Here is a 114654-nt window from a genome sequence, read left to right on the forward strand (position 1 = left end):
AAATATGTTTTTGCCTGAGAAGTAAAAGAAGAGAAAATAAAGGTTAAAAAATGAAAAAAAATGAAATAGAAGCAAAGAAAATAAAAAGATACACTAAAATATGTAGACAAAGAAATGAAAAAGCAAAAATAAATTTAACAGGTGTATACATATCTCTATATCTATCTCTATCTCTATCTATCTATCTATCTATCTATCTATCTATCTATCTATCTATGTAAAAGGTTAATATGCGAAGTGTCCCCTCTGGAGTTTGACAGAGAGACCGGGAGTTCGATCACTTGCTATGACATGTGCTGACCACCAGGGGGTGGTGTGGAACATGGCAGGTGACCAGAGGCGGCGGGGTGCTGAGGGAGTGAGAGAAGGAGGAGTTGGGGAGTTGAGGACCCTGATCGCTGGCCAGGCCTAGGCACCCTACCCATGCATGAATTTCGTGCACAGGGCCTCTAGTATGTAATAAATGACCAACTATTTATTTCACATTTTCAATATTTGATGAAAACTGTTCATTAAATATTTTAAAGTCATATTATTTGTAAGGTACTCTATTTTAGGCACAGAAAGTAGTGAGAAAAATAAGGATCTTGCCCACAAATTCTCTTACACAATAGTAAGGATCGTTTACTTACTAATGAGTAAAGGGTCTTGCTTTTAGGATTCATTTACAGAGATTTGTCAAGTGCATAAGTGACAATAATATACAGAAGACAATAATATATGGTGCCAGAGGTGAGGAGAAGGAGAGATTATTTTCAACAGGAATGACAGAAAGATGATGGCATTGGATTGTAGAGTGTCCAGGTGGTTAATTAAAGTCCTTTTTGGGGTAATCCCATCTTTGGCATGGGGATGTTGAGGTTGAAGAATGTAGCGATAAGAAAAAAGGGAAACACCTGACAATCCATAAAAGAAAAATTTACCATTAAATATTCTTATGATGACCTCCCATTAAAAAGAAAAGGTCATTCTAATTATGTTTAGAATAAAATACTATTTTGTTTAAAGTGTTTAAGTTTGAGATAATTTTGTAGCTTAACATAACATTTTATTTAAAAATATTATAAACTCTATTTACCTAAGTAATTATGAAATAGTGAAACTAGTATTAATAAGATTCAACTCCTCTGAAAGGGTTTGAAAAGGAAATAAACTAATGAAGGAGGATGCCAACTTCTGACTGAGGAACGGTCATGGGGAAAGGTCAAAACTTCTCTGAATGGAGCTAGAGGTAGGAGGAAGACTGAGATGCCTGTGCTCCGATCATATCCAGTCTTTTCAAAGATGCCTGGAGACCCAATCCTATTTTTCCAACATTCTCCTAGTGGTCGGCAAACTCATTAGTCAACAGAGCCAAATATCAACAGTACAACGATTGAAATTTCTTTTGAGAGCCAAATTTTTTAAACTTAAACTTCTTCTAATGCCACTTCTTCAAAATAGACTCGCCCAGCCTGTGGTATTTTGTGGAAGAGCCACACTCAAGGGGCCAAAGAGCCGCATGTGGCTCGCGGGATGCAGTTTGCCGACCATGGTACCTAGACAAAGGCCACAGCAACTGGCCCAGCAAAGTCATCTTCTGGCCCAGGGAAGGTCATTACTCAACAGCTACTGAGGAAAAAATTGTCAGACAACCGTAGTTTGCTCTGGAAACAGGATGGTAGGTGGAGAGATATATAGTTGGTGGCATGCACATCTTTGTTCACAATACCCAATTGTTAGTATATTTTAAAAATGTTTTCAATATGCTTTACACTGGGTACCCAATTTGACTGAACTAAGTGATTAGACTAAGAAAAACACCTGTACCAATTAAGCCTTGTAAATAAGCTTCAGCAAAGAGTGAATTTGGGGGGAAGAGGAAATAGATGTAATAAGCATAGGTTATCTTTAAAAGAGCAGTGTTAAAAAAAATAAAGAAAATAGGTGGGAATAATTTTTGTAAAGGATTCTAAGTTTCAAGCCTGTTTATAGGCCAAGGAATAAGACACAGGGAGAAATTCAAGACTCAAGAGGAAGAGAAGTGGGTATAACTGTTGAAACAAAATGCTCGGGAACAGGAAGAAAATGAGACTAAGAGCACAGGAAAAGGTTAAAGTTGGATAGAGGGTAGCTGCTGCTTCTGAAGTAGAAGAAAAACAACTATGAATAAAAGATACAGTTAAGTGTAAAGGTACAAAAGTAGACGGCTGGTGGGATACATTCACCTGGCACCGATCACTAGGCTACCTGCTGAGTTGGGCTTTGGATTTGAGGATGGACATGGGGACATAAGAAAAGTAATAAAGATTTTTAAACATGTTTGAGGAAGGAAAATGACTAACTGGAAACTGATAAGAGGATTGCCATGCAGTATTAGAACTGGCTGAAATGGAGATAATAAATGCAGAACTAACGATTTACTACAGCGATTTTCAACCTTTTTTTATCTCATTACTAAAATTCTGTGGCAAAAATGTTTGCCCATGTGACAATAAATAAATAAATAAATAAATAAATAAATAGGTATACTTTTGAGTTGTTCACACCAGATGGCTATTATTGTGTTGGCTGTTGTCATTTCTTTTATTTGACAAGCTAAGGGAAAAGAGGTTAGCGCCCCCGATTAAATAGTCAGGTATTGCAAGTTTTAAAAATACTTGCGGCACACCAGTTGCAAATCGCTGATTTAATAAATATGTGCAATATATGAGACTAAGTTCTGTTACATTTATTCTTTGGCATGTAAAAGGAAAATATCTGAATATTTAAAAATTTGAAGGATTCAAAAAGCTTTAAAATGTTCTGGTCCAGTGTAACCCAAATAAAGCTGGTCCTCTCTCAGCAAGAAGTTGTATCTAGAAGAAATCTAACATCAACACCCAAATTAATTAAAAAGTCATTTAAATATTTCTGATATGCAAAAGTCCAAATGTATATTGCATATTATACAAGTAATTTAAAATCTTTTTGAAGTCTTATTTTCCCAAAGAGTTATTCATGATACTTGAGAAATACTTCACCACTTCTTTTTCCTTTCCCAAATCCTTAACATTACCTTCCTAAAATCATCCTGTGTTCCTTTCTGCCTTTTCTACTCTTTCCCCAGTCTCTTTCTTTTATAATGTAAGTCAGTATGCTATTACTGTGTCCTTTCTTTTTCTCACTGTCCCTTTTCTTAGTCTTGATAAATGCCCAAACCACAAATGGCTTTTCCACCTTAGAAAGGTACATTGGGAAGTGGGGAATTTTTGTCAATATTCACACTAACATTTTTAGTCCCTGGAGTGCCAGTTAGCAATTTATTGCCTTTCATCTTCAAATTCAACCTTTTTATTTGCTCCTAAATGTGCATCGGGGCCCTTTAAATATTTTGGCTTTGCCAGCTGGCATGACATTAAACTTTGTCTGTAGAAGGTGCTGGAGAGACTGCAGGAAAGAAAGGTTTTGCTTCCTGGTTCTGATGGGCCTGCTTGGCAAGCCTCTGCAGTGCGGGTGGTTTCTCTGGCGCCCGGTCCCTGTAGGACATGTGGTTTCTCCAGCACCAAGGCCTTGCATGGCAGCCAGCAGTGCGCAGTGAGCACAGCAACTGCATCTTCTCAGGCAGTTTTAGGTAGCTTGTCTCCAAGGAGACAGCTCCCCACGAACAGCTTTCATAGCTCCCAAAGGGCATGCTTCCAGCAACTCCAGAAAGCGGACATCCAGCAGGTTCTGGGGGCACCAGGGCAGCTCCTGTGCTGTCAGTACCTATGATTGTCCTGTCCCATATTGCCTGAATCTCAGCCTTGGGTGCGCTATCTCAGCCACCAGGGAAGTGGCTGCTTCGTACCCCTGCTGTTTCTATACTCTTTAGAGCTCTTTTTACTTCTTATTAGCTACTCCTCTGTTATTGTAATCCCTTTATACTTAATAATCGCTTATATTAAAGTTTACCTGTTCAAATTACTCTGTGGTTTCCCCAACCAGAATTAACCAAGGCTCATACACTATCTCTAAAGAAATATGAGAATTTGTTCATAAGAAGTTATCATTTTCAAATAGCCAAAGACTCTTATATGTAAACATTGTATTTCACACAGGAAATGACTCAAATGCATCTGACCAATTCTCTAACCAGAGAATTAGAAACAGGACAGAATGTACTCTGCTTTCTGAATCCAAATAACCACTTTTATAATACAGTAGTGAAACCAAAGTTCCTGCCTTGCGTGAAAGACCATGTAATGAATTGCTTAAAGGATTAAATGAGAAAATATGTGTATTCCCAATTACTTAAAATTGGGAACATACCTCTCAAGGAGAAAAAGAACTGCCTCTGTTTTAGAACCCCCGCCCCAAACAGGGGTGTTTAGTTTTGAAGGCCTTCTTATGGCACCCTGGGTAATTAATCAAAGAGATAGATGAATTGTTTTGCATGAAACAGGATGAGTTAGGAGGCACTGGAGAGGAAGGGGGAAATGTGGAAGAGAACAGGCATCCCAGGAGCAAAGCAGGAGGCTGCAGCCCACATAGAAATTATCTGTGGAAATTCCACCATCATTGTCCCCAAACACCAGTAAATCTGCTACTTACCTACTTAAGTTGGTTGCTATTTGGCACCAGGCCTCAGGGCCACTGGCAGGGCGATATGGAAATGCTGAGCACACACAGGAAAAGTGGATACAGAAAATTCCAGATAACAATTGGTAAATGCATTGTGCAGTGATGGACGAAAAGAAATCATTCAATGAATATTAGTTTCCCTTTTTTTTGATTTGGGGTATAAGTTACAACCTCTGACCTTGGGGAATTAACAAATTCATTTTGAGTTCAATGATTATAGGCACAAAATTATCAGAAAAAAGATGAGAATACAACAGTTGTATAAATTATAGGTATTGTAGAGTTCAGAAATTCAGGGATCAACTGAGAAAAGCTTCTGAATTAGAGTGAATAAGGTATTTGTTCAATTCTTATTTCTTTAAAATAATTTTAAAAGGGAAGAAGAGTACCAAGTGCATTCTAAATGGAGGTAATGAGGAAGAAGGAGAAAAAAACATATTTTGCATATTTATTGGAATGTCACACTGAGTCTGAGCTTGATTGGGTAATCAAAAATGAAGTCATTTTAACTTTTGAGCAGTGGAGTGACATATTTTGGAAAGATGATCTATAAAGAGTTAGCAAGCTAAGTCAAAATAAAGAGAGAAACATTGGAAGGAAAAAGACCTAAGGACGGAGCTGGTTGCGGTCATTCAGGCTGAAGTGATGAAAATGTGGACTTGGTTATTGGCAGTGAGAATGGAAGGAATGAATGGTTCTGAATGACGCTGAAGAAAACCATACTATGGGAAGACATGGCTGGCATGGAATTGATGCCAATAAACAAAATAAATACAAACATACAGAACAGTTGGTGATAGAAACAAATACAAGAAATTTCTTTACATTAACTCATTTTTGGTCTCACTATGACTCAGTTCTGCTTGTTGGCATCTAGCGCCACATGTGGTGGTCATAGTCCTGGCACATGGAGTAACTATGTTATTGCGCCCAAGAACTTGCTCACTGAGCTCCAGCTGTTTCCTATTGCACCCAATGGATTACTGAGCTTTGGTGGATACAATTTCCTTGTCCTGAGGACAAAGTTTCACATGAGTCAGAAGCTCCTGCTTTTTGAATAAAGCAAACCCGTTACTTCCCAAAGGCTCTGGGTCCTAAGAAGAATAGCAAAGGGAATCTTGTCTATTTCCTACTTCCATTCTTACTCTACCAATGGGGGGCAAACAGATTGTATGACCCACGTGCTATCTTGGTCTCTCAAGAATTAAGTATGGTGCTTTTGGGTTACCATTCCAGTAAGGCAGGGAAGTAAGTTTCTGGAAAGACGGTTTCTTCACTCCCTATTCTGTGTTCCCTTCCAGTGCTGCTCCGTCTCAGGCTGTAGCCTGAGATGATACCTTTGTCAGACTTTATGATTATTCTAGACTAGCTCTGCCCAATAAAACTATAGTGTGATACACATCACTAATGTACAGTTTTCCAATAGCTACATTTAAAAAGCAAAAAAAGGATGAGATTAATGTTAATAACTTATTTAACTCAATATAATAAAAATATCATATTGGCATATTATCAATATAAAATTATTAATAAGATATTTTACATTATTTTTTCTTCAGTGCCTAAACATTTAGTATGTATTTTTCATGGCTAGCACATCTCAATTTGAACTTGCCAAATTTCAAATGCTCAATAGACACATTTGGCTAGTGGCTACTATAGTGAATAGTGCAATTCTAGACATTCTATTTTTTTTTTAAGAAATCATAGAAAAATTCAGCTTAAACATGAGGTTCCAATTGTTTTCTTGCAAGTTATTACCTAACTTTGGACTCTCTTATTTTCTCTTAACTTTCTGGTTGTTCATATCTTTATATCTGATAAGACAATTACTTGAGAATACATAATGGACACCATGGTTCTCTGACCAGACCCTTCCTTCAGGGCCAAGACACCCCCTCCCCCGCTCCCCAGGGTGGGAGTATGGCTGCTGAAGGCTCACAGCTGCCCATCTCTCTGGGTATCACCTTAGGCTCTGGGGAACTGCCACCCCTAATGGTATGCCCTCCTGAGAGCGGCCGAAGCCAAATGACTGATGAAGAAACACAAGCCGGCCCCCCTTTACTCCATTTAGGAAAACTCCGAAGGGCCATCACACTCCTGAGGGCCCTGTAGGGTGAACTGAGACCACTTTGCCATTCTAGTGCGTCTCAGTGTCTCCCTCTGCCCCATCCTGCCTTCTTCACTTCCCTACAGGTGTATCTCTTAAGAACAACTTCTCAAACCCCCACCCACTTTCCATCTCCCCCAAAACCATGCTTGCATCTCTCCATCTCAAAGGTCTGTTTCCAGGGAACCCAGTTTAAGAGAGACTATGAAGTAGATTATAATCATTGTTTGAATTGAGGAGGAGGAAAAGCAGGAGTCAGGTTTGATTCATTTCTCTGTATTGTAATTATATCTCCTCACATGTGAACTCTCTCTGACCCTCCCTCTGTTCACTCTCCTCTTTCTTTTTTGCATACAGAGTCTTTCCCAAAGGCCAAACTGACAACTGAGTAAAGGGGGTGAGCAAAACTGGTGTTCACCAACAGCACCGCATTGAAGCATGAGAAATTATCCCCAAACAAAAAGGTGTCAGCTGCATGATACAGCAGCCCAAACATTTCCTGACACTGACAGAGTACTATGATCTTCCTTTTGCTGGCTCTCCAGAGCCTACCTGATCGCTCAGAGATGCAGAGCAGTGTGCAGGTTATGGTAACATGATCTTCTAAAGCCTCCACTTCTCTCTTCTTCCTCCTGGAAGTCCCACCTTTCTGGCCTTTATATTTACATCCCTATGTTGGTCTGTGGGTCCTGCTGACCAATGGAGAGAGGAACCGGGAAGGCAGCTGGCTAAGAAAATTGAGCCTGAGTTTGGTGGCAGCAGCCCAGTGACCTCTCAGGGTTCATCCACCAATGGGATGATCAACTCCATTAAGAAGGAGCGTGAAGCCAATAAAGTCATGCTGGGCTTATAAAAAGAAAAAGTCCCATAATTCTGGCACATGAATGGCACAAAGAGTTTTCTAGATCTCTAGCATTCCTAGAATGTAATCAAATGGTTGCTTTTGTAATTAAGTATAATATACTGGTACTATTGTTTTATACAGTATAGTTTAAACTACAAGTTGCCAGAAAAAGTATCATAGTGAAACACAGCAATAAATTAGATTATGTATTCATTGAAATTTTGGTAATTAGAATGTCAAAAGGAAGTAGACAGGGAGTTCAACTAATTCTCACTTTACTAATCCATAAACAGATACTTCTCATAAATAGCTGGTAATCTTTCCTTAGTTCTCAGGAAAAACTAAATGAATAGCTGCAGTAAAGTCTCCTATTACTAATTCTCCATGCTATAATGAACAAAACTGCAATTCATGTTGAAAAACACCCTGAAGCAGTAGCACAAGGATTAAATGACGATTGTTAGGTAACAATGGTTAATATATAATGTATATTGTTTAATAATAATAAGCTTGACAGTTTAATGGTCACACCTGGAGATGCTCTCCTTGAGTGTTATCTAACTTGGGCCTATAGTAAGCAGGGGGTGAGCTCCATTTCCTCTATTTCCCTCCTTCCTTCCTTCCTTCCTTCCTTCCTTCCTTCCTTCCTTCCTTCCTTCCTTCCTTCCTTCCCTCATTTATTCATTTAGTCAGCAGTATTTATTAAGCACCTATTTTATGCCAATCATTGGTCCTATATCCTTGGGACATATGAATGAAATAAGCCAAAATTGGAGCTATATGTGGGGCAAAGAGGAATAAGCAGTAAAAAAACATGTACATACATATATACATAAATACATATTACAGGATATTGAGAAGTGGTAAAATCTGTAGGGGAAAAAGAGGAAGCTAAGAAAAACTGCAATTTGAGAGCGGTCAATTTTAAATGAATGATTCAGCCTCCTTGAAAAGGTGATATTTGAGTGAGAACTATAGCCCTTGTTGTAATGTCTTTCCTATTTTCTGATCCAAAAATCTTACTTTGTTGTCATTATCTTCCCTGATGTTGTCTCTTAGGCACATAAGAAAATTATTTATGTAAAGGCTTAAGATGTTAATCCATACATGTTAGGTCAGTGCCAGTTTATTATTATTTTTTTATGAAAGCACATGATTTATCTCTTGAAAGCTAAGTGGCCTGACCTTATGATATGACATGAGATGTGCTACCAAAAGTTGTCTCTCCTGCTCTCCCAGTTCCTTTACTATTTTATAATGGACTTCTTAAATAGGTTGCATAATTTTCCCATCAGTCAGCCAAACTGTCTGAACTTAACATCATTAAGATATTCATTATGCTATCGTATTATTAGAAATTCTATTTTAAAATTAAAATTTGCCATGGGAATAAGACTCAAGGAGGGGGAAGCACATTCACGAAGGGAAAAGGCTATGTCTGTGGCATAGATTTGCAGGTTTATAGACAGAGGATTCCTAGCTTATACTGGTAGACCAGGGGTCACATGGAGTGTGGGGGGCAAGACATACAGATAGAGACCAGGCAAGAATTGTAAGGCCTTAAACTTGGCTTTACACACTTTGTATAATAAACACACAGGGATATTTGTTACTCCCACAAAGAAATTTTCCTGACCATCAGGCCCTCTGACCTACCTTTATTTTCTCACAGGGATACTACTTTTTGACCTTTGATGGAGTGGCATACAAGTTGGGGTATGGTGGGAATGGAGTAGTCTGCTTCAGCAGTAAGGAGTATTTATCACTATAATTCTTTAGAATTGCTGGACAGGGTGATAATAAAAAGCAGATTGATTTTAGTGGGTTTTATTATTGTTCCTAAGTATGCTATAGACCAAGTACTCCCTTTATTTTCTGCTTCCAGGGAAGACTACGTCCACCACACACTCCCTTGGTACCCAAAGCTCTGAGGAATGTCTTTCCAGAGTTTCTACTATTTGTACACCTACATAAACATTTTCTTCCTCCCTCCACAAAAAATGAGATCATACTATATATACTAAGCAATAAATTGTAGATGTTTTCTATGTCAGTACATTTAGACCTATGTCATTCATTTACATATCTATAATAATAAAAGCATAATATGCTAATTAGACCAGACATCCTTCCAGGTGACCTTCAGGATGAAGCTAGGGCTGCGAGGGAAGCCTGGTCCTGGGTGCCTGCAGCAGCGGGAGGGAAGCCCGGGTCCCAGGTGCCAGAGGGAAGCCAGTGCTGGCAGCCGGGGGAAGGAAGACCTACTCTTGCACGAATTTCGTGCATCGGACCTCTGTCATTCTAAAATGGATTTGCCTAATTCTCTTTGGATGATTTTCCATTTCTAGATATTGTAAGCTGAATTTCAACAACACTCTTCTGGTTGCATATTTGTACACTTATCCAATATCATCCTTAAAGTACATTTGTAGAGATAGAATTGCTGTCCCAAAAGGAGATGCATGTTTTTGACATTTACTCCTAAATCACCTACAGAAAGTTTGTAGTACTTTCCTCTATCAACGTGAGAGTGCTTGTTTCTCTGCACCCTTTCATCCATTTGTAAATCTGTTAATCCAATAAGTGAAAATTATCCCATTTTGGTATTTTATTTTGCATTCCTTTGTTTTCAAGCAATATTTAACATTGTTATGGTTATATTTTTATAATTATTCTATCTAATAAAATAGTAATATGCAAATTGACCATCACTCCAAGACACAAGATGGCTGCCCCCATGTGGCCAAAGATGGCTGCCCCCATGTGGACACAAGATGGCCACCACAAGATGGCTGGCAGTGGAGGGCAGTTGTGGGCTGTTGGAGTTGACCAGGCCGACAGAGGAGGGCAGTTGGGGGAAACCAGGCCAGCAAGGAAGGGCAGTTAGGGGGGACCAGGCCTGCAGGAGAGGGCAGTTGGGGGGGGGGACCAGGCCTGCAGTGGAGGGCAGTTGGGAAGGACCAGGCCTGCAGGAGAGGGCAGTTAGGAATGACCAGGCCAGCAGAGGAGGGTAGTTGGGGGGGGCCAGGCCTGCAGGGGAGGGCAGTTGAGGGGAACCAGGCCTGCAGGGGAGGACAGTTGGGGGTGATCAGGCCAGCAGGGAGGGCAGTTAGGGGTGACTGGGCCAGCAGAGGAGGGCAGTTGGGGGAGACCAGGCCAGCAGGGGAGGCAGTTGTGGGGGGACAAGGCCTGCAAGGGAGGCAGTTGTGGGGGAACCAGGCCTGCAGGGGAGGGCAGTTGGGGTGGACCAGGCCTGCAGGGGAGGGAAGTTGTGGGTGACCAGGCCAGCAGGGAGGGCAGTTAGGGGTTACCGGGCCAGCAGAGGAGGGCAGTTGGGGGAGACCAGGCCAGCAGGGGAGGCAGATGTGGGGGGACCAGTCCTGCAGGGGAGGACAGTTGAGGGGGGACCCAGGCCTTCAAGGGAGGGCAGTTGGGGGGAACCAGGACTGCAGGGAGGGCAGTTGTGGGGGACCAGGCCAGCAGGGGAGGACAGTTAGGGGTGACCGGGCCAGCAGGGGAGGGCAGTTGGGGGCAACCAGGCCTGCAGGGGAGGGCAGTTAGGGGCAATCAGGCTGGCTGGGGAGCAGTTAGGCATTTATCAAGCTGGCAGTGGAGTGGTTAGGGGTGATCAGGCTGGCAGGCAAGTGGCTGGGAACCAGTAGTCCTGGATTGTGAGAGGGAGGTCCGACCGCCCGTTTAGGCTCTATCCCAGTGAGGCGGTCAGACATCCCTCAAGGGGTCCCAGATTGGAGAGGGTGCAGGCTGGGCTGAGGGACACCCCCCACCCCGTGCATGAATTTTGTGCACTGGGCCTCTAGTATTTTTATAATTTGTGTACTATGTAACTAATGCTTCTGAACTAATTAGTTGGATAGAATTACATTTCTTTCTCTGTGGGTTCAGTAGTTTTTCTCATGCTTCTCAGTAGAGAATATTCTTAAGATTTTACTTTTATATCCCATCAGTTATGTGACTCTTGAGACTCTTTTTACAAGTAACGTGAAAATAACCCAAACTTAGAATCAGTTACTCAAAAAAGTAGATCTGATTGAAGATCTAAGGTGGCAGTGGAATAGGTGGAAGTTAGCCTCACCTCCTCTCAGGAACAAACTTGAATTACAACTAAATTATAGAAAAATCTAGCTGAATAACCAACTGAAGACTAGGTGAACAGAAGTCTGAAAACCAAGGATTTACAGAAGAAGCCACATCAAAACTGGTAGGAAGGGTGGAAATACTAAAAGGCCTGGCCCCCCACACACACCTGAGGTAGCTAAATATTCAGAGGAGATGCTTAGGTGCAAAGATTTCCCCTGAGGAGTGTGGGGTCCCAGCCCCATGCCTGGCTTCCAGACCCAGAGTGTCAGAGCAAGGAAGAGGAGTCCACATATTATCAGGCTGTAAAAATGATTGGGGATTCTGTTCACAGGGAGAGAGAGAAGTCTGCTAGAAACACAGGCACCCTCTTAAAGGGCCAATTCACAAAATCTTATTTACAGTCACTCACTCTGGTCTCTGGCAGAGGGAGGGCAGCACAGACTAGAGTTGTATGAGGAGAGACTGAGGTGTGGCTCCAGGAAGAGCTGAAGAGACAGTGGCCAGGTTCCCTGTGATGAGTCCCTCTCTCATACCACATACAGATGCCATCATTCTTGGGCAAGCACTCCCCACCGTAGGACATTAGCCTGGAGGAATGTATTAGCCCCACCCTCAGGGAGCTCATGCCCTGCAAGAGAAGTCAGCTGCTTGGGCTCAGGGTGTAGAGGTCCAGAGAGCCTCAAGGGGTGACAGACACAGTCTACTGTGACTCTGGGAGGGGGCCAATCCTTGCATGCCTGACAGATGCAAAACCCTCCATTTGCACAGCCAAAGCTTTGTCTGTTTGGGCCTGATAAAGTCTACTGGCCTCCCCTTGATGACTCCAGGAGAAACGGTTCCCTTACTTATCACTTATTCTTAAGTAATCTGTCTTAGCTTTAGGTAAATAAACGCATCCCTTTTTCTTTCTCTCCCTACCCACGAATAAAAAGACAACATCCTGATTATGCTTGCAGCATGGTCTTACCTTAACACTTTAGGAACATATAGCTGAGTGTATTTTCTGGGAAAACAACTAAACCAAATAATTTTTGGCAGACCTACAATGGCTATTACTAAATAGTTCTAGAGAACTCTCTTAGAAAGTTAAGGATTTATGTTCTAGTTAATTTCTCCAGAATGTAGTCATATTCCAAATTAAGTCTTATAAGGTCCATCTCTGGGAAAAACTCAGTTGAGCATCAATTATCCTAATTCTTGCTCTTAATTTTTACCGGTCAGAGTCATACTTTCCACTTCTGTAGCATTCTATTAGATACACAGTTGATTTTTGAGAAAAGTTCCAGTCTGACAAAATTAGACTTGAGTTAAGGATTTTACAAATATGTGCTGTGTGTACATTCTGCCCTCTTCCTGGGTCCATGCAGAAACCCACAACCAGCCAGGGGGCTCTTTCCTGCTAAGCACAATCCCAGCTTTAGGCTCACTCTCAGCAGAGCTCCAAGAAGGGAAAAGAAAGCGTATGTAAGAACTCACCTGCCACGATTGTCCTAGAATGTAAGCTTTCTGGGGACATAGGCTGAGAATTTTTCATATTTCACCTCTTTCTCCCCTCCCCCCCCCCCAAAAAAAGTCTACTGGGTGCTAAGTGTGTAAAATAAGAATAAAGGTCAGTTTCTTTAATGTTTGTTTAAAAAAGTATTAGCATTAGCATTTTCATTTTGACTTTAAAAGGAGAAAAAGCCAGTAAAGACATTCTAATGTAAAAGAATCCAAATTTTTGTAGTATTCCCCAGCTGGAGAAAAATTGGAACTCTTACACATTATCTCAAAAGGGTGGAGATGTGTCACTCTGTTATAAGTAATATATTATTAATCCATAAAATCAACTAGGAAAAGAAAAAAACCTCTTTCCATTTTAATTTCTGTAGTCAGTTTCATTTTTCTTAAAACAGCTTATAACAGTAAGTTGCAGTTTAAATCACCCAAAATTCCAAAAACAAAAAAAAATCACCAAAATAACCCCCACAAACCCAAACAAAACAAACTAAACATGTTTTAGACTCATAATTTCCCCCCTCACAGTTTCAACTTAAAGTTGTCCCTCTTAAAGCACCCTGATTTCTTCATGGGACCTGTTAAATGAGTCGCCTGTGGATGCCCACACTTGGCTGCAATCCTAAGCGGTACACGGGCTAGTCTCATGTCAGTGCATTTTTGATTGTTAGACCAAATAGTATCCATTTTAATGACACCTTAATCATTCATTACAGTCAGTTTTTCTTCAGAGCATACAGTCTTAGAAATAACGCACTAAAAAGTACTGTGGGCTGTGGGGCTTTGGCAGGCTGGGACAGAACTTCTGAGAACATGCTGTGTGGATTTTCCAAAGAGGGCGGTCAACTTGAGCGGTCCCACATGGGAGCAGTTCATTGGGACGTGACTGGTGGCTTTTCCCTTAGATTTGAGGATCTCACCATCACATGGAGATACCTACTGGCGTATAGCATAACTTGGATATTGCTCTTAGTGACTGCTTAATGACTGCTTCAGTTTGTAAAGAGCTGGCCCCATCAGCTGCAAAGGAGGGGCCTCATGTAGAAGCAGGGTGGCTACAGCTCTCTGCCAATAAGTGCTTAATGACTCATTTTCCTCAACAGAATTTTCATGAGACTGGAATTCAGGGAGGGCTGTCTAGAGAATGTCTGAGAGGAAGTTCACAAGCCACCGTCCTGCTGTTTGCTGGAGAAAGCCTCCCATGATAGCCACACCAGTGGACAAAAGCAAACAGCAACAGATCTCAGTAACGTTTCCTCACGATCTTCCATAAACAGTCCCTGAAAGGTCACCCTGAAGTTTGTTTTAGTGAGGTTGAGAACATTATAAACTTCCAAAGAAGAAAACTATTAGTGGAAAAACTAAAGATACAGAAGGCTAATAACTAACCGTTTGTGTGGAATACAGGCTCTATCCATGGGAATTGCATTGAACCAGCCAGAGTACTCCTAGACCCTGTTGTATGTATGCTTTCAATTCACTCACCCATTTTACTGATCTGTCATATTGAGCAATTGCTTTGCAATTAGGTGGATTTAGACAAAATGAAATGGTACATATGGCTTCCTTCTCTTTTCAAATGTTTTTGTGTTTATTTTAAAGGCTTTATAATTGCTAAATGTTCTCCTCTCTCAGAAGACATTCTGAAATGGAAGCAAAAATATCACTTTTGCAAAGCCATTTCCATTCTTTCAAAGGTCTGCTGGTAAATTATTCTTCCTGATCTTTCCATCTTTCTGGCCTGTGCATACACACCTAACCCATACTAAATTTCACCAGATGGCATTTTATTTCTTTAAAGGAAAGCAGCCGTGGGTTTAGACAGTTGAATTTTTAAACTTCTGTATTTACTGGAAGTGCATATGGTGCTATATGGACAAAGAACTTGTGCTGAAAGGAAAACATTTCTGTCTGCAGTACCTCACAGTGTCTTAGAGGAAGAAAAGTACAGTTACATGGCATATTTCTCACAAAATCTTTCGTGGCTGTGATTTTCTTTCTCTCCTCAAAATTAGAATATGTATACTGTACATACCTGAAAGTTGGTGTTATTTTAATTCTTCTTTTGGTTGCAAATAGAAAGGTTACATGAAACTCAATAAATTGCCAAAGTAATCGGTGAGAGATTTCTAGAAGAAAATGAAACATAAAACTAAACTTGTTAAAAAAAAAAAAGGTTTAAAAACCTCTGTATGTCAACGTAAGCAGATGTTGGTGTAGAATTTACAAGGATGAGAAGGCTATAAAACCTCCCTTAAGCCATTCACAGTTCATTTCAAGGCCAAGAACGCCCCCAAAATCTGTTTCTAATTTTACAGAAATCTTTTGAAATTTGGCACGGTTTTGAAAAGTCCGTGGAAAGAAAAAACCTTGTCCTAGCTTCGGCTTCCAACTCCAAAGACAGACTTGCTTCCTTTCAACGGTTTTCACAGATGCAGTGACCCACACTCCGAAGTCAGAATTAGCTGACTTTCACAAACATCTGGAAAAATGAAGGTTAGTATATGCAAACTCAGGTGTTGCTAAAGAATGAGTGCTGGCAGAATTAGAATTAAGTGTGAACAATGTTTTATATTGTTTAGAAGGTGAGGATTTGTCCATAAGTATGTACTTCCTGGAGTGGGTTGAGATTGGGAGATTATTCTAAATATACTGTAGAAACATTTGTCTGTGTGGAGCTGGAAAAATTCCAGCAATTATAGCCAGACCAGTGGAAGACAATCAAAAGTTTGTGTTAAGGAGAACTAAGATTTAACGGCAAACAAAATCTTGCCTTTTCTACTACTTAGCAAAAACTGTATGTATATCTAATTCATTTTTATTTTATGTAGACATGGTTAAAAATCGTATTCGGAATTGCCACTTCTGCTGTGCTTGCTTTATTGGTGATGTGCATTGTCTTACGTCCTTTGAGAGGTAAGAATTTTTCTCTAATTTGCTCTGTCAGCCTTGGAAAATGCACTAACACATGGTCACGAGTGACTGAACATTTCCAAAGTGCTTATTTTCCAAAGTAAGTCTGTTATTTCCATGAAGATTTATAAGCTCACAGATACGTTCTTGTGCAACCAGAAATCATGAGGAATTTAAGGCAGGAGTAGAAAGAGATTTTCAATATTATTTCAGCAATAGAAAAACCTAAGCACTTTCTGTATCATTCCCACACCTCCCCAAATATATACTAAATTACAAGCTTTGACAGACCTTTAGAGGCAATGTTTTTGACTAACGTTGCTTTCACGGATTGCCTCATGGAAGGTAAAACTGAGTATGAATTGAAAAGTTAAAACAGAAACGATGGCTTTGTGTTTGTTTGCTTTATTATGCGTCTTTTCAAAAATTTAGATGCAGTAGCAATGAACAATTAAATTAGAAAATGAAATACTATTAAGCAAGCATTATGTTTAGTGACAAATGAATTCTTTTAAAAAGGGTTTAGATTAACATCAACCTCCCTTTGCTGAAAGTTGGAAGATAATATGGAGTGATAGGGGGTAGTTTAAATTTAAATTAAGACTCTATTTACACATTATCCAGCAATATTAAAGGTATGTTTCTGTAAAAGTTATGAAGAGAAGCTCAAATTCTGAACCAAGGGAAAAACACAACAATAACAGGTCTTGTGCTTTGAGGGAAAAGTGTGTAGCAACAATTATTAAAAGCTTATAATAGCTAAGGTGGGGAATACCTTTGGTTAAAAGTTAACTGTCAGTAAAGGAAACTCAATGACAAATCTTTAGCTAAAGAATGTAGGAGTCCTAAATGATCCATTGCTTTAAAAATTAAAATACAGAAAATACTTTGAAAAATTCAAAATGCTCATGGGATTTTCACAGAATTACAAAATGAAGAGGTTAACCAATATGATGAAGGCATTGTACTTGTATTTTCAGTGTTAATCTTCAATCCATTTCCTGCTCTCTGCCAGCACACAATTGTTCTTGGGCTGTTGAGAGGTATTGTGTGCATCCATATTTTTTATATTTTTTCAAGTTAAAATTGTTTCCAGATCAGTGTTTTACCTCAGTAGCTTGGGAGCCATATTTCCCTCATGCTAGCAATTGTCAGGTGACATATTAGGTCCCATTGACCCGTTGAATGTCAATCTGTTCAGAATTACCTCCTGATTTTAAAAGGAACTCCCAGGACTTGAAATCAGCATGTTGCTCCCCCAGAAACGAATATTCTGAGGACAAAAGTGTATGGACTAAATTGTGAGCTGCTTCCATGTTCACAGGCAAGGATGGGTTTCCTTTCCACTTTGCACTTTGGAATTTGAGCCATAATTTCTAATAGGAAATATACTATAGTTACACATTTACAAATAATATGTAAGTATACACCCACATAGATATTTGTGTAACCCTATATAATAAAACCCTAATAGGCAAATCAACCGAATGGTGGAATGACCAGTCGCTATGATGTGCACTGACCACCTTGGGGCAGATGCTCAACACAGGAACTTCCCCTGACTGGGAGGGAGGTGACCTGCGGCAGCGATTGGTGGGTGGTGCCAGGCTGCCAGCCAAGGTGGGTGCCAGTGGGGGCCCCCCAATCACCCCGCCTGCCAGTCGCCCCACAGATGGCCCTGATCACCAACCAGGCCTAGGGACCCTACCCTATATATTGGGAACAGTCTCTTAGATTTAAAAATTAAAACCTGGCAAAGCTACTCTAACACTGAAAAAACAGGATGATGCAGCGATGACATGCATCGACTCTGGCTTGCACATTTTGTGGTCAGCCCTGATTCTGACACTTATAACTGTATGTCAAAGCCAATTACTTAACTTCTCTCTGCTTCAGTTTTCCCACCCATAAGATGGGAAAACGGTACTACTGCCTCAGAAGGATCATGTTATGTACTACGTTTTATAATCAGGGCAAAAAAATGTAGCTGCCCATACAACAGCGAGATGTCTTCCACCTGTATGAAAAGTATGGTCACTGTTGCATGCAGTGTCCTGGATTAGGAGAGGGATGTCTGACTGCCAGTTTAGACCTGACATCTCCCAAGGGGTCCTGGATTGCAAGAGGATGCAGGCTGGGGTTGAGAAACACCCCCCCCCCCATGCATGAATTTTGTGCACCAGGCCTCTCGTTATTTATATACCCAATCCTTACCTTCTCTCCAAGTTTAGACATGTATAACATGTACATAAATGTATGTTATAAATTACATCTATACTAATAAAAGGGTAATATGCTAATTAGGGTGGACATCTTCCAGACATCCATCTGGGCAAAGCCACAGCTGCTGTGAGGCATGGGGATCAGGCAGCCATGGGCTCAGGCAGCTGAGAGGCCTGGGGCTCAGGTAGCCGTGAACCCCGGCGGCAGGCAGTGGCAGCAGCAGCAGGGTGATGGGGCGGCGCCTTCCCCTGATCAGCCCAGTCGACTCCCGCAGATGGAGGCCAGACTGTGGCTTATGCCATCAGTAGGACATCCCCTGAGGGACCCCAGACTGTGAGAGGGGGCAGGCCAGGCTAAGGGGACCCCCCCTCCCCCAGTGCACAAATTTTTGTGCACCAGGCTTCTAGTATATTATAAAAATCGATGTCATTTAAAACCTAGTTTTTTGTTTCAACTAATGGGATAATTTTCAGAGCAAATTAATTTCCTTGTAGAGTGAAGTAATCAAATTACACTTTAGGAGGAATTTTATTACTCATTCAGAAACAGAAAAATTATTAAAAAGTTGAGAATTATATTTTTTGCCCATAATACCATTCTCTTTCTATTCTAAATTGGCTGAAAAACTGCTCAGAATGTCACTTAAAGACTTGTACTGGAACCATTCACTCTGCAAATTTGCAGAGTAGACCAGGAGAAGCCCTCCTCCCTCCAGGCAGTGGATAGACAGCCCTGATGTGAAGTGGATCCTCTGACCTCCCTCCTTCTTCACACACCCCACTCCTCAATCACCCTTAGTCTAGAGCTTTGGGTCCAGTTCTCACTCTCACAACTGCCCAATGCCTGGTGAGATAGGATCTAAGGTGGCAAAGCAGGAGAAGGGAAAGAAGAAGGAAGAGAAGGAACAGAGAATTCGAAGCGAAGGAAGCTTCTAGTTGGCCTTTTTAAGCTTTCTCAGAAATTCCATTACCTCACATTTACCTTAGATGCCCTTGTATTCTTAGCCTAGTATTATGTGCTAACATAACATAAGAACAGTCTTCTTTGGAGAAAGTTAAAAACCCACTTCAGAAACATTCATTTATTTATTTATATATTGAGGAATTAAGTCCCATTGACCACCTGCCCATCATTGTGCCAAGTGCTGGGGAAACAAAGATGTAGCAGTCTAGATTTCCCTCTGAAAGTCAGGGCAAGAATCCAGAGTGGATGCATGGCCTTCACCACCAACAGGAGATCAGGGTTTCTGTTGTTCCCCACCAGGTCTAGGTCAAAGAAGAAATGACAGGGGCTTTTCTGTGGAGAGAGGGGCCCAGGGAACACCAGCCTCAGGATGCAAAGAGCTGTGGAGAATTCAGGCAGAATTTTATGAACAAATAGGAAAATGCGGTGGTGAAATGAGAAAAATCCATTTAGATCACTCACATAGTAATAAAAATAAGGGACAACTTAAAAAAAAAAAACTTTCAAAATTTCCCATTTTTATTTTCACCAAATGGAAAACACATATGGGTTTCTACCTCTTAGTCCCAGGCTGTCCTCCTTGGCCTTAGCCTATTCCCCTTCAACTGATTTCTCCTCCTGCCTTGATTTACTTTCTCTCGCCTTCCCAAGCACCACCCTTTTTCCTGTGTGAAGATGCAACCAGGCTGAGAGTGGAAACTGAGCTCCACACCTTCCCCTCAATTTTGTCAACCCCCGAAAGAAACACACGGGCCTTGTTTCAAGAGATTTACTGAGGTGACAATAACAAAAACCAAAGAAACAGAAAACAAAAATTGGAAAGTGACAGAGGCTCCAGAATTTCCAAAGTAAATTCTATATGGCCTTGCTTCATGATTTACAGTTTCTGAATTCCTGGACCTGCCTTTGTGAAATTCATTTGTGAAACAAAATGTAGGAGTCATCTACTCTCTCGTGGAATTCTACCGAGTATTGAGTTTCTTATATGGTGATGAGCAAACACTCAATAAATGCCAGCAATTATTTTTCTATAATTTCTAACATGCAGTAGCGACTTAATAAGCGACAGCTAGAATTTTACTGTATTCTTCATCCTCATATACATATGCACACAAAGATGATGACTAGGCCCCTCTGTGCGATATCCTTCAATTTCAACAATGTTCTTAATTCTGAGTGTGTGTGTGTGTGTGTTGGCGGGGGGGTGGGGGTATGTCTTTATCCTTGGGTATCATTCCTGTTCCTATTCCCCATCTCCTTAGATCAAAAATAACAAATATTTTTTAGAAACGTTTGTGTACAAGGAACTCATAGGAGACATCAGAAGTTCTGAGGCAAAAGAAGAAAAGAAGAGAAAAGATAAAGGGAGTTGGGGGAGGGGTGAAATGGAGAATGAAGTGGAGTGAAAGAAACAAAGGAGGGGAGGTGCCTTTTAGATCTCCCTGCAATCCTCTTGTCTACCTTTAAACACTTTTCCTCTTACTGTTGTTGTTTTGGGCCTGCTGTGTTTTATAAAACTTTGTAATAGTCACTAATTTTTAAAAATCAGAGGGTTTCATATAAAAATGTGTATTTTTGGCTTCTCTTTAAATATTAAATCTGGCAGCATTGGGCCCATGGTAATAGCTAGCTAAGAAGCAGGTGCCTTCAGATGGGCAATGCTTCCTCCAGTTTCCCACAACTTTCTATTTAATTATGTACAAGATGCCATATTCATCACAGTATCAGCCTGACGTCGATAAACATTGAATGTTTAACCCTTGGACTGAAAAAAACACACACCAGAAACGTATATGATGCCTCCTGGGATTAAAAATAACTACTAAATATGAAAAACCTGAGATTAGTATCGCATAGTCATCCATTATCCACAATGTCCAGTCCACTGTGGCCCCTGGACACTTTGATTATTTGTCCAGCATTATTTATTAAGTACTTTCCAGATATCAGCCTGTTGTCTAAAGCATGCATGACAAAGTCTTTACCTTTAAGAAAGAACAGTTTGATAGTAAATAGGTAAACAAATTAACAGAATATTTCAAATTCTTAAAAGTGCTATCAAGACAAACTGGAGTGGCCCAGCCAGTGTTGCCCAGTAGCTGAACATCAACCTATAAACAGAGGTTTGATTTATTTCAGAAGATATGTGAAATTTAGATAGAAAACAATATTTTGTAAAAAGAAATATAATTTAGAATGTCCGTGTTTTAGTCAGAAATCCATTGTTATTATTATTGTTACTATTACTATAACCTCAACAACTACTTTTTAGAATATAAGATATATGTGAGATGAAACCATCTTCACAGGAGATGAGAATATGTTTTTAAGGCTTGAAATGTTCCCAGTATCAACATTTAGAACTGTGAAACAGACTTCCTCAAACATCCTAAGAGTTTTAAGCTTATTTATTCACTGTTCTTTTGGAGGAAATATGGAGAAGTCTAAAGGGTTTAGAAAGTTCACAAACATAAAAGAGCTTTTGAGGTGAGGGTAAATAAATCAACTTTGCAGATTATATTTCTCTAATTTGCCCTTGGATTTTAAAATCACAGAAGATGAATCTTGGCAAACTTTCTTTGAGTTCTGCCAAATTTTAAATAATTTGGAAAATAATCCAAGTCTTTGGATGATTTCCATAAAGCAGAGGAGGTTACCTGTCTCCTATTCCCAAAGCAAATTGTGTTACAACTTATACAAGAATGGCTAGTCATAAATATACCTTGAGAAACACGTGTTCTAAAGCTCAAATCAAGGATGTGGAATCAGAGCTCAAAGTTCTTAAGAAAGAGAGACAGTCATGCAGAGCTTTAAAATACAGCAATAATTAACATAGTAGGCACAATTGAAATGATATTTTCATATAATATTCAAATACTAATTAACCTTTTTCAAATTTATTGCCTTTTTTTGTTGTTAATCCTCACCGGATGATATTTTTCTATTCACTTTTAGAGAGAGTGGAAGGGAAGGGGAAAGACAGAAAGAGAGAAAGATTGATGTGAGAAAGACACATTGGTTGGTTGCCTCCCACACGTGCACAAACCAGGGCTGAGGATTGAGCCTGCAACTGAGGTATGAGCCCTTCACTGGAATTGAACCTGGGACTCTTCAGTATGAGGGCCAATGCTCTATCTACTGTGCCAAACTGGCTAGGGCTTACTGCCTATTTTAAGTAGAGAAAAGAAGTTATTGTTCATTTTAGTATCCTGGTGAACTTACAAAAATTATGTAGTATAAACAGAATAACAAAATCCTTTTAAACCTTTATTCCTATCCTATATAATAAGGAGGAGATATGCTAATTCACTGCCCCACCCTCAAAGATGGCGGCGCCCACAGCCAATAAAGAGGGGATATGCTAATTGACTGTCACGCCCTCAAAGATCGCGGTGCCCACAGCCACAAGATGTCAGCACCCAGTCCCCTCAGCTCCCCAGCCGCCCAGGGCCGCCCGAGGCTCAGGTAACCAGAGCCAGCCAAGGCTTGCGCTGCCGGCAGTGGCAGCAGCAGAGGTGTGATGGGGAGTCGCCTTCCCCTTATCGCCAGGTAGCCTCCCGCCCCTGAGGGCTCCCGGACTGTGAGAGGGGGCAGGCCGGGCTGAGGGACCCCCCCTCCAGTGCATGCATTTTCATACACCGGGCCTCTAGTGAATAATAAAAAGCAATTCTTAGTGTCTAAATTAAAATTTTTAATACAGATTATGATTTTATAGTTGGTAGAAACACTGATGTGATAGGATTCTTTAAAAAAACAGAATATGCCTGGCCGGAGTGGCTCAGTTGGTTGAGCAACGCCCTGTGCACCGAAAGGCTGCCAGTTCAGTTCCTGGTCAGGGCACATATAGAAGGCAGCCAAGTAGAGGTGACAAGGAAGAACTTTAATATACAGGTCTGGAATTCAGAGGAGAAATCCAGTGGGGGTCAGGTCAGGTGATGGGGTGAGTCAGCCTAGAGCAGTGGTCGGCAAACTGTGGCTCGCGAGCCACATGTGGCTCTTTGGCCCCTTGAGTGTGGCTCTTCCACAAAATACCACATGTGGGCGCGCAAGTACAGTGCAATTGAAACTTCGTGGCCCATGCGCAGAAGTCGGGTTTTCGGCTCTCAAAAGAAATTTCAATCGTTGTACTGTTGATATTTGGCTCTGTTGACTAATGAGTTTGCCAACCACTGGCCTAGAGATATGTGATGGATACCCCAGGAGAATGAAATGGCCAAGAACAAGGGCTCTTCCTCAGACCCCACATAACACCAATATGAGCCATACCACAATGTAAGGTAGAGATTAGAGGAAGATGAGCTGGCAAAGGAGACTCAATGGTCCTACATTTCCAGGAATAATTATTCTACCTCCCTTGTGTGTTGCTTGCTTTTTGATCTAATTTTTGTTTGGTTTGTGTTGCTGTTACTGTTATTTTATTACACATGTTCTTTCGCTTTAAATCATAGTATAGTGATAAAGTGCCCAGCCTCTAAAATCAGATGGAGCTGGATGTAAACCTCGGCTCTGTCATGTATTAAGCAAGTTACTTTGCCTCTAATTCCCATGCCCTAATCTGTAAAATGAAGTTGATAACAGTCCATCTCAGAGAGGTGAGTGAGGATTTCAAGGACCATGCATTTAGAGTGCTTGGTACTTACGAAAACTTCATCAATTACAACACTTCCTATTATTAGTTTAAAGCTACCTCAGATCCATTTGTTCCCAGTTGTCAGCTTTTGCCCAAATATATTAGTTTTTAAAGAGTAGTTTCTACACTCTAAAGTTTCCTACATTTGCCCCTGTGGTGCTTACTCCAGAAAAACAATAAACAAACAAACATGACTTAAAGCAATGGCTAGAGATGATGCCTCCTTACCAGTATAGATAGTTTCTCTGCAGACCCAACCCACGTCATTTTCCTTGGTGTGGCTTATTTAGCATCAGTTCAGAATCAAATACGGAAATGCGAACAAAGGGACCCTGCCATTTGTGTGCCCACTTTAATAAACCATATTTTCTCATTTAGTTTGTGATAAATATTAGAGCTAATATTGAGTGCTTCTGCTCTGGCACTTATTCCCAATTTTTCAGGACTAGAAAATTAAATGGCAGAAATAGAAACAGAATCTTAATAAAGTCTCATTTTCGGTTCTTATAAGTGTATTTCTAGTATCACATGATCTCACTCATCTAGGGGAAATAAACTGATGAACAAAAACAGACCCCGAGACAGGGAAGCATCGATCAGACTGTCAAACCTCAGAGGGAAGGTAGGGGAGGGTAGGGGTGAGGGGGAGAGATCAATCAAAGGACTTGTATGCATGCATATAAGCCTAACCAGTGGTCACGGACAACAGGGGGGTGGGGGCATGCGTGGGGAGGGGTTTGGGATGGGAATGGGGGGATGAGGACAAATATGTGATACCTTAATCAATAAAGAAAAAGAGAAAAAAAGAATAAGCAGGAAGTTTTAAGAAAGAATTAGAATAGTGAATCATTATTTGTGAATCATTTCTGTGAATTGTAATTTCTTGGATTCATAATTGAAGTAGTTTTCAGCTTTGCTTTAATAAGTGCAAATGCAAATATATAGTTAATTAGATTGTTTAAGCGGTGTATGAGGAACTGAGCTAAAAAGATGGACCAAGTTAACTCTAAGGACACTGTGAGTAATTCAGTGTTAATCAAGGAAGTGTCAGTTACATATAAAAGAGAGATGTTTTCAGAAGTCATTCCTACTCCAGCTCAAATATTTAGAGTTTAAAAATTACACATGTCAAAACTAAGCTTTCAAAACAATCAAAGGGTTATATTTCAATGTTAAAACATTATTTGGGAAGGGGCATGAAAATCCAGTTATTCATTCAATAATTATTAGTGGCATCTTTTTCAGGTGACTGGAACTTGTTTAGTCATGGGGATACATTTTATACTGATTTACATACACACACACATTCACGACACTAGAAAATAAAACCCCAGTGCTTTCCCGGCAATCTTGTTTAAATCTAATCTGGGCCAGAATCAGACCCTTTGCCCTTTTACATTCTTCAAGGATCGGCAGAGGAAATGTACTTAAGAAGAATCCAACTGAGTGTAGCTTGAAAAGATAGTGGGCAGGAGGACTGAATAAGGGTATAAACATTATAGATCATTAACATTCCTTGAAGGCCACGATCAACACTTAGTTGTGGGGAATCTATATCCATGAGGTATGGGTTGCTAGTCAGGCCATGCCCATCCACATACAAGAGTTTATAGGCAAAGGACATCCCAATTTTAGGCACAGGGTGCAATAAAGTACAATTCACTGAATAGATTCAGTGGAATCACTAAGTTTGGATTCTTTGCAGAAGAATATCCTGGGGGTATAGGTAAAAATGAAAGTTAGCAGGACCTCATCCCCAGAGATTCTGAACCATTAGGTTTGAGATAAGGACTAGGAATCTATTTTTCAAATTGCATCCAAGTGACTCCAGGGACTAAATTTGGATACATTTTTTAATTAGGGCATATCCAGGTTGAAATTTACCAATGGACAGGAGGGTAGAGAATAAGGTGAGGTATATCTTTGGGGGGAAATTAGTGAAAATAAGTTAACATAAAATCTGTCAAGTTAATTTATTTTTTTCATTCAAAAATATTTATCATGCCCCCACTATATGTGAAGCATTATCCTAGCTACTGGGCATATGATAGTGAGAAAAATCAAATACAGACTCTGTTCTCATGGATAAAGACCTATCCCTTATACAATTCACATAAATATAGAGACAAAATGTTTATACTCAATAAATTGAGCTAAGTGTTGAGATAGCAATAAGCCAATAGCATTTTCATAGAGCCCATTTCTGCTGATGGCTGGTGGTAGCAGTCAGCATTAATAATGCAATGAAACATTACTATATTTATAATCTTTCTAAGTATACAAAGAACCAGAGCTAAGATTGGAAATTCCAAGTAAACTTTATGTTTTATACCTCTGAATATGTGACCTAATGCAACATCTCAGAGCAGACACATTACTTCATTACATCTATGAACAGAAAGAGCAGAATGACTAAATTAGAGTCTTCCCATTTGATTTGGTATCATTCTGAGCCCCACCTGACTCCAGCATAATCAATCACACCTCTGAGCCTCTCCTGCACCACATGAGAGGTTCGTACTCACCAAACCCAAATCTGTGCATGAGCCCTATTTCTGAATAGATATAGCTGGCTCCTCTGAATATATTTTCTGTACATCTACTCATTGCTTCTTGGGTGGTGGTGTGGCTTATTATCATCATGGTAATTAGTAGTATAATTAATGCATGATTAAAATTGCTATATAGGTAACTTGAGTCATAACATGACATATGCTAAGTTCTCTATATAGATTATTGGCATTTATAGCTACTATGAACACATCCAATATACTAAAAGGCTAATATGCAAATCAACTGAACGGCAGAACAACTGGTGCTATGATGTGCACTGACCACCAGGGGGCAGATGCTCAACTCAAGCGCAGCCCCCTGGTGGTCAGTGTGCTCCTACAGGGGGAGCACCACTCAGCCAGAAGCCCTGAGTCGGGCTCAGAGCTGGCGAGCACAGCTGTGGTGGTGGGAGCCTCTCCTGCCCCTGTGGCAGTGCTAAGGATGTCCGACTGATAACTCCCAGACTGTGAGAGGGCGCAAGCCAGGCTGAGGGGCCCCCCCACCCTGAGTGCACTAATTTTGTGCACCGGGCCTCTAGTTTAAAATAAACGGCTCACTAGGAACTAATATAAAATATACTCTCTTGTAAATTTCCTGGATAATCTAAATAAGAGGTTATAAAAGAGTAAATAACTAATCCTTGACAATTTTTGAAAAATTTGATAAGGATCAGCACAATTATTAATTATAAGAAAAGAAAAATGTGTAGAAGTGGTATTTGAAAACTACTGTTTTTATAAATTTTACTTATCCATATATGTGATATTAGTACTAACTGTATTTATTATCATAATTATGATATTTCAGTTAGAAGACTGCAGGATGACCAAAATGTTCCAAGTACAACTGTTAAGTTTCATCCTATCTAATAAAGACAGAATATGCAAATTGACTACAACTCTGTGACAAAGTAGGCGGTGCCCACAGCCAATAAGGAGGGAATATGCAAATTGAAACAACAAGGCAAGAGGCGGAAGGCGGCTCTGGCCTGAGTGAAGGCAGTGCTGGCAGCCAGGGGAAGGAAGGCCTATTCTTGCACGAATCTTCGTGCATCAGGCCTCTAGTATTAGAATAAAAGTAAATATTAACCTTTTGCACTCGGATGTCGAGTGTGACTCGACACGGTTAGCATTAGAATAAAGGAATCAAGAAAAAAGCAAGTGAGTGCAAAGGGTTAATATACTAAAGGCCCGTTGCAGGAAGATTCCTGCAAGAATAGGGCTTCCTTGGGCCTATTCCTGCAAGAATAGGGCTTCCTGCAGCTGGAGCGAAATAGGGCGAATAGGGCTTCCTCCACTGCCTCGCTCCTTCCCGTGTCCACTGCCTCACACCCTCCCATGTCTGCTGCCTCTCTCCCTTCCGTGTCCACTGCCTTGCTCCCTCCCTTCTCCACTGCCTCACTCCCACCTTTCTCCGCTGCCTCGCTCTCTCCTTTCTCTGCTGTCTTGCTCCCTTCTCCACCGCTTTGCTCCCTTCTGCAGCGCTTGGCTTCCTTCCACACTGTCTTCAGTCTTCGCCCAGTGATTGCGTATGCAAATTAACCACCATGTTTGTTGGGTTAATTTGCATACTTGCTCCTGATTAGCTGGTGGGTGTAGTGGAGGTATGGTCAATTTACATGTTTGTCTATTATTAGTTAAGACTAGAGGCCTGGTGCACGAAATTCATGCATGGGGGTGTGTGTCCCTCAGCCCAGCCTGCACCCTCTCCAATCTGGGACCCCTCGAGGGATGTATGACTGCCCGTTTAGGTGTGATCCTACCTCTCAAAATCCAGGACTGCTGGCTCCCAACTGCTCGCCTGCCTGCCTTCCTGATTGCCCCTAACCAATTCTGCCTGCCAGCTTGATCACCCCCTAACCACTCCCCTGCCAGCCTGATTGATGCCTAACTGCTCCCCTGCCAGCCTGATTGCCCCTAACTGCCCTCCCCTGCAGGCCTGGTCCCCCCCCCCAACTGCTCTCCCCTGCAGGCCTGAGTACCCCTAACTGCCCTTCCCTGCAGTCCTGGTTACCCCCAACTTCCCTCCTCTGCCAGCCTGGTCACTCCTAACTGCCCTCCCTTGCAGGCCTGCTCCCTCCCAACTGCCCTCCCCTGCTGGCCATCTTGTGACAGCCATCTTGTGTCCACATGAGGGCAGCCATCTTGTGTGTTGGAGTGATGGTCAATGTGCATATTATTCTTTTATTAGATAGGATAGAGGCCTGGTGCACAGGTGGGGGCCAGCTGGTTTGCCCTGAAGGGTGTCTCAGATCAGGGTGGGGGTTCACTTGGGGCATGGGGCAGCCTGGGAAAGGGTCCTGTGGTGGTTTGCAGGCTGGCCACGGCCCCTGGTGACCCAAGCAGAGGTCCTGGTATCTGAGATTTATTTATCTTCTATAATTGAAACTTTGTAGCCTTGAGCAGAGCCAAGCCTCCTGCTTGCTCTGTGGCCACAGCCATTTTTGTTGGGATTTATTTATCTTCTATAATTGAAACTTTGTAGCCTTGAGTGGAGACCAAGGCAGGCCAGGGCTGTGGGAGCTTGGCTTCCTCCATCACTGGGGGCAACTCAAACCTCCTGCTCTCTCTAGCTCCATGGCTGCCGCCATTTTTGTTGGGATTTATTTATCTCCTATAATTGAAACTTTGTACCCTTAAGTGGAGGCCTGGGCTGACCAGGGTGTGCGGAAAGCTTGGCTTCCTCCATTGCCGGGGAAACCCAAGCCTCCTGCTTGCTCCGTGGCCTCAGCCATTTTAGTTGGGTTGATTTGCATACTCACTCCTGATTGGCTGGTGGGCGTGGCTTGTGGGTGTAGTGGAGTGATGGTTAATTTGCATATTACTATTTTATTAGATAGGATATACTAATAGCCTAACATGAAACTGCTTTTTCCCTAGACTGTGATCTTAGTAGATATACAAAAACAAAAACAAAAAGTCCTATTAATCAAATTACTTTGTGAAACACTGATCAAAACTATTTATTTGAAAAATATTGCCAAAACCGGTTTGGCTCAGTGGATAGAGCTTCAGCCTGCGGACTGAAAGGTCCCAGGTTCGATTCCGGTCAAGGGCATGTACGTTGGTTGTGGGCACATCCCCAGTAGGGGGTGTGCAGGAGGCAGCTCATCGATGTTTCTCTCTCATAGATGTTTCTAACTCTCTATCACCCTTCCTCTCTGTAATAAAATCAATAAAATAAAAAAATAAAAATATTCATAAGCTATGATAAAGCAAAATCCAACATGTATTGACAGCTTGCCATGTGCCAAGCAGAGAGCTAAATGTTTCATTTGAATAAGCTCATTCATTGTAACTTCTATAAAAATAAAGATTAGCTCAGCTAAGAATTTCTCAATTACTCATAATTGCAAGTAAGTAAAATTATATGCAAGTATACTTAAATAGGAAAATCTATTATGTAAGTCATTAACCATAATAAAAGCATTATTTATGCTAGACAAAAAGGCATCTCCACAGTTATATTTATTTATTGAATCAATTTAAACAATTTTAAATAAAATAATTATCTAGATTTTTGGGTATTCACAATAAAGGCATTCACTACATTTTATATCTATATTTTCAGGATGTGTAGATACAAATTAAATTATGTCAAAAGAAAAACAATTTTTGCCTTGTCCAGATGGCCCAGTTGATTGGAACGTTGTCCCATATGCCAACAGGTTGTGGGTCTTATCTCTGGTCAAGGAACACTCTGAGCTTGGGGATTCGATCCCTGATCTGGTAGGCTGTGAAAAGAAGCAACCAATCAATGTTTCTCTCTCACATGAATGTCTCTCTCTCTCCCCCTCCCTTCCTCTCTCTCTAAAAATTAATAAAAAAACAATAATTTTCACTGCAAATAACAGAGCTAGAAATTCCCCTTGACAACATTAGATACAGATTGCAATGTGCTCTTAGGAGAGCTAAATAAAATCTAATTAAAATGCTTATTCTAATGATATTATAGTAAAATGGTCTTTTATTCATTTATTGGAAATTATAAAATCAGTGATATGAATTTTGCACAAGATTATTTAATTAAATAGAAAAACTTTCACTATAAGTAATCATATGGCATGTATAACCTCACTTAGGATGCAAAAAGAATGTAAGAAGATGATTATTTAAAATTTAGAATAAGCTAATGTTATTAAGCATTTATTGTCTGGCTACAAATGGGCTCATCAATCACTTGTGTTCTTATAGCCACCAGAGTAATTTTTAGTAAATTAAGAAAATAATTCATGATCCTAATCAATTGTGCAGGGCATGCATGCCCTAGTGTTAATCAGTTAAAATAGCTGGAGATCTATTATCCAATTGGTCAATTGGCTCTTATCACCATGGCAGTACATTTATGTAACTGCAAAGCTAATAGAACATGTTGAGTCTCAAATTTCAAAATTTAGTATAGTAGAACTGAAAGGTATTATCAACATTTTCTAGTCCAGTCCTTTATATTTCAGCTAAGAAAGCTGTGATGCCAGTGATGGATTTACCAAAGTCATTCAGGAAATTAGCAGTAGAAGCAGTCTGTAAAGAAGAGGGCACAAACTCCATCCATCTATCCCTCCGTTCACCCATCTTTTCATCCTTCATTTCATGCATCCATTTATTCAACAAGTATCTATTAAATGCCTATTATGTGCTAGACACTAGGGATGTGATGATGAGCAAAACTAGACATACACAATCTTCAGACTTATAGTGACTGTTTCAAAAATACAGATGGAGGTGAAAATATTAATAAGATAATCACTCAAATACACACATGATTACAAAGCAAGACAAGTGCTCTTTTAAAAAGCAACATAGCCCATGATAATGTATAACAAGGGATCCAGACCTAAACCAAGGCTCAGAAAGGGATTCCCAAGAGAAAGTGGCCCTTATATTGAGTACTAAAGGCTGGATAGAAGTCATGAGAAGAAGGGAGAGGGTAGAAAGAGGTGCTGAAGCCCTGGAGAAAGAAATGAATATTTGAGGAACAGAAAGCCCAGTATGTTTGGAGTCTGGAAAGTAATGAGAGAGGGGCAAAAGGGGGCTGGAAGGATAGGCCATCTAGACCAGCAACAGACTATAGTCCAGACTAACATTTTGGATCTTTATTCTAAGAGTCATGGAAAGCTCTGGGAAAGTTAAGCAGGAAGATAAAACTCTCATCTTCAGCAGTGTTGTTTTTTTTTTGTTTTACATGGGCAAATACCAGATTCATAAATGCTATTCAAGGTATAGGACATTTTCCTAAGTTTTGGTTCTGTAAACAATGGCCTGGAGAAGGGATGAAGAATGGCAATAGTGCATGAAGGAGACTGGAAGTTGGTTGCCATACTATCCATTTGGGCAGATCTGTTTCAGGGCTCTGAGAATAGTCATGTCTGAATAAACGCAATTGTTTGGACAACTTAAATATAAGTGAAATTTGTTTATGGTTATAAGCTAACTTAGGTTAACTTTTATATGGAAAATCTTTACTCTTGAAATTTCTAAGATTATTTGTCCAGATGATGTGGTTTTCTTTTCTTCTGGTTCACTTTCTGTTTGTAACAGTCTGTAGTCAGGATAAGCAATTATCTCTCTTCATTAATGCCTCTCTTGATATATCTGAAGGTAAGGATTCTGGCTGATCTCATCTGGGCTCTAAAAATACATTTTCAATAAGTCAGTAGAAATCCATGCATATGTGAGGAAATGCAGTCAAATGCTTAAGAGTCTAGTTTTAGTTAAACTCACATGGTCTTCAATCCCAGTTTTGCAAGGCTTAGATATGTTGGAACCTCACTTCACTCTCCTTCTTAAAAAATCTCTGACAATTATTCACAAACTGAACAATAACGTCCCCACTGCTCGGCACCATCCCCCTCCATACCCTTCATATTCCCCAATTTTTTCCCACCAGTTTTCCCTTCCAGGTAATCAAACCACCTGTCTAAGCCTCAGTTACCCTGTATATAAAAGTGGAAATAATACTTATATTTACTAAGACAGGAGTTAAACAAGTGTTTTGTAAATGGCATTTTTTTTATATGAGAAAGAACAGATGAGAGAGAACTTTAAACTTTATTTGAGTTATTAATCTTCTTTTTAGTAATAATATATTTCATCTTCCCCCAAAGATCATAACTCTGAAGGAAATAATACAACAAGAGCACTCACACTGAAAGATATTTTAAATGGGACATTTTCTTATTGGACATATTTTCCAACTTGGATTTCAGGTAGGTGAACTTTTTTTTACTTTTGGGTTTTTTTAAAAAAATGTCAAACTACAGTGGGGAAAGCAGGGGAGGGTTGGGGGGTAAGAGATCAACAGAAGGACTTGTATGCATGCATATAAACATAACCAATGGACACAGACACGGGGGAGGAGGGTGGGGAGGGCAAGTGCCAGGGGGTAGGGGAAGCCGGGGGGGGGGGGGTGTCAATGAGGGAAAACAGGAGACATATGTACTAGTATTTGTAATACTTTAAACAATAAAAAATAAAAATAATAAAAAGGAAAAAATATCAGAAAACATAATGAAAAAAAAAGTATGTTTTTTGGTTTTGCTTTTAGTGCCAATGTATTCTATGGTAACAAAAGCCACATCAATTTACATGGGGAAAAAAGAGCAATTATTTAGATAAGTCAAGTGACAAGCAAAGCACTTTTGACAGAACCTTTTAGACCAGATTTCCCCCCAATAATGAGGCCAATAGGAATTTAGCAGAAAAGTAAAAGCTGAGAATTGTTACAAAAATCTGAGCATATGGTATAGCTATTCAGAATGGAAGAGAAACACCTATTTAGGAGAAGTTATGAGAATTTTACCAAAAGAGAAATCCTTGTTAATCTGGATAATCACAGAAATGGACAAATCTTATCCTAAAAACAAATCCTTTAAAGACCATAAAATTGATATTTTGTAAAATAGGATGTTGTCAAATAAAGCTAATCAAAAATAATAAAGTCAACTAAATTATTTATGACATTATAGTTTGTCTAAAGTGCCACTAAACAAAATAAAATATTTTTATTTTTTTCTTTAGAAAATAAAATGCACATAAAAAAGGTTTTAAATTCAACCATGCATAACCCAAATTAAATGAATTTTTACTGCAAAAGAAACTTACCATTTAAAACTAGTTTATCCTCTTTGTAATACAGATAAAATACAATTTTATTCCACCACACTGAACTGGTTAGGATAGGGCTGCTATTAACAAATAGGGCATCTTTGTGGAAAGTAGAAAAAAGTATTCTTTTCTCCCTTTACAATTAACTTATTTTAAATCTGACCAAGTAATATATACTGAACAAAGAGGAAAAACAAAATAAGTCTGTGAAATAAGAGAGGTTTCTCTTTGTTATAAATGTAGTTCCTCTTAAGGGAGATTATTTCAAGTTTTGTTTTCCTTCTTGTTTAAAGGACAAGAGTATCTCCATCAATCTACAGATAATAACATAGTATTTTATAATATTGAAACAGGAGAATCATATACCATTTTGAGTAATACCACCATGGTATGTATACAACATCATCTTCTTCCTCAAAAGACTTTGCCAGCTCTTCACTGATCAAGAAAGAGCCTAAACTTTTAGCACCTGATCTGGACCCAACCTGCCTTCTCAGCTCCATCGCACTATACTTCTCCTTTAATTCTCCCTTCTCCTCACACTAGACTCCTGCCCTTCCCTCCTCTAAATCACCCAGCATCTTTCTTCCTCTGTGGAAATAATATGGTTTGAGATAAGAGTTAAGATCTCAATCCTATAGTCAGGCATACTGAGGCTGAAATCCTGGCTCTGTCACTTACAACATGTGGAAAATTTGGTGAGGTTCCACACTATACTAACACTACCAAGCTTTAGTTTCTTCTGTAAAGTAGGAGTAATAATACCTCCTTGGGTTAATGTAAGAATTAAGTGAAGTGCCAAAACCGGTTTGGCTCAGTGGGTAGAGCGTCGGCCTGCGGACTCAAGGGTCCCAGGTTCGATTCCGGTCAAGGGCATGTACCTTGGTTGCGGGCACATCCCCAGCAGGGGGTGTGCAAGAGGCAGCTGATCGATGTTTCTCATCGATGTTTCTAACTCTCTATCCCTCTCTCTTCCTCTCTGTAAAAAATCAATAAAATATATATATATAAAAAAAAGAATTAAGTGAAGTGACATTTGAAAGTGCTTTGGACAGTGCCTGACATAGAATAAATAGGCACATGCTACTCGGTCCTCTTAGACTCTCAACCCTCCTACTTTCTCTCCCCTCAAGAGCCCACTAATCTTTTAAAGCCACAGTCAGATGACACTCTCCTCCTCTCGTCTATGCAAGCAATTACTCTCATTTTGGATACAAGCACTTCTTCCTTAATGCTTTTGTAAAGTTATATTTATATCTCTTTTATAGAACTAATTTGTAATTTAAGTTACTTATTTACAAGTTTAACATTATAAACTTCTTGAAATCACAAAGTATATCTTTATTATATTGTCCTCCCATAATATCTAGTAAGTTTCTTCTTATACAGTAGGTACTGCATAAATGTTTTAAAATTGCACTGAAGATAAATGCAAGTAGGATATATCGAAGATGTGTTATTATGTTAGAACTACAAATTAACATGTTATTTTTTCTGCATCCTAATCAATTTTTTCATAATTTCAGAAAAGTGTGAATGCTTCAAATTATGGCTTATCACCTGATCGGCAATTTGCATATCTAGAAAGTGATTATTCAAAGGTATTGACTATTTAATTTGGATATATCTGGTTATATCTCTTACTAATCCACAGTTTGGTATATAAATGTAAGAAGAAGCAAGAGTCTATTTTTATCTCTAAATACTCAAGAAGTTAATGTGGGCTCTAGATGAGCCCAAAAAGCATAACTGAAACATAAGTAAATAATTTAGCTTACTTATCTGGTTATCAGCAAGTGGTAGCTACTAGTTTCCTCTGGGAAAACACTTTATTTGAGGGCACAGATATTCACCAGAAAGGGGTGAATTATCTTTGTATTTCTAAAGCTATTTGAATTCCCACATTTTAACCTCATAAAAGCTTTATTATTTAAAATGAAAAAAAATCAAGATGTGACTTATTTAACTCACTTGCTCAAGCAAGATGACATACAGTCATTAATAGACCAGAAGTTTAAATCTGTCTCCAAAAGCTTCATGTAGGAGAATCCCACAAACCAGACCATTTGCCCTTACTTAATTTTCCTCTCCTGACTGAAGTTGCAGGGTAAGTTCAATAACTTGTTTTTTTTTTCTATTTATACATCTTCAAGATGATTTTTATTTTTGTAAAAGACCAAGGGAATTCACTATTGAATTAAGCATTCAACAATTATTTTTAGATCAAGAACCTTTAGTTTTAACTGTCATTTTTCATATCCTACTTGAGATGCAAAACTCCCTTAATATTCAGAATGAAAAGTCCATCTACTGGCCCTTCTTTGTCAAGAGTCTGAACGCCCTTTTAAGAAACAAAATCCAAAAAATACCTGCATTATTCACTAACTACGATATAAGTATACTTATGAGGAAAAAAAAAACACTAGTTTTTTAAGGAGGAGTTACATGCTCTCTCTCTCTCTCCTATTTTTTGGAAAAAAAATCTATTAATTAAAAAAAAACCATACTCAAAGAAAGGCGAGCATTTTACAATAAAACTATACATTGAATGAAATTCTTTTTACCCTGTCTTATGGGTGTCAGATGCAGGGTACTGCTTATGGGCCATGGAAATCATGGTGGTTTTACTTCAATCAAGGTAAAATATGAAGGGAAAATTCTATAGAGCATGTCAAAGAAAAGCTTGTTATATTAAGAAATGACTGAATATGGTTATTATGGAGTGAGGGCTGAATTCTGGGATATGGACAAACAGCACAAAAGTCCACAGTAAAATTCTTTAAATGAAGACTAATTATGAATTGAAACATACTCTTCCTAGTGCCCTGTGAAAATAGTCCTTTCATAATTCTGAACCTTGAATTGAATGACCTATGACTATACATTCCTGATATAAGCTTTTAAAAAATTAAAATTTGTCTTTGCCTCTCTTCTTTCTGACAGCTTTGGCGATACTCTTATACAGCAACATATCACATCTATGACCTTAGGAATGGGTAAAACTTCATGTTTATTTATGAATACTACTTAACTCTATTATATAGACTTTTCATTCCAAACTCTGATTTGAGGTTGACTATCCTGTTACTGATCTTAGCTTCTTTACAATATATGTGCACCCATAAATTAAGAAATTCAAGGAAATATTCCTATGCAATATTCACCTTTTTATTTGGCTAATATTTTGCATTTTTATAGACAATATAGTTCCCCCATAGGTCTGAACACCAAATTACAAATATATTATTTACGGAAATAAACATAAGTAGTAAAAGTACAAAACATGCATGGGAATGATACACTGTTTCTAGGAAGGTGGCTACTTCATTGGAAGGAAGCAGAAGGGAGGGAGACCATTAGTTGTATCTGAACATATACTCTGTTAGTTGATTCTAAATTACTTTTTTAAAAAAATTGCAAAATATTAGTATCTCAAATTTAGATGGTAGATAAATTGCCATCTATTATATTGTTTTCTTTATTTGTATGTTCAACTATTTACAATATATTTCAAACAGAAAAAATATACAAATAAGTCAGTAGGAGAAGAACTGAGAAAGAGAATTCCTAGCAGAAGGAATATTATCTAAAAACACAAAGGGAATGGAGAGCATGGAAGGTTCAGGAAACAGAAAGTAGGTCAGTTGAGTTGAAACTGGAGGAGGGTATGACTACTGGGAGGTGGTGTAAGGTTGGGAAGGAGTTGAGGCCAGGAAGCCTGGGCCAAATAATAATGAGGAAACTATTAAAAGGAGTTTACATTTCATTCTGATGACAATAGGGAATCACTGAAGAGTTTCAAATGGGAAATGACATGATCAGATTTGCACTTTAGAAAAATAACTTTGACTAAGAATGGACAATGAATTGGTTTAGTTACTCATCTTAATGCGATATCCTATTTGTGTTATATAAAAGGGAAAATAATTATATATCTTGAAGAGGTATTAAAAATCTTATGGTCTATTTCCCCTTTTATTTAGCAAGAGCACAAAAGTTCAAAAAAATATTTACCTACTTCTTTTAAATGTTCAGAAGAGACTAACTCTGATCTTCTTAAACTGTCAAATTAAGAAATAGGAACTAGAACATAAAGTAGAATCTAAATTCATCTAATGCATTGAATCTTTCTCTTCTCTGATCCCCTTTGTCACCAAATACAAGTTACTTATTGAAGACTTATTTTGTGAAAAGCATATATGGAAGAGTACAAATGAGCTGAAGTCACCAACCCTACTCTCAAGAAACATTTAGACTCATGAGGAGAAAACCTACTCTTTCAATACAATTAAAAAAGTGTACTGAATTACTTAATGCCTTAAGAAAGGCATGCATTATTTTCTTATTTTTCTTTTAACCATTTTGAAATTCTCAAAGTCCTATGTTGAGGTTCACCAAATTAAACAGAATTCCAAAAGAATACGGCAATACTAATATTTTAATCATGGTTTGTATAAGCTTTAAGGCCTAGAATCATTGTAAATATTTAGCTTTTGTGCAGTGAATTTAATCCAACCACTGTTGTTGGTTTTTTTCCTTCACAACTATTAATTTGACAGATTGTTTTTTTGTCAGTTAAATATACAATAATTTAGAAAGTGAGGGATGACAAATTTGTTGAGATTTAAAACAAAATTGGGTACCACTAACTGCAAATGTTCTGTGTGCCTTGGAAGAGTCTATAACAATTTACCACGGAGAAAATGAGCATGGTTCTGGTTTCAGGCAAGGGAAGGGATACTGAGGAAATGACAGCATTTGAAAAGCAGCCTCTGCCACTTCCTCTCCTGCTGTGAATTATTTAGGAAACTCAGAAAATGACCACCTGCTGACTTCTGGGTCATGAAGAGACTGTGTGCTGAGATTTGCAGCTTGGCACTGTCTACATGACTGGGCAGATGATGCCACAGCATTTGGCAACATCAGGCAGTGTTACAATGTCAAAGGTCACAGGCACACTGGCTTGAGACAGAATTGTAAATCAGTTGAAGAACGTTTTCCCGTTGGGTTATTTCCTTGCCTGTGCCGTAGGATGGTTAGGGGCAATCAGGCAGGTGAGCGGTTAGGAGCCAGTGGTCCCGGATTATGAGAAAGATATCCTGGATTGGAGAGGGTACAGGCCGGGCTGAAGGACCAGCCCCTCCCCTGCATGAATTTCGTGCACTGGGCCTCTAGTTAGTTAATAAAAGTATATAGGTTTCAGGTGTACAATTTTATAGGACATAATCTGTATATTGTATTGTGCTCACCACTCCAAGCAAGTCTCCTCCCATCACCGTTTAGTCCCCTATACCCTTTTCTATCTCCCCCATCCTCCTCCTCTAGTAATCACTATACTCTTGTCTCTCTATGAGGTATTTGTTTGCTTGTTTGTTTTGCTTAGTCCATTCATCTTTTTCACCCAGTCCCCCAACCCTCCCACCCCTCTGACAGCTATCAGTCTGTTCTCTATCTATGAATCTATTTATATTTCGTTTGTTAAATTCCACATATGAATGAAATCATGTGGTATTTGTCTTTGTCTGACTGGCTTATTTCACATAGCATAATGTTCTCCAGGTCCATCCATTCTGTTGCAAAGGGTACGATTTCCTTTCTTTTTAATGGCTAGGTAGTATTCCATTGTGTAAATGTACCACAGCTTTTTTATTCACTCATCTATTGATGGACACTTGGGCTGCTTCCAAATCTAAATGAAACTATTAATATGATCTTCAAGAAAATAATTAAAACTTAAGCATGGCATCTTATGACTCTTTAATACATGAAATCTGAACACATTCTTGCTGAAGAAGTACAAAAGCTCCCCAATGCAAATCAGTCCACTGATAATTTGCAAGGTGACTTTAAGGATCAAAGTGAGGTTTTTGGCTAAAAAGATATTTGAAGTTTCCCTATGGTTGTAGGACTTTGCAAGCTTAAGGCATACTGCCTAGTATACAATCTGTTTTTCAGTTTAGCTTAGATCGAATGTTCCTTTCTGTTTCTGATTTCAAGTCAGATCTCTGGGGAGATTGTCAAATGGCATCTTATTTTCAAAAATTTGAAATGCATGTGCATTCACAGAGATGGGGTTGTGAATGGGAATGCGCAAGAGTACTTATTAAACTTCAGCACCATTGTAGAATTTCAGAGCAGGAAGGCACTCCAGCAACCATCCTACCCTGGTGTGTACAAAAGAGGGCCAAAGACTTGAGTTTAATTTGGGCCTCTCCCAAGGACTAACAATGTGTTTTGTTTTTTTTTAAATATATTTTATTGATTTTTTACAGAGAGGAAGAGAGAGGGTCAGAGAGTTAGAAACATCGATGAGAGAGAAACATCGATCAGCTGCCTCTTGCACACCCCCTACTGGGGATGTGCCCGCAACCAAGGTACATGCCCTTGACCAGAATCGAACCCGGGACCCTTGAGTCCGCAGGCTGACGCTCTATCCATTGAGCCAAACCTGCTTCGGCACAATGTGGTTTTAAAAAGTCATACTATTTCTCTAACCTCACATTTATTTTCTACAAAATGGAATTCCATTAGATAATTTCTAGAGATATTCCCACCCTCACAGTCTATAAATCTTTAATCTGTTCATCTCCCTACAAAGGCTAGAAAACAGAGACCTGGAGAAGTTACATGACTTCTAAGTAACTAGTGAAGAGCTACCACTACCACCCCATCTCTCCAGTCCCGAGTGGCCACATTCTTTCCATTAGGTTTGAAGAAGCCGAGAGAATGAGTCTTCGTTTTTATTGTTTGTTTATTTTTTTCCGTTTATAAAGTTTTTTTTTTTTCATTGAACAGCAAGGTTTTGTGTGTGGTTTTTCTTTCCATCTTTCTTTACTTCTAGAGAATTTGTAAGAAGAAATGAGCTTCCTCGTCCCATTCAGTATATTTGCTGGTCACCTACTGGGAGTAAATTAGTAAGTGTTTGAATTATAGAAGTGTTGAATTATTTACATAAAAGAGGAGCCATTTGGTTTTGGCCTTTGTTAAATTCCCTTGCTTAAAAGAAAAAAAAAATGTATTACTAGTTTTCAGTGGTTAAAAACAAGAAGAGTTTTGATAAATTGAAACCCATCTGAGAATTCCGCAAAATCTCAAGCTCATGGATAGACTTTAAATATCTCAGTCAGAAACTTTATCCTTATACTCAGCCAGAATGCGTTGTGCCAGAAAGCTCAGGAAAAATATGGTTTTCACAAGTTTCCCAGACTAGCTTCAGACAACATGAAATTTTGTCCAAGCTCTTATTTAAGGACTCTAAATAAAGATTAGATCTGGCTAGCTATTAATATTCAGAGATTGATTTTACTTTCTGTTAATAAATATATAATTATTTACTTGGGTAATAAAACCACGAATAAAATAGTGGGCTTTATTCTTTATTTGATATAGACTTTAAAAATCATAACAGATGATAATGGGAGTCAGTTGTTTTTTGACCTATTAAAGTGAGATAGTACTTGTGAGTCTTTATGCATCTGAATTGCTACACTTTTAAACGTCATTAGGTCAATAATTAACACAAATATACAGACTTAATTGTATTTCTTATGTAATTTCCCTGTATTAACTAGCTTACCACCACTTCCAGGCATATGTGTATCAGAACAATATCTATTTGAAACAAAGACCAGAAAACCCACCTTTCCAAATAACATATAATGGAAAAGAAAATAAAATATTTAATGGAATCCCAGACTGGGTTTATGAAGGTAAGCTGTATTCTTCTTTCTACTGCTGCTATGTTAGGCTTTTAATTGAAAATAATTGCATACATTTAGTAGCATTTAGATGAGTGCTATGCTGCTGAGATGAATGGTGGCATTTCTGAAAGCTGTTATCTGTGCTATGAACAGGACGTGCATGTTCTGAAAGAACAAAATCTTATCAGACTGGTAGAGTTTATTTTTAATGAGTATTATAAAGTGGCAGTAACAATTTATATCCCAAAAAGTTTATGGTCCTTAAATGCTGTGTTAGTTCATTTTCTCAGGTTTGTTTTTTCTTAAGAAAGAAATATTTTTTTCCAAAACTAAACAACTGTTTATATTATTTTGCAGGAAAATATCCTTAATTTGTTATACTTCTGTGAATTTTGTCCTCTTCCTAGGTTCTGTAAGATCCAGGAAATAACTGGACCTTAAAAGGTTTTCTGGTCCTTACTTTTTATTAAATAAATATATAACTTAACTTTTTTAAAAAACAATAATATTCCCAGGAGAGAAAGTCAACATTCAATGTTTATGTTACTCTGTAGTACAATTACAGTTTCCTTGTTTTGGCTATTTTAGGTGACTATAACCAGAAGCTGCCCCAAAGGGAAAAATTAATTCTTGTTAATATGTTTATTATTTATTTTAAAATTACATTTCTGATTAATGTCAAAGCCTAATCAGACTGTTTGATAATGGGTATGAGGCTAAACTATTCCTCTAAACCCAGATTATTTATCTTTTAATAACCAAAGTAGGACATATATTGCATCTACATTAAATAAATTATTTTGGGCAATAATGGATATATACAATGTATTTTGAAATATTTATAATGATTTTAAGAGGAAACGCCAATTATAATTAATATGCTAGTATTTATTTTTCAGAGGAAATGCTTGCTACAAAATATGCTCTCTGGTGGTCTCCAAATGGAAAATTTTTGGCATATGCAGAGTTTAATGATACAGAAATACCAGTTATTGCCTATTCCTATTATGGTGATGAGCAATATCCTAGGACAGTAAATATTCCATACCCAAAGGTATGTGGAATAATTTTAGCAGATGCTTCTATTTCCTTGGTGTCAAAATGAGCAACCAATACCATGAATAGAGGTGGGATCAACAAGTTTGGAGAGCTTCTTATCCTTGTGCATTGTAAAGCAAACATTGTACTGTGATCTATTATTTATGTGGACATCTGTTGCTTTGGACATCTGGTTGTGCTGGATGAAGTAGTCTTTGCTAAATTCTATTGCAGAAGCTTTGAAAAACATATGGTCTAGATCATGGAGGAAAAACAAGCTTAACTTAAATTTAATTTTTTCATATTTCATGCTCCAAATTCAGGGTAAAGTTCTGTTTTGCAGTTCCTTCTTGAATTCTCATGTAAATGCAAGCTAGAATGGGGAATACAAATGTTGAACTTGATGTTCCTGTCAGGTAGAAGCAAGCATGAGTTATGATCTTTTCTGGGCATACAAGGTGGCTTAAATTTGTGAGCCTTGAGTGAATTAGACTGGGTGTGAGCCCAAAGATTTTTGCATAAACATTCTAGAAGCCTTCGTGTACATACTTTTCATTTATTCCCACGTCTGGAGAGACCTGTATGTGCAGTTGGAGAATGGCCAGATCTCAGTGGAGAGCATCATGTCCTAATTTAATTTAGACAATAAATCTGAAAGGAGATCAAATCACAAATTCTCCTCTTGCGCAAGGCGTGAAAGTGGTTTTAGATTGTAGTACAATGTCCTTTTCTCCCCATTGTTTTTACTTGCCCTGGAACACTGCCATCACTGGATCCAGTGGGTCCCTGTGTGACAAAGAGGAGATGAAAGTACCTACACACAAGCAGATTCCAAAGTGGCCATAGTGACAGAAATAGAAATGTTAGGCAGTTTAAAATTCACTTTAAAGTCATTGGAGAAACATTAAGGAATAGAGATGAGTGTTTAGGTAGGAGACCTCTCAAGGGCTGACTATAAAGTCTGGAGCTGGAGCTGTTTGGAAGCAAGAGGTGTAATACTTGGGATCCATGATGTAAAAGGACTTGGATCTTTAGGAGGGTGAAAGGGAGTAGGAATCAATGAAGAACTGAGGAGTAACTGGTACTGACAGAGAAGTTGGGACCCAAATTCCCATGTTTCTTTGAAGACTAAAGTTGCTAAATCATCTGACTTTGGACTGAGAGGTGAGACTAGTTGGAAGAAGCAAGAAATTCCAGCTGAGCCTTCAGTAAAACAGGGGGTCAGAGGAAAACATGTACAAGTCCTTAGATAAATCCAAACAGCACTGAGTCATTTAAGACTACTGACCTAAATAGTTGATTTAAGTTATTTAACAATTACAAGATTCTCTTTTTCTGTGGTAAAATAACAAAGAAACTCTAAGAAGCTGTTTGGGTGTGAACTATACTGTCATATAAATTTATATATAATAAATTTATATATATAATAGCATAGAAAACACAAAACAAGAAAATTATCCTATATAATAAAGAGCTAAATATGCAAATGGTCGTCATGCTGTCACGCCAAAACAGCTCAGACACTCAACACTGGGGAGAGAGGAATGGGGACCAGCTAGGTACAAATGAGCTTGCGAGAGAGGAATGGGGACCAGCCAGGCTGCAGCCGGGAGAGGGCCAAGCTGCCTGCCCTATGGTCCAGGGCACCAGTGGCTGGGGCTGCAGCCCAGGAGAGGGACAAGCCACCTGCCCCACTGCCCCAGGTGCCAGCGGCTGCTCCTAGGCCTGTGACCTGGGAGAGGGACAAGCTGCACACCCCGTGGTCCCGGGTGCCAATGCCAGCGCCTGCAGCTGTGGCCCGGGAGAGGGACAGGCCACCCGCCTCAAGGTCCCAGGTGCCAGCACCTTCGGCTGCAGCCCAGACGAAGCTGGCCCAGGTCCTGGGTGCCTGCAGCCGGCCAGAGGGAGGGAAGCTCAGGTCCCAGGTGCCTGCGATTGGCTCGAGGAGGGAATCCTGGGTCCCAGGTGCATGTTAAGGGCAATCAGGCCAGCAGGGGAGCAGTTAGGGGAGATCAGGCAGGCAGGCAGAGGTGGTTAGGGGCCATCAGGCAGGCAGATGTGGTTAGGGGCCATCAGGCAGGCAGAGGAGGTTAGGGGCCATCAGGCAGGCAGTCACGTGAGTGGTTAAGAGTCAGCAGTCCCAGATTGTGAGAGGCAGTTGGACATCCCCCGAGGGGTCCCAGATTGGAGAGGGTGCCCTGGGCCTCTAGTAAATTCTATCTTTGGAGATGGGATGATAGCAATAGTAATATAACCAGCTAGGAGACTGAGTATTTGGTGATTTTCTGGACCAAATTATAGGGAAAAAGCAAAAAGTATCTTTCACTGTGTATTTTTACACTTTCCTCCCAACCACAATCTCCCTAGCAAAGGGAGAAAGGATAATAATGATAATAATTATCATCATCATCATAAATGGGAAATAATCTGCCTTAAAAATCAGAAAAGAAAATATCAATTACAGAATTGTATTTTCATATCCAAAATGTTTTTTCCTTGAATCAAAGCTTCTTAACTAATCACTTAAAATATGTGTTTTCACACTGATTGACACAGTATTGCCCTGCAAGTAAATTTGAAGTAAAAATCCTGGTCATGTTATAATTATATTTTTTTCAACAGAGATATACTTAACATTTTTATCTTATAAAAACATGCCTAAATTCCTAAAATGTCTTTCAAATGTTGGTAATAATTAGAACTTTATGAGCTGATCTACCTTTATTTTCTTGTCAGGCTGGAGCTAAGAATCCTGTTGTGCGGATATTTATTGTCGATACCACTTACCCTGAGCATGTAGGTCCCATAGAAGTGCCTGTTCCAGCAATGATAGCCTCAAGGTATATTCCTCTCAGATGCTTTCCACCTTTGAAATGGAATTTTAACACAAATTTCTTAATCAGTGTTCATATTTCTTTTCTAGTGAGTTAATGATGAGTATATATATTATAAGCAAAAATTGAGTTTACCTATGCATAATAGCAAATTTAATGCTTTTTCTCCTATATGTTGACTAGTAGCTTTGGCTTTATGTCTTAAATACTTTTCTAAAATAAACTCAAGTATAAAATAATTTCATTAGATGGATGAACTCTTATAGATAGTCTTTAAAAGTCAGCAGGTATATTTAAACTTACTTGGCAGAAAGGGAACGTTTTGCCTTCCTTGGCTATGGAATAGGTATTTAACTTAATAATAATAAAATAGATCCTTTAAAAAACAGAAATTAAAAAATTACTTGAATGTGATATTTGTTTATGGTTGTGATGGTCTGTTTTGATTTATTTGCAGTGAATATTATTTCAGTTGGCTCACGTGGGTTACTGATGAACGAATATGCTTACAGTGGCTAAAAAGAATTCAGAATGTTTCAGTCTTGTCTATATGTGATTTCAATGAAGGCTGGCAGACATGGGATTGTCCAAAGGTAGGTTATTAAAACAGTGGTGTCTTTCTGAAGAAAGTTCAAGAGTGAGGACTTATTTATAGCCAACTTTCTATATAATAAAAGGCTAATATGCAAATTGTCCCCTCAACTGGGAGTTCCACTGGGAGTTCGATCAGGGGGCGGGGCCAGTGAGGGGGAGGGGCCATGGGAGGTTGGCCAGCGGGATGTTGATCGGGGGCGGGGCAGCTAGCCAACTGCCCATGGTCCCTCCCCCCAGCTGGCCCCGCCCCTGGTCAGCCCCCCGCACCTCGATTGATTAGGGGTGGGTCTGGCTGGCCAACCTCCTGCATCCCCTCCCGCCAGCCAGTCCAGCTTGATCGGCCCCTATCAGGGTGGGCGGCCAGACCCACCCCTGCATGAATTCGTGCACCAGGCCTCTAGTTTATATTATAAAGCCAAAATTACTGCATCCAACTCTGGATTGCTTTGCAAAACAAATAGCAAAACAAAACAAAACAAAAAACAACAACACTCCCTATTTGCAGGGTCATTAGTTTTATTAAATAAATAATATGCCACTTTTTTCTTTGAATAATTTTAGCCTTTTCTTAGAATAAGTAAAAAACTAAATCCCAAATAATATGTTATTTGGAAAATAACATTGGAAAAATCAAGTATCTGGTTCTGAATTAGGATGGAAATTCATACTTTTGATATTACAAAATTGACAGTCCAAAAAGAGCAAAACAATGAAGATGAAAAGATAAGCTGTGTTTATTAGGGAAATATCTGTGCTCTGTTCAAAAGAACTGAAATAACATGCAAATGGTGGCACATTCTATTCAATGTCAAAGTAGAAGAATAAAAATTATAAAGAAATGAAAAGAAAGAAAGCCAAATATTCCCAGTTTAAAATCAAAAGTAGATAATGAAAATATGAGGTAAAATATTCGATCAAATTATCCTGCAATCCTATCTTAGGAGAGTGCTTTATACTGTGCTAATTTTAGGGAGAGAAAAAAAAGTGAAAACCAGGCACAGATTTATTGTTGAGTTTTAATTGTTTCTATTGCTCAAATCCAAACATAATCTGTTGAATTAACGAGTCAGAAAACTACTTCACCAATCTAAAAGCTTTATAATAAACTTGTTCATAAGTACTCACATTAGAGGCTAAGAAATACAAAAATGTTTTCTTTAAATAGGAAATTTGATGGGTACATTTCATGAGACTTCTAATTATAAAAAGATGTTTCATTAAAACAAATATAGGATAAACCTATTTTGTAAAGTGAGAAGCAAAGCACAGAGCAATCAAAGTAAATCACTGAATTCTATCTAGAAATTAGGACAATATGTTCTGCAAGGAAAAAGTCACGTGAATCTGTTTGGAAATACATCAAGACTATAATGGTCAAGTTACTCAGGCTAAAAAAATATATTTTTTAAAATCACTACTGTGTCTGCAATCAGCTTGACTAATTTTGATGGGATATGCTAGAAGTTTATTTTTATCTTATTTATATTTTGATATGCAAAGCAGAAAGATGTTGGCCTTAATGTAGTGTCATACACACACAAAAGAGAGAGAATACATTTGATTGTGCTAGTTAATTAGAAACCATTGGTCTGATTAGTCAGCTTTGACATTTTCATTGAATCTGGGTGTTAGAAATTATTGTTTTAATTTTGTTAGTTTAAAACTATAAAATTGGTCATTTAGATACCATTTTAGTTATTAAAACAAAGCATTTAAAAACTATGATTGCTTTGGAATATGAAATTCTAATTTATTAAAACCTGAGACTATTTTAATCCAAACTGACAGAACATATAGATGCTTGTTCACTAAGATGTGGAATTACCTGGAATATAAACTTTAGTTAATGGCCCAAAACAGAGATTACATTTAGAATACCAGGTTTGAATAACCTTGGGATTTCAAAACAACCTCTTTTTCAAAATAATCTGATAATTACATGGAACACATTTTTAAATTTAAGAACAACAGAGTATTAAATTTTCCAGCAACCAGACTCATGATTGATGTGTGTGTGTGTGTGTGTGTGTGTGTGTGTGTGTGAGTATGTATGTGTTTAAAACAATTAACATTTAAAATTAATTGATCTGGTAACATTTTATTCATGTTGGAAGTCATACCAAAAACAAAGAAGCAAAGGAAACTGTTAATAATTACTTGTAATAGAATTATATTAATAAGATTTATTAAGAAATTTATAACTAGGAGGAGGAACATCTTTCATATTAATCTTTCTTCTCTGAAAATGGGATCAAAATTAATTTTATCTTTATGGCTAAAAGTAATGAATCAAAACATTTCACTATTTTTTCAAGTGGTATTCTCTCAGAGGTACTATAGGAGAAAAATCCAAACTGTTTTTTAAATTTATTATTCCCTAGCTTTTTATGACAGTACTTTTCTCATGATCCCTTTTCTACTTCACTGATTCTTCTTTTCCTTTCCAGCTCTTCTGACTTCTCTAGAAACCTTAATATTCTCCAAGTTAATATATTTGCAAGGTAGGCTGTTATAACAACAGAAATAACAACAACAAAATACCTCCAATAATTCATTGGATTAACAGAGTACAGATTTTGTACATTTATGTACCCATCTAATAGTGAACCTAAGTAACGGTGGACTAGTGAGGGGATGGAGAATGGGGTGCTCTGCTCCACAGTCAGTAAGGAACTCAGGTTGATGATATTTCTGCTCTCTTCATCCAGTGACTACCTACGCTAGTCCAAGGTTATTCAAATCTGATCATCAAGATCCATCTGGGGTTTGGGGAAAAAGAATAGAGGATTGTGTGTATGAGAGGATTTTTATAGAATAGGCCTAGAAGTAGCATGAGTCACTTTTGCTTTCACACAATTGGTTAGAATTTATCACATGACCACATTCAACTGGAAGGGAGCCTGGGAAATATAGTCTTGCTATCATCCTAGTAAAAAAAGAACCTGTTTCATGCACCAAAAGATTGCTGGTTTGATTCCCAGTCAGGGCACATACTCATATTGTGGGTTCACTCTCTCTCTCTCTCTCTCTCTCTCTCTCTCTCTCTCACACACACACACACACACACACACACACTAAAACATATACTCAGGTGAGGGTAAAAAAAAAAAGAAGAAATGGTTGTTAATTCTTTCTGAGGATTTGAACTTACCCATTTCTAATCTATTTTCCATATCATGTTCACAATTGTGTTTTCCAAATTGTGATTTTGAAATCCTTCAAAGGATGTACCAACAAGAGAAATTTAAACTTCTTAGGTGGCATAAAAGTTTCTCAGAGATCTTGCTGATACCTCTGGATCCTCCCTCATCTTCTCTTTCCCTTAGTCACCCTTCACTCAGCACACTGAATCACCTGTAGTTTACTAAGCTGGCCTAGTCTCTACACTGTTCATTCTATGTAGAAAGTCCTTTCTCTAATTATTGGTCTAGAAAAGCCTATTCATTTTCTTAGGCTTACTAAATATTTGTTCAATAAATGATTGATTGCACCATGCTAAAATATATACCAAAATAAGATTCGGTGCAAATATTAAGATCCCTATATGCCTTTTTGCCTATATGACACCAAGTACTTGTGTTTTGCTAGGCCTTCATTGATGATGTGGTAATTCTGTATCATACTTCAAGCAGAATTATTAAAGGTTTGTGATAAAATCCAGCCTTTATCCATGTGTGTGCAATAGTGCTGTTGTATGAGATTTTGAATATAGTTATCTTAAACTCAAGTGTGAAATTAGTGGACTATTGATAGTACACTCTGATGAGGCAAGGTAACTGGTTCAAATGTCGAGATTATATTTAGAAAAAGCAGTCTTACTAACAATAAGCTTTATATGATCTTTTTTTCTCTTTTAGACCCAGGAGCATATAGAAGAAAGCAGAACTGGATGGGCTGGTGGAGTATGATTTTGCTATCTTTTCTTTATGTTTTAATGACACTTGACAGATTCTCAGCTATGAAAGGACATTTGAAATGTATTCAAACTGGCAGTGTTTTTTTAATAGAAAAAATGTCAAGGTAAAAATACAAAGGTAGTGATCCCTTCAGCAATTTTGTGCTAGACAATTTTAATGTACATTTAGATATTTTTTGAGAACAAATCAATCATATTCTTCATGTTCCAACCTTAACTTTTTCAACAAACTGTCTGATATGGGTAATTAATATTACTTCTTAAACAAATACAATAAAGATAATTTTTTAAAAAGTAACATAGTCCCTGATCTGCCTAAAATTATCTTATTAATCATTAGCCATTTGAATTCAGGAAAAATAAATATATTCAGTATCCTTTGTAATTTAGAGACAATCTACCTCTCATTAAATTTTATTACAAACTGAAATTGCTTAAAAACTAAAGTTAATGTGTGTAAATATATTCATTTATTTTAGTTTTTTTAAGCAATGTGATAGCAAATAGAAAAATGTATGTTTGGTTCTGATTTGTGATCACTTATGTATGGATTTTTTTTTGATAAGCTTATTCAGTGATTTATGGGGATTTTTAGTGTGAAAAATATGTCTTAGGAAAATATCAATTGTATCTAACATCCCCTATAAATAATGCAAAATAAGACAGAATAATTGAATGTTGCATGGTTACTGCAACTTAACACAAAAATATGATTGAATTCAACTAGCATTTGGGTTTTTAAAAAGGTGATGTTTTCTGAGATTTTGACACATTCAAAGGACACATATGTAACACCTTAATCAATAAAGAAATTTTAAAAAAAGGGTGCAATTTAGGAGAAAAATTGCAGACATTCAGAAAAAAAGAAAGAAAGAGGAAACTCTTATGACTTGATTTAACACATTAACCCATAATTCAAGGACAATAAAGAATTCAAAAGTCAACTCTAAGATGATAAGTCTCATAAAAATTCAAAGTTAAAATGGGTAAGGAGAAGGTAAATTATAAAGTAAAAATCTTTAGATATTAAAAACTCTATTGAACACTTTTCTAGATCCAATGATTTTAGTTTGCATATGTTTACTCAGTCTTCAGTTATATTCATTAACTAAACAATAGTTATTAGTTCATTAATTATAGTATACAGTAAATGCAAAATATATTCTAAAATAACAAGGTAACGAGGATAAGGATAAGTCAGGAAAAAAAGGGGAAAGTCCTATTTTAATTTACTCTTTGTCACTGTACTAAATAACCCAGGAAAAATTAGGCATATTCAGCAAAAGAATAGGATCTTCTAAATATTTTGGATTCTTGGTTAATCAGAAGGTCGCCTTCTAGGAAGGCAATTCCAAGATCAGCACTTGAAAATTTGAAGAAAGGGGAGAGTTAACCTATGAATTCACTTCCATTATAAAGATTTCTAGTAAAGAATGAGGCAAAGGAAGAAGATTTGAAACTTTCTTTAGTTGTATTCTCCATGATGGTAATATAACTAAGGTTACTTTAAAGTAACACAAATGATGTGATTTTATAGATAAGTAAACAATGATACCCAGAACCTTCTCAAAGACATAATTTTAGGAATCCATACATTTATTCTGAAAATGCTACCAGCGTTCAAAACATTCCGAAACATTTGCATTTTATCAATTTTTACATTCTGTAGAGCAAACATTAGCCAGATGAATGGGTGAATAAATAAATAAATAAATAAATAGCCTTCTAAAACTATAGATCACTGTTTTAAATACCCTCATTCTGAAACATTTGCATCTTATCAATTTTTACATTCTATAGAGCAAACATTAGCTGGATGAATGGGTGAATAAATAAATAAGTAAATAGCCTTCTAAACTGTATATCACTGTTTTAAATACCCTCAGTGCCCCGGCCAGCATGGCTCAGTGGTTGAGTGTTGACCTATGAACCAGGAGATCACGGTTCGATTCCCAGTCAGGGCACGTGCCCAGGTTGCAGGCTCTATCCCCAGTGTGGGGCAAGCAGGAGGCAGCTGACAGATAATTCTATCTCAACATTAATGTTTCTAGCTCTCTCTCCCTCTCTCTTCCTCTCTGAAATCAATAAAAATATATTTTAAAAAAAATACCCTCAGTTGAGGGACATAAGTGTCCTTTGAGGGAAGATGAGGTCCTTATATTAAATCCAAAGTCATGCCAAAATAAATTAGTGAATAAATAAAATATCTGTAGCACATGATTTGTGTTAGATCATTTTAATACCTGTAGCTTTAGAATTATTTTGAGAAACATTATTTTTCTTATTTACAAATCTCAATCTCTTAAAATTTATCCAATAGTCAGTAAACTTTATAAATACCAGGAGTGGAATTGTCAAAAATTCTTTGCAATGATAGCTTTCAAAAGTATGTCCACACTATCTCACAGGAACTGCTTTGAAGAGGTCATTCTTTAGATTTTATAAGTTCAGACCTGTTTTTAGAAAAAGACAGGGCACAACTTTATATAGTCATAGCTCCTTTGCCCTAGTATGCTGTTTAGCTTCCTTGAACCAATAATTAAACCAGTGACTTGATAAAAGTACTCAGAAATATGCCTTTCTGACATTTGTTCAGGTAATATTTATGAGGTTTGTGGACACAGTGTGCAGGCTGGTCATAGTAGTATAAATTTAAAGAGTAACTTCAGAGCAGTTTTTCCTTTAGAACTTATCAAAGTGCTTTAAACTGAAAAAGACCCTCAGAGATTACCTAAGAATTAGAAAAGTGAGATTAAATGACTTGCTAAAAGTAATTGATCTGTTTAGTTGCAGGCACAAAACTAGCAAACAGTTTAAGAACGTTATCACTTTTTTTCCTCCAGCATGAGATAGTCAGTGTCTTAACTTGGGGAAAATAGCATAACTTTTTCTGTATTTAATCAGAAAGATTACAACAAATTCACTTTAAATAAATCTCTTTTTGCTCTATAGAAAACAGACAAAAAGGAGGATGTAATCAATGTAGCTGGTATTTAATCACTAAATTTGGGGGAACAAACTCTACAAAGCAGAATGCTTAGACTGCAAAGCCACATTTAAATGATTTCAAAATAATTAAGCAATACACCACACCTCCTTTAGACTGTTGGCCAAATCCCTCGGTTTGGAAAAATAAATTTTCTACTTGATGCTTGGAAGTCTGTGCTTTAACTACATGTGGACTCAGTTCAGGCATTAGCCTTAGGTACGTAGGTCATTTGCCAACCTTAGCAAGAAATTATCTGCTGGTAAATAATCTTACCTTCCAAGTAAAATATTTTGAATGGCTTTGCACATAGAGATGAGTAATTTATCAGAAAATCTAAGCAAGGTAAAGGGATCTGTGAAGAGGCCTGGTGATGACTGTGATTTTCTAGGGTCCAGATGTGACTTGTTGCCAGAAGCACTTAAGTCAGATTGCATGTGGACCTAGCCCTGGCCAAGTGAATGAGGACATATTTCACACTCTCTTTACTGCACCCAAGTTACCTGTTTATCTAAAGTAGGTGTTTTTGATGTGTGCAGCAAAAGAGGAGAAGATAACAGTCTTTGCTTAGCAAAAAATATTCTTCCTGTTTGCTTGATTCTAGTATCTTAAAACATAACACTCTACCCTGCTATTTTTTTATTTTTGTGAAAATTAAATCTTAAGTTTTAATCTCGAACCAATATTTTTGGCCCAAGTTCCTCAACTAACTGCAGGTGTGAGGAGAATATATTTTTACTCTAGCACCTTAAAATATTTTGTGACCCCGGTTCCGTTTTAGCGGTTAAGACGACGTAAAGCCAGTTTTTTACTTTTACCCTGAGGAGTGAGAGGGAGGCATTGTAAAGTGGTTACTACTAAGTATATCATCATTTGCTAAAAAAGCATAATTTTTTTTCTAGAGTAAAAGAATGATTGTTGTCAGACATACACTAATGAAATTCTGTCCACAAAACTGCAAATCAGAGTTTCCTATTCTTGGGACTCTTAGCTCTCAATTTCACTTAGAGGCACTAGTCTCAATACACAAAATGCTACCAAGGCTGGTCTTATTAATGAAACTAATAAGAGGATAGTGCAAGGAAACCACATTTTCTCATTAATCCATTTTCATTTTGTTAAAGATTTATCATTTCTATGCCAAAGTGATAAGACGTAGGACACTCTTAGTTTCCTGGGGCTGCTGTAACAAATTACCACAAACTTGGTGGCTTAACACAACATAAAGTCATTCCCTCACTATTCTGGAGGTTAGAAGTCCAAAGTCAAGGTGTCTGTGGAGTCAGGCTCCCTCTGAAAGTTCCAAGAAAGAATTCTTCCTTGCCTCTTCCAGCTTCTGATAGCTGCTGGCAATCGTTGGATGTGCTGAACTTGTAGTTACATCACTCCAATCCCTGTTTCTCCATATCTCTCTGTATCTCTTTGCATCCTCTTCTCTTCTGCTGAGGACATTAGTCATTGGATTGAGGGCCTACCCTGATCTAGTCTCACATCTTGATTCGTACCTTGATTACATCTGTAAAGACAATTTGTAAATAGTGTCATTGTCTTAGTCGGTTTGGGCTGCTTCAACAAAGTGCCATAGCCTGGGTGGCTTATTAACAACAGGAATTTATTTCTCACAGTTCTAGAAACTGGAAGTCCGAGATCAGGGTCCAGGATAGTCACATTCTGGTGAAAGCTCTCTTTCAGTTGCAGACTTCCACCTCTTGAAACCTGAGCAGAGCAAAGGAAGCAAGCAAGCTCTCTGGTGATTCTTATAAGGGTACTAATCTCATTCATGGGAGTGTCAACCTTATGATCGCATCTGACCCTAATATCCTCCTAATACCACCTTTGTGGGGGGTAGGGTTTCAACATATGAATTTGGGAGAAATATTCAGTCTCTAATAGTCCCCTTCTGAGGTTCTGGATGGAAATCAATTTTAGGGAAGACTATTCAGACCACTACAGATACCACGTCAAATAAATTGCATTTGAAAAGTCACACAATCATACTCAATCTTATAAAAAAACATCAAGTATCAGATCACACACAGGACCATCACTAAAGAGGCAAACATCAACTTCCCCTATGTTCTTACTCAAAAGGGAGTCCCAGGCTGGGTGTCAGCAGGATAGGTGTTTGCAACTAAAAGATACTGTAGTCATTTGGCTGTTGCCGCTTGCTCAGTTCTACAGGAGTTGAGCATCATGTTCACTGCCATATGAAAGCACTGGGCTAGAGAGAGCTGGTTTTGGATCATCTGTGGGAATATCGACTCTGAGTGATGTAGAGTAACACCTCCGTCATGTAGGTCTTCCTCCACGTTACTGCCATTTCAAAACCTGCTGACCAGAATTGTAAATACACCACCAAATGTAAGATGGGTAACATTTTTAATGGGAGAAATTACCAACTAAAATTGGGTGTGAGGACCTTGGCAGGATTTTGGTTATCTATACCATTCAGGATGTTGACTTGTGGCTGGCTCTGCTCCAGGGCACACCAGAACTGAATGTCAGAGACTCCTTAGGTCATTAAGGGGTGCCCAGCAGGATCCCTGCAAAGAAGTCAGGGATGCTAATGAGGGAGGTCTGCTCTGTTCCCTGAGTTCAAGGACTAAACCCGAAAAAAAAAGGAGAAATATGTACTACTCTTTGTAATACTTAAAGCAATTAAAAAAATGAAAATATAAAAATAACCTTCCCCCCCTTGCTTGTCCTGGATAACATTTTTCTCTCAAGCTAGAAGTCTCTCCTTAAAACTGTGGCTAGCAGGCCATGATATTTAATATTTCAAATGTCTTCATTGAATCACTGGCATTAGGTACTTGGCATCATCATACATATCAAAAAATAAAAAGGCCATCAGCCTGCATAAGAGTCACATTTTGGTCAAATACCACATTTTGAAGACTGACTTGGTTAAATATCAACATTCATGTGTGATTCTTTCAACTCTCTTTCCTTTCCAGTCCATTACATAATCTTAGAACATACAAATTAAACACTCAATCAAATTAAACATTTTAAACCCAGGGGTTTGTAGTAGCAATTCAACAGTAGTTGGAATGTATAAGTGTCTATTAAAATCACTAGAAAAACCATCCACCTAAAATAATGGAATTCCGGATGTGAGTGACGGAAGGTAGGGGAGGGAAGGTGTTCTAGTTCTTATATACATTACTTTAAAAAAAATGATAGTTTTAGTTTGGTTTGTCTTCTGAACATAACCTTTTCTTTTTCAGTTCTTTGTTTCAACACCAGTTTTCAGCTATGATTCTACTTCATACTACAAAATATTTAGCGACAAGGATGGCTACAAACATATTCACTATATCAAAGACACCGTGGTACGCTCCTTCCAATATTTATCTCCTCAAAGATCATTCACTTGAGCTTGCTCAAATAACGCTCAGCTTCACACCACATAATGTTTGTCTTTTTATAGGAAAACGCTATTCAAATTACAAGTGGCAAGTGGGAGGCCATAAATATATTCAGAGTAACACGGGATTCACTGTAAGTATTGCATGAAGCATGTTGCCCCAGTCAGGGTTTAATTAGCCAATGGACGTACAAGGGATCCTGCACCACTTGTTAAGAGCATTTTAGTTATTTACTCTGTAGTTTAGTTCAGACAGCTGTGCTTTTCTGAAGACTGCACTTTCTTTAACAACCAGGAAGAAATATATGGCAGGCGGTCATTTCTTTTCTGATATGTGATAGGTACCTATATAAAAGTGTAAATTTAAAAAGTCATAACTGGTTCTAAAGACAAGTTTTACTCTTCACCACTTGAAGCAATGAGCAAACTTGAAAAATCCATTGATGGCAACCCGTACATAGAAAATATTTTTGTAGTGATTCACTGCTATATAAATTTGTTATTATCTGTAAACCCTATAGTTTATTGAACAATTACTGTGTACCACATGCTGTAAAGCAGAAATGATTATTCCAGTTTTACAGATAGGAAAACCAATACTCAGAAATTTAACTTGGCCAAGGCCACATAGTTAGTGGCAGAGCTAGGATTCAAACTTAGAACACATTCAACCTAACGTTCTTATTGTTAACCTCAACACGGGGACTTCTTTCCTTTCCAGTCCATCCTGCATACAGTCTAAACCAGGCGTCCTCAAACTACGGCCCGCGGGCCACATGCGGGTGTTTTTGCCGTTTTGTTTTTTTTTTACTTCAAAATAAGATATGTGCAGTGTGCATAGGAATTTGTTCATAGTTGGTTTTTTTTTAAACTATAGTCCGGCCCTCCAACGGTCTGAGGGACAATAACTGGCCCCCTGTTTAAAAAGTTTGAGGACCCCTGGAAATAAACCACCTTAAAATAGTCTTTTGTGGTCAAACTTCTGTAATCACGAATGTATAGTTCCTTTTCCTCACTCCTTATAAGGGTCAAATCCAGGGTACTCTGCTATAATCTGCCTACCATTAGCCGGATTCTAAGAGCAAAGAGGGGGATCATGAGGTCAGGCTCACTGGCTAAAACCTGCCAGGAACTATTGCCAATCCATGAAATTCTTTGAACAGTCAGCAAAGGAGTTTAGACATTATCTGGAGCAACCATTAAAATCACCAGCGTGAGAGGCGTGGCAAGATAAAAACAGATGGGGGATTTCAGACATAATATGTTCAAGAGGTAGGGGAAAACTGAAGGCAGGAAGACCCAGGTATGGTCATAATCTAGGCCTGAGGTGACAGAGACATGAACTAGCATAGTGGCAGTGAAATACAGACTCTGAGGGAAAAACGGTGCCTTTCTTTTTTTTTTTTTTTCTTTCTTTTTTTTTTTTTTTTCATCCTTGACATTTGGCATAGTGCCTGACACAGAGCCAGAGTTCAATGAATATTTGTTAAACGAATGAGAGGAGAGATAGATAGATAGACAGGAAAGACAGATGGAGGCTGAGCAGGAGTGGTGAATTAGTGGCTGTGAGGAAGAAGGGAACAACAAGAGGGATGTGGATGCTTTTGCAAGTGTCAGAGATGAAGACAGTTGTGAAACCTTTGACATCAGAAAACTGCAGGGGGCTGTTTGGAAAAGATACTGAGAAGTTTATTCACAAATAATTTGAGATGATGTGGGAAAGGCAAGTGCAAGTGATGACTGGAGTCATGTGAAGTTAGTAAAGACATGTAGAAAGATACATTTAACACTATGAGTGAGCTGTATTATGTTGCCTTTTCCTTTTATTTGGGAACTAGAGGCCCGGTGCACAAAATTCATGCACTTGGTGTGTGTGTGTGGGGGGAGTCCCGGCCTGCCCCTCTAGCAGTCTAGGAGCCCTTGGGGGATGTCTGCCTCCCAGCTTAGGCCCACTCCCCTAAGCTGGCAGTCGAACATCCTTAGCACTGCCGCAGAGGCGGGAGAGGCTCCTACCACCCCTGCTGAACTCATCAGCTGTAAACCCGGCTTCTGGCTGAGCAGCACTCCCCCTGTGGGAGCATACTGACCACTAGGGGGCAGCAGGATCAGGCCAAACCGGCTCTCCAATATCCCCCAAGGGGTCTCGAATTGCTAGAGGGTGCAGGCCAGGCCAAGGGACTCCACCGGTGTACAGTCAGGGCTGGGGAGGGATACGGGAGGTTGGCAAGCCAGGGAGGGACCACGGGAGGGCTCCAGGGCTTGTCCGGCCCATCTTGCTCAGTCGGATCAGCCGAACCCCAGCAGCAAGCTAACCTACTGGTTGGAGCATCTGCCCCTGGTGGTCAGTGCATGTCATAGCGAGCAGGTGAGCAGCCTTAGCATATCATTATCATATTACTCTTAGATTGGTTGAACGGGTGACCGGATGACTGGACACTTAGCATATTAGGCTTTTATTATATAGGATAGCAAGACTTTTATGATAGTGAAGACAGAAAAGTACCTGGGCTGCCAAATAGTCCTGATAATTAAAAAGTGGTAACCAAGCCTTGGTTATTCCAAACTTTTCACACCCTCTTATGGTCTTCCAAAAATCAAACAAACAAAAAACAAGACAGTTACTTTGTAATAGTCAAATAAACTCACTCACAGATGAGTGAAAAATCATGCTCGAAATTGGCTTTACCACCTCATGGCTGTATTAAGACAGGTTAGAACTGGACCAAACACTTAAGTAGCAAGTATATTTTCTTGTGACTTGTTTTGCATCTGGGTAAATTAATATGCTTCTTTGTGTGGAATCCCAGTGTGGATGAGTTTCCTGGTTTATAGCAAACCTATGTATTGTCAGGATATCTGTAAAGTAAATTAAAATGTGGTTAGAATAGTAGACAAAATTAAATAATATAGCATAGATAATCCAGTAAACTGTTAATCATGGAAAAAGAAATGGGTGATATTAATCAAATATCTTAGTTTATTTTTTGTGGCTCATAGCTAGTGAAATGGAATATAATATACCTATAATAAAAGAGTACTCTGCATAATTTAATCCTCTATGATTTGAAAGTCAGAGTAAGCACACAAAATTCAGTTATAAACAGTAGAGATTTATGAATATAAGTGTCAATCAGTAAACAGTTTCATGAACTGTTTATTAATACTTTATTTAGTATTAGTTTACAAATTAATCATTCATTTAGTTTTTATTAATAGAGTAGTTTAGATGAATATTGGACTGCATGTTTAATATATCAGAATTAGTACTAATAATCCTATTACCATTTAGTTATGGTAGTTATTTAATAACTTCTGAATATCTTTCAGGTTTTATTCTAGCAATGAATTTGAAGGTGTCCCTGGAAGAAGAAATATCTACAGGTAATTTATGTCAATTCACTTTAGTATATTTCTATATTGATATTTGAGTAAAATCTGTCTTGATCCTCAGAACATATAGAATATTTTTTAAAACCTGAAATGAAGTAGGAATAGCTTGTGAATTAAGATAAAACATTCAGAGAATGTTTTGCACTACATCAGTATAAAGTTATGTAACCCCAAAATATCAGCTAACTCAAATGTTTGTTTTCAAAAAGAAAAATCATGAAATTTTAATGCAGATATAAACATAATGCTAAATAATTTAACTAAATTTACAGGTAATTGAGGACATTTATTCACTTACACTCATGTATTAAGTACCTACTGTATTTATTCCCATCATGTGTGATTTCTTTTAACATCATTCACTTTGGCATAAGCCTACTGTGATTGGGAGGAGTTCATCTCTGTTCCTAATTAGTGTTTAAGTTGGTCCAGTGGTTGCCTTGATGATTGGAAGGGTGCCCTCAACAGCCCCTTCTGGAGTATAAACAACAGTTACTGTAGGCTGGTGAGTTTGCTATTTGCCAGGTACCTTCTTACTGCTTTATACATTAATCTTACTTAACTCCCACAACGACTCTAAGAGGCAGGTGATATTGCTGGAGCCAGGATTTGTACCTGGGCAAGCTGCACCTGACCCCTTACTGTGAGCATCCTACCTCACATTTCCCAGATCACACCAAAATATGAACATGAATATTAACCATAACTGAGGAAATAAGACATTTTCAATCTGCCGCATTCCTCTGTTCCCCCTTGGATCTTGACTCCTTATTGGTTGGGGTTGGGGAGAACCCCTCTATGGAGCTAGCAGTGTCTCTGGCCACCTTCTACCCAAGGCAAGGTCAGGGGCAGCAGCAGAAGGAACTCTGCGGAGGCCACAGGAAACCTTACCATCCATGCTGTGCTTATGACCCTGCCTCCATCCTGGCATAATACCACCTAGTCTCCACCAAATTATAAAAGACTCAAATGCTGACAGGATTTGGGAGTCTGCATGTGAAAGCCAATCACCCCATTCACAAACCACTCAGAGGCCTCTGCCAAGGAGAGGGTGGGCCCAGCATGGTAGGTACAGGTTGGCTTGTGTAGAAATGTGCAGAGGGAGCATTCCCAGGAAGAGCTTCCCTGGGCCCAAATGCCCTGCCTCATGGGATAAAAGGCACAGGAGGAACATAAATTGTGGTTTCTTATTTCCAATTTGCTTATTAGTAATTTCTCCTTCCAGTTATATGGTAAGAACAGATTCCCCTTGTATGTTTTGCTGAGACTGCCAGATTCCCCTTGTATGTTTTGCTTGTGGGAATACAAAAAGAGAGGTGGGAAGAGGAAGAGCTATGCATTCCCAACCACTTTGTGAAGTGTGAGAGATGAATGGCTATGAGAAGTGGTTACCTCATGCCCATTCGAGGTGTTAGATACTTCCCCCACCCAAGGAAATCACAGAGGCAAAAATTAAAAATCAGGCTACATCAAAATGTTAAGAATTCCCCTTCACTTTATTTTTTTCATGTTTTTATTGACTTTTAGAGAGAAAGAGAAAGGAATAGAGAGATAGAGACATCGATGAGAGAGAAACATCGATAGGCTGCCTTTTGCACGCCCCCCTACCAGGGATCGAGCCAGAAACCTGGGCCTGCATCCTGACCAGGAATTGAACTGGTGACCTCCTGGTTCCTAGGTTAATGCTCAATCATTGAGCCACACCAGCCAGGCTCCTCTTCACTTTAAATGTCATTGGCACCAGAAAAATGAAGTGGGTTTGATGTCAATATGTAAATTAGTCATTTTATAGGGAGCAGTACATTTTGATAAATAAAATCTTAAATTTTGGATTTATTTTCATTTTTCTCTAGAATTAGCATTGGAAGCTATCCTCCAAGCAAGAAGTGTATTACCTGCCATCTAAGGCAAGAAAGGTGCCAATATTACACAGCAAGTTTCAGTGACTACTCCAAGTACTATGCACTCGTCTGCTATGGTAGGTAATGGACTTAACACAAGCTTTACCACTTCACTGCCACTGTCATCCTCGTCATCACATCTGATCAGATGAGTAAGCAGGATTTGAATGGTATCGTACAAGGAAGTGTTCTCTGATAAAATGGTTGCTAAAATGGTTGCTGGACTTCACCCATTTGCCTGGAGAAATGTCAAACTCATTCAGCCCAGGGAAAGAACAGTGGCCTAGAAAACAAAGCTCTTCACTTGGAGGCCAGTAATTCTTTAAAATGTAGTTTCAAATGGGATGGAAAATGAACTTTTGTCACTGGGTATGTTTTTATCTAAATTTGGGAAACATATTAAGTATTAATTCAAATATTTAAAAAAAATCATAGGTAATAAATTGAATAGTTCCAGCTTGCTTAGGCCATGTGTACATTTAGTGAATAATTTCTATCCAAATAATTTTATACATAAAATGTTATTTATATCTTGATCATTGGGTAACAATAAAATAGGTTAGGTTAGGGGATGAGTACTAGATTGATGAACTATGTTGAGGTCCTAGGGGTTTAGAAAACAGACTTGGGAAATATCTACTTGTCATTCTCTGACCTATTCCCCAGTTAAACCCTGAGTTTCCCTGGTGGGGGACAGGAAACAGGAGAAGTTATTATAAAATGCCCATTATCCCCATATGAGGGTGGGTGGCTAAAGCAACAAATGGAATCTTTGCTTGAGATCCCTGCCTAGTTGCAAAGGACCCTGAGGTTCCCTTTACTTCCCAGAAGGAAGGGACCCTGACATGCCACTTCTATCACCCCAACCACCTGGTCCCAAAACCTGCAACCCAGCTCATTTGACCACGTGGAAATGAATGAGCATTTAAGCCCAAATGCTCCTTCAATAAGTCAGTTTGATACAACACTTCCATACAATGTTTGGCCAATGGCATCTTTGAAAATTCAAGAGATTGTTATTCTTGATTTATGTGTGATTATGGCATTTAAGGTATACATTAATGTCCTTTCAAGTTATATGTAACATTTTTCCATTCAAGCTATGTATTTATACAACATATTGAAAGCTTACATGCCAGGCATGTGGTATTGAACTAATTGTACTGAGTTGTCTGTCTGTCTTTTTCTCCTGAAGACAGACATTGCTTTCTTTAAATTTTATAATCGTAAGGTCAAGAAGAATGGCTAATGGGTAACAGACATTGAATACTTGCTGAGTGAACATAAGTGCTAGAAAGATCAAAGTATTGCTGCCTTTTGCAATCTACTAAAAGACTCATTCTATGCTGATATATTTTCACCTATATCTATATGCATTCTGCCTTTATCCAACACTTTTAACCCTTTTTGAAAGCACTGCATCACTTTGTCTGCTTAAGCCGGAGTGCCCGCTGAAGGGATAAGAAAGCAACAACTAAGCTCTAGTCAAAAGTTGGTGGGAGAGTCCTTTCTGGAACTTGAATTGCCTGACTTTTCCACACTCACTCTTGCTTGGCAGTATGGTAATTTCCCATTTAGCAAAAAATATACTGTGTGGGAAGCATCACATCGTCTGGTGTTTTTGAAGCTCCAGTAAAATGAGTCACCGCACCATCATAAGAAAAACCTTGAAATCTTTCCCTTTAGGATTAAGAGTAAAGCCTCATTATGTAACTTCAAACTCTCCAAGAGCGATGGTGAGTAAATCCCAGATAATAGGATTAAAATAGGGGAAATCACGTTTATGATGCTGATGGAACAAAAGCAGTGCAAAGGAGGAATTCTAGACAATTGGTGCTTACGCCTTTAGGATCACACCCTTGGGCCATTTTTGTCAAGGGCAGCCAGTCATTAGTTTGTCTTGTAGTTTGAGCCAAAAAAGATATGCCAGTTGTCACTTCTGGAACTGCATACCCATGAAAATTCCATAGGGCGGATACTGATTGACTAAAGTCAAGAAATCCAGATTTATGTCTCATTTCCTTACATCCTGACCAAAAATATAATGTGTGCTTGTTCCTTTTAATAACTTTGAAGAAAAGCAGAACAAAAATCTCTGAAAAGAAATTCTATAAAATTCTGAAACTCCATACAATACAGAACTCCTGATTTTTGAGGGATCCTAATACATAATATCCCTGCTCCTTACTCCCAAGTTAGACTTGAAGTGTCAGGAAGGAAATAAAAATATTAGCTTTAGTACCTGTAAAGGTTAGTTGGGAAATGTGGCTAGGGTGCAGCTTCCTAATATCGTACCCCAGAATTGATTACATAAATGTGAGCACAACTGGATGGCCACTGGCTTCTCCCATGGCACCTGGCACTGTCACACACAGAGCACTGAGGAGCAGATCAAAAGCATGTTTCTGCAGGTGAAAAATGCCTGGAACAGGGCAGAACAAGGAGCTACTTATGCTCCAGTCTTCTCGGTCCTCCCCAAATAGGTCATTCCCCTCTGCTTGTTTGGGACCAAGGTGCTGCTCTAATAACAAACCTTCCACATCGAAGGAAGCAAGCTTCCGAAGGAGGACAGATGTACCTTCACCCCTAGCTCCATGCTTACTGCTTTTAACCCACTGACTGCTTGAGCAAATTTATCCTTTTAAAGGACATGTCCGGGTACTGTTTTATCCTATATCTCAATTCTGTGATAGTGTGTAATGATTTGTACATCTTGTTAAAATACCTAGTTTCTACACAGAGAACCTGCATTCCGTGTTGGAATAGATAGTAGACACTGGTGTGCCACCCAGACCTCCCAACATCAGGACCGAATCCCTCATTTCTCCAGCTGCTGAGAGTTCTGGTGGCTGACACCTCACAGCCCAGCCCCCTCCCCACCTCCTGGGGATTGCTCTCAACCCAGGCTATATCCAATGACTGCTCCACCATGCAGTATACACGCCAACCTCATTGACCCTATTCGAGGCAACTCTTCATGCCATCAGCTCCTGAGCTCTCAGGGAGTTGGCTGAGGTCTCCATTGTGACTGCACTAAAGCCCACCCTCCCTTGTCGCTCAACTGTATTCTAATACCTCCCCCCGAGATAAACTTCTGCCCCACAAAACTCCTTCTGGATCTGTTTCCTATGGAATGTGACCTTCCACAGCTTATTGGAAAAGGCAACTTATTCTATATAAATGTATTTCTTTGTGCATCAATTACTTTAAAAAAAAGATGCTGGATTCTATGCACCAGAATGAACTGAACCAAAAAGCCAGATTGAAAATATAACCTGGGTACTGGTGAAGGTTACTTCATAAAGACACAGCTAAAACTGGCCCAAACTGCGTGACATCTTCCCAGAAGGCCACATATCACTGCCACTTCCGGGTCCATCTGTAAATAGATCCGAACTATTCAGTATCTCTCTTGGAAAAGTGCACTGGCAACTCCTCCCTCACATCTGTTCTTGGAGTGGGCTCTGATCTCATGTGTGGTTTAAATGTAACTTAAAAGGTGGTGTTTACTTCTCTATGGGAGAAAAAATAGGTGCAGAATTAAAACATGTACTTGACATTAATCACAAATACTATTAGCAGTGCTCATTGCAAACTAAGTTATGTTTTTGTTCTCCTTCTGTGCACAGGCCCAGGCCTCCCCATCTCCACCCTTCATGATGGCCGCACTGATCAAGGTACGCTCTCCTGCATGCTGTTGTCCTGTCTATAGACAGCCAGCCTGACACTACCCTGAAGGAAGCCAGAGAGTTTCCACACCAACAAGGGGAAGTGTGATGGAACCCTGTTATCACCCAGCTGATTATAACAGAGTTGGATATTCTTTGAGTCAAACCAGATCATATAAAATTTAATAATTATTTGCAGTAAGAACCTGATATAACACAGATGAGTTATATCAGAGGGATTAATTCTATCTTCCTCAATCAGTTTTATAAAAAGCACAGAAGCTTAAAATTGGAAGGAAACTTAGGATATTTGGTATAACTTACAAAATTCCTGGGTTTTTTTGGTTTGTTTTTGTTTTTTTGTAACATTTCAAACTGGAGACAAATTCCAGATATAACTCCAGTTCAAAGCAGGGGGTGACTATCATTCTAGCTTTTTTGTTTTAACAGCTAAGTCACACTGTTGTCACATATGAAAGCCCCAAATTTGGAGGCTCTCTCCATGTTCAACTGCTACCAAGATAGTCCTCCTCCATCCTATATTTGTGATATTGCTTCAAAATAGTTCACAGATCACAGATTACCCTTTTTGTTCTCAGCAGAGTTATCCAAGTGTATAATTGCCCCAAACCTGTTCCTGGAGTTCTCCATACATTTGATGTACTTTTAAACAGAATGATAGGGTTGAAGCTGATGATGACTAGGGACAAGGAGAGACTTCAGCACTCATGCCTGCAGTCACCCCTGCACAGCTACCGTGACAAGCCAGAAGACTGCTTTGGGATGAGATTGGCAGTCAGCTCAAAGGCTCAAGGATAGGTGAAAATAAGGGAAGGAGGAAGTCAGAGTCAACTCCGCAGTTCTGGGCAGAACAGGCATTGTAATAACGGGACTGTGAATTTAGTTTCATGTTGAAGTTTTTTGTTGTTGTTGTTGTTGTTTTACTTTGGGTCTAATAATGAAATACGTTTAAGAATAACATTGTATTTCTTAGTTTGGCACATCTCAATCTTCAGAACGTAAAGCAGTTCCACTTTCAAATCTGTAACTTTTTTATTTTAATGGAAATCACTATAAATGTGTAATTCCCATTTTTTCATGACTGCAAAATAAAGGTCAGCTTCCCTTTTCCCAGACACCAATTACTGTAGGGCTCACGAAGCTTCATGACTTTACCTAATACTTAGAAATATACATAATACATATTATGTTTATATGTTTTCCAACTTGCGAAATAGAATGCAATTTTTTAGAGCACAGTTCTGCAAATGTGTCTAATGATAAAATTCTCCAGAGATGTTTATTATAAATGCTCTGAGGCTCTTCCCAGAAGATGCAATTCAATAGATCCTAGATTAGGTTAGGTAATCTGTGTTTTTAATAAATTCCCAAACAAATTTTGGAATTGCATTTTATAGCAGATGGTGTGTCTTCTATTTATTTGTAGTTTTTTCATTCATTTCCCACTGCATTTGGTGGCACAAATCTTCATTCCACAGATCTTTATTAAGCACTTCTCACACTGTGCTGAATTATAGATTCTTAAAATGAACTGGTATTGGCTCAGATATGGTCTCTGTCCTCAATGAGAATATAGATCAATGGAGAATGCAAATGTGTGAATGGACATTAGGATGCAGTGGGGTACAGTATTAATAGCATGGGAAGCACATAAGTAGGGCAGCTCAAGGGTTTTGGGTTGAGAAATGTTTCTTAATGATAGCTATATCAGACTAATGACTCATACAAGTGAAGGAGGAATTGATGCTGCTCGGTCAATGTAATGATATTGATGTTGTTTATTGACATTAACCACATGGCTACCATGATCATGGAAGAATATAGACAGCAGAGTGGGGAAAATGAGTGAGGGCAGGGATAGTGGAGAGTAAGCTTAGACTGAAGCTGTGTAGAACACCAACACCAGAAATGGAAAGAGAAACATGAATCTGTAAAGAAGACCAAGAGGGAACAGAAGGAGGAGGACAACCTTGAGAGTATGTTGCCATAAAGGGCGGGGCAAAAGAGGATCCCTGCCAAGTGCTACAGAGAGTGAGGCCTGCTTTAAATCCACGAATTTAGCAAGAGGGAGATTAGCATTAGTTTATCAGAGACGTTTCAGTGAAACAATGAAATTGGAAGCCAGACTGAAGTAATTTAATTAGGAGAACAAAAGGGGTAGAAGACTTAAGGAGGGAGGTCCCTGAGAGGTTAGGAAAAGATGGAGTCCAGAGACAGGTGAGGGGATTAATCTCTGGCATTGAGAAAAGAGAGTGAAGAATTATGGATGCAGTTGTATGAAAGCTTGAAGACATTGCAGAAAATAGTACAACAGCTTCATTTTCTCTGCAGGGTGGGTAAGGTCATTTGAAAACAACAGATAGTACTTCAACCAGATGCTGTAGAAACTCAGAAGAGTTGGCACTTGACATTGAGGGCCCTGTTGAGGATTAGTTGCTTCAGGCACAGCAGGTGCTCATTAAAATTACCCAACTGATGGAATGACCTCATTTATCAGCTTTTAACAGATTCTTCACATAATTTAATTAATAGGCAATATATGCTAGTTAATATGATTTAACCAAAAATCTCATCAAGGATCCATCATTCTTACCACTTAGTTTTATCATAACAAAACGTCTACAAGTATGCAGAGAAGACATACTGCATGTCAGGTACTAGGTACTGAGTGCTGGGCACTGCATAGGCAATACAATGAGTGGAACAAGATAAAAGGTGCACTCTGGACTATGGCACTCCTTTGTCAGATTACAGGCTTTTAATGCAAAGCTACATAGAGAAGCCCAATTGCCATCCCCCCACTCCTCACAGCCCTATAAAATTCCATTTTGCTCCAAGGGGTGAAAAAATTACCCTCTTCTTAGTAAAAATGCAACCCTAGACAGTAAAATTATTAGTAAACTTTTAAATTAAATTTGGCATTTCAGTAAGTCAAGAATCAGAAAAGTTAAATAACTAGGGACAGAATGGAGATGAAATCAAAGTCAAACCAATCTGGAAACACTTACTTATTGTCCAGAGATGTGTTGGGAAAATGATAATAATAGTAATAAATAAATAAATAAATAAATCCTATATAATAAAAGGCTGATATGGTAATCAACTGAATGGTGGAACAACCAGTCGCTATGATGTGCATTGACCACCAGGGGGCAGATGCTCAACGCAAGAGCTGCCCCCTGGTGGTCAGTGCACTCCCACAGGGGGAGTGCCACTCAGCCAGAAGCCGGGCTCATGGCTGGCGAGTGCAGCAGCTCCCGTCTCTGCAGCAGGGCTAGGGACCCCTCAGGAGATGTCTGCCTGCCAGCGGAGAGCAGGCCTAAGCCAGCAGGTGGACATCCCCCAAGGGGTCCTGGACTGTGAGGGGGCGCAGGCCGGGCTGAGGGACCCCCCACCCCCCAGTGCATGAATGTTGTGCACCGGGCCTCTAGTAAATCAATAAAACAAGCAGCCACATTGTGCTTGCTTCACATAGGATTTCCTGTATCCATGATAGTTCAACATATAGAACCCACACAGGGAGAATGAAGAGCAGGCTTCATTATACTCAGAATTGTGTATTCCATTTATTTATTCATATATATATATAAATATATGTAATTTATATATATATAAATATATATATAATTTATTATATATTTATTTTATTTATTCATATATATAAATATATATAATTTAATGTTGACTTTTTTTTTTAATCCTCACCGAAGATATGTTTTTTCATTGATATTTTTAGAGAGAAAGGAAGGGAGAGAGAGAAGGGAGAAACATCAGTGTGAGAGAGAACCATCGATTGGTTGCTTCCTGATGCCCCTGACTGAGGATCAAACCCGCAACCTCAGCATGTGCCCTGACCAGGAATGAACCTGAAACCTTTTGGTGTATGGGTCTATGGGACCATGCTCCAACCCACTGAGCCACCCAGACAAGGCTAGTTTTATCTCTTTATATATATTTATTCTTTTGCTAATACTCACCCAACGATATTTTTTCCATTGATTTTTAGAGAGTGGAAGGAAGAAAGAGAGAGAGAGAAACATTGATGTGAGAGAGACACATTGATTGATTGTCTCCTGCACCTGCCCTGATGGGGGCTGGATATTGAACCTGAAACCCAGGTACCTGCCCTTGACCAGGAATCAAACACACAATCTTTGGGAACATGGGACAATGCTCTAACCCTGATCACACTGGCCAGGACTGGTTTTAACTTTTAAGATGACATAAGTATCTCTTTCCTGATGGATTATCCAAAGTTAAAATGAAATTTATTATGTGTCTTATACAAGTCACACCAAAAACATCTATAATTGTTCTAAGATTAAATATAACATGTTGGAGCAAAATGCCATGAATATATGAAAACTGAGAGTTACAAGGGAAGTGGTTTGGCAAACTTAGGGTAGCACCAAGTACTCCTCCTCCAGTTCCTCATCTTCAAGGACTACTTTTTTAAAAGGCAAAAAAACAAGAAGTTCACAGGATGTCTTACATAGAAACCTCGATATTTCAGAAATTATTCAGACCCGCTTTTAAAGAATAAGGCTACAAACTCTACATATTATATGAAAGTTTAACTTTTCTCTAGAAGATGCCTGGTATAGATTCCAGCTCAAAATAAAGCTTACAAAAAGCCCTGTATTGCTGAAAAATGGATTTGTTCAGCTCAAAGATTAAAGTGTGAAATATTACTAAGCTTAAATATAAACAGCTGTTTTTTTAGAGAATGTTTAAGGTGAAAGACAGAAAGAGATCATAGTGTGTATATATTGATGTTTTAGTAAGATATATAACTACTATGAGAGAAAGAATTTGAAGAAATAGGATGAACAGTAATTCAATACAAAAAAGGAATACCCTATATCAATCAAGTATACAGCAGGAAAGGGTTAAGGGAGAAATACATATTAAAAAACCGGAAATGTATTTGAAGCAACATGTTAACATTTTAAAACAGCTTTCATAACCACTTAAATAATTATTTTAAATTTGGGGTTTCAGAAATATAGATTTTATTTCTCCTGCTTTTAGTGAGTTATAAAATAAATGTGACCAACTCAGGTCATATTTATGTTAAAAAAAGAAAAATTAGAGATGGGAAAATATGGCTTAATAAACATTCTTGCTTCTGTGATTCTGCTCAAAATGTGTTTTGATCCTGTAAGACTCCGTTTAGGAGATAATGGTTGCCGTCCTCCCTAAGCTCATACCTGGTTTAAAGGCTGGATTCAAAACATGCTTGCCGGTGTGAAACTCCTGAAGCCGTCCTTATGTTGTTTCCGTTTCGGCCACATTAAACACAAAGGCATTTTTAGAAAGGAATTTTCAGATGGAATGCTGCTAATTAAAAATGGACATTTTCTTTTTTTAAGAAATTAAAATCCTGGAAGAAAACAAGGAATTGGAAAATGCTTTGAAAAATATCCAGCTGCCTAAAGAGGAAATAAAGAAACTTGAAGTGGATGGAATTAGTAAGATCTTTTAAAAACTTCTCTTTTCCAAATATGAAGTTGAACACGTATCTTGCTTTTAAAAAATGATACCGTAAATATTATAGTCCAAATCTGACATTATTAATGGATCTTAATTAAAACAATCTTTCTGTAACAACAGTTACAGTTTCACAAAATATCTTTAATATGCTTGTGAATAGAGTTGATCTTATACTTTTCTATTGTCCTATTTCAGGGTTGATTTTTTTAAAGAGCTTATCTAATTTTAATTATAGAATGTGTGTTTCTAGTAAACCAATAACTCAAGATTTCTAGTAATTCATAAATTAGACAAAACATGTAAAAATTTATTTAAAACATATTCTGGATTCTTAACAGTTTACTAGTGACAAATTGATTTTATGTTATTAAAGGAAATAAATAATACTGTGAGTATACTGTAATAATGATTTTTCTCTTTTTTTTTTTCCTAAGCTTTATGGTATAAGATGATTTTTCCTCCTCAATTTGACAGATCAAAGAAGTATCCCTTGCTAATTCAAGTGTATGTAATATTTTCTTTGGTATAAAAATTATTTACTGAAAATATGTTGGATTAAATACACATTTATGAGATAGAATGAACCACTCTCTTTAGTAAGATTTCCTATTGATGCTGTTTTTATATATTCCTCCACTAATAAGAGTAAATAAAATATGGCTATTTAAATAGATTGAGAAAGTTTTGAGATTTTAGATGGACTTGCTTGCATTTGCTGTGTTGAATTTCTTTCGTATGGCAAATTGCCGAATGTGTCAGAATACCTTTGAGATAAATTGCAGCCAAAAAATAATATTGTAAATCATCTTAGCATCTTATGTAATTGAGTTAGAAATGAAATAAGGGAATGGAATACATTTAGTGGAATAACACCCAAAATCAGTGCTGACCTACACACAATTTGCTTAAAACACCATGCATTTTTTTTTAGTATATCTTATGTCTGCTTTTAGCAAGTGGCAGGTGGCAGAAATGACGAAAAACCCACACATATTCCTTGAAATGCCAACCCTAGATGTATCCGTTTTGGGGAATAGGAGAGGCTGTGTCCCAAAACAACTTCCTTGTAGCAAACCTCTGGGAAAATCCTGGTCCTCTCTTGATTTTGAGCCAGTTCTAATGCCACTGTTATTGAAATTTTATCATACAAATGTACTGGGAAATACTAAAGGCAATTCTTAGCCATTATGGGAAGTTGAGTTTTACAAAGGAATCAGAGATTCTATTTTTTTCTTTTCTTTAGGTATGGTGGTCCCTGCAGTCAGAGTGTAAGGTCTGTGTTTGCTATTAGTTGGATATCTTATCTTGCAAGTAAGGAAGGAATAGTCATTGCCTTGGTGGATGGTAGAGGAACAGCTTTCCAAGGTGACAAACACCTGCATGCAGTGTATCGAAAGCTGGGTGTTTATGAAGTTGAGGACCAGATCACAGCTGTCAGGTGAGCACCTGTCATTCAGACAGAAATTGATGTGCGACAAAAGTCATGCAATTACTATTACGTTTCTCATCCTTAGTGACTTAATTCTTTTTTGTCTATTTTTATAATGTCCATTTTTTTCAACTTCATCTAACGCTATCATTAATCTTAAAGGGATAATTTTGTCCAAGATGAGAAAAGTATTATTCATGGAAGAGAGCTGATAAATGTGTAGAAAACTGATTTATAGTGATAGTGCCAAATACTCTCTTTCGATGTTTGTTATTCTAATATCCTTTCATTTATTAACATGACTCACAATAGCAGAATAATGTGTATAACTCTAGGGATGGTCTGTGTGAAACCAAACAGCTGAATTTGCCAAGTACTGTGGATTCTAACTCACAAATTTAGGAATTGGTCAAGATTTCATCAGCACTCTATACCTATAGATGTTTAACATTTATTTATAATAAACCAGCTGTGAAGCACAGTTGTGTTAGCATAAAAGTGCTTCCTTATTTTCATTTGACAAAAAGTTCATTTAAATTACAGAAATTATATTATGAAAACATTTAGAGGAAAGACAGGATATTACCTGAGTCCTTCTTCTCAACTACATTCTCAACCACAATTTATGAATCAATCATCTTTTCCTTAAAAAAACACACACACACAAATTATAGTCATCAATATTGTTGCTTATTTGAAAACACTGTTCAAGATTTTTCTGGATATTTCTCTATAGTTGGGTTTCTGTTATTATTGGTATGAGTAGATGAAGGTAGACAATCGTAGTTTATAAATGTAAGCGAACACAGGCTGATGGCACTCTTAGTCACACTGTGTCACACCAAATAGCAATTTAGAAAATTCATTAGTACATTTCTTTGATCATCTTAATGTTATTAATAGTCATTGATTTCATTCAGCATATACAACACAGATTGTATTTTACATCTAGGAGCCAGGCCCAGACAACACTTTTCTGTATTTTGTCTGTAATCAAAGCAGAAAAGTTTAAACTCAAAAGTAATTATTTTTTAAAATAGAAAAGTAATCATAACCCATATGTTTTCCAATTTTTCTTCCATTCTGTGAACAGTAATACACACAAAAAATTTGATTAAAAACAGACTCTGAGTAAAATCTTACAGATCAGTAAGTAGATTATCAAATAACACTTCACAATCTGTAGGGCATCATTCATGCCTATGTTGTAGGAAGTTCCATCTTTCTTCCGAATCCAGATTTTTTACCTTTCTGCTATTAATCTTGGGAGAGTCTTCAGCCTGATGGAGAGAAATAGAAGAGGTAGTTCAAAGAAAAACTCCACAGGGAGATAAGTTTCTCATATAAAGACTATGGTGTACCTTACCGGGAATATTAACACAGTTGTCAGCATTATAGACCTAATTCTTTTCACACTGAGGCTCAAATCTATTTGTATTTAAACCATGCAATAAACACCAAGGACAGATAATCCTGAGACCACATCAAAAGATAGAGATGTAAATTGTGCCTAACTTGTAATCAGTTAGATATTTTCCAAAATTCATAGAGCTAAAAAGTGGTTTGTTTTGGCATTGATTAAAAAACAGTTCCATGATCATCATTTTATCACCACAACCTACCAATAACAATAAAATTTGACATTATATTTTTGTGCATTTATTTGCCACCAAAAATGTAGCCTTCAAATTTAAAAATACATCAAGAAACAACACAGATAGCTTCTTAAGAGGTGTCCCTTGGATGGAATGGAAATTTAAACCTGCAGCCCATGTATAAACCTTAAAAAACATTGTTATTTCTGATGTTCAACATGTAGCACAAGAAGCCAAAAAGTCTACTGATTTTCACAATAACATAAATAAATGTCTTTGGCATTTAGAATTGCAGGTGGACCAGTGGCAGTAATTGGCTACCTTTATCTCCAGTGAACTATTTTTAGAATGGAACCTAAAGAAGGTCTCCTGCTACAGTTCAGGCATATGTTCATTCATTTACTCAGCCATTCAACAAGATCAAATATTAATGCATGCCATTGAAATACACTCTGTATAAAATTGTGCAGTTTACAATCTATTTTCAATGTACTTACAATCTTTGTAAAGTGGTTAAACCACCTACACTCTAAAGGGACAGCATTGCTGTTCAATAAAACTTTCAGTAAACACCCTCGTGAACAAGAGGTAGCTATGTGGTCCACACCAAGGACCTATGCAACAGTGAAGATGCCAGTTGGGGCTGGCCTTGGCTTTGCTTGAAACTTATTATTCTGCATAAGTGACAGGGAAGCCTTGAAACTCAATGCTTTGAGAAAACAAAAGCTAAAAAGGATAGATTTATAATGATAATCCTGGAAATAACTCAACCACAGGTTTCCCCGAGAAGTGTTTTAGGAAGCTGACACTGAATGTCTGACCTAGGGAATTGGGATTACAATCCCTCTGTGGTAGCCCTCAAATTATCTCCCCCAAAAGAATGAAATTTGACCCTGTGAATCTCTTATAAAATTCAATCTGGCTAAATTTTTTACATACTAAAATAAAATCATATGTATATGCTTGGAAACAATAGTAAATTCTAGTCAGGGTCAAAAAAGAGATTCAAACAAAGAAAAGCAGGAAAAAAAGTTTAAAAAGAAAATGCATAACCTCACAACTTTTGACTACACAAAGGAAATCTTTCAAAGGAGATGCTTGTGAGGTCAAAGAATAAGTAAAACTGGAACCTGCTTTCTTCGGGCTTCTCTGCAAATGTTACATTTGTGAGAGCCAAAGATTCTGGTAGATATAGAGTCAACTCTGCTCATTTGGGATATATTTGACATATTTTACATTCCCACAATTTGGACATTTTATATAACTTGAGGTTAATAATAAGGTAGACTTATATGATAAAAAATATCTCATACTATTATACTTGGTATCAATAAGAGCATTTCTAAAACAGAATAATAATTGATCACTAGAATTCCAAGTTGACCTTTGGTCTAGGGCCATTTTTTATGAGAGAAAAGTTGTAAAGTTCAGTCCAGCATCCCAAATTAGAAAAACATGCTTTTTCATTTGTTACTAACATTTTGTTGATTTAACCACACTATCAACAGTATTTCTGATAACCCTTCTGAAAGCTCTTTAGAAATTGGAGGGAGGTTTTATAGAGCCTTGTTGGTTCCAAACTGCTCATATTATCTAGGTAACCTTTAACCTAGTCCTACCACATTAAGTGTTAATGTTTCATTTCCATGTTAACTATTGCGCTATCATTTCCTATAAACGTCATCATTTCAGAATAAACCTAGGAAGGGAGCTGTTAAAAATTTCCTGTTCGCGTGTATCACCTGTTATTTGCTTTTACCCCAGATACAAGGTTATATGATTGCTAGCCTCTGGGAGATCATAAAAATCACGATTGATTTTATGGCTCAGAACTGTCTTCAAGCAGTAGTGTCAAGCTTACTTTTTTAACAAAGGAAGTGAACCTTTGCTTCTTTCATTGGATTTTTGAAGTTGGAGGAAGAATTGCCAAAATGCCACAGTTGGCTGCACATTTTCTCTGCTTTACCATGATCGGCATCCACACAGGTAGCAACTTCCCATTTGCTACTGCATTTCTTCCCTGTACACTCCTCAGTGTCCCTCAAAGTCGGTGTTGGGTAAGCTGTGACTGATGGGGCTTCTTCCCATCTGTTTGTCCCGGGCATTTACCCAACTCCTCTGCGCACTGGAGATGTACACGTCGAATCAATGCAACGAGCAACATGGTCACTGTAGAGAAGCTCATTGTTTCAACTAATGAAAATCACTCCATCCTGCCCTAGGAGAAGAGCCAGAAAGAGCACTAACATAGCTGAAAGGAACAAAAAATTTGTATTTTTCTGGAGGCATATCTGTCACTCTGTCTCCTCCTCTCCTTCCAGTTATTGTTGCATCCTGGCCTCTGCAATGGCTCGTCCAATTTGCCTTTTTCTCCCTTTGCTTCTGTTTCTCTGAGAGTTTCCTGAGTTTTTATCACATCATTCCCGAAATAAATCACAATTGCTCTGGAACACCAGCCCTCAAGGGGGCATGGGATAAATTAGCCTAAAATAATTAAAATATTCTTTTAATTATTTGTAAATGCAGCCTGATTCTGTGTGTGTGTGTGTGTGTGCGCGCGCGCGCGCCAACCTTGCAAAGTTACATTTCTGAGGGCTTCCCATGACTTTTAAAGGTTGCCCTTCAGTATGCCCCTTGTTCCTAAGGAGAGATTTCTTTTCAAAATAGTTTTCAAATGGAGGTTCTTCTGTGATGGAGCTCAACTGAATCATGTCCATGTGCTAAAAGATACACATCATTGTTCATACCATGATAAATTGAGGGTACTGAAGTATGAAACGGGAGAGGGATGACTATTTTCCCATGGATGGATGTGACCAAAAATGAGATGGTGATTATCATTAGCATCTAAGCAAACAAGGGCATAATAAAATAAATAAAATCTTAAAAAGCAACAACAAAAATATTATTTTGAAAAGCTGGGGATTTGGAAATATGGTCCTAGTCACTGTGCTACTACCCCTTGTGTTACTGTGAGCCTGTCTCTTGACCTCTCTGAGTTGCACATAACTCACCCACACACTTAGGATGTGAGGCCTTCCAGCCCTGAAAAGCACTACTCAATAGATGGACACTGGAGTCTAGAGGATCCTTTTATCTTTTGCAGAAAACATGATAATATTCTTTTAATTATTTGTACATGCAGCCTGATTATGCATGTGTTTAAACAAAGAAAATGTAGCGCTTCTATTAAGTTTTTGAATTAAATATGCTTGTGTAATGAAGTAAATGTCATGTGTACACACTTAAAATTCTAAAAATTTGTTTCTTTTACTTTAGAAAATTCATAGAAATGGGTTTCATTGATGAAAAAAGAATAGCCATATGGGGCTGGGTGAGTTGTTTTATATGTTTTATGCTTGTTATTCAGTTCAGCAATCATCATTTTCTAAGTTGTTCGCTTATAAGATTTCTCATGAAATGTTAATGTTGCAACATAATTTAATCTGTCAATGAAAACAGTCAATTTTAATAATCTGGGCTTCAAAGTAATGGCTATAATTGTTTGTTGCTTTCCCTCCCCCCTCCTCCCGCCCCAAATCATTTCATTTCTTCCCTGTATAGCAAATTAACTCATGATTAACACATTTCTACTTAGTGTGGGGTTTTTTTGGGTATTAGATTATATTTTAAGGGACTGAATCATATTTATCTGAGGTTGAATTTCCTTTGTCATATTCAGGTTAATACATACCTTTTATTTTATATTTCATGATTTTATTTTTATGAAAATCTAAGCTAAAGTTTGAAATTATAGAAACATTCAGAATATAAATACCCTAGTATCTTTTTTTATCCAGGTCATATCTTGTTTGATTTGGGGGCAGCGGGGTAATCAAAATTTTTTACCAAACCTAATGTTACTTTGTGCTAGTTATAGGTCCTGACAATAATTTCCCATCTCTAAGGAACTGTGCAGGTCTTTTAAAGGAAGTAGCAAAAGTTATCAGTTATGGTAAATGAAGCCACTAAAAAGTTTAGAGAAATATTGGAAAGGATTTAATTTGCCCACTATAAATTATGATAATTACTCTTCAAGAAAGATTTCCTGTTTCACTTTTTGGTCTGAATTTGTACATTTGCAAGTCAATTTGCAGCCATTTGTGCTTGCGTTGTTTTTCTTGGCTGTTTTCTGTGAGAGCGGCCTGCACACGATGGAGGGAATGAAACCCAATATTGAAGGGAATCTGCAGAATTCAGCGCAAATCTCAGCTCAGTGACCAGATGAAGAGCTGTTGTGAATTTGTGGAAAGTTGTTACTTCAGGCCATTTGGTGCTTCTTAAAACCATCAAATGTTAAGTATCTAAACAGAATGAAATTCAAAGGGTGTAAATAAATAAAATACTTTATAGTGAAATATTTCAGATAAGACCCTTCCTACCATCCATTTTTATGAAGTTTTCTAAAGTAAAGCTTTGAAAGATTCAAATTTCAAGCTGAATACTCACATATAATCATTAACATTTCTCTTAGAATTTTACTATGCTTTTATTGTAGGCTTTGAAATAACCATAAAGTGGAACATTTAGTTTCATTTCTGGAACATTCTAAGTATTAATTTGGTAAAGAACCATCTATGTGGGATGATTTTAGGAACCCACTCATCACCCAAAAATATATGTATATCAGTCTGAAATTCTTCAATAAGAGATTTTCACCATATCTGTGCAATGCTTCTGGAAGAAATTGTGTATTAGGCCCCCTTTATTGCTTACTTTTCAACATGGCAGTGATTGTGAGGTGGGAGAAGAAATGAGTGAACTGCTAAGGGATATAACACTTGAGCAGCCCCTAAAATCAGCAGGAAGACCTGGGAGTTCCTGAAGGAAAAAGACCTTAACACTGTACTGCTTTTATTAGTTCTTTAAGTTTAAGACCAATTCATATTTATTAATCCACCCATCTTATCTTACTGCTCTTACAGGAATTACAATGTTTTGTCTGTCTCTTGGTTTCTCCCATAAGAATGTAAGCTCATCAAGGGAATGGACTTTGTCTTTTCTTTAGCTTTCTTTTCAAATGCTTAGCACAATACTTGGCCATGTCACACATCGATGATGTTGTTTATATTGAATTTAACCCTATAAGTCAATGTTTCCTCAAATGTGTTCTATTGGTGACAAGAAACCTTTCAAGAAAAGGTTCTCTGGTCCAATAATTTGGTAAATCATAAATTCTAAATAATAGAGCCTATAGGCTCTTGGAAAGGAGTAGTAAGGAATCCTGTTAGCCCTAGCCGGTTTGACTCTGGATAGAGCCTCGGCCTGTGGACTGAAAGGTCCCAGATTCAATTCCAGTCAGAGGCACATGCCTGGGTTGCGGGCTCAATCCCCAGTAGGGGGTATGCAGGAGGCAGCCAATCAATGATTCTCTCTCATCATTGTTTCTCTCTCTCTCTCCCCCTTCCTCTCTGAAATCAATAAAAGTATATTTTTAAAAAAGAATCCTGTTAAATTTTGTGTAATACAGTATTACCAAAAAGTATTTGATTCCAGGGATACCTCTTTGAGAAGTGCTCTGGAACTCAGTAGAGAGTGGAATTGGTGTATCAGAAAGATTCTTGTTACAAAGTAAAGGATGGTCTGTGGTGCGGGGAGGGAGTGGGCTAAGGAGTGAGGCAGCAAGTAATACTGGCAACAAATACCAAGGGCCTGAATTTAGGCAGCAAAGTAGGGGTGTGATGAGGTCATAGCTCTGAATGCTCTTCTATGGTATGGGAAATTGGAGAGGGAAAAGAGGAAGACACTGAGAATGACCATGAGGGTTATTTGGCTATTATTGTGTTCCATATTTGGGAAGGAAGTTTCTGATTCCATGAAGTTTTAGGCATGCTAGCGGTCTGAGAAATGTACTATAGCTAACCACACAACATTTTTTGAAGTCAATTGGTCAATAAGCTGCAAATCCTGTTTCCTTCCACTATCCAGATTAAGAAGAGGAGAGGAGGAATTTTTATCTTACCCTTTCATTTTTTCTGGCTTACACAAACCAAAGTCCAGTCCTGTTTTTAGCTGCTTATTATCCACTATGCCCTCAGTACTGGGCCTGGAAAGTGTCTGCTGTGACAGAGGTTTTTAACTGGGCAGTTTTGTCCCTCAGACGACATCTGTCACGTCTGGAGAGATTTTTGGTTGTTACAACTGGGGTGGTACTACTGGCATCTAGTGAAGAGACACCAGGGATGCTGTTAACTATCCCACAATGCACAAGACAGATCCCACAAAAAAAGAACTATCCAGCCCCAAATGTCAACAGCACTGAGGTTGCAAAATCCTGGTTTATGCGGACAAAACTTGGAGCAATTATTTTCTGATGATTGAAGAACAGTGGGGGTTTTGCCTAAATTATTAGAATAACAACCTCATTTATGGGATTTGCTTTGTTAATATAGGCCTAGCCAGGTGGTGTTGAATAAGCATTAGTTCATGATTTAATCTTAGTTCCTTTCTCTTCTAGTGACTAATTATAAGCAATTTGAATTGCTATGTGTGATCAACGATGTAAAAGTAGGACAAATGCACCTCTAATGAGACTACATTAGATTCTAACCTTAAAGCCCCCAAAGCATTTGCTCTAGTGTAGGGACGCAGAGGAAGTGGCACGGGCTGTAGAGCCAGGTGTCCTGGGGCTGATCCCAGCTCTGCTGCTTACTGAGTATATATCTAAGCTAAGTTGACTCTGAGCCTCAGTCTCCTCATCAGGAAATTCATCAATAATTTCTTCACCCCTGGGAGGGTTAGATGAATTAATAGGAAAGTCATATATTAAACAAATATATCCCTTCTGTGTTTTGGGTCATATTTCCCAGTGCTGGGGATATGTTCATTAACAAGACAGATAAAAATCTCTACCTTTCTGGAGTTGGGAATGGTTGAGAGAAAGACAATAAGCAAGATAAATAAGTAAAATATTTAGGATATTAAAATGATGTTAAGTGCTCTGGAGAAAAAAAAACCAAGAAAGAAGCATGGTGTGCAGGGTTGATTGATTTTTTCAATTAGAAGGACAGGTGAGCCCCCCCCCACTTTTTTTTTAAGTTAAGACTCAAAATAAGAAGGAGGTAAGCCATGCTGATTTCTGGGGTAAGAGTATTCTAGGCAGAGAGTGGCATCATTTGCAAAAGTCCTGGGGCTAGATCATGTTTGGAGAGTTCAAAGAACATGAAGATGGGCAGTGAGCAAGGGGGAGGTGGGAGGTGGGAGGTGGGAGGTGGGAGGTGGGAGGTGGGAGGTGGGAGGTGGGAGAAGGGAGACATTGTGTGGGACCACAAAGACCTTTGCAATAGGTTGGCCATACAAACATTAGCTCATTGTTATTGCCTGTAGATAAAATGTTCCAATATGCATTATAGTTCACATAAGAATATTCCATAAACCCCTAAAAATTCTGTGCCCTTCTAAAAATGCTCTAAAGACATCCTTCATTTAAGCAAAATGGCAAGGCGTCTAAGTGCAAAGGACAAACTTCTAGAATTCTCATGGCCAATCTGCTCTGTGGGTTCTTTTCTTGTGGCAGCCACCCACTCTGCCTTGGAGCCCCACCCATGGGAGAGCAGAAAAAAGTTAACTCTGGTGTTTTTTCCCCTCTTCCTTTGTACAGAGGAATAAGCTTAGCGAGGCTGCCTGAGAATTTAAAGTATACCTTCTTTTGTTGTGCTGCCACAATAGTAGTTTTGTTCTCGCACATTCTTAGAGACAGTGTTTATTCATCCTGAAAACATGGACATTTTATTTAGATACAGCAGTATTACCTAATCCCTGAGTAGATACAGATTAAGAATTTCTAAGATTTTGAACAGCAATGTTCAAAAACCTTTTGCTCTATGCAAATGCTTTCAATTTCCAATCTCACTCCATGCTATTTCCTGTTCTGAAGCATAGAAGAGGAGAGGCAGGACCCAGTATTGTTATTTGCAGTGAACACACTTTCCCAATAAAACCATAAGCAACAATGGTTTTTCTAATGGACTTAAGCTTACCCTACTCTCATTTGAACCTGCAATTAAGAAGGAAGGAAAGATCATCTGGTTCAACAATACTTGTTGCTAACCTACTCGTCAAAACAAAACAGTTGGGCATCAGAGGTGAAAGCTTGAACTTGATAGTGATTTTCACTTACCAAAATGATTTTGCAGCCCAAGTGTTTCTTCTGTTTTTAAAATATATTTCCCCTATTGCAACATGTTTTAGTTTTCCTCCATGTAGAATAAAAAAAGAGCCCATGGTAGAATCAGAACTGCCTCTTTTATTCTGTGTTTCAGAGTCAGGGGTCTCGGTAAAACGCCCAGCAGCTGGAAACATAAAACTGTAAACTAGGTAGAGAGTTCTTTCTTTAACTTTGCATTCAGCAAGATTGCTTAGCTTATTCCCCCATTTCATGTGTTTTGTGGGTTCAGATGAGAGCCCTGGCACTCACCTGCTGCCATTGTCACCTTTGTCCGTCTGTCTATCCATCTGGCCATCTGTCTTGCTCGGTAGAGTTCTCACTCTCACTCTTTCACTCTCTCTAAAGACAGACTTTTCTGTACCAAAAGGCGGTAGGATCCCTCCTGACCTGAGGAAAATGATTTCCATAAATTGTGGTAATAATATTTTAAGAACAAGGTACGTCCTTAGTTGGAGGCTTACACTGACCTCTTACGTCTTGTGGGGATGTCCCAACATTGGGGCAAGAATAGCACCAAGACTCACTTCCTAATCTGGCATGCACACATGTGTGTGTGAAGGGGGAGGGAGTGTTTCATGTTCTAGAACACGGCTTAATCCATGTTTCCAGGAGAAGTACCACTCCCAGCTGTGCCTACAGATCAGGGAGAGATGCGACCTGACTGTGATGCTCTGCTTCGTTCTTCATATTTTAGAAAAAGGTTCATGTTTCCAAGCGACACGGGCAGACAGCTGCTTCTGTTATTAGAGTCCCTTTTCTGAATTACCTATTGATTCTTAGCGAAGAAAAGTGATGAAATCTAACCTGCTCTTGACTCTGAAATTTGTATTTCCATGTGTACTTCTTTGTTTTTCTATTGTATTTGTGAGAGGGTGTGTAAAAATGTTTCAAACACTAGTGGCTTTCCCTTCTTTGAGCTGCCTTGCCAGAAATCCTTAAATCAGAATATGTAACATGACATTATACACAGACCCTGGCCATGTCTTAAACAATGGTTTAAGGTTCTTAAATCCTTCCCTTGCTGTTCTGTTATGAAAATAAGTAAATACACAGATACAAGTTCTGCCTCACAGGACTTTTGCAAACTATGGGAAGTAGCTTGCATTTACATTTTGGGAATAATCTTTTTTGGTGCATTTCTTTTAAGTCAAATCCTGTTTTTGCTGTAGCAAGGCCCTGGTTGGAAAAATATAGAAGAGAGAAGGGAAAAAAAGAAATGTTTTCAGAAAAATTACAATTATATCCATCTTTTAAACTGCTCCTACCATGTGCTGATCAACACGCCAAGTATTTGTCATTTACTAGGGATGAAATTAGTCACCTCTGGTGGGGCTTGCTGCCAAGGGTGTAAGGTAATTTAACCCGCCCTATCCATGTTCCCCAGCTCTCCTCAGCACTTATTGTGAGTAAAGTTGCTGTAAAAATATAGAGGAGAATTTGTGAAAGGAAATGTGAGATTAACTCATACCAATGTCTCCACAGTCCTACGGTGGTTATGTTTCATCACTGGCCCTTGCATCCGGAACTGGTCTTTTCAAATGTGGGATAGCGGTAGCTCCAGTCTCCAGCTGGGAATATTATGGTATGGAAACATTTCATAAATGTTGCTGCCAAAGCATTTAACACATAATTACTCTATATTTGAGGTTGCTAGGAAAACAAATTATGCAGTAAAATTCACCCCAGCATCACCGGGGAAATACAACGTATAAACAAGATTATTTATATGATTCATTATAATCGTGTTGTAACAATTAAAGACATTTTAGAGTGGAGAAGACTTTTCCAAAATCCAACATATCTTCTTCTCTCACTAAATATTGCTCCTCCTGCTGAACCAAACCTTTAAAATCAGAGCTAATTGTGTTTCTGCAGACACACAGTTGCAGCATAGCTGGCTTCTAAGCACATCCTATACCAAGTCAGATGAAGGCCAAGTAATTCATGTCTACACCACAATCTGCAGCTTCCAGCTCCGTTGCTCCAGAGATCAGAACAATAACTATCTGTTCAAAAAGTACACCTCCCCTGCTGCCTATTTTTTATAATTCATATCAATGCAGGTGGCTATTTGGAATTAACTCTAATAATTTTACAAAAATTAGCTCTCATCAGACCCTCGTCCCTGTGTTGGGGTAGAAATGAGACAGTTGTGACTTGTAGGGAATCCTTATTCAGAAAAAAAAAAATAATGTATATGTGTGTTGGGGCACAGATGTCTATCCCAGATTATTTAAGACACGAAGGAGAGTAATACAAGTGGCTGCATTTGTGATTTCTTTTAAATAAAATCAGGTCATCCCATGGGGTCATTTCTAGCTCAACACTCCCTCAACGGACACACTTTGGGTAGAAGTGAAAAAGCTACAAATCAGCCCTTTCTAATGATAGATGCTCCCGTTTCCATAATCTCCTCCTCCGTTCCCTCGGTAGCCCAACAGAGGGAAATTGTAGAGCAACAGCCTTGGGTGGAGCATCGCAGTGAAGGACAGCAAGAACCTTCCTGAGCAGCTACGCACGGGAGAACTGAGGAGCAGTTATCAAACCAGGGGGTCTCGTGGGTCAATGAAACGACACATGCCCTATGCAAACAGCATGTTCTTATATATTTTATAGCATCGATCTACACGGAGCGATTCATGGGTCTCCCAACAAAGGATGATAATCTGGAGCACTATAAAGTAAGAACCTTTTGTTATATTTAGGCCATTAATTTATTTCAGATGTGCACAATAATTTTAAAGCTGTCACTCAGAGTTTTCACTTTTGCTGGGTCCCCAAACAAATATGATGATCTTTTGTTTGCTGCAAAACACCTCACTAGAAAGGAATTCACTCCTTTCGGATTTTATTCTTTCTTTTTCCACCCTCCCTCCCACCCCCAACCCCTCCACAGCTTGAGCAGGCATCATTTATGCCTAAGGTCTCACTCATATGTAACATATGACACATAAACTTTCAGTTTTTCAAACCAAGAATCAGATGGAGGTAATGCAAATGATGAAGAAAATGTGTTGCTCTGACTCTTAAATATTTATCAACCAAAGCAATACATAATTTCAGTATTGGTGCTAAGTCCATTGCACAATGATTTAGCTGGTTTTCTATTAGAACTTGCAGCAACTAAAATGTTAATTTTTCCTCTTTTCCAGAATTCAACTGTGATGGCAAGAGCAGAATATTTCAGAAATGTAGACTATCTTCTCATCCACGGAACAGCAGATGGTGAGGTTTAAGCAAGACTCTTACACATAAAAATACTGAGCCAGCATCACTTTGTTTAAGAAACATTAAGCATCCTCCTATGCCTGTGCTCAGGGTCAGTACCTAAGAGTCAGGGGCATTTCCATAAACGAGTGTGATTCCGCACTGCTGACAATGTCAACGGCATGACTAGATAATTGTCGGTGTTCATTTCCAGGCGGTACATTGTCACTCTGCGCTTTCTGGTATTTAACAGCACTTTAACTCTCTCTCTTTGTTGCAGATAATGTGCACTTTCAAAACTCAGCACAGATTGCTAAAGCTCTGGTTAATGCACAAGTGGATTTCCAGGCAATGGTACATAATTTCCTTTCATTCATGTTCACGGCCTTAGACCCCTAAGCTAAAAGGAGGAATCTTATTTTTAATTCTTAATTGTTTATTTTTTTTTACAAAACCTAACAAACAGGCGGAAGGGTAGAGTAGGCATAACATTAGCAAATGAATCTTGATCTTTTGTTAACTCCCTGAAGGACACTAGGCAAGTCCTGGCCCCTCTGGTGGTCCCGGTTGAGTCCTGTATAAAATAAAGGCATCCACAAGATTAGATGATCTAGCTCACACATCCAATAGTTTTGTGATCCTATATGCTAGGAGTCCCTGCAAAACCCGGGAGTCCCAACGCAGCTAGAAGATTCTGTTTATTCTGTAAGAAGCAAGCGCAGGAAGTTATCAGAGACCCCGAGGCTCCCTGAAGTCATGCCGCTCCACTCAGTTAGAGAATCTTTCCTTCCATGTGTCCTCAGGCCCTGGCATATGTGTGGCCCACCAGGGGACTCCCATTTTCACTGAGTGAATGACTGAATGAGCTAATTGTAAAATCCAGGTTGCATGAGGAATGGGAAATGAAAACAGAGGAAAATTATGTAAAAACCGACACAAGAGAGACAATCCCTAATGCCTATCCTTCCCCCTCTTAGGAAGCCTAAATTATTCCTCACTTGCTTATATTAAATAGAATCCAGAAAAGGAAACCCCCACCTTTTGGAAATTTGTTGTGTGTCTATTTTTTTAATAATGTACAAAAGGTGAGATTTTTCCCAGTCTTTTTTTTAAATATATTTTTATTGATTTCAGAGAAAAAGAGAGAGGGATAGATAAAAACATCAATGATGAGAGATAATCATTGATTGGCTGCCTGCTGCACACCCCACACTGGGGATCAAGCCCGCAACCTGGGCATGTGCCCTGACTGACAATTGAACCATGAGCCACATGAGCCGGGCTAGTTGGTTTTTTGTTTTTGTTTTTTATTGCCACCTCCCAAGGTAAATTCAACTTATAAGTTCATAGTATTACATCACGACCACTAGCCGCTTTTATTTAGTGAAAACAATAATCTTACCAACATCTCTCCAACAATAAAGTTTAAATCTATGGTATCATATTTCTGGGTTTTTAAAATGGTACTATTTTAACTCCTATAAAGGATGTTTATGTTGATACGTGATTTTCTGCCACAGAAAGGAATTAGAGTCAGAGACTAAAAGCCTCACGGGATGTCTGCGCTAGAAGGAACCTGAGGGAAAATCAGATCCAACCCTCGCATTTTACAAATGAGGAAACCAAGCTCCAGACCAGCAAAGCAATGGACCCAGCACAGGAGCTCTGGGGTCCGTGCCTCCTGATCCCGGGGACGCTGGCCCCTGGCAACGCTTAGCCACAGAGATCTAAACTATAGTTTAAAGTAGATGAAACTGTAGTGAAGGTTAATAGACCTTTAAATCATTCCCCTCCAAATGCTTACATTTGTGTATTCGGGTGTTCTTAGGTAGAATTTCAACTACAATATTAGAAAAGTTAACCAGGTCCTGGAGCCTAAAAAGGTCAAAGCATTGTGTGGCTGCAGGAATAAGGCGGCTTCTTCCTTTTGTGTTGCAGTGGTACTCGGACCAGAACCATGGCATATCCGGCCTATCCACAAAGCACTTGTACACCCACATGACCCACTTCCTGAAGCAATGTTTTTCTTTGTCAGACTGAAAACGGTGCCGATACAAGCCGGTATCACCATCTGAACACGTCAGATAAACGCCTCAGACTGTTTGCTTGTGTTACTCTTTATGCTGTTAAATGTTGGTGTAAACAAACAAGGGAATGTTGTTCGAATGGCTGGCAAAAAATTAGGTGGACTCGGGGGTTCAATGGAAATATCGTTTACATGTTTCTGTTACTCTGTGGAAGAAGAGAAAAGGGAGCCAGGCCTTTTGCTTCAGACACAGTATTTTAGCACCTGTTTGAGGGGGAAATAAAGTCAGAAGTTCAAATGCTGTTATCTTGTCTGCGCTCATGGATTTCAGGTTCCAGTCTCTATTGCAGAAAACAAGGGATTCTGCGAGGCAAGGGCATGCGTAATATCAGGGTGGCTGGTTGACGGAGGGGGATCCAGAGGCAGAGTGGGATGTTTTGTCATGAGAACTCTAATGCTGGGTCAGAGTACCACAGCATTGTGCAGAGATCAGTCAGAGAGGCGCCTGTAGAGGAACTCTGATGTTGCGCCTATGCGCTCCCTCCAGGAAAAGTTTATTGCGTGTCTCCCAAAAGACGTCCTCGTCATTGCTAAGAGCATAGTCAGAATTTTGCACTTGGGCTCCTTTTAAGAGATGCATCAAAATTGGAAACATACCTATTTTGTATCCCTTTTTTGAATTAGTAATAGTAACTTCCTTCAGATTGCTAAACCACACCAGCCTAAATGAACCCCCAAATTAAATAAAATGGACATCAATAGCTGAAAAGGGAAAATGTTCTGTCTATGAGATTTTCTGGGGTTTGACTTCTACGCTATAGAGTTCATTTTGAAAAAGGAAAAAAAAAAAAAAGCCATAATGACTGAAATCGCAAAGGCAGTGCTCTGCCAGGAACTGTCCCCATCAGTGAGAAATGTGTGGGCAGCTCGCCATCTCCGTGATTGCCACGGAATTACAGACAGCCACACCAGGTCACAGAAGCTACTTCTTAACTGAACGTTGGAAGTGTCCGTGCAGCCGGTGCCTAGGGCGCTTTTCATTGCCATCTTTCCCGGCACTGATGGCCCTGGATGATGTCTCCCCACCCCTAGCTTGATTCTTCCCAATCGCAGGTAGAAGAACCTCATGCCTTCTCTCAGGCTCTGTAGCCAGAAGAACCAACGCAGACATAGAACATTGAGCAGGAAGGGCCTCGAAGGTCAGAGAACAGACTCCTCTAGAGTTTTCAGATTTCTTAGTCCAGCACTCTTACCCCCACTGTGTTCTGAAATCATGCCTCCCACTCACGCCAGATGGTCCCACCTCAGCCCTCAGGTACTTGGTGGTGGTCAGGGGGCCTGGACACACCCTCACAGATTCAGGGCTGGCCACAGCCTCCTTCCTCCACAGCAGCTGCAGGTGCCCTGAGGGTCAGAGAGAAGCTAATACCTTCACTTCCCGTTCTGCGTGGAGCAGCCTCTGAAGCAAGCCCATACGATTGCCTCATAATTTCCTCATCATTCACTCTCTCCAGCCAGGGAGAGGAGAGAAACCACCAGTCAGAGACAACAGGACAATCAAAAGTAAATAGCCAGTCCTGTTACTCCCACTTGTTTTCTGCCGGGGGCGGGATATGCATTTGACATCACCACGCAGTAAGTGGTCTTCACCTCAGGCCTTCATTCCCACTGTCACAGAGGCAATGTCTGAAAGGCAAATGTAACTGTGCCATTTGCCCATGTAGAACCCTCCAGGGCCCACCATGCGGTAGTGTAGGTATCCGATGTAGACTGTTGCCATCATCACAAAAAGTGCTATTGGCAGACCATATCCTGAGATGCAGCCAAGGACAGGGGCTCACCCACTGATGAATGAGTGAACGCCTCTGTGCTCACGGGACTCAGGTTTCCTACATTTCTGTCGATACAGCCTTCCCTGAGCCCCTCCGGCAGAATCATCCAGATGCTCCTCAGGACTGTCAGCGTGTGTTTATGTATTTATTCATTTATTCAGCAAACATGTATTGAGTCTGTCTATGTATCAGACACTCTGCAGGACGTTGAGGCTACAGCAGAGAGCAAGGCAGCAACTAGAGAGGCAATGCTTTGGGTGGGGTTTTTCATTTGAATGTTCACATTTTGTAGAGCTTTTCTAAATTCTTCTTTTGGCTTGGAAGATAAAAAGTACACAAACCACAGAGGGAAAGATGTTAGTAGAAAATACTAAAGTAAAGGGGGTGATTGAAAAACATCTTACCTTTTATATTTGTAGGAAGCAAATTGTAATAACTACTGTTGATCACATTTTATTCTTGAACATGGAGTTTGGGGTGAAGAGTGCCCCAATACCCTAATGAATGCACAGTTATCCTTCATATACGACAAACTTCAGATTTTCATTCATTTATTCGACAAATGCAGTTGCAAGCCTCTATTTCAGGACCCCCATCCTCCTGAAACAGACCAGTATATTAGAGAGGATGCCTGTCTAAAGGCAGGAGTGTCGAGTCTTGTAAAAGTGAGAAATGAATGTAATTACAATCAAGTTCAAATGAGATCAGTACTGTAGGGATGGGATTCTAGTATGTGTAAGAAGGACACTATAAAATATTATGCCATCTCAAAATAATCTCATCTCTTAGTCTCACAATGCTGACTTTAGAGATATTTTTAAAGGTTTCAAAATTCTAAGTGACCATCTAATATTCTTTTTTAAATGTTTTTATTGATTTTTCTGAGAGAGGGAGGGAGAGGGAGAGAAAAACATCAATCGGTTGCCTCTGTCCACCCCAACTGGGACTGAACCTGCAACCTTGGTATGTGCCCTGACCTGGAATCTAACTGGCAACCTTTCGGTGCACAAGATGACACTCAACCAACTGAGACGCACTGGGCCGGTGCATTTAAAAAAAAACAACAAAAAAACAAAAACAACATTTCTCAGAGTGAATGAGAAAGAGGCAGCAAGAAAATGGATATTTTGTTAAATTGAACACAAATGAAGAAACTTTTTTGAGGTTTTAACTTTTAAAAAATCTACCCCCAAATATAAAATGTATTATTTATTTCTTCACGAAAACTCTTTTGAATATCTGTGCCGTGCATGGCAGTACTCTGCACACTGCAGAGGTTACAAAGGTGACTTTTGTGACAATTCCTCCATTTCCGGACTGTTTCAGTAAAGGCGACTTAACGAATCTGATTTTCCCAACATTTGAGCATTTTTCAGAAACTGACAGATCTTTATGCAAATGTTGTTGCCAAGCTGTTTGTAATGGTGAAATTATACTTTGACAGTAACTCTTTAAAATATATTAAACCCAGCTAAGGTTTTTTTGGAAATGTTGCCAATTAAGTGACTTTAATGAGCTTCTTGATGGTAATGTAATTAAAATTCAGATGTTCTAATTGTAAAACAAAAAATACAGTTCTGGGAAAGTTAACAGTAAAATAAGCAAATGTAAAATGAATTAGGGCTAATTTAAATAGTGATTATGTGGTCTTCTGGGAAGATTCTACCAAAACAATGTTTTCAAATATGCTGTTTGTAAAGAAGAAAGAAGGCACTTACCAGATAATTGAAATTTATCCAGTAGAGTAGATATTTTGAGTTTACCCAATAAAACAGATAAAAAAATCTGAACACAGTAAATCAATCCCAGCTTATGAAAGGAGAAATACCAAAACTCTTCCTTGGCATTGTGGACAGGTACCTCAGCAATTGGAAGTGGAATAATTGCTGATTCAGGGAGAAATAAGTGCCTGAACCTTACCAAGCTAATCATGGAGAAAGTGATCTGGCCTCTAGCAAAAGTCTCTAATGACCACCTGCTCGGATTATTGGCTTGCAGCTCCAAATGCTGGCCATAAACAGTTCTTTTTTGACAAGCAGGTAATGTCTTTGGCAAGTTAGAGCAACATAATATCAGTCAACTAGCCTCTAGTTAATACTCCATTATTTACTTTAAAAAATTGCTTTGACAGTATCTGTTTTCACAAATATTCATTGGTACAGCATTCCATCCTTCACTCTGTGGTTATAAAGTCTGTTTCCTGTGAGTAGGAGAGAGCGATAATTAAGCCAGGGTCATGCCACAATAGTTTGACAACTCATTTTCCTTCTCTCATAATTGCTTTTAATTGACAAGAAAAAAACGGGAACATCTTTACTAGCCATTAATTATTGGGGGCAGTAATTTTTTTAACTGCTACATAAGGTGAATTTTTTAGATAAATGTCTTAATGAAACATTTAAAATGATATAAAAACTACTTGTTAAAAAAACTACTATCCATTCACACATCTTCAGTTTGTTATTAAAACATCTTTTTAGATATTAATGACATAGATATTTTAGATATGTCATAAAAGTTGCCTATATCACATGAGAACTAAGCTAAGTTTTCAGTTTTAAGAGATGATAAAAAGTGATGATGCTTTAATATATAAGAATACTTAAATGCATACTAACAGGAAATAATGTGTCTCTCTTGTTTTTTTGTTTTTGTTTTTTCAGAAGACTAAAGTAGTACTTTCCAATATTGCAATTTGCTCCTTTTCAAATAATATACAAGATAGCTTATAAATTAGTTGTTATTTGTAGAGCTAACAGTGTTTGACATATGGTAAGTATTTTGTAAGGGTTTGCTACGTACATAAAGTAAACTACTTTTTAGTTAGTATTTTCAAGAAATTAATTATCAAGAAATTAATAGTCTGATTCAGAAGCCAATAGTTTCTTTCCCAAATCAGTGACTGTAGCTTAAGTACCAGAATCATCAATCAAATTATCAGTTAATCTTTATCTTTTTCTGAAAGAATGGGGCCTTTTAGGAATAACCAATATAGATGTTGTGAGTGTCTAAGGAAGCTCATCGACCTTGGTACTTTATCTTGAATGAGTTGTTCATCCTTGTATCCCAAGACCTGTTTGAAGAGTCAAATATTTGATAGTAGAGATGGAAACACCTTTGGGGAGGACAGCCAGCCAGGGAAACGTGTGCTTGAGGGACAAGGAAAGTTCACTCACCCAGCATCATGCACAGCCTACAAAGCACCACACAGGCCTTCTGCTCTGGCCTGATGTGTGTGCTTATTTGTTACCTATTTCTTCCATTCAAATATTAGCTCCCTACGAGCAGTGACCCTCTCTGTCTTTTCAAATCTCTGCACCCAGGGCCTAGACAGTCCTGGAATAAGATGTTAGCAACTTGATAAATATGTGCTGACTCTATTTCCATCTTCTGTGCACAGGGGAACCCATAAAATTGGAATCCTTATGTGTGATCTCACAGTGGAGACAGATATATCTCACTCTTTCTGGAAATTAGTATGTAATAGAAACTTGCTGTTTCCCCCTTAAAGCAACAGAGAGAAAAAATCCCTGAGCAGCAGGTAACCCACAGTCAGGAGAATGGGGTTAGGAAGGACATGAATCTTAGACAGATATCTAAAGGAGGTTAGCCTTTCAACAAAAGTGATTTGGATTAGGACGTGACAACACAGCTCACTGTACTGTCCTACCTCCAATTCTTACTGCCTCCGGATGAATCGTCAGGATGCCGCAACTGAGAATGTTTGGCAAAAATGTTCAGACTGGAAAAGGTCAGATAAACCTCCAGAATGATACTGGTTACTCTAGCAGCATTTATTTTAAAAAACACACAACAGTATTTTTAAAAATATATTTCAAGTACTAATGGTTACATTTACATTATAAAACAATGATACCATGCCTTACACTGTCTAAGGAAAAGGTCGGTCATAAGTTCAGACCCTGAAAGTTTGGTTGGTTGCTTCTTTTAAATGAAGATTATAAACTTAGAATCATCAAAAATAAGCCATTAGGGTATAGGTAGATAGATAGATAGATACATACATACATACATTGATGATAGATTCTCAAAATAACTGTCATCACCATCACTATCTACCATCTTCCTTAATGAGATTGATTTTATATGAATTAATTAAAGGTTTAGAATCTTGTATTGGAAAAATGTAACAGATGCCTTAGCATACAGTTCCCAATCTCAAACAACTGCTGAGGCCAGTGAGGCACCCAGAATGAATGAAGCAAACCAAGGAAGTGTCAGCGCGGTCTCTCATAACCTCAGGGTGGGACACCGGCAAGCTGGTGAGCATAACTAAAGAGGTAACTACTGGTTCAAATCGCTGCCATGTGGGAACATGGGCCTATTGTTTGCTGGCCTCGTTTTTATCAAGAGAAATAAAAAACAAAACTGGATTTTAAAATGTAAATCCTCAATTTTGAGCACTTGGCAGCTAATATACAAGTAAATAAAACTCATTTGTGTGCCAGACTTAACCTGTGGGTATCCATTTCTATTTTGGATGTCAGTTATATACCAAGGACTTCATATATATTGTTTCATTGATTATTCAAATGCTGTAAATTAGAAATAAAAATATGTGTACTTCTGATTAGGAAAATGAGGTACAAGTTAGGAAACTTACTTGAGATTCCATAGGTTCAGGTGTTCCTAGCACCATCATACCTCCGTGTGACACGGGCAGCACCATTGGTCAGCTACTCCAGGAGTATGTGGAATGCCTACCAGATGGCTTTGTCACATATTACTATCATTAATCAAATGTTCAATACAGAGTTCTGTATAAATAAACAACCCTAGAAACAGACTCTTATCAGCCATTATTAGAATTTAAGCACAGTTAATGAAGTAGCATTAAGTGACTGCTTAAATAAACCTGTATAGGGTGGCTTTGAAAACAGGATTCTGTGCCTCCCTCAATAACTTAGCGACTTCTGCAGGGTTTGCAACTTGTTTCTGGCCCCAGCAAAATATTGTGTGTGTACAGGCAAGCTATCCAATATGTAAATCCAATTCGTGACTAGGCTCAAAATAACGTTAGCTTTCCAATCTTCCCATCACCTTTTCTCTGCTCATCAGTAGTTTTTCTCGATGTCTTCTCTCTGATGTTACCCCTGCTCTGTGTCTTCCCACACCTGTTCTCCTGCCAACTCCTACGCCATGGCCATGAAGCTTCAGAAGGAGGCAGCTTGGGGGGGGGGGGGAAGCTTCAAGATATCACACAAGAATGGTCCCCAAATTGGCATCGGTTGCATCTTGCCAACAGCACTCAGGCTGCCAAAGCAGAGTCTCCAGAAATAAAGAACAATGAAAGTATAAACCTGAGGTTTTTCATTCCCCCAGATTAGCTTTTTAGAAAAACAAAAAGTAAAAAATTTTAATTCCATGTAAAGTAAGTGTTTTGTATCTCTTCCCTGTTTTGAGTTAGAGGCTGTCAATGTATTCTGTAAAAAAAGAAGAAGAAGAAATTTGTGTGCCTCTAAGTTGCCAAAGCACTTTCAAAATATCCAGAGTACTTTTATTTACTTTTTCAAGTTACAGCATCAGGAGCCATAAAATATTGTTTACATCATCTTCTTTGGTGAAAAAGCTGTGCCCAGTGAACCTTGCTATAGGAAACCCTGGTATCAGTTTCTTGACGTAGACTTACAGTCTTCCATATGGTATTTCCTCTTACCAAATATTGGGAATTCATCAGTAGCAAAGTGTTAAAAAATTGTGGTAAATCTTATAAACAGCTAATCAATAGTCATAGGAACCTTGTGTCATATTTCCCAAAAAAAATGAGTAAACAATAAATGCAATTGTAAACATGTGTAATTTATTAAAATGTATACTTTTTCATTAGAATTTTATTCATTTTTGAACAATAATTTTGTATGTTATAGTCATATTTTGTATGTTTGTATGTACAATATACATATACATGTGTGTGTGCATATATATATTTATTTTTAACTTTATTTGTAGAGTCCCATTATCTAGACTACATAAAGTATTCAACCACACAATTTTAAAATGGGCAAAAGTTATGAATAGATATTTCTCCAAAGAAGATATACAAGTGGCCAACAAGCATATGAAAAAATTCTCAGTATCCTTAGTCATTAGGAAAATGCAAATCAAAACCACACTGAAGTACCAATTCACACTTATGAAGATGGCTACTTAAAAAAGAAAAGAAAGGAAGTGTTGGCAAGAATGTGGATAAATTGGAACCCTCACACATTGCTGGTGGGGATGTGAAATGGTTCAGCTGCTGTGGAAAACAGTTTGGGAGCTCCTCAAAAAGTTAAACATAGAATTACCATATAACCCAGCAATTCCACTCCTAGATATATACTCAAAAGAATTATAAACAGGTTCTCAATCAGGTACAAATATACAAGCATGTCCATAGGAGCACTGTTCACAATAGGCAAAGGGTAGAAAGAACCCAAAGGTCCATCAAAGGATGAATGTGTAAACAAATCACCATATATACATACAATGGACTATTATTCAGTCATCAAGAGGTATGACATACTGATAAATGCTATGAGGTATAAACTTTGAAAACATGCTAACTGAAAGAAACCAGACACAAAATACTATTGTATTATTTCATTTATGTGAATTATCCAGAATAGGTAAAGCCATAGAGATAGAAGGCAGATTGGTATTTGCCAGAGGATGCAAGAGGGGAAAAGGAGGAGAAAGTGCTTAATGGACAGGTAGTTTTATTTTAGAATGATGGAAATGTTTGGTACTCGTTAGGGTTGTAGGTTGCACAACACTGTGAATGTACTCAATGCCAACGAATTGTTTATTTAAAAAGGTTGGATTTTGTTATATAAATATCATTTCAATAATTTTTAATCTGTTTTTAAAAAAACTTCATCTGCAATAATTTTCAGTATACATAATCTGTATTACTTATAAATAATTATGGCTTTATTTCTAGAATCAGTAGATAGACTTGAGCTTTGGAACAGACACCTCTCCCAAGAAGACATACAAATCACCAACAAATATATTCAAAGATGCTCACCTTCACTAGCCATTAGGAAAATACAAATCAAAACTACAATGGGATACCACCTCACACCTGTTAGAATGGCTATTATCAACAAGACAGCTAATAACAAGTGTTGGAGAGGTTGTGGAGAAAAAGAAGCCTCATTCACTGCTGGTGGGAATATAAACTGGTACAGCCACTATGGGAAACAGTATGACAGTTTCTCAAAAAATTAAGAATAGAGTTACTGTATGGCCCAGCTCCTCTGAGGATCTATCCGAAAAACTTGAAAACATTTATTTTCAAAGATGTATGCGCCCCTGTGTTCATTGCAGCCTTATTCACAGTGGCCAAGACAGACAACCAAAGTATCATTTGATAGAGTATTGGATAAAGAAGATGTGGTACATATATACAATAGAATGCTACACAGCCATAAGAAAAGATGAAATACTGCTACTGCGACAACATGGATGGACCTTCAGAATACTAGCTAAGCAAAATAAGTCAGTCAGAAAAAGCTAAGAACCATGCAATTTCACTCATATGTGGGATATAAAACTGAAACTCATAAATACAGACAATAGTATGGTGGTTACCAGAGGGAAGTGGGTGGGGGACAGTAGTAAAGGGAAAGGGAGACCAAACATATGGTGACAGAAGGCGATTTGACTGTGGGCGGTGGGCACACATCACAATATACAGGTTATGCATGTATCTTAGAAATGTACACTTGAAACCTATATGATCTTATTAACCAATGTCACCCCAATAAATTTAATTTTAGAAAATGAAAAAAAAGGAAACGAAGTACTGATTTATGCTACAACATTGATGAACCTTGAAATTATTATGCTAAGGAAGAGAAAACAGATGCAAGAGGCCACATACATATTGAGTGAGTCCATTTACATGAAAAGTACAGATTACGCAAATATATAAATAAAGAGAACGTAGATTAGTGGTCATAAAGTGTTTAGAAAGAGGCAATGGGGAGTCACTATTAATGGGTACAGAATTTCTTTTGGGGATAATGAAAAAGTTCTGGAAGTAAACAGTAATGAGGGTTACACAACATTGCGAATATACTAAAAACAACTGAACCATGTACTTTAAAAATAAAAGGTAAACTATAAAGTATCTGGGATTGCCAATTGTTTAATCTTTAGATGTTTTGCTACCTTAACCACCTGGCAGCTATGAATAGATTCAGACAGCAGTCATGGCAGATTCTGAGGTGGTGAGAAGCTTTTGCTTGGGACTCCTACCACTACCTGGCAGAGCCTTGCTCTAGAAAAGCAATGTGGTCTGGATTCAGATACAGCTGTGGCTTTCAACAAATGGGTTACCTGTTCTGAAGCCTCATCTCATTATCTATAAAATGGAGGCAGAAATATTGTGATGATTGGACAATAACATACTCAAGAGTTTTGTCTTTAGTAGGCATTCAATAAATGGTAGCTATTTCTATTATCTTAGGGAACTCTTCATCTCTGACAAGTAAAAAATTCTGACTTAAAAGATAGAAGTATCTTTTATTCCCTTTGAGTTATTATTGTTTTCTATATTTGTTGCTGATAATTAAGTCTGAGTATTAATTTCAGGTGAAAAGTGAAAGAAAGTAATTACCTATCCAGGTGTTTGGTACTATGTGCTAAACATGTATGAATGGCTATTACACTTTCATCCAGGTGTTTAGTCAGATGCAGCCCTGAAATGATAATTGTTTTCATCAGTGTCAACTGTCCTAAATGATACATTTATGTAGGGCTTGTCCTTAAAAACATTAGATGCAAATTGGTGCTTAATAAATCAAACCAAATTTTAAGATTTTCATTGAATCATCTCTTGCTATGCAACATGCCCAATATTGAGAGGAAGGGGTGCAAAGAAAGTGTAAGAGCCATGTTCTTTGAGTTCTAGCGTTTAGTTGATCTGTGTTCCTGGAGAAGGATACTGGTGATCATGGACCAGATTTATTAGAAAGAGAAAAAACTTACCTTTCTTCAGCATTAGAAGGGCTCACAGTTAATACTCTGTTGTGCTCTATCAAGAAAAAAAATTATTAAAATAAAAGTGAAAGATCCATCTTTGCTTCCTCTGATAATGTGGCAACAAAGAAATATCTTACTTTTTTTTTTAGCAGGAATCAGGATTACACCACAGTATTGAAAACTTACTGGGCATAGATGTATTTGAGTGTAGAAAAAAACTTATTTTGGTGATTCATTACAAAATGAAATTATAAAAATTAATTCTTTATGTTTGAAGAATAAAATAATCAAACAATGAATTATGATAAAATTTTTAAATTCTGCTTAAAAATAGAACAATAGTATATAGGACTGTATAAATTATCCTCCACTCTATGCTTATCATTGCAATATCACCAAAAAACTGGGCATATCTTTGCAAAACATCTGATAAAATATGAGTGGGCAACACTGAACAAGTTTCAGGCAGGGGGCAATTTTGATACAAGGCATCCTATATAATAAAAGCTTAATATGTTAAGTGTCCAGTCATCCGATCATCCGTTCAACCAATCAAAGCATAATATGCTAATGATATGCTAAGGCTGCTCAACCACTCTCTGTGATGTGCACTGACGACCAGGGGGAAGATGCTCCAACCAGTAGGTTAACTTGCTTGCTGCTGGGGTCTGGCATATTGGGACTGAGCAAGAGGGGCCAGACATGCCTTGGAGCCCTCCTGCAGCCCCTCCTCAGCTGGCCAACCTCCTGTGTCCCCTCCCCAGCCCCGATTGTGCACCGGTGGGGTCCCTCAGCCTGGCCTGCACCCTCTTGCAATCCAGGACCCCTTGGGGGATGTTGGAGAGCCAGTTTCAGCACGATCCCTCAGGCCAGCCCTAGGGACCCCACTGGTGCATGAATTCATGCACTGGGCCTCTAGTAATGAATAAAGAAAAGTGCTTATAACACCCTTTTGCATTTTATTCATTTGCTTAGTATACAAATTTCAAACTTTAAATTTTCTAATGGCTGAAAATTCAAAATTTTGAAAATTTTTTATTTTTTAACTGGTTCACACTAAAGACTCTTACAAGCTTGAAGAAGAAAAAGTCTTTCCAGATGAGCAAGAGGTTGGATAAATGTAATGACATATGGTTTGCTTTTTTATAGCTACAATATGTGAAAAATAGAAGCATAACACATGTATTCAATGATATATATGTATTTATACATATAAATATATATTCTAGTTACAAATGATGAGATAAGATTATTTTGTACAAATGTGATTGTTTTCTTTCTTTTTCTTGTTCCCTTTATGAATAAAAATAACAACTGAAGCTTAGAACAATTTTAAACATCTCATTATACCAGGGATCTAGCAAAGGATAAAATCAACGTGTGCAAAGCCATAATGCTACAGTCCCGGGCTCAGACGTGTGAACTCTGGTCTCAGAGTCTCAAGGCAGGAAGACTGTCCACTGAGCTGATTACCAAATCTTCCCCCACCCCCGAATCCCAGATGGATGGGTCACAACTGTCTGTTCAATATCTCTCACTCAGAATATTTCTCACATCCTCAGGCAAACTCAAAACATCCCAGAAGTTCTTCCTTAATTGCCCCTGGATCCCTGATCCCATCAAGGCCCCTCTAGAGTGGAAAAAGACATCTGATCCTTACAGTCCGTGTACTCAACTTTGTGAATTTTCAAAGCCTATTGTGAAGTGACTATACTTTTTTCTTCAAAGCTAAAAAAAAATCTCAATGTAAACTTTTTTTTCTCCTGTGCTATACATAATTTTAATTACTTTTTAAAAAATCTTTTGAAGGCTCACACTTATTTTCAGAAGACCCTTGTTATGGAGAATTGTGTTCTAATCTAGGAAGAGCAGGGCATACTGAGATGATTACCTCCTAGAAATAAAAATGGACCTCAAACTCCTAAGGAAAGTTTCAATTGGGCATTACTAAGTCTCATGTAATGAGTGGAGGCACACCCTCAGGACAGGCCTGGAAGAAGACCAAAACGTGGAAGCTGAAATCATTATGCTATTATCTCTGAATAAATGGTAACTCCCTTGCCCTGCCTTCATTGCAATTGTTTTTCTATTCCTGGGCCCTGCCCTGTGCTACCATTTTACCTCCAAGCTTTCATGCTCCCAGTTGTCTTCAAGCTAGATTTGCTTTACCTAGCTCATACTTAGTAACTGAAGGGTCAAACTCTTTAGTTTCCAAAGTAACTGATTAATTGGTGCTAATGCCCCACCCCACACTTATTTTATTATAGTTTTAATTTAACTTTTTAGTTTGGAAAATTTCAAACATATATGTAAAGTAAGCAGAATCTCATAGTAAGCCTTGTTTATTCATCAGCCAGCTTCAATAATTCTGTCATGCTTGTATTACTTATTCATTCACCCACACTCCTTTTTTAATTTTACTACTTTTTTCTTTAGTCAAAATTTACATAAATTGAAATGACAGATGTTAGCTACAGTATTTTGACAATCAAACATACCTGAGTAACACACACCCCTTTCACAATATAGAATATTTCTGTATCCTGAGAAAGTCCCCTTCCAGACTATTCTTGCCCCTCCTCTTCCAAGACACAACCACAGTTCTGAGTTTTGTTAACCTTAGTTTTACCTGTTCTTGAACATCTACAAATTCATTCATGCAGGATGTAACATTTTGTGTCCAGCTTTTTTACTTAGCATAATAATAGGAAATTCATCCATGCTGCTACCAGTATGTTATTGGTTCCTTTTTGTTATTATTGTTTAGTAGTATCCCTTTGGATCAATTACATGCCATAATTTGTCTATTCTTTCTTTTGTTGATGGATAGTTTGGTTGTTTCCACTTTTTAGTTATTGTATATAACTAGAGGCCCAGTGCACGAAATTCGTGCACGGAGGGGTGTTGTCCCTCAGCCCAGCCTGTACCCTCTCCAATCTGGGACCCCTCAAGGGATGTCCGACTGCCCGTTTAGGCCCGATCCCTGGGATCGGGCCTAAACGGGCAGTCGGACATCCCTCTCACAATCCAGGACTGCTGGCTCCCAACTGCTTGCCTGCCTGCCTTCCTCATTGCCCCTAACCGCTTCTGCCTGCCAGCCTGATCACCCCCTAACCACTCCGCTGCCAGCCTGGTTGATGCTTAACTGCTCCCCTGCCAGCCTGTTTGCCCCCAATTTCCCTCCTCTGCCAGCCTGGTCACCCCTAACTGCCCTCTCCTGCAGGGTTGATCACCTCCAACTGTCCTCCCTTGCAGGCCTGGTCCTTCTCAACTGCCCTCCCTTGCAGGCCGGGTGTCTCCCAACTGCCCTCTCCTGCTGGCCATCTTGTGGTGGCCATCTTGTGTCCACATGGGGGCAGGATCTTTGACCACATGGGGGCAGCTATATTGTGTGTTGCAGTTATGATCAATCTGCATAGTACTCTTTTATTAGATAGGATAGAGGCCTGGTACAGGGGTGGGGGCCAGCTGGTTTGCCCTGAAGGTGGGGGTTCCCTTGGGGTGTGGGGCGGCCTGAGCGAGGGGCCTGTGGTGGTTTGCAGGCCGGCCACGCCCCCTGGTAACCCAAGCAGAGGCCCTGGTATCTGGAATTTATTTTCCTTCTACAATTGAAACTTTGTAGCCTGGAGCGGAGCCAAGCCTGGGGCTCCCTCCGAGGCCCACAGCCATTTGTGTTGGGGTTATAATTGAAACTTTGTTGCCTTAAGCGGGTGGGCCCGGCCAGGGTGTGCGGAAAGCTTTGCTTCCCCTGTTGCCAACGGCAACCCTGGCCTGCTCTCTCAAGCTCCATTCTGCCACCATTTGTTTGAATTTGTTTACCTTCTATAATTGAAACTTTGTAGCTTGAGTGGAGGCTTGGGCCTGCAATGGCTGGCAGAAAGCTTGGTTTCCTCTGTTACCTAGGAAACCTTGCTCTCTGTGGCTGTAGCCATCTTGGTTTGGGTTAATTTGCATACTCGCTCTGATTGGATGGTGGGCGTGGCTTGTGGTGTGACGGAGGTATGGTCAATTTGCATATTTGTCTATTATTAGATAGGATAATAATAAACGCATAATATGCTAATTAGACCAGATGTCCTTCTGGACAACCTTCTGGACAAAGCCGGGGCTGTGAGGGCTGAGGCAAGCCACCACAGCTGCAAAGGCTGAGCCCCTTGCACAAATTTCATTCATTGGGCCTCTAGTTGTATATAAAGTTGTTGCGGATATTTTTGTATGAGGCTTTTTGTGGATACATGTTTTCATTTCTCTTGGATAAAATGCCCATTAGTGGAATTATGAGTCAAAGTGTAGTTGTACCTTTAGCTTTAAAGTTTAACCTTTTCCCAAAAGGGTTGTAAAAAGCTTTGAGAGGAGGGGGATTAAATTGATAATGAAATTAAATGGTCAAGAAAATCAAAACACCATAACAAGTATATGATGAGGAATATTATTTTCTCCTTGTTCCTGTCTAATCCACTACTTCAAACTACAGAGAAACACTTTCCTTAGTTTCTTGTGCATTCTTCTAATTTTTAAATACAATTATGAGTAAATAAACATATTTGTCCCCTTTCATCTTCTCCTACCAAAGGTAGCCTACTATATATCCATAATGCATCTTTCTATTTTCCCTTAACAACATATCTTGGTGTCTTTCCATATTGGTGAACAAAGAGGTTGTTCCTCATTCTTTTACTAAACACTGGATGAAGCTGCGGCAGCGGGGGGCAAGGCAGAAGAGTTAGGGGTGATCAGGCAGGCAGACGAGTGGTTAGGGGTGATCAGACAGGCAGGCGAGTGATTAGGTGTGATGAGGCAGGCAGGCAGGCAAGTGGTTAGGAGCCAGCGATCCTGGATTGCGAGAGGATGCAGGCCGGGCTGAGGGAACACCCCTTCCCCTGCACGAATTTCGTGCAGTGGGCCTCTAGTTATATATATGATTAATTTTCAGAATGGTGTTTTAGCATCAGTAGACCAAGGGTTACAGGTATTTATAATTTTGATACCATTGTCAAATTATGCCTCTAATCATTTATGACATGTTGCACTTCCATCAATCTTGTCCATATTCTTGCCAACAGAGTGCACTGTGTACCTGGATCTTCACCATTCTCAAACATTTCAACCTAAGAATCCTGAACAGCTAAGAAAAACAAACATGAAAAAAACCTCACACACCATGATTTTGTGAGGTGAGGTACTAAGCAGGACCAGCTACATAATTTGGAGGCCAAGTACAAAATGAAACAATGGAATCCTTGTTCAAATCATTAAAATTTCAAGATAGTAAGAGAACAGCATTAAGGCAAGTATGGAGCCCTTGTAAGCATGTGTCCCCATGCAATGGTACAGGTCATAAGCCCATGAATACTGTCCCTGCTCCTAAGCATCATAATAAAAGAAAAAAAAATCTTTGAATAAGTACCTTATTTTATCTAAAATTGTGTAAATTTTTGCACTCTGCTCCATATGGTAATTATGTTATATCTTCCTTATATCAAATGAAATTGACCTTTTAGGAAAGCATACTGGCTCAGAACACCAGGCACCTCCCTTGTAGCCAGATAGGAAAACTATAGGTGACATCCCTCAGAACTTCCCTACTTCCAGACAAGCTATTTAACACTAGTCATATAAATATAAGGCCACTACTTTTCTTGACTCTCATCTAAATAAATTACTGCTATGATGGGAATTGGAAGCCAAATAGAGGCTGGTGTTGGGACAGTATTGGAAGATCTATACATTCAAAATGCACTTGATGTTCGTCTTAATTTCTCATAATGCAATATCCATAAGAGCTTGATTTTCCCTTTCTAGAACAGTGCCCTATATAGTGGAGCTCTTAATGCTTCCGTATTCTCAGAATGCTTACCATTATGGTGTCAGGCACCCCAAGAATCAGTGTTGGTGGGCTGGAGATGAAGCCAGAGGAAATTTCCTGAAAGAACTTGGGATAGTCACTTCTGAAATCACAGAAAGCAAGTGGGGTGGAGGGAAAGAGACAAGTTTTCGTGAGATATCGGGAGAGGACATTTACTGAGATGCCAGATGTTGTGTTGGCTTAATATCTTTATACCTTATATCTTTACCTCATCTGCAGAGCTCCCTTCTTAGGACTGCTCCACAAACAGGTAGCACCTGAAAAGGAAAGAAAAACAGAGATACAGAAAGAGGGAGGCAAAGAAGCATCTACCCACATTGGCAAAGGAGAAAAAGTGGAACTGAATGCCAAACAAACTATAGCAAATATACTCATGAGGATCAGGGCAAGAGGAAGGCACAATTTGATCATATGTTAAACTAATTCACACTTTCACGCCATTACTGCATTTATGTTCATCCAGATGGCCCTGTGTCACTGTTCTCTGCTCTTTTGCCACCCCCTGCTGGCAGTGCCAAGGAGCAGTCCTCAGGTCAAAACTGCAGCAAGCATCAGGGAGCAGGTGAAGAAATGAGATGGTGTTTTATGCAGCTGTGTTTCACAAACCTTAATATGCATATGAATTGCCTGGGAATCTTGGTAAAATGCAGGTTCTTATTCAGTAAGTCTGGGCTTGGCCCAGAGTCTACATTTCTAGCAGGTGATTCTGGTCCATAGACTATGCTTTGAATAGCACCGTCTCCTAGCATCAGAAATCACTAGCATGAAAACCCCTTCCTGAGGTTTTCCAATTTCATGTAGAATTAATCCCTATGGCATGTAAGTAGTTCTCTATCCAATGGTGGATCCAGTCCACAACGGAAGAGTTTACGTTCATTGGAAATGTTCCTCCAGTTGTATCAGTGATTTACTTCTGTACAAGTCATCAGCTTCATCACGCTGCTGATGAAATTAGAAGATTGAAAGCTAGTTAGAAAATGCTGTATTGGTTTTGTCACATAGAATTAGATTTTATTTTAGAAGGGTCGTTTAAGCCACCCTCTCATTGTATAGTTACAGAAGCTGAGGCACAGAGAGATGTGTGACTGGACCACAGTCACACAACATGTTGACAGCAGCCAGACTAAAATCTAATTACACTTACACAGTCCTCATGCTGTCTGTCCAGGCACTTCCTATATTTCTCTTTGTCTAAAGTGATCAGACTCATATCTGCTAAATCCTATAGATCATTGAAGTCGTAAGTGGCAGATGATGAAGATCAAAAAATACATATGATAGCATGCATTGTATCTTGTCCTTTTATAAATTAGTGTCTAGCTCTCTTATCAGTAGAATTAGCCTTTAAATATCCATTAGAAGGAAAAAGAAATACGAAACCCTGTCTTATTAGCATCCCCTATCTTGGCTGTTTAATCCTCATTTTGCTTTATCCTTCTTCTGGATTCCAATTTATTGCAATAGAACAGTTTAGGTTCGAATGAATATTCTTTAAAATTTCCAAAAAAAAAAAAACAAACAAAACACACACACAAATTAATTCCATATAGTGGAGATGAGAAGATTACTAACCATGTTTTAAGTGAGTGATGTATTTATTTGGAGAGATGAAAGGATTATGTTCAGATAAATTCATCAGAACTAAGTAGCAAAACGGAAAGACTTGTAAGATCCTTAATTGAGGCCATCCTCAAAGAAAGGTTAGCCATAAACTAAGTAATTTCACATCCGCAGCATCAAAATTCACTTCAGAGTGAAGCATAGTAACCTCCATCTTGGGTAAAAACTGCTGTTTAAAATTTTAACCCTGCTATTCTGGCTTCTGTAAACATTTGCTTGCTTAAATAATAGGGTAGTTAGCCCAAGTGACTCCATTTTGACCTCCATTTCCAGAATAAGTCCTGGAAACTCACATGAATCACCCCATTTTGTTGCCAGCCCCATTGTAGTTTGACAAAGGCTATTCTTCTGCGCCTGCGAACCAGAACCGCAAAAATGATTTCCGTTGACAGTGGCTCCAGGAACAGTTTAGATAACCTTTAAAGATAGCTAACTTGGCTCAATTTGGCTTCTGGACAAACTACTTTCCCAAGGTAGTTCCACATTCCAACATCTTAGCAGGATATGGTTTTTGCCTTTATAAGCTTGCTCCTGTACTCACTCGGGGCTGCGAGATTTGGAGAGCTGATGCCCCCTCCCAACCGCAGGCTTTTGAATTAGACTCCTTGATTCGATTGTGTGACTGAAGCATCCTCTGTTCGACTCGCGGGGCACATTACAACAAGAGTTCGTCAGCAATTTTCATGCCTGACTGGTGAGTGACAGGTGAATTTCCCAACTGTCCTTTCCATTCTCCAGGAAAGAAAAAAAAAAAAAAAGAAAGAAAGAAACAGGGCACTAGAGTAAATAAAGTTTCCTGGCTTCTGAGATCCCACCCAATGCAAGCGCAGAATGAGATGAGCAAAGTGAGTGGGCGAGTTAAATCGTTTGTAACAAAGGCCCATTATTTACAGATGAGAAATTTATATTGTCAGCGTAATATCTGTGAGGCTAAACAGCGCTAGAGAGTATATAAAAGCAGTGCGCTTTGGTGCAGAAGTACAGAGCTCAGGTCCCGGCTCATCTCCAGTTCCAAAGAGGGCTCGCTCTCTCTCCACCTGCTCTGTTCCACTCCTGGTATCAGAAGGTAAGATTCCTACTGAGTGATTGTAAGACTGTCTATTCTGATTTGGGTGCCGTTAAGTATTTTTAAGGGGATAAAGTATTATGAATTCAAATGTTGTTCTTTCAGCTTACACTTTTCACTAATAATACACAGGGTAGAATTGAGATGAAAAAGAGTGATCCAAAATGTATTTACGTAAACGTCAACACAGTGAAGCCGCAAAATGAGTCTGAAAAATAATTCAATAAAAAGATATGAAGTTGAAAGAAAAGCGAAGATTCAAATCAATGCACTTGTTATAAGACTTAACTGTTATGAGAACTGTGTTTTTAAAATAAGGGGTAACATTTTAAAATATATTTCTTTATTGATTTCAGAGAGGAAGGGAGAAGGAGAGAGAGATAGAAACATCAATGATGAGAGAGAATCATTGATCTGCTGCCTCCTGCATGCCCCCGACTGGGGATCGAGCCCGAAACCCAGGCAGGGGTAACATTTTAAGTATATAAATATTTTTCTTAGATTTGATTAATGTGTATATTGCTTTGAACAGAAGGCGCCTTTTACATTCAGCAGAAATGTGTCCATTAGAGAGGCTATAATAGCAATTGCTCCTTACCAATGAAAACTTATCATTTTCCAAAAGAGAAGAATCAACATCATCTTTCCAATATTCAAATTTCTTATAAGTCTATCAAAAACTCAAAGTCCATGAAATCAGCTGCTTGTAAATAACACAGCACATTTGGTGCGGTGAACTTATCAATTATTGGAAATTCTTTGAATGGAGCTAAGTGAAACCTCTGATTAATAATTATTGCTATTGAGAACCAATAGCAATAAATAAAATGTCTAAAATGCCCACATTCTGAAATAAGATTTTAGTAAATCTCTATAGAAACAAAATCAGATGTTCTAAAATACCTATTTAAGCCCTTGGGGACAAAGAATGGTTTTACAAAGATCCTCAATGGAGTAAATGATCAAGTGGTGTGTTTTCCCACACATACCCAGGACATATGAGAGGAAATGAGCTGATCAGTTTTAAAAAGTATGTATTTGGCCTACAACACCAATACACTTAGAGATATTATATAATGTCACCTTGCCTGTGTCTAAGAATAATCTTTCTAAAAGACTTCCTACACAGAGAATGCTATTGTTTCCATATTTTCCCTTTAAATTTGAGTGGAAATGTGTGGTTTTTACAAACCTACACATTCTCTCCTTCGGCTATCCGAATGAGGTGGAGGGGAGTAACTGGAAATTCTTCTATTATTGAATAAGATTTTAAATCTAAAATAACATAAGAATTTGCTTTCTCAGTAGTGGCATTCAAACAAACTTATTCTCAAAGTTTTTCTATAAACTTACAAATGAATAAATGAAATTTTAAAAATCAGTTTCTCTTTCAGTAGAACTCAATTCACTGCCTATAGAGGATTTGGAACATTCACTTCTGTTTCCCCCTCCATCAGCTCCCACAGCAGCAGAATAGCACATGCTTTAAATCTCCCTCCATATAGAATACAATGAAGATTGTGTAAAACCTTTAGGGACTTTGCATAGAAGGAATTATTCAGGACTAACTTGTTTTTGCAACAGTGGTATAATTCTAAAAGAAATCCTTGCTTTTTTTTTTTAATTCCGGGAGGCATGAATTTATAATTGAGATGTATAATCAGAAGACACTACCTACATATACGGCAAAGTTTCCAAAGTTTGCCAACTAGATCAACCGAAGCATAGCAAAATGCCAAATTAGTAATTTCATGTTGATGAATGAAGAAGGGTGAATATGTAATTACTATTATGTTGCTTTGTTTAAGTAACTGCTTAATCCAAAGAGACTTAATATTTCAAAGAAAAAAAAAATACCACGGTTGGTATTCCAGTCTCCATGTTTTAGTGCCAAAGCTAGACAGTAAATATGGCTAGGATGTTAAAGAAAAGATTGATAGTTTGAAATGATAATATTTGTAAAATCCTTATTTCAAACCAAATGCCATTTGCTAAAAATACTCATTCAAATTATTTATGGATAAACATAATCAAACTTGGATTGAAATCCCCACTTCTCACAGAAACATGGTGGGACTTCAGTAGAGAGAAGTCCATGGCAAATGCTGGACTTGAGGTTTCTATTCAGAAAATAGAGGAGCTTGCCCTGTGGGGATCTTCTGCCCCAAATTCATTTTAGTTCCCACCTTGCACACTGCATCATCATGCCCTTGGCATCCTGTGGCTTCATGACGCATCTGCTTGTGGTACAAGGACAAGCAACCAGGTGTATCCCACAACTAGGCCTAGGGTGTCACAAGCAGTGAATGACATGTCCTGGACTAAGTCCAATTATAAAACAACCTGGGGACTTCCGAGACTTCAGAAACAGGCATTAATTTTCATTATGACAGTGATCTCTTGAGTTTCTTACTTGTGATTGTTCAAGTTGCCAGAAGCATTAGTTCTTGTTGCAAATTGCTTGTCTTTAAAACAATTTTTTTCCCTTTAATTTAGAACAGGTCAAAGCACCCTAAAATACCTCAAATCTGTTGGCCGCTTTATAATTACAAAGTCTAGACCAAGTTACACTATTTAAAATATAAATGAATAATACATCTGAACCGACAGCTGGTATGCCAAGTTGTAGCCCGAGGCTGCTTTAAGATGGTTGAAATGCAGTATAATGTAAATGCTTGGAAGTGAAGGACTATTAATTGAAAGCCAGACTGATAGTGAAGGGGGTGGCATTATGGATAAGGTGACATTCAGGCTAACCATATGTAGCCTATCATCTACAGTGGGTATCTTAAATGTTTATCATAGACATTTTTAATTCCAAATCTGGAAATGAGCCCTCTAATTATTAACAGAAGTGTCCTACATTAATGAAAAACCTTAAAGGTGGTACACATTTTTTTAAATCCTTTTTTTTTGCCACCAAAAAAATCTGGGGGGAAATATAATCTACTTTTTAAAGTATACTCAAAATAAAATAAATTTTCTTTTTATTTATAATATTTACTTCATCACAATTAAATGAATTGAGCCTGACGTGTTTAAATATGGTTGCCTTTCTCCCTCCCTTGTCTCTGTGCACCAACAGGCAGCAAAAATGAAAAGCATTTACTTTGTGGCTGGATTATTTGTGATGCTGGTCCAGGGCAGCTGGCAACGCTCCCTTCAGGACACAGAGAAGTCCAGGTATTCAATCTTTAGACTTGAACTAACATAGCACGCTGGTTATAATACAGCCCGTGAAAACTATGATTTGTGAAGAGGTCTCAGTAACTGAGAGTAAATACTCTGTACAATTTTAAAAAGTTTAAAATATCATTGTGATAAAGTTGTTTCTGGAGTATAGATCTGAGTATGTTGTTTCACAACCAAAGGAGTAGGCTATGTTGGAAAATGTGTTACATGGGAAATTATAGCTTGTTGAAATCTTCAGCTGATCCTATCTATCCATTCATTACTCACACACTGCATAGTAGATTATTTTAATTATTCACACCAACTTTTTCTTTTTTTATTCCTTTTTTAAAAAATAACACTTTTTCTTACTAATTGTAAAAGTCATACATGTTCATGATACAAAATATGCAAAAAATGTGATGTATGTACTGGTATATAGAATATATCTCAGATCATTATACAGCTTCATATTATGCCTTTTATCTTAGCATTGTATTGTTAGCTCTTTCATATAGCATTACAAATATCTATTAAATGTATGATATTTAATAGCTGCATACTATTTCATCTCATAAATGTACAATATTTATTTAGCTATTCCTCTTCTATTGAACACTTGAGTTCTTTACATTTTCCCACAAAGAATGCTGCAAATAACTTTTCTCCCTACATTTTTTTACTCTTTCCTGAGGCTAGATTTTTGGTACTAAAATTAGTGTCAAAGGGTTTGAATAAGTTTAAGTCTTTTATAATATCTTGCCAGCTTGCTTTCCAGAAAAGTCATACACATGCACACTCCCACAAGCCTTATAGAAATATTCCTTTCATAATACCCTCCCCCATATTTAACCTTTGCTATTTTGACAGATGAGAATAGTATCTCGATTCTATTTCTGAGTATTAATCCTATTGAATATTTCTCCATATTTGCCATGGCAAACAACTGTTTATTACTGGCATGTGGATTATCCACTACACAGTTTGAAATTAGCAAGTGGGCTTTTTCTTGGCATTCTTTAAATTTTAATTGTCTTTCTCTTTCATCATTAGCTATCATGTAACCAGGTAATGGAGCTACATTTTTATATTAACACATGCAAACAAAATTCAGAACACAGATCAGCTGCCCAAATGATTTGGGATTCTTCACTCTTTTAAAATAGTCAAGTCATTGCTCTCTTCTCTCATTACTAGCAGAATCATAAGTACATTAATTACTTTAAAAAACTATTTATTTAATCTCATTTCAGTAAAGAGGAAACCAGTTAAAAATCTGCTACCAGGACTCAGAATCAGAGTGTATTCAACTCTAATAAAGCTCCCGTGGCAAACAAGGTGTCTCTCATATCAACTGAAATGCTCAAGGCACCTGCCTTTCAATTTCATGTGGCCTTGTGTTTTGTAGAGAAGATGTTTCTTGAGTGAGTCCACTCAAGGAGAGACTTAGTTGCACCAATCACTGTTCTTCACAGCTCCTTCACAGCTCCCCAGGCAGACCCACTCAATGATCCCGATCAGATAAATGAAGACAAGCGCCACTCCCAGGGCACGTTCACCAGTGACTACAGCAAGTATCTGGATACCAGGCGTGCCCAAGATTTCGTGGATTGGTTGATGAACACCAAGAGGAGCAAGTGAGAGTCTAAACCTAGCCCCAAATTTGCACACAAATGTATTACTTAAATATGTCTAAAATATCTCCTGACTTTCATTATGTTATCATGCTCATCAAATAGGGTGTATAAGCTCTTTCAACTTTGATGATTTCAAGGTTGGTAATGCTATCCTTCATATTATGCCTCTGAAAGTCCCACTTCTCTCCCTGCAAATGCCTTACCCACCCTGTAATGAAACGTAGATTTTAAATTATTTTCCCCACTGTGGTCTTAGCAATATTTACTCTCTTACCCATTTTCTATTAAAATTGAAAGCTGACTTTTTAGACCTGAAAGGTTAGGAATCTATTTTTTGACCAAAAGATAAGAGCAAATTCAACATTCCCTTGTAGGGTTCAAACTCATGACTGTGATCACATTTAAAGTAACCCCTAGCCAAGTTAATCATGGTAAGGAATGGAAACAGATGCAGTCATTTTCTTGTAGAATACAATCCAAGATACACATTTAAAATTATAGCCTAGCTGCACCGCATAAAGAGAGAAGAAGGAAAATAAGAGCACAAGCCCTTAGTGAGGCATACATTTTAATGTTGGATTTTCATTGACAGTGTTGGGTTTTACGATGCATGTAGGCTACTGAAGGAAATCTTCCATGAGGGTTTCACAGAGATGGTGGAATTTCACAATTTCTTTGGAGAGTGGCCCACAGGGGAAGGGAGTTGTGCATACAAAGTAGCTGAAGGAATCTAAATATCAGGATAAGGACATAGATTTGCCTGGAGAGAGAGAGAGAGAATGAGAGAATGAGAGAATGAATGAATGAATATGAATCAGCAGGAAGAATTGGAGAGACAGAGTGGTTTACCAAAAGTTCTTAAAGTGGAGGGCATGACAGGAAAGATGGTGGTCATGGTCAGAGCAGACACTGGGAGAAGTCCCTGTTAGTGATATAGACATGGCCATTGGTGACATAAGAGAAATTTGAAAAAGAAGAAAACAATTATCCTCATTTCTGGAAAGGTAATGCTACAATTTGGTAATCTAATATAAAATAATCCTCACTCTCAGGCGATTTCTGTTGTGTGTTTAAGATGAAACCTTCCAGGGGTAATAGATGCAGGAGGGCAGCTGGTCAACCACCTACACAGATCACATTTGAGGATGATATGGAGTCATCATCTTAGCTTTCTTCACTGCTGTCCCATCACATGTTTCCTTTCATCCATTATCATGTAGTCCTTTTGAGGACATTTTGAGATGGTCCTTAGCTTTCCCTTGACTCATTTAACTATGTCTGACCCCGTAAGTATTAATAACAAACAGCTGCTTGTCTGCAAGCTGCATAGCACATTGCATACACTGAGGCTGAAGTAAATGCAACAGTAATAATCAATGGCATGGATAAGCAGAAGAGGTGAAAAATGGGTGTGCCAAGTGGGCTAATGCTCCCCTTAATTGCTATTATCTCTCTCCCATCAACCGTCAGTTCAGATAATTCATGTAGTTTCAAGATGAGTGTCCTAACTACCCTCATCTCCCAAATCTCCCTAAGCCTCTTCAACCCCAAGCTGCCACTACTTATAGGTGAGAACCATATTGCTAAAGAGACAGATCTTCAATGTAACGTTCACATTTCTTTCAGGAATAACATTGTCAAACGTCATGATGAATTTGAGAGACATGCTGAAGGGACCTTTACCAGTGATTTAAGTGCTTATTTGGAAGATAAAGCTGTCAAGGAATTCATTGCTTGGCTGGTGAAAGGCCGAGATAGGCAAGAGTAAGTCTGTACACTCTTATTTAACTTTATTTATTTTTTTTGCATGATGTTGAAAACTTACACTACAGTTATCTATTTGTGGATTTGACTTATAGAAGCAATTAACATAGACTCGCAAAGTAAGGAAATAACTCCTATTGGTGGGAGACGATCTACAAGAATTTAATATGTTTTATCTGAAGTAGCAAGTATTAATAATAGAGTCAAACAGGTGGTATTTTTATCCCACATTAGAGTTGTGTTATAATTAGGCTATTAATTTGTCAATCCAAGACACTTTTGAGAATAGGGTGCTATTGAGAACTACATCAGGATGATAAGCTTAAACTAGAAAAACTAGGGATAAGGAAAAAAGAAATAATACTGAAAACTTAAAGTTTGACTTTAAGTATTTACATACGGGATCAACATATATTTGTGTTACTGTTTAGCTAATCCTATATAATAAAAGCCTAATATGCAAATCAACTGAACAGCAGAATGACTGGTGAAATGACAGGTTGCTATGATGTGTACTGACCACAGGGGGCAGATGCTCTATGCAGGAGCTGCCCCCCAGCCTACAGGCCCCCAGGCCAGCCAAGGTGGGTGCCAGTGGGGGCCCCCCAATTGCCCTGCTGGCCACCCTGCAGAGGGAGGCCACCGGTGGTGGCAGTGGGGGCTGGGGCTGGCTGGCGAGTGGGCAGTGGCGACGGCAGCAGGGGGTGGGGCCAGCAAGTGGGCAGCACCAGGCCAGCCAAGGCAGGTGTCAGTGCCCCCCCCCCCCATCACCCCACTGGTTGCCCCACAAATTGGCCCTGATAGCTGGCCAGGCCTAGGGACCCTACCCAGGCACGAATTGCATGCATCGGGTCTCTAGTAATCTGATAAAGACTGAAAGGTATTAAACTTAAGATGTTTAATGAAATGACATTCAAAATATAAATATGTGCAAACATCCATATATTTAACAACATCCCCATTTTTTATGGGGCTGTCATATAAATAGCCATTAAAGTTTCACAGTTGAAAATGAGGCTTAGCCCATTAGGTACCTTCTTGGATCTTACCACAACCAAACAGAGCCCTGAACCATCTCATTTTCTCTTGGCCATTTCGATTGACATTTGAATTGAATGAAAATGTCCAACTCAATTTTTTGTGGGATTTAAAGCAAGCTTACTGAGACTTGGAGAAATCTTAAGACAAAAGGGATTGTGTTATAATTTAGCTAATAACCTGATATTGTCACTGCTTTTTTCAACATTGGTGATCCAATTTACAAAATCAATGGTAAAATAGTCACTTATACTTGAGGATATTTTATAATATTTTAAAGGGACACCAAAAAAATGTTGCTAATTAAACTAATAAAAAAAGAAAATCTAATATAGATTAAAGTTTAATCCCTTAATACTGCACTTTGCAAGGCTGTTCTAATAACCACTAGTTTTACATTTTTCTGAATTTTAAACAAAGTAATAATCTCAATAATAACCTCTGTGTTGCCAATATACTAAAATCTTTGGAGCAGCTGGACCACTGCAGAAGGCACGAAGTTATGCAGGCTGGGTTTCACATCCCTGCTCTGCTCTTTCCTACCTCCAAATTTTCCATTCTGACATGCACCAGTTCATGCAGGTTCCCGTAGTCGGCCCTCTGTAAATATAACGTCCTGTTTTCTCAATGACCCTCACATGTTACCAGTGATATGCAATCAGTAAGCATTTATTTAAAGCATTTAACCAAATACCGATTTTTATCCCCCTTTTCCTCAGCCTCCCAGAAGGTACCATTGCTGAAGGGCTCCGCCGCAGACATGCCGAAGGCTCTTTCTCTGATGAGATGAACACAGTTCTTGATAATCTTGCCACCCGG

General features: G+C 38.5%; 2 protein-coding genes across 2 annotated transcripts in view; both read left to right on the plus strand.

Moving 5' to 3' along the window:
• Positions 1-15492: 15492 nt before the first annotated feature.
• FAP (fibroblast activation protein alpha) lies at positions 15493-87108 on the plus strand. The gene is made up of 26 exons (XM_079783270.1): positions 15493-15626; positions 15962-16046; positions 32516-32617; positions 33809-33903; positions 35042-35116; positions 36459-36511; positions 40357-40429; positions 41104-41224; positions 42115-42269; positions 44990-45093; positions 45545-45680; positions 49539-49583; positions 55814-55918; positions 56017-56087; positions 59281-59334; positions 61197-61321; positions 64874-64921; positions 70306-70404; positions 70861-70930; positions 71670-71864; positions 76730-76784; positions 83100-83199; positions 84234-84298; positions 84770-84842; positions 85105-85178; positions 86763-87108. The coding sequence occupies exons 1-26, from the start codon at positions 15621-15623 to the stop codon at positions 86862-86864; spliced, it is 2286 nt and encodes a 761-aa protein (XP_079639396.1). The 5' UTR covers positions 15493-15620; the 3' UTR covers positions 86865-87108.
• Positions 87109-106116: 19008 nt separating this feature from the next.
• GCG (glucagon) overlaps positions 106117-114654 on the plus strand; it is a 9676-nt gene continuing 1138 nt past the window's right edge. Inside the window, exons 1-5 of the mRNA XM_079781719.1 lie at positions 106117-106225; positions 109311-109408; positions 110872-111033; positions 112660-112797; positions 114555-114654. The exon at positions 114555-114654 is cut by the window's right edge and continues 45 nt beyond it. Coding sequence (XP_079637845.1) covers positions 109320-109408; positions 110872-111033; positions 112660-112797; positions 114555-114654 — 489 coding nt within the window. The 5' untranslated portion in view covers positions 106117-106225; positions 109311-109319. The remainder of the gene's footprint in view (positions 106226-109310; positions 109409-110871; positions 111034-112659; positions 112798-114554) is intronic.

This window comes from Cnephaeus nilssonii (assembly GCF_951640355.1).
Source record: "Cnephaeus nilssonii genome assembly, chromosome: 10".
Taxonomy (NCBI): Eukaryota; Metazoa; Chordata; class Mammalia; order Chiroptera; family Vespertilionidae; genus Cnephaeus; species Cnephaeus nilssonii.

Coding starts and splice junctions, on each gene's coding strand:
- FAP (XM_079783270.1), top strand. Junction 40,430..41,103: donor CACCTACTGGGAGTAAATTA/GTAAGTGTTTGA, acceptor CACCACTTCCAG/GCATATGTGTATCAGAACAA. Junction 70,931..71,669: donor TATCCCTTGCTAATTCAAGT/GTATGTAATATT, acceptor TCTTTTCTTTAG/GTATGGTGGTCCCTGCAGTC.